The 121001-nt window shown below is 42.6% G+C and overlaps 8 protein-coding genes across 13 annotated transcripts; 6 read left to right on the top strand and 2 right to left on the bottom strand.

Moving 5' to 3' along the window:
* Positions 1–4620: 4620 nt before the first annotated feature.
* LOC129863947 (adenylosuccinate synthetase isozyme 2-like) lies at positions 4621–17742 on the top strand. 2 transcript variants are annotated; one of them, XM_055936411.1, is made up of 13 exons: positions 4621–5031; positions 8636–8738; positions 8833–8901; positions 9027–9077; positions 9174–9240; positions 9494–9601; positions 9738–9819; positions 14926–15052; positions 15155–15309; positions 15474–15598; positions 15776–15873; positions 16000–16149; positions 16256–17742. In XM_055936411.1, the coding sequence occupies exons 1-13, from the start codon at positions 4951–4953 to the stop codon at positions 16306–16308; spliced, it is 1269 nt and encodes a 422-aa protein (XP_055792386.1). In that variant the 5' UTR covers positions 4621–4950; the 3' UTR covers positions 16309–17742. The 2 variants fall into 2 exon arrangements, with proteins under 2 accessions (XP_055792386.1, XP_055792385.1); XM_055936410.1 differs by lacking the exon at positions 4621–5031 and adding an exon at positions 7425–7699.
* A 596-nt stretch (positions 17743–18338) lies between these two features.
* Positions 18339–31861, top strand: LOC129863948 (syntaxin-5-like). Of its 2 annotated transcripts, none has more exons than XM_055936412.1 (11): positions 18339–18445; positions 21685–21922; positions 23926–23996; positions 24137–24192; positions 24272–24342; positions 28321–28437; positions 28551–28607; positions 28748–28829; positions 29726–29826; positions 30034–30155; positions 30354–31861. In XM_055936412.1, the coding sequence occupies exons 2-11, from the start codon at positions 21707–21709 to the stop codon at positions 30511–30513; spliced, it is 1053 nt and encodes a 350-aa protein (XP_055792387.1). In that variant the 5' UTR covers positions 18339–18445; positions 21685–21706; the 3' UTR covers positions 30514–31861. The 2 variants fall into 2 exon arrangements, with proteins under 2 accessions (XP_055792387.1, XP_055792388.1); XM_055936413.1 differs by having other exon boundaries at positions 18348–18445; positions 21688–21922.
* Positions 31862–39217: 7356 nt separating this feature from the next.
* Positions 39218–52878, top strand: LOC129863949 (potassium channel subfamily K member 4-like). Its single transcript, XM_055936414.1, has 9 exons — positions 39218–39425; positions 41208–41337; positions 41857–42121; positions 48220–48337; positions 48434–48594; positions 48711–48897; positions 51104–51246; positions 51447–52079; positions 52187–52878. The coding sequence occupies exons 3-8, from the start codon at positions 41933–41935 to the stop codon at positions 52062–52064; spliced, it is 1416 nt and encodes a 471-aa protein (XP_055792389.1). The 5' UTR covers positions 39218–39425; positions 41208–41337; positions 41857–41932; the 3' UTR covers positions 52065–52079; positions 52187–52878.
* A 2947-nt stretch (positions 52879–55825) lies between these two features.
* LOC129863272 (high choriolytic enzyme 2-like) lies at positions 55826–57039 on the bottom strand. Its single transcript, XM_055935167.1, has 5 exons — positions 57026–57039; positions 56542–56675; positions 56291–56403; positions 55972–56041; positions 55826–55902 (listed from the first exon to the last, which is right to left on the bottom strand). The coding sequence occupies exons 1-5, from the start codon at positions 57037–57039 to the stop codon at positions 55826–55828; spliced, it is 408 nt and encodes a 135-aa protein (XP_055791142.1).
* A 5862-nt stretch (positions 57040–62901) lies between these two features.
* On the top strand, positions 62902–75314 carry LOC129863950 (steroid hormone receptor ERR1-like). Of its 3 annotated transcripts, XM_055936417.1 has the most exons (9): positions 62902–63414; positions 63523–63581; positions 65762–65885; positions 69399–69782; positions 69957–70073; positions 70287–70400; positions 70619–70786; positions 71017–71286; positions 71868–75314. In XM_055936417.1, the coding sequence occupies exons 4-9, from the start codon at positions 69404–69406 to the stop codon at positions 72119–72121; spliced, it is 1302 nt and encodes a 433-aa protein (XP_055792392.1). In that variant the 5' UTR covers positions 62902–63414; positions 63523–63581; positions 65762–65885; positions 69399–69403; the 3' UTR covers positions 72122–75314. The 3 variants fall into 3 exon arrangements, with proteins under 3 accessions (XP_055792392.1, XP_055792390.1, XP_055792393.1); XM_055936415.1 differs by lacking the exon at positions 63523–63581; XM_055936418.1 differs by lacking the exons at positions 62902–63414; positions 63523–63581; positions 65762–65885 and adding an exon at positions 66194–66473.
* Positions 75315–76026: 712 nt separating this feature from the next.
* On the top strand, positions 76027–81272 carry LOC129863951 (mannose-P-dolichol utilization defect 1 protein-like). 2 transcript variants are annotated; one of them, XM_055936419.1, is made up of 7 exons: positions 76029–76247; positions 76565–76630; positions 76813–76945; positions 77078–77163; positions 77427–77545; positions 79907–80017; positions 80217–81272. In XM_055936419.1, exons 1-7 carry the CDS (start codon positions 76133–76135, stop codon positions 80337–80339), a joined length of 753 nt encoding a protein of 250 aa, XP_055792394.1. In that variant the 5' UTR covers positions 76029–76132; the 3' UTR covers positions 80340–81272. The 2 variants fall into 2 exon arrangements, with proteins under 2 accessions (XP_055792395.1, XP_055792394.1); XM_055936420.1 differs by lacking the exon at positions 76565–76630 and having other exon boundaries at positions 76027–76247.
* A 3857-nt stretch (positions 81273–85129) lies between these two features.
* Positions 85130–98053, top strand: LOC129863953 (peroxiredoxin-5, mitochondrial-like). The gene is made up of 6 exons (XM_055936422.1): positions 85130–85393; positions 90304–90438; positions 91006–91137; positions 96846–96884; positions 97341–97405; positions 97527–98053. Exons 1-6 carry the CDS (start codon positions 85301–85303, stop codon positions 97633–97635), a joined length of 573 nt encoding a protein of 190 aa, XP_055792397.1. The 5' UTR covers positions 85130–85300; the 3' UTR covers positions 97636–98053.
* A 455-nt stretch (positions 98054–98508) lies between these two features.
* LOC129863952 (nuclear RNA export factor 1-like) lies at positions 98509–119442 on the bottom strand. Its single transcript, XM_055936421.1, has 21 exons — positions 119230–119442; positions 110976–111207; positions 110728–110872; positions 110545–110628; positions 110186–110290; positions 109758–109838; positions 109454–109523; positions 109250–109338; positions 109054–109161; positions 108735–108844; positions 105068–105104; positions 104850–104921; positions 104698–104753; positions 103311–103418; positions 99980–100038; positions 99693–99808; positions 99566–99608; positions 99371–99443; positions 99072–99254; positions 98859–98919; positions 98509–98687 (listed from the first exon to the last, which is right to left on the bottom strand). Exons 1-21 carry the CDS (start codon positions 119261–119263, stop codon positions 98649–98651), a joined length of 1905 nt encoding a protein of 634 aa, XP_055792396.1. The 5' UTR covers positions 119264–119442; the 3' UTR covers positions 98509–98648.
* Positions 119443–121001: the final 1559 nt, after the last annotated feature.

Raw genomic sequence — 121001 nt, forward strand, 5'->3', positions numbered from 1 at the left:
GACGAATATGTAACGAGGGCCAGCCGACTAGAGCATACAGGTCGCAGTGGTGGGTGATATAAGGGTCTTTGGTGACAAAACGGATGGCACTGTGATAGACTGCATCCAGTTTGATTAGTAGAGTATTGGAAGCTATTTTGTAAATGACATCGCCGAAGTCGAGGATCGGTAGGATAGTCAGTTTTACGAGGGTATGTTTGGCGGCGTGAGTGAAGGATGCTTTGTTGCGAAATAGGAAGCCGATTCTAGATTTAATTTTAAATTGGATATGTTTAATATGAGTCTGGAAGGAGAGTTTACAGTCTAGCCAGACACCTAGGTATTTGTAGTTGTCCACATATTCTAAGTCAGAACCGTCCAGAGTAGTGATGCTAGTCGGGCGGGCAGGTGCGGGCAGTGAACGGTTGAAAAGCATGCATTTAGTTTTACTAGCGTTTAAGAGCAGTTGGAGGCCACGGAAGAAGTGTTGTATGGCATTGAAGCTCGTTTGGAGTTTAGTTAACACAGTGTCCAAAGAAGGGCCAGATGTATAGAGAATGGTGTCGTCTGCGTAGAGGTGGGTCAGGGAATCACCCGCAGCAAGAGCGATCTTGTTGATATATACAGAGAAAAGAGTCGGCCCAAGAATTGAACCCTGTGGTACCCCCATAGAGACCTCCAGAGGTCCGGACAACAGGCCCTCCGATTTGACACACTGAACTCTGTCTGAGAAGTAGTTGGTGAACCAGGCGGGGCAGTCATTTGAGAAACCAAGGCTGTTGAGTCTGCCAATAAGAATACGGTGATTGACAGAGTCGAAAGCCTTGGCCAGGTCGATGAAGACGGCTGCACAGACCTGTCTTTTGTCGATGGCGGTTATGGATATAGGTCTACAACAGTTTGGGTCTAGAGTGTCACCCCCTTTGAAGAGGGGGATGACCGCGGCAGCTTTACAATCTTTAGGGATCTCGGACGATACGAAAGAAAGGTTGAACAGACTGTTAATTGCAGGGGTTGCAACAATGGCGGCGGAATTTTTTAGAAAGAGAGGGTCCAGATTGTCTAGCCCAGCTGATTTGTACGGGTCCAGGTTTTGCAGTTCTTTCAGAACATCTGCTATCTGGATTTGGGTGAAGGAGAAGCTGGGGAGGCTTGGGCAAGTAGCTGCGGGGGGTGCGGAGCTGTTGGCCGGGGTTGGGGTAGCCAGGAGGAAAGCATGGCCAGCCGTAGAGAAATGCTTATTGAAATTCTCGATTATTGTGGATTTATCGGTGGTGACAGTGTTACCTAGCCTCAGTGCAGTGGGCAGCTGGGAGGAGGTGCTCTTATTCTCCATGGACTTTACAGTGTGCCAAAACTTTTTGGAGTTAGTGCTACAGGATGCAAATTTCTGTTTGAAAAAGCTAGCCTTTGCTTTTCTGACTGACTGCGTGTATTGGTTCCTGACTTCCCTGAAAAGTTGCATATGGCGGGGACTATTCGATGCTAGCGCAGTCCGCCGCAGGATGCTTTTGTGCTGGTCGAGGGCAGTCGGGTCTGGAGTGAACCAAGGGCTATATCTGTTATTAGTTCTACATTTTTTGAAAGGGGCATGCTTATTTAAGATGGTGAGGAAATTACTTTTAAAGAATGACCAGGCATCCTCGACTGACGGGATGAGGTCAATATCCTTCCAGGATACCCGGGCCAGGTCGATTAGAAAGGCCTGCTCGCAGAAGTGTTTTAGGGAGCGTTTGACAGTGATGTGGGATGGTCGTTTGACCGCGGACCCATAGCGGATGCAGGCAGTGAGGCAGTGATCGCTGAGATCCTGATTGAAAACAGCAGAGGTGTATTTGGAGGGCAAGTTGGTCAGGATAATATCTATGAGGGTGCCCATGTTTATGGATTTAGGGTTGTACCTGGTGGGTTCCTTGATAATTTGTGTGAGATTGAGGGCATTTAGCTTAGATTGTAGGACTGCCAGGGTGTTAAGCATATCCCAGTTTAGGTCACCTAACAGAACAAACTCTGAAGATAGATGGGGGGGCAATCAATTCACATATGGTGTCCAGGGCACAGCTGGGAGCTGAGGGGGTCTATAACAGGCGGCAACAGCGAGAGACTTATTTCTGGAGAGATTCATTTTTAAAATTTAAAGCTCAAACTGTTTGGGCATAGACCTGGAAAGTATGACAGAACTTTGCAAGCTATCTCTGGAGTAGATGGCAACTCCTCCCCATTTGGCAGTTCTATCTTGATGGAAAATGTCGTAGTTGGGTATGGAAATCTCAGAATTTTTGGTGGCCTTCCTAAGCCAGGATTCAGACACGGCAAGGACATCAGGGTTGGCGGAGTGTGCTAAAGCAGTGAATAAAACAAACTTTGGGAGGAGGCTTCTGATGTTAACATGCATGAAACCAAGGCTTTTTCGGTTACAGAAGTCAACAAATGAGAGTGCCTGGGGACACGCAGGGCCTGGGTTAGCCTCCACATCACCCAGGAACAGAGGAGGAGTAGGATGAGGGTACAGCTAAGGCTATCAAAACTGGTCATCCAGTGCGTTGGGGACAGATAATGAAAGGAGCAGATTTCTGGCCGTGGTAGAATAGATTCAGGGCATAATGTACAAACGGGTATGGTGGGGTGCGGGTACAGTGGAGGTAAACCCAGGCACCGAGTTATAAGAGAGGTTGCATCTCTGGACGGGCTAGTTATGCTGGGTGAGGTCACCGCATGTGTGGGAGGTGGGAAAAAGGAGGTATCTGAGGCAGGTTGAGTGGGACTAGGGGCTCCGCGGTAAACTAAAACAATGATAACTATCCTAAACAACAGTGTACAAGGCATATTGACATTTGAGAGAGACATAAAGCAATCACAGGTGTTGATTGGGAGAGCTAGCTAAGGCAATAACGGGTAAGACAACAACAGCTAATCAGCTAAGACAACAACAACAGGTAAAATGGTGATGAATGGGCAGAGAGGGTCGATTAACTACACACATGGCCTGAGTTCGAGGCTGGGGTCGACAGATAAACAAAAAATAAACAAAATGGAGTACCGTTATTTATGAACAGTCCGGCAGGCATCAGCTATGTAGCCAAGTGATCATAGGGTCCAGTGAACAGCAATAGATGGAACAGGGAAGCCGCGGGGTAGTCGTTACTATGCTACCACGCGGAGACACTGCGTTTAGCAGGGATTACAGCCTCGTGTCTTCTTGGGTATGACGCTACAAGCTTGGCACACCTGTATTTGGGTTTGAGTTTCTCCCATTCTTCTCTGCAGATCCTCTCAAGCTCTGTCAGGTTGGGTGGGGAGCGTCGCTGCACTGCTGTTTTCATCTCTCCAGACATGTTTGATCAGATTCAAGTCCAGGCTCTGTCTGGGCCACTCAAGGACATTCAGAGACTTGTCCCGAAGCCACTCCTGTGTTGTCTTGGCTGTGTGCTTAGGGTCGAGGTCCAGCGTGCTCTGGAGCAGGTTTTCATCAAGGACGTTCATCTTTGCGTCGATCCAGTCTTCCAGTCCCTGCCACTGAAAAACACCCCCTCAGCATGATGCTGCCACCACCATGCTTCACCATAGGAATTGTGCCAGGTTTCTTCCAGACGTGACGCTTGGCATTCAGGCCAAAGAGTAGAATCTTGGTTTCATCAGACCAGAAAATCTTGTTTCTCATGGTCTGAGAGTCTTTAGATGCCTTTTGACAAACTCTAATGTGCATTTTACTGAGGAGTGCCTTCCATCTGGCCACTCTACCATAAAGCCTGATTGGTGGAGGGCTACAGAGATGGTTGTTGTTCTGGAAGGTTATCACATCTCCACAGAGGAACTCTAGAGCTCTGTCAGAGTGACCATCAGGTTCCTGGTCACCTCCCTGACCAAAGCCCTTTCCCCTGATTGCTCAGTTTGGCCGGGTTATCAGCTCTAGGAAGAGTCTTGGTGGTTCCAAACTTACATTTAGGAATGCTGGAGGCCACTGTGTTCTTGGGGACCTTCAATGCTTCAGATTTTTTTTGGTACACTTCCCCTGATCTGTGCATCGACAAAATCCTGTCTCGGAGCTCTACGGACAATTCCTTAAACCTCATCGACCTTATACAGACAGGTTTGTACCTTTCCAAATCATGTCCAATCAATTGAAATTTTCACAGGTTGACTCCAATCAAGTTGTAGAAACATCTCAAAGATGATCAATAGAAACAGGATGCACCTGAATCTTATGGCAATTGGTCTGAATACTTATGTAAATAAGGTGTTTTTTTGCAAACATAAAAAAAAAACTGGTTGTAAATATTTCTAAAAACTCTTTATTCGCTTTGTCATTGTGAGGTATTGTGTATATTGGTGAGGAATTAAAAAAAATATATCATTTTGGAATAAAGCGGTTGGGGCTGGGTTATTATAAGCAATTGCAGGTGGGTGCGTATGAACAAACAGCTGACCCGTGCACCACTCGACAATTGCCTGTTTCAACTGATCACTTCCTTTCCCGCCAGAGTTGCCATATAGGCGGGTTCCATAAAATTGTTCGCGGGTTTTTGGACCCCTTCTAGGTTACACCGCGGCCGCCATGGCATTTAAAAAAATGTATTTCAATTTGATCTGCTGCTGCTGACTGTCCGGCAGTTTCTTATTGAGTGAGTGAGGAGGGCCGAAGCCTTTAAGCCATGGCCGCAGAGGTCCGGAGGGGTGTGGTGTTATTAAGAGAGCGCTACAGCAGGCAGCTGAAGACAGAAGCACGCTTGCACGTCATGAAAACGTTTTACCAGTTGTAGGTTTTATTTTATGTATTTATCTATGCAAGTCAGTTAAGAACTATTTCTTATTTACAATGGCGGCCTACAAAAAGACCTCCTGCGGGGATGGGGGCTGGGATTCAAAATAAAAACAAAATATTGGACAAAACACACATTACGACAAGAGAGACACCACAACACCACATAAAAAGAGACCTAAGACAACAACATAACATGGTAGCAACACAACATGACAGCAGCACAAACATTATTGGGCGCAGACAACAGCACAAAGGGCAACAAGGTTGAGACATCAATACATCACGCGAAGGTAAGTTATTTATATTGACATTATGGAGACACCTATTTCCATAAACATAATCAAGAAAAAATGCTGACAATACTGGAATACAAATGTAAGCGCATTAGATGAATTCGGTCGGAGGTGATTTGCATTCTAATGTCGAATTTACTTATGGAAAATCGTATCAATCGATGGGTTTTACGCATGCTCTGTTCTAGAGTTGCGCAAGTGGACATTTGAAATGGAAGTTATGGAACTCCCTCGCATGCTTCTGTTGTGGAGAAAAGTCCACAATGAAACTGACATTAAATGTGGAGTATGATATATGTGCGTTAGAGCACTCACGTCTGTCATCTTGAAGTGCTTTAAAAGGCTGGTCATGGCTCACATCGACACCATTATCCAAGAAACCCTCGACCCACTCCAATTTGCATACTGCCCTAACAGATCCACAGATGATGCAATCTCTATTGCACTCCACACTGCCCTTTCCCACCTGGACAAAAGGAACACCTATGTGAGAATGCTATTCATTGACTACAGCTCAGCGTTCAACACCATAGTGCCCTCAAAGCTCATCACTAAGCTAAGGACCCTGGGACTAAACACATCCCTCTGCAACAGGATCCTGGACTTCCTGACAGGCCGCCCCCAGATGGTAAGGGTCAGTAACAACACATCCACAACGCTGATCCTCAACCCCCTCAGGGGTGCATGCTCAGTCCATGCCTGTACTCCCTGTTCACACATGACTGCACGGCCAGGCACGACTCCAACACCATTAAATTTGCTGATGAGACAGCCTACAGGGAGGGAGGTCTCCCTCGATGTGATCAAGACAATGGAGATGATTGTGGACTACAGGAAAAGGAGGACCGAGCACCCCCCCCCCATTCTCATCAACAGGGCTGTAGTGGAGCAGGTTGAGTGCTTCAAGTTCCTTGGTGCCTAGATCACCAACAAACTAACATGGTCCAAGCACACCAAGACAGTCGTGAAGAGGGCACGACAAAACCTATTCCCCCTCAGGAGACTGAAAAGATTTGGCAGGGGTCTTCAGATCCTCAAAAGGTTCTACAGCTGCACCATCGAGAGCATCTTGACTGGTTGTATCAGTGCCTGATATGGCAATTGCTCGGCCTCCGACGTACCGCCCAGTACATCACTGGGGCCAAGCTTCCTGCCATCCAGGACCTCTATACTAGGCGTGTCAGAAGAAGGCCCTAAAAATTGTCAGACTCCAGCCACCCTAGTCATAGACTGTTCTCTCTGCTACCGCATGACAAGCGGTACCGGAGAGCCAAGTCTAGGTCCAAGAGGCTTCTAAACAGCTTCTACCCCCAAGTCATAGGACTCCTGAACATCTAATCAAATGGCTACCCAGACTATTTGCATTGCCCCAGCCCACCTCTTTTATGCTGTCACTCTAATAACTCTACCTACATGTACATATTACCCTCGATACCTCGAATAACCGGTGCCCCTGCACATTAACTCTGTACCTGTACCCCCTGTACATAGCCTCTCTATTGTTATTTTACTGCCACTCTTTAGTCATTTGTTTCTTTTATTTCTTATTCTTACTTTTTGTAGGTATTTTTTATTTATTGCATTGTTGGTTAAGGGCTTGTAAGTAAGCATTTCACAGTAAGGTCTACACCTGTTGTGTTCTGCGCATGTGACAAATACAATTTGATTTGATTTGGATATGTTGGCCTACAAGTAGCCTAGCCTATTAATTTATATGCTAATGTAGCCTCATCCTACCATTTGCCACAATACATATGTTGACATGATGTCTATGCAAATCAATTTGTGCCAATTATTAATGGCTATGTTTGTTTAGTTAATACAATTGTAAGTTTTCACTTGTGATCATGTTCACAGCTCTATCGCAATTAACAGCTTGTTGTTAGAATGCATTAGATTGACGGTAAAACAAAACAAAAATTTTCAAGAATATTCAGTTCATATCCATATTATTAATATTTGTTCAGTGATTGAAATTCCAGCAACAAAAGCAATGTTACCTGTAAAATTTGTGTAGTTATGTACATGCCAAAAGGGATTTATTTATAATAACAGCATTCAAACGAGTTCATTTTCCATCAATGCATGTCGATTTATCTGGCGAGTTTAATAAAGGCGAGTTATATTTTGTCTTGCAACATATTCAAATTAATGTATTATGTCACGCTAGCTCGCAATAATATTATTTTGATGGAAAACTGAATTTTGATCATTTCGTCGTTACAAGTTAAGTAGATATTAATTCTTAATTCGCTGTATTGTGTTATGGAAAGGGTGTTAATTAGGTTTAATGTGTCAAACTCCTCTATTACTGTGAGAAAAGGGCTAGTTTTCAGGGCTTGTTGGTGGGTTTTGTATGGACAATACACCATTTTTTTCAGACCTGGCAACCTCGTTTCCCGCTAATTTTATCTTCCGGGTTTAAGCAAAGCACAGCAGCATGGCAGCAGATAGCACATTGTGTAATGGCCAAGAAACGGCCTCCATGAACGGAGAGCCAGCTTTCAAGCGACATCGGGAGAGTGGACAGGTCGAGTCCCTGCGGATTCCGAAGGAACCTCGGAATAAAGTAACCGTGGTTCTCGGTGCGCAATGGGGAGACGAGGGAAAGGGGAAAGTGGTTGACCTGCTAGCGCTGGACGCGGATTTAGTATGCAGGTGTCAGGTACGTAGCTACTCAAACTAGCTAGCAAACAAGGCATTTTGAACTTGACAAAAGTACGCCATTCGTTCTGCTGCGTTGGCTAGGCAAAACCAATAGTAGTTAGTGTATATAATATTTAGGAAATGTGCTTACTAGGTAACTTTAGCTATTTAGCAACTTATCATGCGAACGTTAGCATTGCTAGCTAGTTAAGCATGTTATCTGGTGGTAGTGGGTAAGAACCCACGACAACAAATGGGTTATCTAGCTACAGTAACGGGTGGGTATAGTTTGTGGAACGTTCCAATCGGAATCTGTTCCAAACACTTCGTAAATAATAAGGTTGCCAACAAACAACGCATATAAAGTTGTATAGCGGGCAGAATAAGATACCGGGTAGGGAGTGGCCAATTTTGTTACGTTTTTCACTCACCACGTTTTATTCCGAAAAATGACTCCTCACTCTGGTAGCCTATGGACAAACTTTAAGTGTAAGCTACGTGGTGAGTTGATGCCTATTCGGCAGCTATTTAACTAGGTGAATTTATCATCTTACTTTGTATGTGCTGTTTGTTGGCATCCTTGTTATTTAAGTTTTGGACAGATTCCTGTTGGAAAGTTCCAAAAATTATACCCACCCTCATTCGACTAGTTTTGACTGGTGAGTAATAAACCGTTATCTCCTGTTAACTACACAAACACGTGTCCGTATTTTGTACTAAACTGAAGTTTTATAGCTGTTGAAACAAAGCTTTACCAGTTAACGGGTAGTTACTTATTCACATTTGGCTGTGCTCAGTGATGTAGTTGTGAAAAAGTGAATAAACTTATCAAATGTTGCCAGTTAACTGGTACTTACACGTTCGTTCACTGTGTTAGTTCACTGTTCGTTCACTGCGGTCTGTACTCACTTTCTGTTCCTTCTCTTGTTGTTCATGTAAATGTTGTCTCTTTCAGGGAGGCAACAACGCAGGCCACACAGTGGTTGTGGACTCTGTGGAGTATGACTTCCACTTGCTGCCCAGTGGAGTGCTCAACAAGAAGGCTGTCTCATTTATTGGTGGGTTGACCCTCTCTTACATTTCAGCCTCGACAATGTTTCATTGGTTTGGTTTCCTATTCAAACCATCCATAACTGAACTGCTCATCCACAGGGAACGGGGTTGTGATACACCTGCCTGGCCTCTTCGAGGAGGCTGAAAAGAACCTGCAGAAAGGCAACGGTGAGTATTGGCAATTGAAGAGGCCTACAGGAAAGATGATGGAGATAAAAGGGTGAAGGAAGTGGATTCCACTGATAACACTTATTTGTTTTTGATAACAGCTATTTGTTTTTGTCATTGTCCAGGACTGCAAGGATGGGAGAAGCGGTTAAAGATATCTGACCGTGCACACATTGGTAAGACATGGCTGTTTGTTTTAAAAAATCTTTGATTTAGTGTCTTGCAATTCTATGAATTTATGATATATATTTTTTTGCGTTATCTGCTCTTAGTGTTCAACTTCCACCAAGCTGTTGATGGGATCCAGGAACAACAGAGACAGCTACAGGCAGGAAAGAAGTGCGTGGGTTTTATTGTATGAGGAAGTGATGGTGACTCTGTGTTCATAAAGCGTCTCCGATTAGGAGTGCTTATCTGAGACTCTTTGAAGACGACACCCTGTTCCTCATTTTACTGTGTGGTGAAAGTGGTTGTAGCAACAAAACAAAAAAATGGAAGTCATGGTAGCCTTTTAGGGCTACTGCAAAGGCAGTGTTCATTATTGCTGTGGCATTCCTGAATGTCCATTCTTCTGTTTTTGATTGTTTTCCAGTTTGGGAACCACCAAAAAGGGCATTGGACCGGCCTATTCTTCCAAAGCTGCTCGCAATGGACTGCGAGTCTGTGACCTTGTGTCTGATTTCACTGTCTTTGCAGAGAAGTTAGTACCAAAATTATTGTTTGTAAGAATGCATGTAAGTTACCTGAAATACACGTTTGAACCTTAATGATTTTAATGATCAATAAAAAAAGTTGATGTTGATTGATATAGCTGATGGCCTTTTCTTTGTCCACAGGTTCCGTGTGTTAGCAGGGCAATTCCTGACTATGTACCCTGACCTAAATGTTGACATTGACAATGAGCTGCAACAACTGAAGGTGAAAAGAACACTGCTTTAATGTCCTAATATACACTACCATTCAAAAGTTTGTGGTCACTTAGAAATGCCCATGTTTTTTAAAGAAAAGCAAAAAAAGTTGTCAATTTTTTAAATAACATCAAATTGATCAGAAATACCGGATAGACATTGTTAACCTTTCTAGCACAGGCGTTCCGCTAGCGGAACCCCTCGACAACATTCCGCTGAAAAGGCAGCGTGGGAAATTCGAACATATTTTTTTGATATATGTAACTTTCACACATTAACAAGTCCAATACAGCAAATGAAAGATAAACATCTTGTTAATCTACCCATCGTGTCCGATTTCAAAAAGGCTTTACAGCGAACACACAACGTGATTATGTTAGTTTAGAGCCAAGTCAAAAAAAACAGCAATTTTTCCAGCCAAAGTCACAAAAAGCAGAAATATAGATCAAATTTATCACTAACCTTTGATCTTCATCAGATGACATTCATAGGACATCATGTTACACAATACATGTATATTTTGTTCGATAATGTGCATATTTATATCCAAAAATCTCAGTTTACATTGGCGTGTTACTTGCAGTGATGTTTTGATTCCGAAACATCTGGTGTTTTTGCAGATAGCCACAGAAATCCCAGAAATACTCATAAAACATTGATAAAAGATACAGGTGTTATTCACAGAATTAAAGGGACTTCTCCTTAATGCAACCGCTGTGTCAGATTTCAAAAAAACTTTACTGAAAAAGCATAATCGGAGTACAGCGCTCAGAGCCCAATCCAGCCAAAGAAATATCCGCCATGTTGGAGTCTACAGAAGTTAGAAATAACGTGATAAATATTCACTTACCTTTGATCTTCATCAGAATGCACTCCCAGGAATCCAAGTTCGACAATAAATGACTGATTTGTTCCATAAAGTCCATAATTTATGTCCAAATAGCCACTAGTTGTTAGCGTGTTCAGCCCAGTAATCCATCTTCATGAGCACTACCTCCAGACAAAAACTTCAAAAGTTCCGTTACAGGTCGTAGAAACATATCAAAAGATGTATGGAATCAATCTTTAGGATGTTTTTTTTTTATTTAAGTTTTTTTTTTTTTCTCCCCTTTTCACCCCAATTTTCGTGGTATCTAATCGCTAGTAATTACTATCTTGTCTCCTCGCTACAACTCCCGTACGGGCTCGGGAGAGACGAAGGTCGAAAGCCATGCGTCCTCCGAGGCACAACCCAACCAAGCCACACTGCTTCTTTAACACAGCGCGCCTCCAACCCGGAAGCCAGCCACACCAATGTGTCGGAGGAAACAACGTGCACCTGGCCCCCTTGGTTAGCGCGCACTGCGCCCAGCCCGCCACAGGAGTCGCTGAAGCGCGATGAGACAAGGAAATCCCTACCGGCCAAACCCTCCCTATCCCGGACGACGCTAGCCCAATTGTGCGTCGCCCCACGGACCTCCCCGTCGCGGCCGGCTGCGACAGAGCCTGGGGGCGAACCCAGAGACTCTGGTGGCGCGGTTAGCACTGTGATGCAGTGCCCTAGACCACTGCGCCACCCGGGAGGCCCCTTTAGGATGTTTTTAACATAAATCATCAATAATGTTCCAACCGGGAATTCCATTGTCTGCAGCAAAGCACTGGAACGAGAGCTAACTCTGTCGGGAGCGCGCGTCACGAGCCTGAGACACTCTGCCAGACCCATGACTCATTCAACTCCCATTCCCCCCTCCTTTATAGCAGAAGCCTGAAACAAGTTTCGAAAGACGGTTGACATCTAGTGGAAGCCTTAGGAAGTGCAACTTAACCCCATAGACACTGTGTATTCGGTAGGCCAAGCTTTGAAAAACTACAAACCTCAGATTTCCCACTTCCTGGTTGGATTTTTCTCAGGTTTTCGTCTGCCATATGAGTTCTGTTATACTCACAGACATCATTCAAACAGTTTCAGAAGAGTTTTTTATCCAATACTACTAATAATATGCATATATTAGCATCTGGGACAGAGTAGCAGGCAGTTGACTCTAGGCACACATTTCATGCAAAAGTGAAAATGCTGCCCCCTATCCCAAACATGTTAATGTTGTAAATGACTATTGTAACTGGAAATGTCAGATTTTTATGGAATATCTACGTAGGCATGCAGAGGCCCATTATCAGCAACCATCACTCCTGTGCTCCAATGGCACGTTGTTAGCTAATCCAAGTTTATCAAAGGCTATTTGATCATTAGAAAACCCTTTTGCAATTATGTTAGCACAGATGCAAACTATTCTGATTTAAAAAAGCAATAAAACTGGCCTTTACACTAGTTGAGTATCTGGATCATCAGCATTTGTGTGTTTGAATACAGCCGCAAAATAGCCATAAACAAAGACCTTTCTTCTGAAAATCGTCAGTCTATTCTTGTTCTGAGAAATGAAGACTTCCATGTGAGAAATTGCCAAGAAACTGAAGATCTCGTACTACTCCCTTCACAGAAGAGCGCAAACTGGCTCTAACCAGAATAGAAAGAGGAGTGGGAGGCCCTGGAGCACAACTGAGCAAGAGGACAGGTACACTAGAGTGTCTAGTTTGAGAAACGGACGCCTCACAAGTCCTCAACTGGCAGCTTCATTAAATAGTACCAGTGTCAACGTCAACAGTGAAGATGCGACTCCAGGATGCTGGCCTTTCAGCTGTGCTAACATAATTGCAAAGGGTTTTCTAATGATCAATTAGCCTTTTAAAATGATAAACTTGGATTAGCTAACACAACGTGCCATTGCAACACAGGCCCATTATCAGCAACCATCACTCCTATGTAGATATTCCATTAAAAAAATATTGTCTGTTTCCAGCTACAATAGTCACTTATACATTAACAATGTCTACACTGTATTTCTGATCAATTTGATGTTATTTTAATGGACAAAAAAATGCTTTTCTTTCAAAAACAAGGACATTTCTAAGTGACCCCAAACTTTTGAAAGGTAGTGTGTGTGTATTATAGCTAGCTTCATTTAAAAACATCTTTGTTCTGAGCCATAATCACCTGCCCAGGCTGCAGTCAAATCAAATGTTGACGTGAAATGCTTACTTACAAGCCCTTAACCAACAATGCAGTTCAGAAAATATTGCTAAATAAACCAGAGTAAAAAGTAACATTAAGATTACACAACAATAACGAGGCTATATACAGGGGGTACCGAGTCAATGTGCGGGTTAGTCAAGGTAATATGTAGGTAGGGGTAAAGTGACTATGCATAGATTAACAGCGAGAAGCAGCAGTGTAAAAACAATGGAGCGGGGGGGGGGGGTCAATGTAAATAGTCCGGTACCGCTTGCTGTGTGGTAGCAAAGAGAACAGTCTATGACTACGGTGGCTGGAGTCTTTGACAAAAACAATGTGTGCCTTCCTCTGACACCGCCTAGTGTATAGGTCCTGGATGGCAGGAAGCTTGGCCCCAGTGATGTATTGGTCTGTATGCACTACCCTCTGTAGCGCCTTACCATCGGATGCCGAGCAGTTGCCATACGAGGGGATGATGCAACTGGCCAGGATGCTCTCGATGGTGCAGCTGTAGAACTTTTTGATGATCTGAGGATCCATGCCAAATATTTTCAGTCTCCTGAGGGGGGAGAAGGTGTTGTTGTGCCATCTTCACGACTGTCGTGGTGTGTTTGGACTATGGTAGTATGTTGGTGATGTGGACATGACCCCTCCTTTTCCTGTAGTCCACAATCATCTCCTTTGTCTTGATCACATTGAGGGAGAGGTTGTTGTCCGGGCACCACACTGCCAGCTCTCTGACCTCCTGTTTAGTCCCAGGGCCCTTAGCTTAGTGATGGCTTTGTGGGCACTATGGTCTTGAATGCTGAGCTGTAGTCAATGAACAGCATTCTCACACAGGTGTTCCTTTTATCCAGGTGGGAAAGGGCAGTGTGGAGTGCGATTGAGATTGCGTCTGTGGATCGGTTTAGGTGGTATGCAAATTGGAGTGGGTCTAGGGTTTCTGGAATGATGGTGTTGATGTGAGCCATGACCAGCCTTTCAGAGCACTTCATGGCGACCAACGTGAGTTCTACGGGGCAGTAGTCATTTCGGAAGGTTACCTTTGCATTCTTGGTGACATGGACTATGGTGGTCTGCTTGAAACATGTAGGTATTAGCTTTGGTCAGGGTGATAGTTGCTGTGAGTACACACCCTGGTAATGCATAAAAGGAATTTAGCTCGTGTGGTAGGCTCCCGTCACTGGGAAGCTTGCGGCTGGGTTTCCCTTTGTAGTCCACAATAGTTTGCAAGCCCTGCCACATCTGGCGAGTGTCAGAGCCGGTGCAGTAGGATTCAATCTTAGTCCTCTATTGATGGTTTGCCTGTTTGATGGTTTGTATGAGGGCATAGCAGGATTTCTTTTAAGCGTCCGCATTAGTGTCCCGCTCCTTGAAAGTGGCAACTCTAGCCTTTAGCTTGGTACGGATGTTGCCTGTAATTCATGGCTTCTGGTTGGGATGTGTACTTACTGTCACTGTGGGGACGACGTCATCAATGCACTTATTAATGAAGCCAGTGACTGTGGTATACTCCTCAATGTCATTGGATGAATCCCGGAACATATTCCAGTCTGCTAGCAAAACAGTCCTGTAACGTCCGTGCCACCTGACCACTTTTGTATTGAGTGAGTCGCTGATACTTCCTAGCTTTGCTTGTTAGCAGGAATCAAGAGGATATAATTATGGTCAGATTTGCCAAATGGAGGGAGAGCTTTGTATGCATCTGTGTGTGGAGTAAAGGTGGTCTAAAGTTTTTTTAAAGTAAAAAAAACAACATTTCGTGACACGTGACATGCTGGTAGAAATGAGGTAAACGGATTTAAGTTTGCCTGCGGATAATGTCCCTGGCCATTTGGAGCGCCGCTTCTGGATTAGTATTTTCTTGTCTGGTTAGGGATGCTAGTCCACTTATCTCTTGTTTGTGCCCAATGAATGTGATCCTGTTCTCTCGGCAGGCAATTACTGTCTCAATTGAGCTGATTCCATGCAGAACAGCCCTTGATAGTCTTTCAGGGGGAGCTAGAAAACCTAAGATACTGAGATGTTTCTCTATGTAGGTGGTCACTGATTTTCCCTCTTTTCCAGGTGTATGCTGAGAAGTTGCGGCCCCTTGTCACCGATGGGGTGTACTTCATGCACAAGGCCCTCACTGGTCCCAGTAAGAAGATTCTGGTGGAGGGAGCCAATGCAGCCCTCTTGGATATTGACTTTGGTGAGAACAGAAGGGTTTGAGGGGAGTAAATTACTACTCTACTATTTAGTGATGGCCATTGGAATATAATTTGAAGGAAATCAAATAATTTGTCTTTTTCAGGCACCTACCCGTTTGTGACATCCTCTAACTGCACTGCTGGGGGTGTGTGCACTGGCCTGGGTGTGCCCCCGTCCTATGTGGGGAGAGTGTATGGTGTGGTTAAGGCCTACACCACCCGTGTGGGTGTTGGAGCTTTCCCCACTGAGCAGGACAATGTGAGTGGATAGTGTTTGTGTTTTGCAGAATTGTCTTAAGTCATACAGTATGAATTTGTAGGGGTGTAAACTTACTGTCTAGGAACCGTCTCTTCTAGTACTTCATATTTACATTCAGTTTATAGTGAATCCCAGATCTGACTGCTGTGTTGATTGTGGTCCAGGAGGTTGGCAACTTGTTGCAGTCCAGAGGGAGGGAGTTTGGTGTGACGACGGGCCGGCGGCGCCGCTGTGGCTGGCTGGACTTGATCCTTGTCAGATACGCCCACATGGTCAACGGCTTCACTGCGTAAGGCTCGGTCTCTCCTCCTGCTTGTCCTTCTTTCTGGATGTGTTCCATACTGTATGCATTGTAATTATTGGATCACCGTGTTCAGTCTGTTGTACTTGTGTATGCCTCCACTATGTTCAGTTGCTGTCTATCTATTGCATAACCGTGTTTGACACCACTGTTTCTCTCCGACAGGATCGCTCTGACCAAGCTTGATGTCCTCGACACGCTGCCAGAGATCAAAGTGGGTGTGTCCTACACTGTTGATGACGAGCCCCTTCCCAGTTTTCCTGGTAAGTTTCTCCCTGTCTAGGGGGACTTATTTTATACAGTTGCTCCGTTCACTTTACCCATACACATTTGATTTAGCTTGCCCTGCATGCTGACTCCCATCTTATTACCTGTCTTTCCCTCTGTAGCCAATATGGACGTGCTGATGCGGGTGTCAGTGAAGTATGAGACGCTACCTGGATGGTGCTGCAGCACTGAGGATGTGCGGTGCTTTGAGGAGCTGCCCCCTCAGGCACAGAGCTACATCCGCTTCATCGAGGACTTCTTGCAAGTGCCAGGTTAGTCAAGAAACAAGTATTTATGGTGATTAAGCAGCCTTACTGAAAACCAACCTTGTTTTGATAATTGATGATATATTCACTGTGAATTTGATTTTATTTGCAGTGAAATGGGTTGGAGTTGGGAAATCCAGAGAAAGCATGATCAAGCTGTTCTGATCAGTTGGGGAACTGATATCTTTTGGGTTTCTTGCCATTACAACAGCTGCTTGGGGGAAGAATGATGATGAATACTTAGATGACTATAAACCTTGGGTTAAAGTCCCAAAGTCTGAAAAGAAAAAACTTCACCAGCAATGTTATTAGTGAAATGTATAACCTGCATTTTATAGCTTTCTTTCCTTCTGATATGACAACACAATATATTGACCATTATGTTCATCTTCCATATGTAATGGACAGACAGGTATTAAATCTTAAACAACTGTGGTAACCATACCAGGCTTTCATCAACCATTTCATTGAACTAGTAATATATTTTTACTAGTTATGTTTTTACAACTGTTTGGGTTTTTGTTTGGTTTCTTTTAAAACGAGATTTTAAAATGACTTCACCTTGCAGTTATTTTTTACACAATCTTTGCTTAAGGGTTGCGATACTAGGCTAATGTTTTTAAGGAGGCCTCATAATTAGGTCTTTGGATGAGCTGGCCTGTTGTACGAAGGAATTATTGGCAGGATTTTAGATTCTAAAGGGATGCTGTCTGAATGCCTTGATTTCCTATTGATCATTAAAACTTCTTCAGGATTGGTGTGTCCCCTGCGGGACGGTTGAGCTAACGTAGGCTAATGCTATTAGCATGCGGTTGTAAGTAACGAACATTTCCCAGGACATAGACATATCTGATATTGGCAGAAAGCTTAAAGTCTTGTTAATCTAACTGCACTGTTCAATTTACAGTGGCTATTACAGTGAAAGAATACCATGCTATTGTCTGAGGCGAGTGCACAGTTTTGAATAAACATTAGGCACATTTGGGCAGTCTTGATAAAAAAAAAATGAACAGAAATGCAATGGTTCATTGGATCAGACTAAAACTTTGCGCATACACTGCTTCCATCTAGTGGCCAATGTCTAAATTACACCTGGCCTGGCTAAATTATGGCCTTTTGCATTTTCAAAGATGATCGTACAAAAAAATACAAAATAACTTTTGGGAGGGTATTTTACCAGATCTAATGTGTTTTTCTCCTACATTCCTTTCACATTTCCACAAACTTCAAAGTGTTTCCTTTCAAATGGTACCAAGAATATGCATATCCCTGCTACAGGCAGTTAGATTTGGGTATGTCATTTTAGGCGAAAATACAAAAAAGGGTCCGATCCTTAAGATCAAGAACTTGTGATTGCACACGAACAGACTGGCTGATGTTTAGAACCTGGGTGAACTCCATTTTTTATGTATATACAAACTACAAATGTTTTCCAATTTCTTTCGGTGTAATGAAGTTAACAAAATGCTTCTACTCACCTACAATTATCAATAAAATACTAAGTGTCATTGCTGTTCTGTTTTGTTGATAGTATCATGTGTATGTTCTTCTCTGTGGACTATTTGGTCTGCTGTCCAATAAAAGCGGTAATTTCCCCTCCCTCTTTCTTTGTCAATGGCCCTGTTCAAGAGGATCATAACCGTAATGTATAGTTGTTCATAAATTTACTGACTTATTGATCAAATTATGAGCAGTTATTTATGATTCAAGGTTCTTTGTAGGTCAGTCGGCAGTTGTCTGCAATGTGGAACAAGGCCATTTTCAAGACTAGCCGTGTTCGAGACCATCAAATCCATGATGCATTGTGGGTAAATGGTGACTGACTGAGCGACAAATCTGTTGGAGCTAGAAACACAAGCATTTCGCTACACCTGCAATAACATCTGTTAAATGTGTATGATCAATAAAATGTGATTACAATAAGTTGTTATTTATGATGCAAAGTCTATACACAGACATCACACTGACATTTCACACAAATGAGCCGAGCCATTCAAACTGCAAAGGTCCTGGTTACATCCATTTGATAATGTGAAAAAATATCTAAACTAGTACAGAATTATTTGATCACATGTATGATTTTAGGTTGAATTCTCAGAAGGGCCATTCTCTGTTCTCTATTTGGGATCTACAGCAAAGACATGCATGATGAATGGACTGGTCGGGAATTTGTCCAACTGGGCACCCTTACAACGTAATGTGCTAAACAAGACGTATACGTGGCGCTGACGTCAGCGTTAAGCGGAAGGACCAGTTCCCTCGTAGGCAGTGGAGTGATCAAATAAAGATTATTTATTTACCGGTAAGAGATTGTTGCTATTTGAAACTTGGTTATGGCTCGAAAAGATATTCTGATAACACTTGCTTAGTCATGTATCTACTCTGTTTTTGTCGTGCCAATATTTTATAGCTAACGTTGGGCTTATTCAGCTTTGGAAGCCAGAACGCTAGCTACTAAGGCTTGTTATGACTATTGGGCGTATTAGTTTTGCATGGCCCGATTGCCTCGGGTGTGCGGGTTGGAACACTTTAAACCATTCCATTGGTCCTTAAGTGAAATCTCCACCCACCCTGGGCACCGGGTCATGTGAAATGAACTAGCCCATTTGCCGTTCACTCACCATCCACACAACCTTTCCATTTTCTGTTAGTGCTAGCGTTTTACCTATATTCTCCTACATATGTATAACATTATTGAGCAATATTGATGCCGCTTGTCCTATATAATATACTGTAACGACCCTGGGTTTATACGCGCGGATATCGACTCTACCTGTTGAGCGTGCTTTTGGGGCACATTCGATAGCGCGCTGGACTTCGGGCTAGAAGGTCGAGGGTTCGCGCTCCCTGCTTGTTTCATTACAATACTTTACTGGATTCTGAGAGTAGCCTGAGCTATTTTGGACTGTTTGGCCAATCACTGAAGCTGGAGACTCATATCTCCCTCACTAGATTTAAGCACCATCTGTCAGATGGTGACCATCTGTCACAGATCACTGCACCTGTACATAGCCAATCTGTACATAGCCCATCCAACTACCTCATCACCATATTGTTATTTATTTTATTTATTTTGCTCCTTTGCACCCCAGTACCGGTACTTGCACACTCATCTTCTGCACAGCTATCACCCCAGTGTTTAATTTGCCATACTGTAATAATTTTGCCACTATGGCCTATTTATTGCCTCACCCCACTTATCCTACCTTATTTGCACACACTGTATGTAGACTTTCTCTATTGTATTATTGACTGTATGTTTGTTTATTCCATGTGTAACTCTGTGTTGTTGTTTGTGTCGCACTGCTTTGCTTTATCTTGGCCAGTTCGCAGTTGTAAATGAGAACTTGCTCTCAACTAGCCTACCTGGTTAAATAAAGGTGAAATTAAAATTAAAAAAAGATCAGTTCAGTGTGTCAAATCGGAGGGCCTGTCGTCCGGACCTCTGGCAGTCTCTATGGGGGTGCCTCAGGGTTCAATTCTCGGGCAACTCTTTTCTCTGTATACATCAATGATGTCGCTCATGCTGCTGGTGATTCTCTGATCCACCTCTACGCAGATGACACCATTCTGTATACTTCTGGCCCTTCTTTGGACACTGTGTTAACTAACTTCCAGACGAGCTTCACTGTCATACAACTCTCCTTCCGTGGCCTCCAACTGCTCTTAAATGCAAGTAAAACTAAATGCATGCTCTTCAACCGATCGCTGTCCGCACCTGCCCACATCACTACTCTGGACGGTTCTGACTTAGAATGTGTGGACAACTACAAATACCTAGGTGTCTGGTTAGACTGTAAACTCTGCTTCCAGACTCACATGAAGCATCTCCAATCCAAAATTAAATCTAGAATCGGCTTCCTATTTTGCAACAAAGCATACTTCACTCATGCAGCCAAACATACCCTCGTAAAACTGACTATCCTACTGATCATTGACTTCGGTGATGTCATTTACAAAATAGCCTCCAACACTCTACTCAGCAAATTGGATGCAGAAGAAGATGTGCAGAAGATGTGCATCTGTTTTGTCACCAAAGCCCCATATACTACCCACCACTGCGACCTGTATGCTCTAGTCGGCTGGCCCTCGCTACATATTCGTCGCCAGACCCACTGGCTCCAGGTCATCTAGAAGTCTTTGCTAGGTAAAGCCCCGCCTTTTCTCAGCTCACTGGTCACCATAGCAGCACCCACCCATAGCACGCGCTCCAGCAGGTATATCTCACTGGTCACCCCCAAAGCCAAATCCTCCTTTGGCCGGCCTTTCCTTCCAGTTCTCAGCTGCCAATGACTGGAACGAATTGAAAAAAATCACTGAAGCTGGAGACTCATATCTCCCTCACCAACTTTAAGCACCAGCTGTCAGAGCAGCTCACAGGTCACTGCACCTGTGCATAGCCCATCTGTAAATAGCCCATCCAACTACCTCATCCCCATACTGTTATTTTTTATTATTTTTTTTAGCTCCTTTGCACCCCAGTATCTCTACTTGCACATTCTTCTTCTTCTGCACATCTATCCCCCATCTATCACTCCAGTGTTTAATTGCTAAATTGTAATTATTTTGCCACTATGGCCTATTTATTGCCTTACCTCCCTTATTTTACCTCATTTGCACACACTGTATATATAATTTTTCTATTGTGTATGTTTGTTTATTCAATGTGTAACTGTGTTGTTATTTGTGTCGCACTGCTTTGCTTTATCTTGGCCAGGTTGCAGTTGTAAAATGAGAACTTGTTCTCAACTAGCCTACCTGGTTAAATAAAGGTGAAATATATATATTTTTTAAATGAACTAACAATCAAACATGTGCAAGGCATTCAGTGGATAAACAGCTAGTACCTCAACCAATATAGGTCGATGAATACATTGTAATCTGGATTTGTTGAATTGTTCATTTTGCAATCCTGGGTTTTGTAGATTTTTTAAGCAAGCACACTTTTTTTGACCAGAAGATTCTTGGTTGAGTTGTGAGTAAACCCCTTGATTGTAATGATTGAATTTAGCTATGGGTCATTCAAGCGATTAGCATGTTTACAATCGGGCACATTATGTATTACTACATGATGCTTTTTCTGGGAATCAGGATTTGGTGGTAGCTAAGAAAAAACAGTTTTACCTAAAAGTTATTTACCTGACACATTGGTTATCACATTTTTCATTGACTACTCTGTTCTTTTATCTTTTAGTAAACAAGAGAACACGAATACTCTTTGAGAAAAGTCTAGTAGACTAGTCTATCAGTGTATTGATTGCTACTCTCAAACCCTGAAAATTCTTAAAGAGGATGTGTCTCTTTTGCTTTGTTTGCAGAGTGTCTGTATACATTCACACCAGTTGGTCTGTGGGCTTTATTCTATCCTCAAGAACTCAAGTGAAACAATCTCCTTGTTGTCTGCCTAGTAGCTACTGTCTCATTTTAGACCCAGGGCTTTCCAGGACAGTTTTTGAGGAGCTTGTCATGTTGAGTACACAAGTGTTTTTGATGGATCTTTAACATTATTCGTACTGAAATCTGACTCCGTTTTTCCTCCAGCAGGTGATGTGCCTGAGCATCCATGAACACGCGTCGTCGCCACGGTCCTAGGAACAGCCAGGAAGGGGTGTACCTAGGGCCTGCCCAGACTCAGTCACCGCTGATCCAGTTGCAGGACCCACAACTCACAGCCCCCAGTCCACCGACACCTGCCCCACTGGTGGACATAAGCAACATGTCGGGCAGGGACCGCACCAATGAGTTCCAGTCAGTCTGCAGGTCACTACAGGGGAGACAGGTGAGCAACATGGAGAGACCGTATGTCTTTTAATAATAATATGTATGTATGTTCTGAATTAGTATTAACTAGCTTTACCAAAATAGATGTGACAGATTAGCACCATAGAGAGATGTTTATTTATTATTGTTATGTACAGTACCACTCAAAGTTTGGACATAACTACTCATTCCAGGGTTTTTCTTTATTTTTACAATTTTCTACATTGTAGAATAATAGTGAAGACATCAAAACTATGAAATAACACATATGGAATCTTGTAGTAACCAAAAAAGTGTTAAACAAATCAAAATATATTTTATATTTGAGATTTGTCAAAGTAGCCAGCCTTTGCCTTGATGACAGCATTGTACACTCTCGGCATTCTCTCGACCAGCTTCATGAGGTATAGTCACCTGGAATGCATTTCAAAGTACATTTGTGGAATTTCCTTCTTAATGTGTTTGAGCCAATCAGTTGTGTCAGACAAGGTAGGGGTGGTATACAGAAGATATAAGAACAAAAAGCATTGTTCTGAAATTATATATAGATATTTACATCAACAATAGTTTAGTCCAAAAAAAAGGCCTTGGTTTGAAGATAGGTGAGTTAGATATCAAGGGATGTGTGACGTTGTGCAACGGGTCCGTTCGTCGAGCTCTTTAGAAGGCATATTAACGGATGACCATCTCTGGAGGTCATCCATATTATGTCAAGAACAGCTCAAATAAGCAAAGAGAAACGACAGTCCATCATTACTTTTAAGACATGAAGGTCAGTTAATCTGGAAAATGTAAAGTATTTTGAAAGTTTCTTAAAGTGCAGTCGCAAAAACTATCAAGCGCTATGATGAAGCTGGCTCTCATGAGGACCGCCACAGGAAAGGAAGACCCAGAGTTACCTCTGCTGTAGAGAATAGTTCATTAGAGTTACCAGCCTCAGAAATTGCAGCCCAAATAAATGCTTCACAGAGTTCAAGTAACAGACACATCTCAACATCAACTGTTTAGAGGAGACTGTGAATCAGGCCTTCATGGTCGAATTTCTGCATAGAAACCACTAGTAAAGGACACCAATAATAAGAAGAGACTTGCTTGGGCCAAGAAACTTGAGCAAAGGACGTTAGACCAGTGGAAATCTGTCCTTTGGTCCGATGAGTCCAAATTTTTGATTTTTGGTTCCAACCGCCGCGTCTTTGTGAGACGCAGAGTAGGTGAACGGATGCTCTCCGCGTGTGTGGTTCCTACCGTGAAGCATGGAGGAGGAGGTGTGATGGTGTGGGTGTGCTTTGCTGGTGACACTGTCTGTGATCTATTTAGAATTCAAGGCACACTTAACCAGCATGGCTACCACAGCATTCTGCAGCGATACGCCATCACATCTGGTTTGTGCTTAGTGGGACTATAATTTGTTTTTCAATAGGACAATGATCAACCACACCTCCAGGCTGTGTAAGGGCTATTTTACCAAGAAGGAGAGGGATGGAGTGCTGCATCAGATAAACTGGCCTCCACATTCATCCATCCTCAAACAAATTGAGATGGTTTGTGATGAGTTTTCCTTCACAGCAGAGTGAAGGAAAAGCAGCCAACAAGTGTTCAGCATATGTGGGAACTCTTTCAAGACTGTTGGAAAAGCATTCCAGGTGAAGCTGGTTGAGAGAATGCCAAGAGTGTGCAAAGCTATCATCAAGGCTAAAGGTGGCTACTTTGAAGAATTTAAAATATTTGTTTAACACGTTTTTGTTAACAACATGATTCCATATGTGTTATTTCAAGGTTTTGATGTCTTCACTATTATTCTACAATGCATAAAATAGGAAAAATTAAGAAATACCCTTGATAGGTAGGTGTGTCCAAACTTTTGACTGGTACTATATGTTTTGAACGAGCACCAACTGTCGAATCATAACATTGCTAAATGACTTAAATGTAATGTAAATGTAATTCAGGCACACCAAAATAGTTGTGCTTGACATTTGCACACTGATCAATGTTCATTGATGTTCTTTCTGTTTTCTTCAGAATGGGGTCCAGTCCAGCAAGCCAGCCCTCAGTGCAGTCAGACAGCGCAGTGACTTTACACTCATGGCAAAGTTAGGAGCATTACACTGTGTTATTAACATGTTATTTAATGAGAATGGTAGATGATAATGAGAACAGATACATTTTATGTATAGCCTTCTATTGGTATCCATATACTCAACTGTTTGTTATGTTTCTTTCTATTTAACAGGAGGATTGGGAAGGACTTGAGTAACACTTTCGCCAAACTGGAAAAACTCACAATACGTAAGGAAGCAACTTTTTTTGTTTTTGCGTCCACAATGTGGTTGTGCATATGGAACTCACTGACTATTATCTTGTCTAGTTGCCAAAAGGAAATCTCTTTTTGATGACAAAGCTGTGGAGATTGAGGAGTTAACCTACATTGTTAAACAGGTGAGGAGATATTTACATTTACATTTAAGTCATTTAGCAGACGCTCTTATCCAGAGCGACTTACAAATTGGTGCATTCACCTTATGACATCCAGTGGAACAGCCACTTTACAATAGTGCATCAAGATCTTTTAAGGGGGGGGGGGGGGTCAGAAGGATTGCTTTATCCTATCCTAGGTATTCCTTAAAGAGGTGGGGTTTCAGGTGTCTCCGGAAGGTGGTGATTGACTCCGCTGTCCTGGCGTCATGAGGGAGTTTGTTCCACCATTGGGGGGCCAGAGCAGCGAACAGTTTTGACTGGGCTGAGCGGGAACTGTACTTCCTCAGTGGTAGGGAGGCGAGCAGGCCAGAGGTGGATGAACGCAGTGCCCTTGTTTGGGTGTAGGGCCTGATCAGAGCCTGGAGGTACTGAGGTGCCGTTCCCCTCACAGCTCCGTAGGCAAGCACCATGGTCTTGTAGCGGATGCGAGCTTCAATTGGAAGCCAGTGGAGAGAGCGGAGGAGCGGGGTGACGTGAGAGAACTTGGGAAGGTTGAACACCAGACGGGCTGCGGCGTTCTGGATGAGTTGTAGGGGTTTAATGGCACAGGCAGGGAGCCCAGCCAACAGCGAGTTGCAGTAATCCAGACGGGAGATGACAAGTGCCTGGATTAGGACCTGCGCCGCTTCCTGTGTGAGGCAGGGTCGTACTCTGCGGATGTTGTAGAGCATGAACCTACAGGAACGGGCCACCGCCTTGATGTTAGTTGAGAACGACAGGGTGTTGTCCAGGATCACGCCAAGGTTCTTAGCGCTCTGGGAGGAGGACACAATGGAGTTGTCAACCGTGATGGCGAGATCATGGAACGGGCAGTCTTTCCCCGGGAGGAAGAGCAGCTCCGTCTTGCCGAGGTTCAGCTTGAGGTGGTGATCCGTCATCCACACTGATATGTCTGCCAGACATGCAGAGATGCGATTCGCCACCTGGTCATCAGAAGGGGGAAAGGAGAAGATTAATTGTGTGTCGTCTGCATAGCAATGATAGGAGAGACCATGTGAGGTTATGACAGAGCCAAGTGACTTGGTGTATAGCGAGAATAGGAGAGGGCCTAGAACAGAGCCCTGGGGGACACCAGTGGTGAGAGCACGTGGTGAGGAGACAGATTCTCGCCACGCCACCTGGTAGGAGCGACCTGTCAGGTAGGACGCAATCCAAGCGTGGGCCGCGCCGGAGATGCCCAACTCGGAGAGGGTGGAGAGGAGGATCTGATGGTTCACAGTGTCGAAGGCAGCCGATAGGTCTAGAAGGATGAGAGCAGAGGAGAGAGAGTTAGCTTTAGCAGTGCGGAGCGCCTCCGTGATACAGAGAAGAGCAGTCTCAGTTGAATGACTAGTCTTGAAACCTGACTGATTTGGATCAAGAAGGTCATTCTGAGAGAGATAGCAGGAGAGCTGGCCAAGGACGGCCAAGGACGGTCAAGAGTTTTGGAGAGAAAAGAAAGAAGGGATACTGGTCTGTAGTTGTTGACATCGGAGGGATCGAGTGTAGGTTTTTTCAGAAGGGGTGCAACTCTCGCTCTCTTGAAGACGGAAGGGACGTAGCCAGCGGTCAGGGATGAGTTGATGAGCGAGGTGAGGTAAGGGAGAAGGTCTCCGGAAATGGTCTGGAGAAGAGAGGAGGGGATAGGGTCAAGCGGGCAGGTTGTTGGGCGGCCGGCCGTCACAAGACGCGAGATTTCATCTGGAGAGAGAGGGGAGAAAGAGGTCAGAGCACAGGGTAGGGCAGTGTGAGCAGAACCAGCGATGTCGTTTGACTTAGCAAACGAGGATCGGATGTCGTCGACCTTCTTTTCAAAATGGTTGACAAAGTCATCTGCAGAGAGGGAGGAGGGGGGGGGGGGGGGGAGGAGGATTCAGGAGGGAGGAGAAGGTGGCAAAGAGCTTCCTAGGGTTAGAGGCAGATGCTTGGAATTTAGAGTGGTAGAAAGTGGCTTTAGCAGCAGAGACAGAAGAGGAAAATGTAGAGAGGAGGGAGTGAAAGGATGCCAGGTCCGCAGGGAGGCGAGTTTTCCTCCATTTCCGCTCGGCTGCCCGGAGCCCTGTTCTGTGAGCTCGCAATGAGTCGTCGAGCCACGGAGCGGGAGGGGAGGACCGAGCCGGCCTGGAGGATAGGGGACATAGAGAGTCAAAGGATGCAGAAAGGGAGGAGAGGAGGGTTGAGGAGGCAGAATCAGGAGATAGGTTGGAGAAGGTTTGAGCAGAGGGGAGAGATGATAGGATGGAAGAGGAGAGAGTAGCGGGGGAGAGAGAGCGAAGGTTGGGACGGCGCGATACCATCCGAGTAGGGGCAGTGTGGGAAGTGTTGGATGAGAGCGAGAGGGAAAAGGATACAAGGTAGTGGTCAGAGACTTGGAGGGGAGTTGCAATGTGGTTAGTGGAAGAACAGCATCTAGTAAAGATGAGATCAAGCGTATTGCCTGCCTTGTGAGTAGGGGGGGAAGGTGAGAGGGTGAGGTCAAAAGAGGAGAGGAGTGGAAAGAAGGAGGCAGAGAGGAATGAGTCAAAGGTAGACGTGGGGAGGTTAAAGTCGCCCAGTACTGTGAGAGGTGAGCCGTCCTCAGGAAAGGAGCTTATCAAGGCATCAAGCTCATTGATGAACTCTCCGAGGGAACCTGGAGGGCGATAAATGATAAGGATGTTAAGCTTGAAAGGGCTGGTAACTGTGACAGCATGGAATTCAAAGGAGGCGATAGACAGATGGGTAAGGGGAGAAAGAGAGAATGACCACTTGGGAGAGATGAGGATCCCGGTGCCACCACCCCGCTGACCAGCTGCTCTCGGGGTGTGCGAGAACACTTGGGCGGACGAAGAGAGAGCAGTAGGAGTAGCAGTGTTATCTGTGGTGATCCATGTTTCCGTCAGTGCCAAGAAGTCGAGGGACTGGAGGGAGGCATAGGCTGAGATGAACTCTGCCTTGTTGGCCGCAGATCGGCAGTTCCAGAGGCTACCGGAGACCTGGAACTCCACGTGGGTCGTGCGCGCTGGGACCACCAGATTAGGGTGGCCGCGGCCACGCGGTGTGAAGCGTTTGTATGGTCTGTGCAGAGAGGAGAGAACAGGGATAGACAGACACATAGTTGACAGGCTACAGGAGAGGCTACGCTAATGCAAAGGAGATTGGAATGACAAGTGGACTACACGTCTCGAATGTTCAGAGAGTTAAGCTTACGTAGCAAGAATCTTATTGACTAAAATGATTAAACTGATACAGTACTGCTGAAGTAGGCTAGTTGGCAGTGGCTGCGTTGTTGACACTACACTAATCAAGTCGTTCCGTTGAGTGTAATAGTTTCTACAGTGCTGCTACAGTGCTGCTATTCGGTGGCTAGCTGGCTAGCTAGCAGTGTTGATTACGTTACGTTGCGTTAAAAGAACGACAATAGCTGGCTAGCTAACCTAGAAAATCGCTCTAGACTACACAATTATCTTTGATACAAAGACGGCTATGTAGCTAGCTATGTAGCTAGCTACGATCAAACAAATCAAACCGTTGTACTGTAATGAAATGAAAATGTGACACTACCTGTGGAGCAAGCGGAATGCGACCGGGTTGTTGAGTGCGGAAGTTCTATTCGGTAGACGTTGGCTAGCTGTTGGCTAGCTAGCAGTGTTTCCTACGTTAAGGACGACAAATAGCTGGCTAGCTAACCTCGGTAAATTAAGATAATTACTCTAAAACTACACACTCTGAACTACCCAATTATCTTGGATACGAAGACAGCAAAGACAACTATGTAGCTAGCTAACACTACACTAATCAAGTCGTTCCGTTGAGTGTAATAGTTTCTACAGTGCTGCTATTATGTATAGTAGATTCAGCTGCTATACTTTGTTGTTACTCTACAGAGTTTATATGTACAGGATGCTGTTCAGGAACACTTTACTAGATCCCTGTTGGGATGTGAAAGTAAAAGCAAGCTGTTTTTTTTTCTTTGTCCAGGACATAAACAGTCTGAATAAACAGATAGCACAGCTGCAGGGGCTTGTGCGCTCCAGACAGAGTCAGAATGGCAAACACCTACAGACACATTCCAACACCATCGTTGTCTCCCTCCAGGTAACTTCCATGCTCTGACATTCTGATATGTCCATTGGTTTTATCCAATGAAGAATAGTACATGTAACCTTTCCATGTAGCGTTCATTTTATAACAGCCCTTTTCTGTTCTAGTCCAAACTGGCATCAATGTCAAACGACTTCAAGTCAGTGCTGGAGGTCAGGACAGAGGTAAGGCAGACATACGTCTTTCACAGTAAATATTTTGACCAGACTAGTTTTGATTGGATGTTCCATGTATATTTGTTGATTTATAAACCGTTTTAAACAGATTTTCTTCTCAACTCCCCCACACTATTTTCCCTCTGCAGAACCTCAAAGAGCAGAAGAGTAGAAGAGATCAATTTTCTCAAGCCCCAGCATCCTCCTCCCAGCTACATGCCAGCAACTTCGGTGAGATAAACTACTATCAGCTCCACAGTACAAAACAAACACTAAACAGTACAACCTGACCCCCCTCTCTTTCTGTCTCTCTCACTCTCACTCTCACTCTCACTCTCACTCTCACTCTCACTCTCACTCTCACTCTCTCTCTCTCTCTCTCACTCTCACTCTCACTCTCTCTCACTCTCACTCTCTTTCTCTCTCTTTCTCTCTCTCTCTTTCTTTCTCTTTCTCTTTCTCTCTCTTTTTCTCTCTCTCTTTTTCTCTCTCTCTTTTTCTCTCTCTCTTTTTCTCTCTCTCTTTTTCTCTCTCTCTCTCTCTCTCTCTTTTTCTCTCTCTCTCTCTCTCTCTCTCTCTCTCTCTCTCTCTCTCTCTCTGTCTCTCTCTCTCCTCTCTCTCTCTTCCTCTCTCTCTCTCTCTCTCTCTCTCTCTCTCTCTCTCTCTCTCTCTCTCTCTCTCTCTCTCTCTCTCTCTCTCTCTCTCTCTGCCTCTGTCTCTCTGCCTCTGTCTCTCTCTCTCTCTCTGCCTCTGTCTCTCTGCCTCTGTCTCTCTCTCTCTCTCTCTCTCTCTCTCTCTCTCTCTCTCTCTCTCTCTCTCTCTCCTCTCTCTCTCTCTCTCTCCTCTCTCTCTCTCTCTCTCTCTCTCTCTCTCTCTCTCTCTCTCTCTCTCTCTCTCTCTCTCTCTCTCTCTCTCTCTCTCTCTCTCTCTCTCTCTCTCTCTCTCTCTCTCTCTCTCTCCTCTCTCTCTCTCTCTCTCTCTCTCTCTCTCTCTCTCCTCTCTCTCTCTCTCTCTCTCTCTCTCTCTCTCTCTCTCTCTCTCTCTCTCTCTCTCTCTCTCTCTCTCTCTCTCTCTCTCTCTCTCTCTCTCTCTCTCTCTCTCTCTCTCTCTCTCTCTCTCTCTCTCAGGTAACTCATTGTTAATGCAGGACGACTCTAAACGGACAGCTGAAGTCTCTATAGACATGGACTTCCGCGCCAGCCAACAGCTGCAGCTTGTCAATGAACAGGTATTACCTCCAATCCTCTTGATGATGAGAAGCATTATAATGATTGTGACATTTAAAACACACTTGACTCAGTGTCCTCTTTCGATACAAATGCTTTTATTGACTGAGACTTGTTTCTGGAGTCATGTGTCAATCAATAATACTGTTTGTTGCTTAATCATTTGCATTCATTCTAAGTGGTGTCACTCTTATGGTGTGTTTGTATAGGACTCGTACATCCAGAGCCGTTCAGACACCATGCAGAACATAGAGAGCACCATCGTAGAGCTGGGCTCCATCTTCCAGCAGCTGGCCCACATGGTGAAGGAGCAGGAGGAGACAGTGCAGAGGTGAGGGAGACATGAAGAGAGAGCCAGAGATTATCAAGCCACTAGTTAAGATGCTTTTCCCCTGATATAACATTGTTGTTCTGATGTTTTGTTGAGCTCGCATATCCAGCAATGATCAGACAGGGCATGCAGTGGTAAGCAGGTTAATGAAACCTCTGACACTCATTGACCTCCCATTTCCCATCCTCTTTCCTGCAGAATTGATGCCAATGTGGAGGACACCCAGCTCAACGTGGACATGGCACACTCAGAGATCCTCAAGTACTTTCAGTCTGTCTCATCCAACCGCTGGCTCATGGTCAAAATCTTCCTCGTCCTCATAGTCTTCTTCATCGTCTTTGTGGTCTTCTTTGCTTGAGGAGCAGGGGGCACTTGGCTAAGGATGAGAGAGGGAGGAATTGTGCTGGAGGAGAGCAGTTTCTTCTTTTAAGTTTCATACTTTCTCTCCTTGTGGTTTAAAGAAAATACCACTACTAACACACAATTCTGCATATGCTAAGATTTGGTTATGTTGATAATGAATAGCTGTATGGTAGAAAGAAGTTGAAAAACATGATGATTATTATTATTACCATCCATTAAATGGAGTAAATGGATGAGGATGAAATCTTTCATGCAGGATAGAAGACTATTGCAGTTGGATTGAAACTCTTCTGTTGTCTTCATGCGTTCTTTCTGTAATTTGTTTAAAACATTCCTACTTCTTGAAGGACAGGGTCAATCCAAAGAGAAATTGAGTCGGAATAGGAAACTGGTAGATTCATTTGGCCTTAAAAGACCTGTATGCTGAATCTCTGAGGGACATTACTCCTCACAATGCACCTCAGTGCCAGCAGTAATACCTCCTTTAGGAGGTTAGGGCTGAATGACAAGGCCATGTGAATGCCCTCTGACCTTCAATCTCTTCTTTGATGGTTAGAAAAGCTGATCGGAAATGTTTGGCCACTCTTAACCTAAACTGTACATGCATTGTGTTCCACAATGATATCATGCACATGAAAGGACATCCATCATGACAGTCAACTTGCCGTGTTTGACCTGAGATAGATTAATGTACTGTGTAAGTGGAGCATTGCCAGTACTTCTGATGCTTTTATTTTCTCTAGTCAGATACTGAACTGTATGTGCACAACTGCTTTGCCTTTTACAGCTACCATAGAATATCTTTGAATTAAGATACATTATTTTCCATAAACTGGTTATTTAAATGATGTTCAATCAGAGTCTGCACATAACACCAAATGAGTGGTGTTTTACAGACAGATGTTCTACATTTTTCACCCCCTACCTCCCCCTGATACCCACACACACACACACACTTCATAAATGTTCAGTGTTCACACATGTTTTGGGGACTAAATCTCTGTTTTATCTATGTCTCTGAGATATCTGTAAAGGTAAATTAATTGTAATTCAAATTTGTTTTGTCTCCTTTTTGTTCAAGAGAATGACTTGGAGACACTAAAAAAATATTCAAATATACAAACTCATCTGCTTAGCTAATATTCTGGAACACAGAAATGTTGGAATGGATTTTTTTTTTTAAACTGTTTCACACATTTGCTCTCCTCTCTCTGGATATCTTAGAGGAAGTATTGTAGGTCACTGCTAATTTTATTGATACCTCTAATTTCTGAATTTTATTATAAGCTTTTGTTGTAGAAACTGCAAATGTGTAAGCAAAAATTAAAAATAATTGTAAAAGGTTTTTGTTTTTCATTGTCAACGGGAATGTGTTTGTTTTAGTCTAGTCACCACCATAACGTTGACATATAGGTTTATTGTTATCAAGTTTAGGGTTCATTCTAAATTAGTCAAACACTTTGTTAGCATTCTTTGGAAGCTGAACAGTTTATTTACATAGCCTTGTTTTTCAGAATAATTACATCTTCCATTAAGAAACAGAACATATACAGTGCCTTCAGGAAGTATTCATACCCCTTAACTTATTCCACATTTGGATATGTTACAACCTGAATTCAACAGTTTTTTCCCCCTCAGCCATCCACACACACAATACCTCATAATGACAAAGTGAAAACATGTTTTCAGACATTTTACCAAATGTTCTTGAGAATGAAATACAGAAATATCTCATTTATATAAGTATTCACACCCCTGCGTCAATACTTTGTAGAAGCACCTTTGGCAGCGATTACAGCTTTGAGTCGTTTTGGGCATGTCTGTATCGGCTTTGCACATCTGGATTTGGGGATTTTCTCCCATTCTTCCTTACAGATTTTCTCAAGCTCTCTTAAGTTAGTTGGGGAGCGGCGTTGAACAGCAATCTTCAAGTCTTTCCACAGATTTTCAATGGAATTTAAGTCTGGGCTCTGGCTGGGCCACTCAAGGACTTCACATTCTTGTTCTGACACCATTCCAGCATTGCATTGGCTGTATGCTTGGGATCATTGTCCTGTTGGAATGTAAATCTTCGCCCCAGTCTAAGGTTGTTTGCACTCTGAAGCAGGTTCTCATCAGGGATTCTTATTTGGCTCCATTCCTTGTTCCGTCTATCCTTACCAGTCTTCCAGTCCCTGCTGCTGAAAAGCATCCCCATAGCATGATGCTGCCACAAAGCTTCACGGTAGGGAAGGTGATGAGGTGATGAGCTGTGCATGGTTTTCTGCAGACATAGCGCTTTGCATTCTGCATTAATTACTGTTTATAACTGCATTACAGACAAAGGTCCTGGAGCTCCATTAGTTTCCCAGGGGTAACAGTGTATGTCTGCCTCGGGGGTGGTCCTAGTCAGCTGTAGTAAACGTCTGCATATTTCTGTCAACCTCTCTTGCTGGAGACGGTCAGTGTGTTTCAGCAGGGCTCCAAACTCCAGCACCAGGGTGTGGGCGACCAGCTCCTCTGGGGAGTGCTGGGCTGGGACTGTGGTGGGCTCTGTGGAGGAGAAGACAGATGTCCAGCAGAACATCTGAGGAGAAAGGGAAAGGTTGCAAACTAGAGGAGAGTGTTAAGTGAACACAGTGTGCTGATAGTTCAGAGTAGATAGGGTATGTTTGCCAGGAGAACAAAGCAGGTAAAAGTTCCGACCAGTTTTACACAAATTACATGTATTTTACAAACAAGGCCACAGATCAAAATATGGTTCTATCTTGAAATACATTCATAAACAAATAAGTAGAATCATAATTATGTTGATGGAACAAGTCATTATATTTGTTGATCCAATTAAAGTGAGTGTTCTTACCATAAAAATGTCCAATTAATATAAATAATCAGGAGTAACTAAGAATAAGTGACTGATCCAATAGGAGACAATGTGTGACAGTATACTTTATCCTGTGATAGCCTCTGTTAAGTGAGTACAGAAGCGTGTGTCTAAATTCTAATCCACTGTTAATAGAAGTCTGTGTGACATTTCCTCTGTCACTGGCAGCTTAACGTGCCTTGATTTAGTTTGGAAATAACTGCCACGTCTGAGCAAAAGCACAGTCGCCATCTCCAGTTTATTTATTAGGGGGATTTTAGAATAGAAATAAATAACATTTTAGTAGCCAAACCACCACATGTACAGGGTTAAGGCCAAATCATGACTACATCAAAAACAACAGAACACACAGTCTCGAAAGCAAACCAGAGGTCTCGTTTGTCTCTGCAGGCGTGATGGGGGCAGAGTGTCCACTCGTGGTCACAGGGGGCTCAGTCTGTGGTAGGGGGCTATCCCTCTGATGCACGAGATGAAGGCAGGGAAATGGAGGGAAACGATGTGGGCACAGTCTGTGGCTCTGGGGAACCATGCAGTGGCACAGGAGAGACTGGGTGAGTGGGCCATCTCGAGCCCTGTCTGCGGGGCCTGGACGTGTGTGTGGAGGGAGGGGTTGTGGGGGTTCCTGGGGTTAGAGGCCCATCTGTATGGGGTTAACCTATCCAGGTGCAGTGCCAATTTTCTCCCCCTGGGAGACAGCTGGACCCAGTACACCACCTCTCCCATCCTCACCAGGAACCTGCAGGGCCCCCCCAGTGACAGTCCAGCTTGGGGCATTGTCCTTTCTTTCTCAGGGGGCTGTAGACCCAGATCAGCTCCCCAGCCTCAAAGTGCCTTCCCCGGGTGTGCACATCATGGGTCATTTTCTGCCTCACATGCGCATTCAACAGCTGTTCTCTCTGCTGATGATGTGGGCTCTCTCCTGGCGTACCCCGGCCCTGGGGGGACGGCAGGGCTGTCACAGGGCTAACCAAGCAGCATGAGTAGGGCATGAGTAGGACAGGCTTGCGAAGGTGGAATCCTGGACAGCGGAGCAGCACGTCATGAGAACCATGGGCAGATGTTTGTCCTAGTCACGCTGTGTTTGGCAGAGATTATTAAAACCCTCCACGAAACCATCGCTTTTTGAGGGTGAAGTGGCGTCATGCCGATCTTGTGCATACCCAGCTTCTCACACATGGTGGCAAACAGATGGTTTCTGCCTTGGCCGCTGTAAATTGATTCAACAGTGGCTTGTTTGCTCTCTCTCTCTCTCTCTCTCTCTCTCTCTCTCTCTCTCTCTCTCTCTCTCTCTCTCTCTCTCTCTCTCTCTCTCTCACCCTTGTTTAAAAGCCTTTCTGGACAAGATGCGATTAGATTAAAGTGTAAAGTTCCTAGGCATATCGATTACAGTGTAAGAGTGTGCTGGTGTTTTGCAGGTGGTGTGTTGGACCTATGGGGAAACGTCTTTCAGCCTCAGTCAGCTACCATACATGGCCACAATTATGTAATGTCATGCACTGAACACTGTATAGACTGGAGGAATATGAGAAAACCCTAGTTAAATGTATTTATTGGATACTGACTGTAATGTTTTTAAATCAATTGTCACTGGCAAGCTTCAATTTGATAGAAATGGTGAAATGAAGTCTCTGAGTGTATATGTGTGAGAACATTATCACAAGCTACGAGACCACACGGCAGTTACTACGTTGTACTTTTTTGCTAAGCCGCCTTGTAACAATATTTTACTTCTTGTTATCAGTGCACTGTGGCAAGCCCATCTTGCACTAAATGGGACAAAATTGCAGACGCTTGCAAACAAATCCATTTCCAGACCTAGAAGTCCATGCATCATCAAAAATGGCAGAAAGGGGGCTTAGATGTAAAAAGGCCCTAATTGAAAAAAGTGCTCATGATGGAAGTCAAGTCATCATCCACCTCTTCTTTACTTCTCATATCCCTCCCTTTCCTCGTTTCTCCCCTCACCACCACCCACTCTCTCCTTTTCACATGTAATTGCCGGTCAATTTGCCATCAGTTAAATCAATGTAGACATTTCATCCCAATGAAGCTTGTTTTTCACTCCATTGCCCATCCCTTGTAAATCTGCCCCTTATCTCTCTGATCAACTCTCTCTTCATCTCTCACTCTTCATCTCTCTCTCTCTGTATTCTTTCTGCTTTGTCTCACTTGTCTTTGTTTAGATAAACATCTTGCCAAGACAGAAAATACTAAGAAACCAAGGACGAGAAGAACAAATGAGAATCTGAGTCCTGCAGTCATCTCTGAGGGAACATAAGTAAGGACTTTTACATTTTCTTATCTTTTCCTCGTAGAAATTACAAGGTAAGTTGCAATGGTGTTGATGACAACAACAATGGTGTTTGACAGTATTGACATTTTGAGAATAATTTTTTATTAATTGAAAATGTTTTTCTCTTCCAATTCAGTTATTATTTCCATGCTGATGTCTTGAAATTAATCAGGGGCTGTGACAAATCCAACAGATTGAACAAAAATCTTTGATCCTCAATCTTCTGTCAGCAATACATCACTATTTCTACACCATTGAATCTCTATAGTTTATTGAAGGGTGTCTATATTGGTTGATGGTCTCTGGCCACCGGTTGGCTCAAGGCAATTCTAACAATTCTAACACTTTAGTTTCACCCCTTCCCTCTTCTGTACTTTCATCGTCAACTGTTCAGTTTCCACTCAGACCAGATATTCTGATTCTTGTCAGCACTATATTCATTATTGTATATTCCTGTCTGTTTCCTTCTCTGAGTAATCAGTTCCTCGTTTATGTTTACTTCAAGATTCTCAGTATATGCAGTATATCTCCTGTATGCCTCTGTCTGTGCTTGGCCTTGATTTACCGACTCCCAGCCCTCTGAGTAATAAGACTCCTGTTTCATAGCAGTTGGACTCAGTTCAGTTTTTTTTGTGAGCAAAGGGGATCTGTAGGCTCTCTCACAGATTGAATTGACGAAGCTAAATGTGTCTCAAAGTTCCTTTGGTGGGTGTATATAGCTAATCAAATTACCATAGTCTGCCAGTGCACCAGTAGTACAGTATAGAAGACAGATTGGTATAACTTCCAAGAATTTTCTTGATAGACTGTCTTATCATTTGCATGCATGCAAGTATTATATTTATGCTTATTTTGCCTTAAAACTGTTTCATTTAACATAGTGTACATTGATTAAATTACTACAGTATATGCAGTGACAAAGGAAGAGACTGCCCCGGGAAGCTGATCTGGCCAGTGAGAGAGGTTTATGTTTAAGTTTATGTTTTCCTGTCAAAGCCTTGTTTAACTGAGTAGGGGACTAATATATTTCATACTCACTGACAATGATGGCAATAGGCCCAGAATTAACAGCATATGGGTACATCAGTTAATTGCAAACTGGGCTTTTTAATCTTAGAGACTTCTTCTCTGACAAACAGAGCCACTCTGAGGAACACAGTCTCTGAAGGTGTCTTATGCTTCATCCAGATTTCCTCAGAGGGGTCTTTTTGGTTAGTGAGACCAAGCTAAGAGTCCATTAGGGAATTTAGGATTTAAATCCTACATTCTTAGAAAAGGGTTCCAAAAGAGTTATCCAGCTGTCCCCATAGGAGAACCCTTTTCGGTTCCAGGTAGAACCATTTTTGGTTCCATGTAGAACCCTCTGGGAAATGGGTTCTACATGGAACCCAAAGGGGTTCTACCTGGAACAAAAAAGGGTTATTCAAAGGGTTCTCCTACGGGGACAGCCTGTCACGCCCTGGCCTTAGTATTCTTTGTTTTCTTTATGTTTTTTAGTTAGGTCAGGGTGTGACATGGGGAATGTATGTGTTTTGTAGTGTCTAGGGGTGTTGTATGTGTATGGGGCATAGTAGAGTGTAGTTGTCTAGTTATGTCTATGGCTGCCTAGATTGGTTCTCAATCAGAGACAGCTGTCATTCATTGTCTCTGATTGGGAGCCATATTTAAGGCAGCCATAGGCAGTAGGCTTTTGTTGGTAGTTGTCTATGTTGTACGTTTGTAGCTGGTGTTTGCACTTACGTCTTTAGCTTCACGATTGTTTTTTTTCTTTTCGTTTTTTAATAGTGTTCGTGGCGTGTTTTTCCCTTCTCTAAAATAAAAGAGATGTATTTTGCACACGCTGCGCCTTGGTCCTCTCTCTCACCCATAGACGGTCGTGACACAGCCGACTAACCTATTTAGGTTCTAGATAACACTTTTTTTTCGAAGAGTGTACAAGAACAGTACAGAATTTTAATTCCCTCAAAATATAGTAACATTTATTCCAATTCAATGCTTAAACATCATTAGTCAAATACATTTTGTTTATTCAATCATCAGTTAATTGACATTGATTTGACCCATCAGTGAGAGAGACAGAAAGAGAGAGAGTGCTAATGGTGATTAAAGTGCATGTCAATGGTGATCTTGTTGTTGCTGTCACACCAAAACAGTCTGGTATTGTCATGAATAATAAAACAGCATTGATCATGCGTAGAAGTCCATATTTGGTGTTTAAAGTTGATGAGGCCACTGTAGGTTTGGTAAATTGTGTCAGTCCCATTCCTGATGCCCTCTCCTTGTGGTTGTGAAATTCCAACCAATTTCACCCATTCTGTTTGGTACTGCGATAGCAATAACATCTATTTGATACAGCACAGTTCTGAAAAATAGTTAAAGGTATTCTACATACCTAATATGCTACCTGGCAGCTGTATGTGTAGATAATCCAATTGTAGTACAAAATACATACCTCATACATTTCAAATGTTTCATTAGCTGTGTGGATGCAGAAATAAACTGTCACTTCTCAAGTTTGTTAGGAGAGGAAGAGAGAGAGGAAGGAAAGCAGTAGTATGGAAGAAGATACATACACAGGAAAAATAGGAGGGTGGTAAGAACTAAGATCACTTTATTGGTCAATTGCACACAAGGTCCAACAAAAATTTTACTTCCACTTTTAACCCAAACACATCAAGGTTTTGGGAGAGGTGCAGGGGGCTGCCACATTGGGAGCTGTTGTGTGGGGTTAAGTGCCTTGCAACCCTCCAATTGCCAGCTCACTTCTCAACAGATTTTTCCCGTCAGACCTGGGATTTGAACTGGCAATCCTCCTGTTACTGGCTCGCCTCTCTAACCACTAGGCTACCTGCCACCCCATCACATCTTTGATTGGGGTATTCTCAACTGCATAGCCCTGGGAAGCATAACCACAACCTTACTGCTGCACACACACACACACGCACGCGCACGCACGCACGCGCACGCACGCACGCACGCACGCACGCACGCACGCAGCAGCAGTTCCAGGGTGCGGCTGGGTTCTTTGACGGGCTCTGCTGAGGGTAGCAGAGGGAGGGGGAGCCTGTTGCCCATTGCGGAGTCGGCAGTGTAACGCCAGCAGACCTCGTAAACTCCACTAGAGGAATTGATCCTGGCACTGTCAGACTGAGACACTGATACTCTGCTACTCATACCCATAGAGAGAGCTACACAACTACAGTATATTGTAGTAGTGTGAAAAAGTGTTACGCTGTATGTCTGAATAGTGGAATTGCTTGGAACCATGTGGGATATGTTGTTGATAGCTTTCCACCTATTCCAGGTGCCCGTCCTCCCCAAATAAGGTGCCACCAACAGCCTGTCCAATTTCCACAAGAGACACTGTTAGTCCCTACCCTCCTCTCCACTTATTGCCTTGGAGAAACTGAGTGATCCAAATCAGGGTAGAGGAAACAAACAAAAAAGCAATAAGCTCATTCTAGCTCAGTGTATCTGCATTGACCCCTCCCTCCATATCTCCGACTCCCTTTCTCTCACTCATTCCACCTCTCCCTCTGATTCCACCTCTCTCCCTAGCTCTCTCTCTTCTTGGAGTCAATTTGATGGAGTAGCTTTTCATTTCTTGGACACTCAGCAACAGCCTCTCCCACGCGCTCATGCACATGCACGCTCGTGCACGTTTACTCTCCTAGCGTCTAGTGTGAGTGTGTGAAAGAGACCCTTCCTATAGCTGCTGATATCCTGGATTTTTAAGATCGTTCATTTTGAGGTAAGAGATGACCACAGGCTTCACCCCCTGTGTGTTAGAGAGACCACAAATCCTGCTTCCATTGGATGAGATAATGAACATTGCAATTGTTTCATTGTTACAGATAAAGTACCCCATGTTAACTTAATTCTGTGTAATCGAAGGATGTATTCTCAGGCATTTTGACTGTGTTGTGTGAAGTATCTGTACCTTAGAAGTGCCATGACTTGAGTGTGATAGGTATCTCAAGGATGACGTCTTTATACAACGTTAGGCATTAAATCTGTTCATGGTTTTCTATAACTGTGCAGTTATGTTAAAATGGAGAGATTGTAATTAAGAACAATTAAAATAAAACCTTGTTAAAGTTTCAAATTATTGTTTGGTGGCACTGAAAAGGCCTTTTCGACAGCTTTTGTAATTTTATAAAACATAACTTGACTGTCACTAGTGATTGATGTCAGCTAATGCACATGACTAAAAGGGAGGTTGAAGGGCAGTTATTTTGATCTGAGAGCATGTGCAAAATAGCTGCACGTTAGGATGAAAGGCTTGTCTGTCTATGTATTTTTTTGTGTATCCCGAGCAGCTGCTGAAGTTGTTTGGCTGGGTAGTGTAAATTTCACTGTGTGGGTGACAGGTTATTGGTCTCAGGTTAAATCAGGCCCAGGGGAGTTGCTGACTGCAAAAGCAAGGTTATATCTTAGATGAGAGAGAGAAAGCACAGATGTGACCTGTCACACACTTACAGTACATACAGTGTAGGCCTACTGCACAACGTCAATACAGAAAATCAGACAGAAGACAATATTACATCTACATGTAAATATACAACATTAGTGTGTCCCTGGGGTCTTGACCCTGGGCTGACTAAAAATCTATAGCTGTATCAAGGACTAAATTACCCAATCACTCAGCAGCTTGGAAAGGACATTACACTGAATGTGTAATTCAGCTCAGTCACATCACATCCGGGACCTGAGAATCATGGGGTAATAATTCTTCACACAGCCGAGCCTGCTAGTGTGGCATGTCTGGTATAGAATAATGTTTCTCCCCTGTGTTAAAGGACAGACATGGCCGGAGGCACGTGCACACACATACACACACATACACACACACACCTTTTTTGGGCTCTAACCCACTCTGCTGGCTGAAGCACACCTCTATTTGTCTATTGCCGCGTTCAAGACGACTCGGAACTTGGAAGTTCATTGTAGAAAGATAAGAACATAATTTTCCACTTGGAAAGTATTTGAGTCAACCAATAGGAAGCTCTACGTCAAAAAAAACATATCTAACTTTAACCTGAGATTCAGAGTTTGCGAGTTATCTTGAACATAGTATTTTTTATGTTTATTGACTCTGCATTTTGTATGTTTGTGTATCTTGCTCCATCCACCATTATATCAGCTTGCTAATTTTTTTCTCTCCCCAATGTGATCCATTAGAGATATGCATCTGTTGTACGTTCTCTCTCTCACACAGGGTTTTGGTTGACAACTCATTTTCTGTCGTTTTGGTGACATTACGCTTACAATCAAAAGCATCATGTAGCAGTGCTGAACCCCATGCTTCATTGTCAAACAGGGAACCTCTCATCAATGGAAAACAAACAACAAACAATTCTGAACAACAGGGAATTGTCGTGTTCAAAGTTTATTGATCTCATACATAATAACTAACCTTTAATATGATCTTTGTAATGTTGTCAAACATTAATGAGTAATCTCTTCAGTAACTAGTGGTCCAATAACAATGGTTATTTTGTTCAACACCAACTTCTTGGTAAAACCCACCCAGTGTCCCCACCTTCGGGCTGTGAGGAGGACGGCCACCCCCGCAGCTACGGGTCCAGAATCTCTATCCTCAGCCGCAGAGAGAAGAGCAGCTGGAAGAGGAGGAAGAGGGAGGAAGAGAAGGAGAGAGAGAGGTAAACAAGTGATGAAGAGTAGTGTGGTAGATAGTAATGATCCTTTACTTAGACACATCTCTGGTAGAATTCAAGTCCATTCCTGGTTTCAACTCATACCGCATCCATGATGCCACCGAAAAACAACACTAGGCTTGTCTGCTCCAGTGAGACATGATTGCTTCATGCTTATTAGACTGTATACAGTACACTCTTAGAAAAAAAGATGCTGTCTAGAACCTTACGCGGTTCTTCGGCTGTCCCCATAGGAGAACCCTTTGAAAACCCCTTTTTGGTTCCAGGTTCTCCTATGGGGACAGCTGAAGAACCCCTTTGAAACCCTTTTTTTAAAGAGTGCAGCCTACACATATAGTGTAACCATCAGCAACATGTTTATAGGTTTCCGGTCAGTAATATGATGGGCGCTACAGTCTGTATTACGTTTAGTTTCAGGTTAATGATTACCTTGCAGTTTAGCTAATGTGGGTGACATCTGTTTCCATGGGCTTGCTGTCTGTGTCTGGTCTGTTTGTTCTGCAGCTGGGCCCCAGAGCGCTCCAGCACTGGCAGCGGGGGGAAGAAGCGTGCTTCTTTGGGGCTTAACGAAGGTGCAAGCATGCGCTGCTCCACCCTCCTGTGTATCCTGACGGGGGTGCTGCTCTACCTAGTGCTGGGGGCCGTGGTGTTCCAGGCCCTGGAGGCTCCCCATGAGGAGGGCCAGCACATACAGCTGCAGGACACACGCAGAGCCTTCCTGGAGAACTACACCTGCGTCAGCCCAGACATCCTGCAGGCCCTCATAGAGGTACCCTACATAGGCTACACACACCTAGAGAACAAACAGGTTAAAATGACTGAATGACTGGGATATTAGACTTTCGGGGTGTCCAAGGCATCGGTCATGTAATCCAATGAGACCTCTATAGTTGGGTTGCAGTATAATCAATCAATCAAATGTATTTATAAATTCAGCTGATGTCACAAAGTCCTGTACAGAAACCCGGCCTAAAACCCCAAACAGCAAGCAATGCAGGTGTAGAAGCACGGTGGCTAGGAAAAACTCCCTAGAAAGGCCAGAACCTAGGAAGATACCTAGAGAGGAACCAGGCTATGAGGGGTGGCCAGTCCTCTTCTGGATGTGCCGGGTGGAGATTATAACAGAACATGGCCAAGATGTTCAAATGTTCATAGATGACCAGCAGGGTCAAATAATAATAATCACAGTGGTTGTCGAAGGTGCAACAGGTCAGCACCTCAGGAGTAAATGTCAGTTGGCTTTTCATAGCCGATCATTCAGAGCATCGCTACCGCTCCTGCTGTCTCTAGAGAGTTGAAAGCAGGAGGACTGGGACAGGTAGCACGTCCAGTGAACAGGCCGCAGGCAGAACAGTTGAAACTGGAGCAGCAGCACGGCCAGGTGGACTGGGGACAGCAAGGAGTCATCAGGCCAGGTAGTCCTGAGGCATGGTCCTAGGGCTCAGGTCCTCCGAGAGAGAGAGAGAAAGAAAGGCGAGAAAGAGAGAAAGAAAGAGAGAGAATTAGAGAGAGCATACTTAAATTCACACAGGACACCGGGTAAGACAGGAGAAATACTCCAGATATAACAGACTGACCCTAGCCCCCCGACACATAAACTACTGCAGCATAAACACTGGAGGCTGAGACAGGAGGAGTCGGGAGACACTGTGGCCCCGTCCAGACAGGGCCAAACAGGCAGGATATAACCCCACCCACTTTGCCAAAGCACAGCCCCCACACCACTAGAGGGATATCTTCAACCACCAACTTACCATCCTGAGACAAGGCCGAGTATAGCCCACGAAGATCTCCACCACGGCACAACCCAAGGGGGGGGGGGGGGCGCCAACCCAGACAGGAAGATCACGTCAGTGACTCAACCCACTCAAGTGACGCACCCCTCCTAGGGACGGCATGGAAGAGCACCAGTAAGCCAGTGACTCAGCTCCTGTAATAGGGTTTGAGGCAGAGAATCCCAGTGGAGAGAGGGGAACCAGCCAGTCAGAGACAGCAAGGGCGGTTCGTTACTCCAGGATCTTTCCGTTCACCTTCACACTCCTGGGCCAGACTACACTCAATGGGCCAGACTACACTCAGTAGGACCTACTGAAGAGATGAGTCTTCAATAAAAGACTATAAGGTTGAGACCGAGTCAGCGTCTCTCACATGGATAGGCAGACCATTCCATAAAAATGGAGCTCTATAGGAGAAAGCCCTGCCTCCAGCTCCCTTAAGGAGGCCTGCGTCTTGGGGCAGGATATAACAGGCAGGATATAACCCCACCCACTTTGCCAAAGCACAGCCCCCACACCACTAGAGGGATATCTTCAACCACCAACTTACCATCCTGAGACAAGGCCGAGTATAGCCCACGAAGATCTCCACCACGGCACAACCCAAGGGGGGGGGGGGGGGCGCCAACCCAGACAGGAAGATCACGTCAGTGACTCAACCCACTCAAGTGACGCACCCCTCCTAGGGACGGCATGGAAGAGCACCAGTAAGCCAGTGACTCAGCTCCTGTAATAGGGTTTGAGGCAGAGAATCCCAGTGGAGAGAGGGGAACCAGCCAGTCAGAGACAGCAAGGGCGGTTCGTTACTCCAGGATCTTTCCGTTCACCTTCACACTCCTGGGCCAGACTACACTCAATGGGCCAGACTACACTCAGTAGGACCTACTGAAGAGATGAGTCTTCAATAAAAGACTATAAGGTTGAGACCGAGTCAGCGTCTCTCACATGGATAGGCAGACCATTCCATAAAAATGGAGCTCTATAGGAGAAAGCCCTGCCTCCAGCTCCCTTAAGGAGGCCTGCGTCTTGGGACCGTAGCGTACGTGTAGGTATGTACGGCAGGACCAAATCGGAAAGATAGGTAGGAGCAAGAATCATCAAGAGGTAAAAGGTATTACCAAGAGTATCTTACATTTTTTGGGTTCTAGTCAAGATTCTAGCAGCCGTGTTTAGCACTAACTGAAGATTATTTAGTGCTTTGTCTGTGTAGCCGGAAAGTAGAGCATTGCAGTAGTCTAACCTAGAAGTGACAAAAGCATGGATACATTTTTCTGCATCATTTTTGGACAGAAAGTTTCTGATTTTTGCAATGTTACGTAGATGGAAAAAAGCTGTCCTTGAAACAGTCTTGATATATTAGTCAAAAGAGAGATCAGGGTCCGTAGTAACGCCAAGGTCCTTCACAGTTTTATTTGAGACAACTGTACAACAATCAAGAATAATTGTCAGATTCAACATAAGATCTCTTTGTTTCTTGGGACCTAGAACAAGCATCTCTGTTTTGCCCGAGTTTAAAAGTAGAACATTTGCCGACATCCACTTCCTGATGTTTGAAACACAGGCTTCCAGGGAGGGCAATTTTGGGGCTTCACCATGTTTCATCGAAATGTACAGCTTGTGTGTCATCCGCATAGCAGTGAAAGTTAACATTATATTTCCGAATGACATCACCAAGAGGTAAAATATATAGTGAAAACAATAGTGGTCCTAAAACGGAGCCTTGAGGAACACCAAAATGTACAGTTGATTTGTCAGAGGACAAACCATCCACAGAGAGAAACTGATATCTTTCCGACAGATAAGATCTAAACCAGGCCAGAACTTGTCCCAATAGACCATTTTGGGTTTCCAATCTCTCCAAAAGAATGTGGTGATCGATGGTATCAAAAGCCACACGAAGGTCTAGGAGCATGAGGACAGATGCACAGCCTCAGTCTGACGCCATTAAAAGGTAATTTATTATCAGTGCTATTATCGGGTCTAAAACCAGACTTAAGCGTTTCGTGTATATTGTTTGTCTTCAGGAAGGCAGTGAGTTGCTGCGCAACAGCTTTTTCTAAAATGTTTTGAGAGGAATGGGAGATTCGATATAGGCCAATAGTTTTTTATATTTTCTGGGTCAAGGTTTGGCTTTTTCAAGAGAGGCTTTATTACTGCCACTTTTAGTGAGTTTGGTACACATCAGGTAGATAGAGAGCCATTTATTATGTTCAACATAGGAGGGCCAAGCACAGGAAGCAGCTCTTTCAGTAGTTTAGTTGGAATATGGTCCAGTATGCAGCTTGAAGGTTTAGAGGTCATGATTATTTTCATCAATGTGTCAAGAGATATAATACTAAAAAACTTGAGTGTCTCCCTTGATCCTATATCCTGGCAGAGTTGTGCAGACTCAGGACAACTGAGCTGTGGAGGAATGCACAGATTTAAAGAGGAGTCCATAATTTGCTTTCTAATTATCTTTTTTTTTCCTCAAAAAAGTTAATGAGTTTATCACTGCTGAAGTGAAAGCCATCCTCTCTTGGGGAATGCTGCTTTTTAGTTAGCTTTGCGACAGTATCAAAATAAATTTAGGATTGTTCTTATTTTCCTCAATTAAGTTGGAAAAATAGGATGATCGAGCAGCAGTGAGGGATCTTCGATACTGCACGGTACTGTCTTTCCAAGCTAGTCGGAAGACTTCCAGTTTGGTGTAGCGCCATTTCCGTTCCAATTTTCTGGAAGCTTGCTTCAGAGCTCGGATATTTTCTGTATACCAGGGAGCTAGTTACTTATGACAAATGTTTTTTGTGGTGCAACTGCATCTAGGGTATTGCGCAAGGTTAAATTGAGTTCCTCAGTTAGGTGGTTAACTGATTTTTGTACTCTGACGTCCTTGGGTAGGTGGAGGGAGTCTGGAAGGGCATCAAGGAATCTTTGGGTTGTCCGAGAATTTATAGCACGACTTTGATGATCCTTGGTTGGGGTCTGAGCAGATTATTTGTTGCGATTGCAAACGTAATAAAATGGTGGTTCGATAGTCCAGGATTATGAGGAAAAACATTAAGATCCACAACATTTATTCCACGGGGCAAAACTAGGTACAGTGTTTGACTGTGGCAGTGAGTAGGTCCGGAGACATGTCCAAAACCCACTGAGTCGATGATGGCTCAGAAAACCTTTTGGAGTGGGTCTGTGGACTTTTCCATGTGAATATTAAAGTCACCAAAAATTTGAATATTATCTGCAATGACTACAAGGTCTGATAGGAATTCAGGGAACTCAGTGAGGAACGCTGTATATGGCCCAAGAGGCCTGTAAACAGTAGCTATAAAAAAAATGATTGAGTAGGCTGCATAGATTTTATGACTAGAACCTCAAAAGACGAAAACATACATATATTTTTTGAAAATTGAAATTTGCTATCGTAAATGTTAGCAACACCTCCGCCTTTGCGGGATGCGCAGGGATATGGTCACTAGTGTAACCAAGAGGTGAGGCCTCATTTAACACAGTAAATTCATCAGGCTTAAGCCATGATTCAGTCAGGCCAATCTTATCAAGATTATGATCAGTGATTAGTTGATTGACTATAATTGCCTTGGAAGTGAGGGATCTAACATTAAGTAGCCCTATGTTGAGATGTGAGGTGTCACGATCTCTTTCAATAATGGCAGGAATGGAGGAGGTCTTCATTCCAGTGAGATTGCTAAAGCGAACACCGCCATTTTTAGTTTTGCCCAACCTAGGTCGAGGCACAGACACGGTCTCAATGGTGATAGCTGAGCTGACTATATTGACTGTGATAGTGGCAGATTCCACCAAGCTTGGGGTGCTGCCTGGCCTGCACCCTATCTCATTGTGGAGCTAGGGGAGTTAGAGCCCTGTCTATGTTCGTAGATAAGATGAGAGCACCCCTCCAGCTAGGATGGAGTCCGTCACTCCTTAACAGGCCAGGCTTGGTCCTGTTTGTGGGTGAGTCCCAGAAAGAGGGCCAATTATCTACAAATTCTATATTTTGGGAGGGGCAGAAAACAGTTTTCAACCAGCGATTGAGTTGTGAGACTCTGCTGTAGAGCTCATGACTCTCCCTAACTGGGAGGGGGCCAGAGACAATTACTCGATGCCGACACGTCTTTCTAGCTGATTTACATGCTGAAGCTATGTTGCGCTTGGTGACCTCTGACTGTTTCATATTAACATCGTTGGTGCCGACGTGGATAACAATATCCCTATACTCTCTACACTCGCCAGTTTTAGCTATAGCCTGCACCATCTTCAGATTAGCCTTAACATTAGTAGCCCTGCCCCCTGGTAAGCAGTGTAGGATCGCTGGATGATTCGTTTTAAGTCTAATACTGCGGGTAATGGAGTCACCAATGACTAGGGTTTTCAATTTGTCAGAGCTAATGGTGGGAGGCTTCGGCATCTCAGACCCCGTAACGGGAGGAGTAGAGACCAGAGAAGGCTCGGCCTCTGCCTCCGACTCGCTGCTTAATGGGGAGAACCGGTTGAAAGTTTAAAGTTTCTGTCGGCTGAATGAGCGACACCGGTTGAGCATTCCTACAGCATTTCCTTCCAGAAGCCATGAGAAAATTGTCCGGCTGCGGGGACTGTGCGAGGGGATTTATACTACTATCTGTACTTACTGGTGGCACAGATGCTATTTCATCCTTTCCTACACTTAAATTACCCTTGCCTAACGATTGCGTCTGAAGCTGGGCTTGCAGCACAGCTATCCTCGTGGTAAGGCGATCGTTCTCCTGTATATTATGAGTACAGCTACTGCAATTAGAAGGCATCATGTTAATGTTAATACTTAGCTTCGGCTGGTGGAGGTCCTGACGAACCACGTCCATATAAACCGTCCGGGGTGAAAAAAATGGAATGGAAAAAGTCGAGTGAGTGAAAAAATAAATATATAAACAGTAATAAAAAATAAAAAAAAAACGTAAAGTTGGCAGGTAGCAAGTAAGGTTAGCAACAAACTGCACAGCAGCACGTAAACAAGTCTACAAGTTGTACAATGCAAATACAGAAATATTCAGGTACAAACACTACCATCACTGTTTCTCTTCTCTCTCATCACTTTAACTTCCTGACTGTCCCATCCCAGGAGGTGGCAGATGCTGTGGGTGCGGGTGTGGATCCTAGCAGCAATTCCTCCACCTTCACCAGCCAATGGGACCTGGCCAGCGCCTTTTTCTTCTCTGGGACCATCGTCACCACCATCGGTAAATCAGCAGGCTGATCTCCCCTATGTTTAATCCATTGTTACACACTGACACTACCTATCCCAATCCTAAAGCTCTACAAACCATCATCCTCAGGTTTTGGGAACATCTCCCCGAAGACAGAAGGGGGGCAGCTGTTCTGTATCTTTTATGCCCTGGTGGGGATCCCTCTGTTTGGTATCCTGCTGGCTGGAGTTGGAGACCATCTGGGGACCGGGCTGAGGAAGGCCATCCTCAAAATAGAGTTTCTCTTAGCGGTGAGACACTAAATATTTGGTTTAATGTGTTTCCTCTGTCTTTCTCGGCCTGTCAGTATTTCAGTCCCTCCATTTCCTTCTTTCCTCTTTTTCATGTTTTGCTGTCTCCCTCTCAGAAATGGAAGGTGAGTCCTACTATTGTTCGAGTCATCTCAGCCATACTCTCCATCCTGTTGGGGGTAGCACTCTTCGTTGCAGTGCCAACGCTGGTGTTTCAGGAGGTGGAGAAGTGGACTCTCCTGGAGGCGTCCTACTTTGTTGTCATCACCCTGACTACAGTGGGTTTTGGAGACTATGTTGCAGGTACTACCGCCACTGCATTTAGGATTGGGTCAAGGAATCTGTCTCAAAAGATCTAAACACACATCTCATTGTTGAAACTCTCTTTACATTATTGAAACTCTTTTTACATTGTTGAAACTCTCTTTACATTGTTGAAACTCTCTTTACATTGTTGAAACTCTTTTTACATTGTTGAAACTCTCTTTACATTGTTGAAACTCTCTTTACATTATTGAAACTCTCTTTACATTGTTGAAACTCTCTTTACATTATTGAAACTCTGTTTACATTGTTGAAACTCTCTTTACATTATTGAAACTCTCTTTACATTGTTGAAACTCTCTTTACATTATTGAAACTCTTTTTATATTGTTGAAACTCTCTTTACATTGTTGAAACTCTCTTTACATAGTTGAAACTCTCTTTACATAGTTGAAACTCTCTTTACATTATTGAAACTCTTTTTACATTGTTGAAACTCTCTTTACATTGTTGAAACTCTCTTTACATTGTTGAAACTCTCTTTACATTGTTGAAACTCTCTTTACATAGTTGAAACTCTTTTCATATTTGAAACTCTCTTTTCTTAGTTGAAACTCTCTTTCCAAGTTGAAACTCTCTTTTCCTAGTTGAAACTCTTTTCATATTTGAAACTCTCTTTTCTTAGTTGAAACTCTCTTTCCAAGTTGAAACTCTCTTTTCCTAGTTGAAACTCTCTTTTCCTAGTTGAAACTCTCTTTACATTGTTGAAACATTCTTTACATTGTTGAAACTCGCTCCCTGTTGAAACTCTCTCTTTCAGTGTTGAAACTCTCTTTTCCTAGTTGAAACTCTCTTTCCTAGTTGAAACTATTTTCATTGTTGAAACTCTCTCCCTGTTGAAACTCTCTGTTCCTAGTTGAAACTCTCTGTTCCTAGTTGAAACTCTCTTTTCATTGTTGAAATTCTCTCCCTGTTTGAAACTCTCTCTTTCATTGTTGAAACTCTCTCCCTGTTGAAACTTTCCATTTCAGTGTTGAAACTCTCTTTCACTGTTGAAACTCTCTCTTTCAGTGTTGTGACACATTAACAGACACAAACACCTGTACTCCAGATTAATGTAGTTTAGGCGGCCTGAGGGATAAAATACTCATTATTACTCATTAAACTGGACATTTAATTTACTCTTTGTGAATAATTTAATCTTTGAATGAAAGTTTAATTATTAACCCCATAGAGTTTTCTGGCAGCTCAGTGTAATGTTCACAAATGTGTGATTCATTTAATAAACCCCTAGAGTCAATGTCTGCGCACCCGCTGAAATCTAATTAGCATAATAAAAAAACTCCCCATAAAAATCTGTGTTTTTAAAATGATATTTAACCAGGTAAGAACACATTCTTATTTACAATGACGGATAACCCCCCGGACAACGCTGGGCCAATTGTGCGCCGCCCTATGGGACTCCTGATCACGGCTGGTTGTGACACAGCCTGGGAACAAACCAGGGTCTACAGTGACACTGCAATGCAGTGCCTTAGACCGCTGCGCCACTCGGGAGGACTGTTTAATCTAGAGATATCTCTTTGCATGGGCTGCGTCTTAATTCACCTTATCCGCCGATGTCGGCCTTCCGCATCTGTGGTGAAAGGTGGCAGAGCTACAGCGCTGCTTGTCAGACCATGAGACATCCCGAAAATCGGTCTTCTCGTGAAAACGTCTTTAGCGGTTTTGGCCTACAAACTATTACGACCCCGCTATGGAAACATGATACTTTTTTTCCATGTATAAATCTGTTATTCAATGTGTTTCTATGGGCTAATAACAGTAAGGCCAAATTCAATGTTTCATCAAATATGTTTTTTATACCTAAAGGGGTCCTAAAATTCAAAATCAAATAGCTAAATGATCCTTGGTATGATCATTTTAAAACATGATGCCACCGAAAAACAACACTAGGCTTGTCTGCTCCAGTGAGACATGATTGCTTCATGCTTATTAGACCGTATACAGTACACTCTTAGAAAAAAATATGCTATCTAGAACCTTAAATGGTTATTTGGCTGTCCCCATAGGAGAACCCTTTGAAAACCCCTATTTGGTTCCCCCCCAGGCTTAGATTCTAGGGGTGTTTAACAGCAGATCTGTCATGTGTAAACTAACCTTTAGACCTGTAAAGTTGCTGATTCTCCATTGTCTACACCTGTAAACACCTATCTATTCCTATCCTCTTGCTTATCTCTGTCAGGTGATAGCGGAGATGGTGGTAAAGACCACTGGTACAAGCCCCTGGTGTGGTTCTGGATCCTGCTGGGCCTGGCCTACTTTGCTTCCATCCTGTCCATGGTTGCAAACTGGCTTCGGGTCCTGTCCAAGAAGACCAGGGCTGAGGTGTGTAAAAACTGATCGGGCCCAAAATGGGAGAGTACAACCTACAAGCAAATGGTCTGCACTGTACACTTTGTCACCTATAGACACCTGTTCTATTTCTCAATGATCCTCCCTTCCTCTCTTATCAACTCTCAAGTGTGTTGTGACTTCATTAAATTCTCTTTAAATAGTGATTTGATCTCTTTCCTCTCACTTCCCAGATGGAGGAGCTCAGAGCCCGTACCACTGACTGGGGTCAGAACATTCAGAACATGTCCGTGGACTTCCGCATGCCAGACGACCCCTTCAAGCGGCGACGACGAAAGCGTCGACATGGCCCTCGCAGCCGAGGCAATGGGGCAGGCCATGTGTCTGGGGCCCCTGGGGAGAGGGGCAGAGTGATGGAGAATGGCCAGCTGAACAGCCAATCAGAGACTGGATCATCCTCATACTCTTACTCATCCAACGAGTCAGAGTCTGGATCTGCGACAGGGTCAGAGGTCACGCAGCATGAGCGGGTAGTAGAGGAAAAAGAGAAGGATGTCGATAAGGAGAACGCCTTCCCAGAATCCCTGTATTCCCAGCCTCTGGACTACTTTGGAGAGAACCTGGCATACATTGATGAGTCCTCAGATGCAGTTAGTGGAAAATTACATTTGGATCCCCTGTTGGATCCATCACAGCCCGTCTCTACACGCTCACGAAAGCCCAAGAGGAGACGGCCCAGAAGGCCACCCCCAGAGAAGAGCCCTAAAATTAGCCCTACCAAACCTGAGAAGAAAGAGCCCAATGGAGACATAAAACCCCATGAAAATCCACCGCCACCAAAGGATAGATGAACCAAATGCTCAAAGGTGAGTTTGTATGTTTTTTCAGAGCATGTTGAAAATGGATAAACATGAAAAAAAAGACAAATGATGAAACTGTCAAGCTAGAAAACCCCTGACTCTGCTCTTTTTAGGGGTGAAGGGAAGAAGAAGTTATGTGGGAAGAACTGAACCTGATTGATTATGTTTTATTCACTACACTGTTCATGTTTCATAAACATAGTTTGAGTGTGTGTATGTTGTGTATGCCTGATTCAAATAGGGAGTAAGCCTTGATGTAATAGCAGAGTGACTTATTCAAATAATCCTAACAAAACTTAACCATGTCACTTCTTTAACCTGATGTTGCCTTGGTAGCGTTTTAATAAGGAACACAATCTTATGTGCCCCACTTATCTATGTTTGCTTATGGAGTGAGCGCTCCCTACCGGGCAATCATGAAACTGCAAAGCCCTGTTTTCTCTGGATAAAATAAGCAGTGAAGCACACCAACATGCAATGTTTTTTTTATTACTCTGAATCAATTTATATTTTTTGCCATTAGGGGAAAAAAGCCTTATGACAATAACTCTCCCATAATGAATTTGTCCCTGAATGTCTGGAGCCCAAACTTTAGAGAACAAAGCTTTGGTATATAATAGGAAAGTTGTAATTCAAGTCATGAGTAAATCCTGTCTCTGCCAATAACCATATCTGGTCTTGCATGACCTTAGCCTAAGTATTACACTAGTGACGTTATTACTGTGTGCACTGTGTACAGCATATGCCATTGTATATATTTTTGAGTATTATTCTTTGAATGTATTACACACAACTGTCCTGTAAAATAAACAACACATTTCTAAAATAATCAGAATACTATTTTGTGTGTGCATGCGTGTGAGAGATTTTCCAGCATTTGCATTGTTTTCCTGAGGAACGGAAAGATGACTGTCAGTAAATGAAGGACAATGAAGATACAGTGGCACACTGAGAATGAATAACAAAGTCATTTAGAATTATATTGCATACAACCATCTTTTCTCAGTTCTTCAATTAACAAACTACATACCTGAAATTAGAAAAACAACATATAATATGTCTTATCAACACATTATGCAACCATTTGCACTTAAGAACACTTAACAAATTAAAATTGGGAAATAAATTGCAAAAAAAAGTTTATACTCACTGCACTGACACAGCTTGTTGATCATTTGGAAAATCTGACCATAACTCTATACTCATGATTCTTGCTTACAACAAAGGCTCAAACAGGAAGTACCAGTGACACGCTCAATATGGAAGTGGTCAGACTGTTTCGCTAGCGCAGACTGGAATATGTTCCGGGATTCATCCGATTGCATAGAGTTTACCACATCAGTCACGGTTTCATTAATAAGTGCATCGATGACATCATCCCCACAGTGAACGTACTTACATATCACAACCAGAAGCCATGGATTACAGGCAACATCCTCACTGAGCTAAAGGCTGCCACTTTCAAGGAGCGGGACACAAATGCAGACGTTTATAAGAAATCCCACTATGCTCTCCGAACAGATAAAGAGTCAATACAGGACTAAGATCGAATCCTACTACTCTGGCTCTGACGCTTGCAGGATGTTTTTATTTTTTATTCGAACCTTTATTTAACTAGGCAAGTCAGTTAAGAACAAATTCTTATTTACAATGACGACACCGGCCAAAACCAGACGACGCTGGGCCAATTGTGCACAGCCCTATGGGACTTCCAATCACGACTGGTTGTGATACAGCCTGGATTCAAACCAGGGTGTCTGTAGTAACACCACTAGCACTGAGACGCCGTGCCTTAGACTGCTGCGCCACTCGGGAGCCCCTTGAAACATGTAGGTTGTGGCAGGACTTCCAAACTATCACAGATTACAAAGGAAACCCATCCGCAAGCTGCCCAGTGACACAAGATGATCAAACAAGCTAAATACCTTCTACACTCGCTTCAAAGCAACAAACACTGAACCATGAGAGCACCAGCTTTTCCAGACGGCTGTGAGATCCCGCTATCTGTAGCCAAAGTGCGTAAGACCTTTAAGCAGTTTAACATTCACAAGGCTGCAGGGCCAGACAGATTACCAGGACGCGTACTCAGAGCATGCGCTGACCAGCTGGCAAATGTCTTCACTGACATTTTCAACCTCTCCCTGACTCAGTCTGTAAAACCTACATGTTTCAAGCAGACCACCATAGTCCCTGGCCCAAGAACGCCAAAGTAACCTGTCTAAATGACTATTGCCCCGTATCACTCATATATGTAGCCATGAAATGCTTTTGAAAGGCTGGTCATGGCTCACATCAACACCATCATCTCAAACACCCTGGACCCACTCCAATTTGCATACCACCCCAACAGATCCACAGATGACGCAATCTCTATTGCACTCCACACTGCCCTTACCCACCTGGACAAGAGGAACACCAATGTGAAAATGCTGTTCATTGACTACAGCGCAGCATTCAACATCGTAGTGCCCTCAAAACTCATCACTAAGCTATGGACCCTGGGACTGAACACCTCCCTCTGCAACTGAATCCTGGACTTCCTGACGGGCCTCCCCCAGGTGTTGAGGGTAGGCAACAACACATCCGTCACGCTGACCCTCAACACGGGGGGCCCTTAGGGATGCATGCTTAGTCCCCTCCTGTACTCCCTGTTCACCTACGACTGCCTGGCCATGCACGACTCCAACACCATCATTAAGTTTGCTGACAACATGACAGTGGTAGGCCTGATCACCGACGACGATGAGACAGCCTATAGGGAGGAGGTAAGAGACCTGGCAGTGTGATTTCAGAACAACAACTTCTCCTTCAACATCAGCAAGACAAAGGAACTGATTGTGGACTACAGGAAATTAAGGGCTGAGCACGCCCCCATTCACATCGACAGGGCTATAGTGGAGCGGTTCGAGAGCTTCAAGTTCCTCGGTATCCACATCACTAAGGATCTATCTTGGTCCACACACACCAACACAGTCATGAAGAGGGCACTACAATGCCTCTTCCCCCTCAGGATGCTGAAAGGTTTTGTCATGGGCCCTCAGATCTTCAAAACGTTCTACAGCATCTTGACTGGCTGCATCACCGCTTTGTATGGCAACTGCTCGGCATAAGACCGCTTGGCGCTACAGAGTAGTGCGTACAGCCCAGTACATCACAGCTCCCTGCCATCCAGGACCTTTATTCCAGTCGGTGTCAGAGAAAATTCTTAAACATTTTCAAAGACTCCAGCCACTCAAGTCATAGACTATTCTCTCTGCTAGCGCACGGCAAGTGGCACCGATGCACCAAGTCTGTAACCAACAGGACCCTGAACAGCTTCTACCCCCAAGCCATAAGACTGCTAAATAGTTAGTGAAATAGTTAACCAAATAGCTACCCGGACTATCTGCATTGACCCTTTTTGCACAAACTTTTTTGACTCATTACACATACGCTGCCGCTAATGTTTATTATCTGTCACTTTATCCCTACCTATATGTACATATCTACCTCAATTACTTATCTACCTCAATTACTTAGTATCCCTGCACATCGACTCGTTACTGATACCCCATGTATATAGCTAAGTTATCGTTACTCATTGTGTATTTATGAATACTTTTATTATTATGTGTTTTACTTTTCTATTATTTCTCTATTTTCTTTCTCTCTGCATTGTTGGGAAGGGCCTGCAAGTAAGCATTTTACTGTTAGTCTACACCTGTTGAAAACGAAGCATGTGATTAATTAAATGTGATTTGATCCTCTGAACATCAACATCCTATTTTCACAGACGGGCTAGGAATAGGAGTGATGGTGTCCTTCCCATTCTCAATTGAGAAGGCAGGTCCTAAAATGGAAGAGGGACACATTTTATGAGAAAAGAACAGTATCAAAACAGTAGGCCGTGGCAATTGACTCTTAAAAAGTGTGCCATGCACAACAGATGAATTGTCATATGGCGTATTTGGATTGTTGGTGTCCTGTTTCTGGAAGTATAGATGGATATGAGTATATGTGAAAGTGCTTCTGATACTTGTTGATGTTGTTGAGGTAAGATAGCGCAATTCTTAAAAGGTGTCGATGAATTTGATTTGATATATGGGCACTTGACCATGAGAGTGAGAGGATAGTTTTCCCCAATTGATCAATAGATCTTGACATACTGGTCCCTGTCACTCCTGTTGTGCTCATGGTAGATGTACAGTGTGTGGACATGTGAGTAAAAGTCATCCAGTTTTACTCTGAATGTCAATGTAGTCTGACTGGCCACTCCAGAGACCAAATCGAATACAGGTTCTTGTGTGAAATGATTTCATGGACGTCTCAATCATAGCCTTTTCGGGGTCATCTGTGATGAAGACCAATAAGACTTCTGTCTCACTTGCGTTATCACATCATAACATCAGATTATGTGTGTTCATGGTTTAAGAATAAATCATGAACGTGCTATGTCAATTTATTAATAAAATGAAATAATTATTTTCACTTACAGAAGTAATCGTCTTATGATATAACACCTCCACCAGTCCAGAGGAGGATTTGGTCCATCTGCAGTAGTTGCTGTTGCACCAACACTTCATGGCGTTTCTGGTCCTGAGTATAGCTACATCTGGCTCATCCCTTAGTGCAAAGAGTCAAGTGGATGGCTCATCCCTTAGTGCAAAGAGTCAAGTGGATGGCTCATCCCTTAGTAAAAAGAGTCAAATGGATGGCTCATCCCTTAGTGCAAAGAGTCAAATGGATGGCTCATCCCTTAGTGCAGAGTCAAGTGGATGGCTCATCCCTTAGTGCAAAGAGTCGAGTGGATCACATAACAAAGATATGGATTGTAGATGTTATGTTAATCAGATACTGACTTGTGAGCTTATGAGTAAATCATATGTACCTTTGTTTTTCTCAAGGATCCTTGTAGTGATGTCTAAAATATTAGATTATTTGGTAATGACATCTGAACAGGAGTGTACAGTTACATGGCAGCTGCCATACTGCAGAATTTAAATATTTCTTGCTAGTTCAGCATTGTGTTTCTAGCTAGTGTTGTAAATTGCACAAATAATATGTACCTTTTCAATATACAGTAGACTGGATTATTATATAGCACTGCACAGTATTGTGCATTTAAAGTTTAGACTTACCATCCTCAATGGGCCATTCTTGCAGAGAAGACAATCACTGTGTGAGTGATTCTGAACACTACAGTGAGTTGAGAGTTTAGATAGGAGCTCAGCCGTGCCGAGGACTCCAGCTTTTACAAGGGGATAGTGGGCCAGGCAAGAGCAAGGCCAAGATGGTGAAGTTGAGGCTCTGGTCCATGCTCCATTAATCGAGTGGAGATGCTCAAGGTGGAAGCAGGTGTGTGAGTGAGACAGAGCAAAGTTTTTATACAGCCACACAGGTTGGGACCACCAGTGGGCTTAGGCCATATGTCAACACGAGGAGCCTAAAACAAGTATTTTAGAAGAGGGATTAGTACAGTCACCTCGCCATCCATTCAGTCACTGACTCAGGATACATCTACAAGGGCAGGTAGAGTTGTGATAGCTATGTTTTTCATGAATAATCTTAGCTCTAATTAATCTTCATCTGATTACAGATAGTAGGCCTAGGCATCTACAATGTATGAGTCAAGCTGGACATATGGGAGTACGGAGTTGGCAAAGCTCCCATACTAAGACATTAAAATATCACTCAAAGAAGAGTGAATTTATAGAATCCATTAGAAAATTAATTAAGTGCTGTATATATTACAAGGATTCTTTGAATTTAACATAAATCTGTATTGTATAGCAGACTGATTAAGAGCTATATTCATTCCGTACTGCTAAAATTCAGCATTACAGCATGATTGAAATTTAAAGGCAATGTTCCTGTGTTAGCAGAGACTGCATTCATGGTAAACGCTGCAGATGTCGGCTCAATAGGACATGACCTTTACATTTCTAGCGTGCTCTCTGTAACACTTCAGCGATACAGATTGAATAGAGCCCTAATGGTCCAAATGCTTCAGTTTTCAGCGAGGGAGTCCATTGTGGATGTTCTGTCACTAAATAAACCCCTGCTTTTAACAGTAGGCTAACACTTTACATTAAGGTACCATTTAGGGCCTCCTGAGTGGCGCAGCGGTCTAAGGCATCACTACAGACCCAGGTTCGATCCCAAGCTGTGTCACAGCCAGCCATGACTGGGAGACTCTTGAGGCAGCGCACAGCGTTGTTCGGGTTAGGGGAGGGTTTGACCGGTCGGGATGTCCTTGTCCCATCATGCTCTAGCCACTCCTTGTGGTGGGCGGGGTGCCTGCAAGCTGACTTCGATTGCCAATTGTATTGTATTGGTGCAGCTGGCTTCCGGGTTAAGCGAGCAGTGTGGCAAGAAGCAGTGCGGCTTGGCAGGGTTGTGTTTCGGTGGAGGCATGGCTCTCGACCTTTGCCTCTCCCGAGTCCATATATGGGAGTTGCAGCAAAGGGACAAGGCTGTAACACCAAATTGGGGAGAAAAAAAGGGGTAAAAGTACAAAAAATATATACAGTACACGTCAAAAGTTTGGACACACCTACTCATTCAAGGGTTTTCTTTATTTTCTACATTGTAGAATAATAGTGAAGACATCAAAAAACACATATGGAATCATGTCGTGACCAACAAAGTGTTAAACAAATCAAAATATATTTTAGATTCTTCAAAGTAGATTCCTCAAAGGTACCATTTATAAAGAGTATACAGTTGTTTATAAATAGTAAATAATAAACTACAGATAATAGTTAGTTTACTATAGTTAAATTATAGTTTATTGTATTACATTGTTTAACATATATAGAAAAGAGTTTTGATCCCATAACCATGTAATCTGACATACTGGGTGAGGTTGCTGCAGTAATCCCTCTGCTAAAAGGCATGTTGACCCAAAGTGATGATAAAAAGCATAAGCCTGACTGGTAGCCCCTCCCTATGTGGGTCTCTGACAGTCTCACACACCTGTTCCTATGCACCGGATGACGGTATCATAGGTCAGCCATTTAGATAAGGTAGAGGTTAATCAAACTCGACCAAAACAACGGAATTGTCATGGAATCGCGTGGGAGAAAGGGCCGTAGGGGAAAGTTCCTGAGTCTCCTCATTGCCCTCCAGAAAAATGTGCCTACATTTAGGCTATTGTTCATATGTGTATTTCACATGTTGTGGTAAAAAGCTGAGTATAATGCTTGTATAGATGTCAACCCCAACACATGTTCATCGTCCTCTGGGGTGGCAGGTAGCCTAGTGGTTAAGAGCGTTGGGCCAGTAACCGAAAGGTTGCTAGAATCCCTGAGCCGGCTAGGTGGAAAAATTGTCCGTTGTGCCCTTGAGCAAGGCAGTTAACAACAACTGTGCCAATGATGTTGATTAAGGCAGCCCCCACACCTCTCTGATTCAGAGCTTACATGCGGAAGAAGGATTTAGGTTGAATGCATTCAGTTGTCCAACTGACTATCACCTTTCCCAATCAACTGCATTACAGAAAAAAGCAACTGATTTACCACCACCGAGTTCTGTATACTAACCATCTTACATGAACAGGACTTTGCATTTAGCAGTCACTTCTAAACCTGAAAAGGGACAACTTGTACAGCCAAATCTATCCAAATCAGACTTTAGTAACCACATTGTGGGCCTGTTACAATACATCAATCATGATGGATTTGATGAATATCCAATATTTTTAGATCAGATGTGTGGACTGTGCTCCAATCTGGTCAATGGAACGGTCTACGCTCCTTTACCGCATCTATGGTTGCTATTTTCATACCATTCTGGAACTTTGAGGGGTCATGACATAGCCTCTCTAGTAATTCAATAGGATCTCAATGAGCTTATTCTACATTGTAGTGCAGGCGAGTTTGAGAGTATCAAACTGTGATATATCCAGTGCTTGACTTGGACAGGAGCTCACTAGAGCTGAGTACCAGCACCTCAAATGTTCTTCTGCTCGAGCTCCTGTTCCTCTTATAGAATATTAGCTCAAAAGAATTATGGTGCTCCTGCACCTAAATATAAACAGTAGGCCTACCGGCACCCAAAATGAGTACTGGCAGCTATTTCAGTCCAAGTCAAGCACTGTATAGGTAAATTGTGACTGACTGACTCATCTACAAATAATAATGAGTCGTTATTTATGACGCAAGGTGATTTGTATATCAGTCAATCGGCTGTCGCCTGCACCTATGGCTCTGATAAACCATCAAGCATGCATGCGCAGTTGACTCTGTGACCTTGTGCTCGAGGACACGAACGCAGACGTCACCACAGACAGGCAGGCAGATACTGTAATTGGCAATGTAATAAAGACACCACTAGAGAGCGCTACAATACAACAACTAATGAAATGCGACAATTCAGATTCCCCTGACATTGAAAAGCTAAAAAATAAATGTATATTGATCAAATATGTCTGTCCTCTTTCTAAATCTATACCATTTATGTATGCTAAAATATTGCCACTCAAAACCAATGCTGACAGGTGACAGGTGTCCTATTCCACAATGACCCAGTAATAACTAACACGTCATGTGACATACCATGCGGCCTAACAGTTATGTGTGTTTGGCTATTGGATGAGTAAAATTAAGATACCAGTATGCTTTCTCCATTCAGACAGGATAGGGTTGTCTACTATAAAGTGGGTGTCGGTCTTCAGAGATGCAATGCCACCGAAGAATGGGAGTCCTAGAATGTAATGTTCGGCTGTCTGGTGGAACATTTCCTGACATGACAAGGCTTACTTTTTATATCACTGAGGGTCTCTCTTTCACCCCTTCTCCCATTTCGACAATGCCCCGTTTCCCCATTTGTTCAGTTCACTCTTGGTTACTTTAACCTTAGATGGACAAGAACAGGCTGAGGACACCCTAAATAATTAACTCCCTTTATATCTGTCTCTGCAACCATTTGGCAGCAGACCCCCAACGCCAGGATGAAAAAGCATAATTCAATAAAATGCTTGACATAGCCAAGCCATCTCATTAAAAGTATGCAAAACAATTAGATGAGTGGGCTACAGTAGTAAGATACACCTATGCACAACAACTGGATCACAAAGAGAGTAGCTTAGCTTTGTGGAAGCTATAGTCGGCATACACTTTTCACTATACAAAGCATTATCTGTGTGGTTGCTTGTTTTAGTGCCTGTGTGTCTGTTGTTTACACCTGTCTCTGGTCATATGACCTGTCAGCATGCCACCATCCCAGGCCATGGCCTCCTTTGACATACTGCACATTCGTCCATACCTATTCTAAAGTCGTACAATGCTTCACGTGACTCCTCAAAAGAAGAGTGTTTAAAGGACTGGGCAAGGCATCTTACGCTCTAACAACTTAATTAACAATAATAAATAAAAACATTCATTTCAAGCTCCTAAACCTACCAAAAGCCCAGAATATAGTGTATGTGAAATGCCGTTTTTGCAATAGGGGATAATGCGTGTGGAGCTGGTGTGGAAGCTGACTGCAGCAACATGCAAACCGTTTGAAATGCAGCGCATGCGGAATCCGTGTATGACCTTCAATTCAAGGTCGATGTTTTTCTCAATGACACCGGGAACACTGCCATCAGTCTCCAATCTCTGAAAATATTCTCAGACATCATAGGTCTAACACATGAACATACAATACATTATTATAAGCTAATTATTTTATGATTGATGGGTTTGATTAAAGAATATTTACTGGAACATATTTCTATTATAGGAGACTACTGCATGTGGTCTTCCTCATGCTAAGCTATTTTAACAAATATACTACTTAGATAATTCCAGTTGCCAACTGTTCTGTGTTTTAAAATGAATTTTCCGCGGACAGGGGAAATGGGTTGTCGGCTCTTTTCCATGACTGCTATAGCATTGCACGAGCTCCTCTCCATAGCACTGCATGCGCACCCCTCTCCCTTCCTCTATCGATGCCAGCTGTTATAGTCAAGTTAACAAGCGGATTCTAGACTTCGGTTTTTCCTCTTCTCATCTCGTTGCAGTCGTCCACTGACCCCCACTTCCTTGGCATCGATCCAAAACTCCGCGTACCAGCTGACGAGTGTTGCCTACGTAGCGCAGTGAGCCGGGTCAGAGTCACAAGACCGAGTCGACTGAGCTCGGTTGCAAACATTTTCCATGCCATCTAAAGCTATGTTTACTATGGTGTCGTTTGATCCATTGGGGGACATGAATTCCATCGCATTACAGACATGTACGAATAGAATGTATTTTGCAAATTGGCCCATAATTAACTGGTTATTGTTAATTAGGAACTCAGGTATGACAGGACTAGGAAATAGTGCAGAATTTATATTGTGAAGCTATTTGGATTGCATAATCAAATTTGGATTGCATAATCATATAGCTGTTTCTGAAATGAAGTAGACTAGGCCTAGACCAACAAATTATCAAACTGCATAAGCAATCCAAAAAGCAGCCTTTATGGAAGTTAGTAGGCCTAACTTAATTGGCCTTCCTGCTCAAATAAAAAATGTAATAAAGATCACCTATTATTGGTCCAACTATTTATAATAGGCAGGGTCTACTGTAAATGATTGAAATCCATGAACCTGTAAAACGAATTATGGCATATTACTGATTGGCATTGGAGTTTAGAGGCAGCACATAGCCTATTCGATGCAATAATAAACCAGGCACTCTTACTGCGCTTTCTGTATGTTGGTAGTGAGCATGATCTACATACCATAGGTAATGATCACGACAGGTTTTTTTCTCTATATGCGATGTATAAAATCTAAAACAGTGAGGCTACAGGCAGACGCTAGACTACAGTAGGTCATTTTTTCATTGTTGCAACGCAGATGACGCTGATGGAACGAGGCTGGATTGGAGGGCGCGCACGGACGTAACGGAGACACCGCAGACGCAAATTGAGAGAGGGAGGAGAATGGACAAGGGATAGGCTATACGTAACTAAAACCTCAGTTGTAGCAGCGAGGATAATCTACAACCTCCAGTAACATCAATATGCAGGACCAGGCCTGATAAGAGAATAGCCTATGGATTAAATACCACATTTGGTTGACCATTTTTTATCAGCTGCAATCAGTTTTTCGACGCTGTGTCCCTTGATACATTGTCGCAGCAGTTTCTATTTTCAAGCAATCATTTTAGAAAGAATTTGCGCTACGACGACTGATCGCAACTCAGATCCTACAATTTAAACATAAATAAACGTTATAGGCTATTATTTTGGCCACGAGCTGCATACACTCTTGTGGCAATGTCGAAAACCCGGTGAGTATAACCGTGGCTTGTAGTGGAGTTCTCTGTGGCTTCCGTAGCTACAGTACTGCCTGGTTTGAGACCTCTTTCCTGCGATGTTCACACAAATACAAGTAAGTGCTTGATAATGGTCAACATTGTAAATCTGTCAAAATATAGGCCTATTGTAGTCTGTATTCCGTCTGAATCATTTGCACGCGCGGTTCCTCTCTATTCTGCAGCTGATTAACTTTGCATGACCACGTTATTGAAGGGGGACGCACGAACGATAATTGTAATGGTGAGTTGCTGTAATAATAAGATACCGAATGCTTTGGCATGTGTGTTGTGTCACTGGGACATCATGACTGACCCAAAGAGTTAGGTCAATCCCCTCTAACCTACATCAAGCTATAGCTTTACCCTCACTCATCAGCGCAATGTAGTTACCTACACATTTTCATATAGGCTTTTATTAATCCAAACAGATTGCAGGCATTTATTAATCCAAACAGATTGGTATGAAATAGATCCAAATAAATTATCCTTACTGTAGCATTTGGTCTGCAGTGGACTAGTTCTTGTTTCTGGACTTTGGCTACCACAGTTAAGTCATACATTGTACATATATATATATTTACCATTTAGCAGACAGACACTCATTCAGAGTGATTTACAGGAGCAATTAGGGTTAGGTGTATTACTCAAGGCCACATCAACAGATTTTTGATGTAGTCGGCTCAGAGATTCAAACCAGCAACCTTCCGGTTACTGGCCAAAAGTGTTTAACCGCTAGGCTACCTGCCACTCTTATCTCTCCAGGTAAAGGCCTGACCAATAGTCTTTGATGGCATGCTGAGTGACAACCATAATTTAAAGAGACTTTTATGCTTTATGAACTCAGTTTAAACACTCACACAGTCCAGTTTCTCAACTGCTGTTCAGTTAGTACATTTCATCATCAGAATGCAGGTGAATAGTCTCCCAATGGAATAACCTGTGCAAACTATGACCCTCCAGGACCAGGATTGAGATTCCTGATCTTAAGAAGCCATAATCCAGTTTTGCAATTAACCTTTCACCGGTCTGAGATCAGTTGGCAAGGTCACCTCTGCTGCTCTCACTGTCTCTCCACAGTGCTGCATGCAAAGCTTTCAAATTAAACTTTAGATATCCTCAGTTCTTTACACAGAAACACCAATTGTGCTCTAACAGTTCTTAACCTGAGATAAGGAACATTTACAGAGATAGTTAACTAAAAACAAATACTGGTATCAGACAAAGGAAGTAGACAGAATTGGGTCTTTTGTTGATGCTTTTACTGTTGAGTTTGAAGTGTCAATTGTCAAGATAGATTTTCTTGGCACCGAGCTCATCATGATGGTCATTCAAAGCCTTTTTTTATAATGTGCTAGATGTTGTAGAAGATGGTGCCTATCATCGTGCAGAAATTGTGTTAGTAAAAAGATGACACTATCTAGAAACAGTTTTAGACTCTCATTTGTCTGTCAGTTTTTGAGCTTCACTTCAGGTTAAACTATTTGTGATGCATGTGAACAATAGTTATGGTGCTGTATTTTCAACCTAAAATAGGAAAATGTATATGAATAATTATGCATTATTTTATACATAGGCATGTAAATCAGAGATTCTTTTCACTTTCCCCCTATAACATACCAATTAGTCATCTTATCCCCTAACATTTCTTCCAATATTTTTTTGTCCCCCATTCTTAAAACATTCATCCAACTTAAACATTTTCTGTGTGCTTGTGTCTGAGTGAGGCCGAATTGCAGTTACTCTATCTGTCCTTCAAGCTTTCCTGTGACTTTGACCTTTGGAATGTGTCACAGAGGGAGAGTTGGGGGAGGGGTGGTTGGGTGTAGTGTGCAGAAACGTGTGTATGTGTGCTTGTGTGGGAATGAGAAAAGTGACTGCAATGATCTAAATTGTGCCTGTGAGAAAGACAAAGAAATGGTTTCCCCCTCTGTCAGCAATTTCTACCAAATGGTGTTGATGAAAATAACAGGACACAGTGTATGATAGACAGTCACTCAGTCATTTGATGCAATTTGGTTTAGAGATAGGGAGTAGTTTAGTAGTTTTACAAAGCCTTGACAAATCTCTGTAAATCTCTCTCTCACACACACACACGTTTTGTTGGCTATACATTTCCATACCCCAATAAGCTTGAAAACCTTAGACAGAGTGCTTAAAATATGATTGAGCCTTATAACAAGAAAATATATCAACATCTTCGGGCTTATGTTGGTTAAAGCAACCATTATGTTTGGTGTACTGTACATACTGTATGTACACATGTATGTGTGTGTGTGGGGAGAGGTTAAGATTTAGATAAAGTAACAATTGGGAGACCAATATGAAATGTGTTTTGTCCCTGTCCTATGACATAATCTTGAACATGCACATAAAAATACATGACCTGAGAAGAAATCAGAAATGTTTTGTCTTCCCTCTTAGGTTTCCTGATAATCAGACTGTTCTACCCAGACCATAGCCACAATTCTAAACCAATAAAATAAAAAGTGAGTGGGTTTACCAGGAGAGGAGACGAATACGGCTTTACTGCAGCACAGCAACACAGGTAATTGCTTTGTCTTCTATATCTTTCAATCAAATCTGAACCACCAGTAATTATGGATGTTCAATAGTGATCTGATCTATTCATGTGGTTGTGAAGTTTGCTGAAACTATTTTAAGATATGGTCAAACTGATTGACTTTAAGCACTGACAAAGTGTAGGACTACTTACACTCAGCCTGTGGAGGATATGCTTGATAAAAGTTTGAAGAGTTTAATGATTTCGCAGATCAAAAAGTTGCCATTATTTGTCAAATTAAAGTTGTTATTTATGATGTGTTTGCTTTTTATAAAGACTTTTAGCTATGACACTAAGGCTGGGGTAGACAGTCACCCTTGTCTCAGTCTTTCATTGAATGACTATTACGTTGACTACTTCCTATTATGCATCAGACTTCCCATCTCCTCCTGTCTGAAAACCAACATTCGATTTCGACACGTTTGAGGATCATGACACGTTTTAGACGCGTTATAACATGTTAGCTAAGTTGTGTAGCCTCAACAACACAAATCTGCGTGATAATATCGCCGAGGGAAAGCAAATACTTGGGGAACTAAAGCTACATTGAGGGAGATAGCTAGCTGTCTAGAGGTAAGTTAATGTCACCTGATGAGGAAAGCCAACAATACACATTGATTGCTAACGTTAGCTAGCTATAGTAACGTTACTAGTATATTTTCTTTAGGACTTCAATTTGGGATTACCTAGCTAGTTATCTAAATATACGTTTTAAATTCAGCTAGATAACTGAACATCCAACACAGATCTAGATAGGGAATATTAGCTGGAAGGCTAGCTCATTATATCTAAGAATGTGCAAACGCCACACATGGAACTTCACTTGCTATAACGGCTAACTGTGATACTGTCTAACGTTAGCTAGCTAGCTAAATTCCTTATAAAGTCAAGAAAAATAATAGGGACGTGGCATTCCTTTTCTTATTATCTACACCTTTTCCTTTACCTGACCAACCTGCCTCTCACCGTCCCACGAATGGCTTTGCCCGAATTAAAGTACACAAAAAAATATTTAGTAAATGCATAGCTGCTAACACAGCTAGCTAGCTAACTCACATGCACTGCACATTTTATTGAATATTGCGGGGGCTTCTTCCGGTTGTCTCTCGAGTTTGAGTTCAGCGAGGGTGACAGATTATATTGTGAAGGCTCATTCTGACAAATAGGCGTGAAGACCTCAGCATTTGTCAGATCATTGTCAGATAATTGAAATCTCTGTTTTACCACTTCATTTTATCACTCTTGAATATGTTAATTTCTTAAAAGTCATGAGAGTATTATTTACCTGTTGGGATCATCATTATCAGAACATTGTAATTATTGAATAGCTTCACAAATAATAAATGGTCACCTATGCCAAAGATGGGAGCTAGAACAGGGTGTGAAATTCTTGGCATGGATATATTTTACTAGAAAGCATCTGTGCCTGTGTCTCTCCCTCCTTTGCAGTTGGACTGTAACTCCTGTTACAAATAGTAGAGAGGTGGGGTTGGGGCCAGGGTAGTAATGTCATAATTGACGTGTTACGTAAAGGCGTAAAGATTACAGGCCATAGTGAATGGTGTGTGAGAAGCATTTGGCCACTGGACCAACCAAAGTACATTGGCCCACATTGCAACACCTCCTGCTGATCTGTGGAAAGGAGGAGAAGGGTAGGACCAGTGGCCTACAGTGTAGAGTTCAGAGACAGGATCCCCGTTTTACACAATCCCTGTCTGTGTGCTGTCACAATCCCAGAATCTCTTTAAGTAACATTTTTGCATTGCATTTTGAAAGTGTTCTCTTTCTTCAGTTGTTCAGATGATTGAGTGATAATCGGCCATGCACAACTGTCTCTAATGCTGTTTGTAGGTTCAGTGCGTCATAATGGAGAGTGTTGGGAGTGTCGTCCATCTCCTTACTGGGATTCCTTATGGGGTTAAGGGATTGCTGCTACTCTGCTCTGGATTAATGACCCTAATCTGGAGAGGTCAGAGTAGGTTGGAGCTGGGATTATGGTCTCTCTCACATCCCTTAGCATTTTAGCACTCAAATACGGTACATAAGGTACTCTCACACGCATGCATGCTTGAACACGCTCTCCCTTCCCCTTCTCTGTCTCCATCTCGCTCGCCTATTTCTCTCTCTCTCTCGTAATTCAAAATATCCCATTATTGTTATGTCAAATTATTCTCTGCTGGTGTGCAGCCATTTGTCTTATAGGCTACTAGTTGTTGCATATTTATGAGGCAATAGGTACCCACACTGCAGTAGGGCTGGGAATCGCCAGGGACCCCACGATACGATATCACAATACTTAGGTGCCGATACGATATGTATTGCGATTTCCACGATTCTATATTTATTGCGATTCAATATTGCGATTTCATGTTCCAAATATGTCTACTGCTGAGAGCATGAGAGCATGAGAACATTAGTTTTGATCAGTCATTGAAATAAAAGTGTTGAAAACATGTTGGCTCACTATTTAAAAAGAAGATGGAGAACAATCTAAATTAGGAAAAATACCAGAGTTTTGTCGCAGATGCAGCCAACCAGCTCTAGCTAACATACTTTGACTCCAATGTAATATTGTCCAAATTAATATTACGATATGTAACTGTCGTTGTTTTTCCTCCCATCGCCTAGCAAGAATGATGCAATGTTTAGCGATAAGGAGGTGACTCCACCCAAAGTGGGGTATGAATACCACCACGGGAGAAGCCATGTCTTTGTCTGAATTACAGCTGAATCGACCCTTTGGGAAGAATTCAACTTGGTTAAGCTTTTCTAGTGTCCGTGAGTTATTTACTCTGAAAATTAGAACCTAACAGTTGGCGTTGTCGGCAGGATTCATCATGATTTTTTATCAAACCAAAGAGTCCAGATCAGTTGTAATTCAGACAAAGGCATGGCTTCCCCCGTGGTGGTATTCATACCCCACTTTGGGTGGAGTCTCCTCATTATCGCTAAACATTGCATCATTCTTGCTAAGCAGGGAACTAAGTGATATGAGCCTTCAACGGTTTCTCCCCTTATCAGTACTGTCACATGCGATTGTTTTCCCTGCGCTCAGCCCCTCCCAAGCTTCGTTATGGCACCCCTCATGTCTCTTTTGTAACTAATGTTCCTATACTTCTGAGTATAACAGTGTTCCAAGTTTAACCTCGAATCCAACACTGTGAAAGCCTACAGTTTGTTTTTGCTTTTAATAAGGGAAAAGGAGGCATATTGCAGTGTGTATTATGTTCAGTCTTTGCAGCTCTCTGTTGATGCTTGTCAGTCAACCCAAAGGTGTCTTCGCCGTGACTTGTCAGATGTCAAGCGAGTAATATAATTCAGCATTGAGGGAACAGCTTTGATTATTTTTATGTTGTCTCCTTAGGATTGATGATGGTCCTGGTTGTCTGGAGGGGTGTATTGATACTAACATGTAATGAAAAGGTGACTCAGAAATTGATGTGTGACAGTCTGATACCTCTGTCTCACACCCCCTATCTTTCTCCCCTCTGTCTGCAGTGATCATGTCTTCAAGGGAGCGTCGGTCAGACCTGTACATCAAGGCAGAGCCCAGCAGTCCAGAGGGAGGTGGTGGGGGCCGGGCCAGCCCAGGGGGAGCCTCCTCAGACTCCTCCCAGAGTGGTGGAGGTGGGACAAGAGGAGACGGGGTTGGGCGCTACTCACCCCCTCTGTACACACCGGCCCTGCGGTGCCACTTCAAGGAGGAGGGTGGTGATGGGGCGGAGGAGGGATCCACAGGTAGCGGAGGAGGGCGGTGCAAGTATGCCCTGAGCACACTTCCCAAGAGACTGTGTTTAGTGTGTGGAGATGTAGGATCTGGCTACCACTACGGTGTAGCCTCGTGTGAAGCCTGCAAGGCCTTCTTCAAGAGAACCATCCAGGGTAAGGATGTGTGTGTGTGGGTGAAGTTAAGTGTGTGTCTTGTGCGTTTTTGCAATCCAGTATAATGAATGAAATGGGATAGACCTTGATTGCTTTGACAGAAGTCTCATATCGCTATTGTTTGTTTATTCTCCTTCTCTCTGTCCTTCTTTTCACCTCCTTGCCTTACCTAAGGTAACATTGAATATAGCTGTCCGGCGTCAAACGAATGTGAGATCACCAAGAGGCGCAGAAAGGCTTGCCAGGCGTGCCGCTTCACCAAGTGCCTTAAAGTAGGCATGCTGAAAGAGGGTGAGTGTATGACCCAGAGCCCTTAACTGGTGGTCTGGACTGGTCTGGTCTGGAGACACTGTTTGATGCAGTGTGGAAAGTAGTTATTTGATTAAGATCTGCCTTTTTTTAATCTCCATACTTCCCCAAACAAAGGGAGTTTGTTTGTCTCTTTTTCTCTCTCTCACTCTCGTAATCACTTTCTATTCATTGTCGTGGTGTTGTGTGTTGCAGGAGTCCGTCTGGACCGGGTCAGAGGAGGGAGACAGAAGTATAAAAGGCGTCCAGAGGTGGAGAATGCGACCTACCAGAGTACCCCTCTACCGCTTAGGAAGGAAGGGGAAAAAGGTAGGAGATTGTTCAGGAGACATTTTCAGAGTTTGTTAAGAAACATTCTTAACTGTGCAGTCTGTTTTTCCAGAGACCCTTCATTTCTGTAACATCATGGAACTATTTCCACATAAGGATGAGTTTAGATTAACATAGTGCCTTTGTTCTTTGTTTTATGTTAAATGTAACATCAGTTGTGCCATGACCTTTGCTTTCTGTTCGTGTGCGTGACCCAGGCTCCTCCAACATCATCGTGTCCCACCTCCTGGTGGCAGAGCCAGAGAAACTGTTTGCCATGCCTGACCCCCTGCAGCCTGATACGGCTCAGCGCACACTCACCACCCTCTGTGACCTCGCCGACCGCGAACTGGTCGTCATCATCGGCTGGGCCAAACACATCCCCGGTAAGGGGGGCAGGGAAGAGGGATTGGTGGGGAGGGAGATCGGCATGGGAAGAGAATGTCGGAAAGTATGGAAAGTAAGGTGAAATAAGTTAGTGGGAACTAGCCCTCAACTCTTATCAGTAGCCCTGCAGTGGTTCACTATGCCATGATCAGGGACTAGAATGCTGTCTCGTTGTATCAGCTTTTTGCCTAGTGATTGATCAGTCAGTCTACCCTGTCCCCCCCTGTAGGCTTCCTGTCGCTGTCGCTGGCAGACCAGATGTCGGTGCTGCAGTCCGTATGGTTGGAGGTGCTGGTGCTGGGTGTGGCCTTCCGCTCCCTGGGCTGTGAGGATGAGGTAGTGTTCGCTGAGGACTTTGTCCTTGACGAGGAGATGTCCCGCGTGGCTGGACTGACAGAGCTCAACGCAGCCATCAGCCAGCTGGCCCGACGCTTCCGCTCCCTGCAGCTGGACCGGGAGGAGTTTGTCATGCTCAAAGCCATCGCACTCACCAACTCCGGTAAACTAGCTATACAAAAGTATAATCCTAGAATACCTTTACAATCAGCATTATGTGGAGTGTCACAACATGAAAATGTGATGAAAGCAGTAGGTGAGACTGAAATACCGAACCCTCCATATGTACAATTAGTTGCTAATATGACGACATGCTTTATTTGAAGCACTTTTCCACTTTCAGTTTCGTTAAGCAACAGTTTATGTCCAACTGTTTATTTAAAAGAAAATACAACTCAAGAAATCAGAGAAGACAGATTAGTAAAGATCTGTGTCATAGTCTCCATTTTTGAGGAGATTGTTGATGAAAATAACTTCAGCCCTGAGGGACTGACAGACAATTACTGTAAACAGAAGATTCACCCCCACGGTCTGCTTAACCCACAAAGGCACTATTTGTTATGCAAATACAAAGATGGTCATTAGTCTGGACTGGTGTGTTCTGTTCCTTAATCATCCGTAATTTCTGACAAACACAATCTTACAAAACCATCTCTCCAAAAGATAAAATAAATCATTTAGAAAAAAACACCCTCTTCCCCCACTGATATACAGTCTGATCATGCTCCCCCTCTCCCGTGCCAGACTCTGTGTACATAGAGGACATGGAGGCGGTGCAGAAGCTGAGGGACCTCCTCCACCAGACCCTGTTGGAGATGGAGTGCCAGCGACATCCCGAGGACCCCCAGCGGGTGGGGCGCCTCCTCCTCACCCTCCCCCTCCTCCGCCAGACAGCTGGTCGCGCCCTCACCACCTTCTACAGCATCAAGACCCGAGGCGGCGTGCCCATGCACAAACTCTTCCTAGAGATGCTGGAAGCCATGATGGACTCGCCCTAGAGAGAAGGGAGGATGAGGAGAAGCCAAGGAGAGCGGATGCAAGGGCACGATGAGAGACGGGCAATCTGCAGAGTGAATGGCTGGCTGCTGTGAACAGAGAGGTTTGTCTTAGATTTTGACCATGAAGAATGTGGAGATAATCTCTGGCCTCTTCAGAGATTCAAAATGGTGTTAAAAAAAATGGAGAAACATGTTGTAGATGCCCTCAGTGGAGGTTGATGGTGGAGTTTAACTCCTTAATACCTGACTGCCAAACTTCATTGAAAGAGTCCAAGACATAGTCAGTTTGATTGTCAGAATCATATTAGATTTCCAGTATCACTAAGGTTTTTCATTTGTAGCACTGGGCACAGACGTCAATTCAATGTCTATTCCATGTTGGTTCAATGTAATTTCAACCAGTGTGTGTGCCCAGTGGGTAAGCTTCACATCAGAAACTACTGAAGGACTGCAGTTAGATATCTAAGACCAGACTGTAACCTTGTGGCTGAGTCTTGATTGTGAAAAATGCAATATCTCCCTCCACACAAAGCCATACTAAAATACCAGGCAAAGAAACAACCATTTACAAAGACTGCAGTATAGGGTCAGACCAACATGCACCCATAAGAGTAGTAGGTTAGTCTACATGCACAGATGCACAGTCTTACAATTTACTCATAGGAATTACTTGCAATATTTTTAAAGCAATACAATACTTTACATACAAAAAAGTTGCAGACAAAATAAAATAATAGTGGTAACTGGTTAGGCAATGACTGGCTATACGTATAGGCCTAGGTGGCAGGGTGGGTGTGGAAAAACAGCTTATAAAAGGCTGTGCAAATGGTTATTAGTCCAAGAAAAGGGAATATGATGATTGTCAACAAAGTGTTGAAGTGTCGCTGTACTTGGAAGTTGTTTGATTTTATTTATACTGTAAGTAGTCCCAATAGGCATACAAAAAAATGAATTATGCTCAAGCCTTTGTGTGAGTGTATGTGAGAGAGAGAAGGTGCGCTGTCATTTTGCAGTGTTGGCACCACACTGAAGCGGCAAGATCAGGGGAAAAAGCAACTGTTCTACTTTCTTGGTCAGCCTGGCCATAACAGAGTGAATAAAGAAGATTGGGTCAGAGGGGAACTACAATGGCTCCTGAGCATGTTTTCATTGGATGCTTGATTCTCCAGATCTCTTCACTGGTCCTCTCCAACCCCTCTGATTCAGATGGAATGTGCTGTTTAAAACCATTAGTTTGATTAACTGACTGCCATTATTAGTGATCAAATTGGTTTGGGGCTAAAATTAGGAATTTAAACAGTTTTTTATATATATATATATATATGAGGTGTCGTTTCAGCGGAACAGTTTGCTTCTCCTCTTGCAGCCGCTGAAAGACTGAAAAAAGGGACTTATGTTGTTTTGACCTGGAGGTCTTCGTACTGTGTATGACCTTTGAACTGCAAGCCTAATAGTGCCCAAATGGGGTTTAGAGCAACATGAAATGCAACACATTCAGCCTCATATGGGAATCTACAGCCACTCTGACTGAGACCCTCCTTTTAATCATTCTCATAGTTTCTATTTGTCTGTTTACTCTGTTTTATGGGCTTGATTGGTAATATACATGTATCTATTCAGAGCTCTTACAGTTTCTGTAAGCTACAGTGTCTGTAAGCTACCAGAAATTGCAAAATGTAAAGGGCCTGGACTGTTGGTCTTTTGGCCACTTGTTGAGGAAGAATTTGATTGTAAATCAATCAGAGCAGCAAAATGCTAATTCAGTCTACAATGTCATAACATTTCTAGTAATACAGCACCCAACATGTATGATGTAGACTCTAAACCATACATGTTGGGTGCTGTATTACTATAAATAAGTTATGACTGTGTATTTTCACTGTTGAGAACTTTAGCGCATGGCAAAAAAGCCCATGAGAGCTGAATCCAGTAAATGTGGTAGTCCCTGACATGAATGATGGGATAGATTCAACTAATTGCCACTGTTAATTGAAATTCATACTTGAGTATCTGTTTTTTTCTAAAGGATTTTAATCTTGAGTTTAGATTGTTAAGCTTGGAAAGTTTGGTACTAAAATAAGACTGTTAAACTCTGAAAGTTTGGTACTGAAATACCTGAATAAGGCAATCCATTGTGAATGTTGTGAATGTTATGTGTTTCAAATTCATTACTGAAATAGATTTTTTCTTCTGATAATGCATTGAAGAAAACCCATGTTCTTTAGTATGTTAATTCAACCATGTTGAATTAACATACTCTCCTCTCAATTACCCCACCTAGTTGTGAGAGGAGATTTTGCAGTCTGGAAACTCCCAAACAAATGTTCGAGATTTAGTTATTTTCTTCGTGGCTGTGGATGTTTCTTCGTGGCTGTGGATGTTTGCGTTTGATGACCATTTGTGGCTCCATTATTGTAATTCAGGTTTTTAAATTAAAAAGTAACACCAGGCGACAATTGTTTCAACTCTGTACTATATCTTGCTGTCTGATTTGTTATGTGTTCTATCATAATTTTTGTATTTTGTTTCTCAAAGACTGAATTAAAAAAATGTGTACAGTTTAATAAAGTTAATGTTTGTGTCAATATTAACTCTAATATAATAATACAAAGGTAGTGTTTTCATAGAGATACGAAATATGTAATGCCACTTTGTCTGTCATATATAGGTACGGTTGGTGGGGGGGGGATTTAGACTATCACAATGTAGAGGATGTAAAGTCATTGCTAGTTGTTAGTATGTTTGTGTACATTGACGTAAATGAGCAATACAAGAAATTACCAAAACTCAGTTTCACATTTCCTTGTATAGTCACATAATGTAAATTAAACATCAACAGTAATAAAAATAATTAATAGTAGTACTAAAGCTTATAATATGGAAAAATTCTAATCAATATTTGTATTTAAAAAAATACTGTATTTAAAATATTAAATTCTATTTTTCACTCAATTTGCTGATGTTTGTTGATACTCGTTTAATTTTTTGTGTGGGTTTAAGTCTAATGGCTGTGAATGTCTGTGTTTGTATTGTTTTTCAGTAAGCTACAATGGTTAATTTGATGTGACTGTCTAAACAAAATGTTCATAATTAAATCACTGTGAAGACAAATGCTACACTGCAGGAAACAAGAGGTCGATATAAATATTGTAGGTGCTTTGTGTTTTGTAATAAATTAGCAGACACCATCACATATCATTGGTCTCGTACGTCTTCTGTCATGAACTGTTTGTTAGAATGTTTGTCTGTCTGCTGCTGTCTTGTTTCCCAATCATGTTAAACAATATTTCCTGTCCTGCTCACCAAAGGTTCATCGGTCAGATATAACCAAAGATATCCTATTACATTAGTTATAATATGTAAGTCTATGGACATAACTGCATAATGCAGATTCTCAGCAAACATGTACCCCTCTGCAGAGTTACAATATCATATCAGATTTCATTAAGAACCCCAATTTGAAAGACATTAGTCAGTTTGTGAACTTTTTGTATTTAGAACTATCTCCCATACTAACAGTTTACCATCAACACTTTAGACATGTATCCTGCATAGCCTCATGCACAGTGATCTCTGTGACCTAGGGCTATAGCTCAGTCCACCATTTACAGAAGGAGGCACATTATCTATATGGTCAATGGGCTTGAACCTGGGTCATCTGTGGAAGATGACATTAACCCTCTTCAGCTAAAAACCTAGGCATTTTTAAAATTAAATAAAAACAGCACATTATCTGCCAAACTCTTGCCTCCGTCATTGACACCAATGGAACCTAAAGATGTGCTCTGGTCTCTCGGTTTTGATTGGTTGGATCAGAGAGGATCTTGCTAAAACTGTCTTCTCATTGGACACTGGAAAAAGTGCAACAGCTTTTGCTTCCCGTTTGCAGCGCTTTAATGACATTAGTTCCGCATTATACTTGGCAAGGATGTTTGGGAAGGCTCTTTGGGGAACGGTATGTTTCCCTAAAATCAGTGGGAAAACTTTCCAAGGGCACACAATTGTAGAACGATGGACACGTCGGAGTTGGAGGAATTGCTGTCTCCAACTAAAGAGTTTCTACTCACATACTTTTTGCCAGAGAAATGTTACAACTACTTTTTTGTCGACTTAAACTTTCTCCACGGTGAGGTTCGCTGTCCTGTTGGTCCGGAAAAGATGTGCTGCTGACGTGATACTCATTTCAGATTTGTTATTTAGAAATGCTTACGTAGAGTAAAGCTGAGGAAGTTGTTGCATGCGTGATTGTTAAAGTTTTACAATGTTTCAGCACCTTTTGTATACAGTGTTTTTATAAGCCTTGCCGAAGGTCTTGTAAAGCCTACAGTAGATAGTTTCTAGTATTTTAACAAGTCCTCCACCCCAGATGTTCATATGGAAATTTGGGTCACAGCTTCATACTGGTTTAGGTGGTCTGACAATACTTTTTTTGGGTAATAATAGTGCCATGCTGGAAGATAGTTCTGAGCAAAACTGTGGGAGTGTGGATCATTCTTGGGACTGTGATGGGTGAGAAACCTCTCTCTGTCTTCGACTGCTCTCACACATTATGCAAGGATTAATAATCGGGAAACCTCTGTTACGCAGAGGTTCTATATCTAAATATCTCTTTGTCTGTTGCTATGCCTTTTTGCTTTTCCCCCTCTCTCATATGCCCTTCCCTCTCCTCCACCTGTCGGTCTGCCAAACAGCGCAGCTCCCTCAGCTGTGGAAGGTACTGAGGGCCAGGAGTGCATCAGGGATCAGCTGGTGGTCTGTCCTACTGCAGGTCTATGCCATCACAGGTCCTGTGGTCTACTGCATCACCAACAACGTTCCCCTTGAGTATGATCAATTCCTATTTTTATTACATACTCCTTTTTAACAAAAGTGATTTACACTAATCCAGTGATGAGCGCAAACCAGTGAATTGGACAAAGCCTGTTATTGACAACATTTGTGTGTCTCTCTGCACAGAGCTTGGTCAGAGAGACTGTTCATGTTTATGCAGGGTTTGGCCATGGGCTTCCTCATCCAACACTACAGTGGTAACACCCTCAAAGGTTTGACCACTCCTCTCTGTGTATACTTGTGCTTCCAATGTGCCTGAGTCCCTGCCTATAGATTCCTTTTACATCAATACTCACAATAGTGGCGAGATTAAATGTTTTTAACACGTTGATTAGCTACTGTTTGGTAAGTCACCATCCCATTGGTAAAAGGAGCAAATTAGGCAATGTTATGACAAAGTAGTTCAACAGTTCACAGGAATATGAGTGTATGTTCTGTACCAGGGCTGTGCCATAACTGTCCTTGTTTCCTGCAGGTATAGTATTCCTCTTGGCCTACGGTGGTGTTATGTTGCTCCTGACCTCTCCTCTGGTCCCTGAACAAGTCATCCCTGCGATGCAGGCCTCCAGCATGCTGGCTGTTGTTGCTAGCCGGGTATGATACCATACAATACTTTTATTTTCAATTTGCATGGAAATGTAATCAACTGCAAGGCTTATAGCAGTTAAGGTACAGTCAGCAGATGGTGTAGACGTGTTGGTTGTTTAGCAACAAACCTGATGCTTGTGAAACTATGGAGCAAAACAGACTGGGTTGGTTAAACTGTTGACAGCATGTAAACTATAATTTGTCTCAATGTTTATTGAAAACGAATACATTTGCACAATGAGCACAGGTCTCAAATACATAGTTACAGTTGTTGGTTAGCTAGCCATATTAGCATAGACATGACATCAGTCAAAACACCTCAAAACAAGACATGGTCTCAATAACAAGATACAAAGAGCTGAAAAAAGCCACCTACGATTATTTTTTACATTTCATCTTAATGGGTGTTGGGGGCACTGTGATAGTTATTTAAGATACTTTTCAAAGAGTTAGGGTTTCAGACGTTTTCGAAAGATGGGCAGGGACTCCATTGTCCTGACTTTAGGGGGAAGCTTGTTCCACCATTGGGGTGCCAGGACAGAGAAGAGCTTTGAGTGGGATCTGCCCTCCCGAAGGGGTGGGAGGGCCAAGAGACCAGAGGTTGCGAAACGGAGTGCTCGGATGGGATGTAGGTTTTGGCATTGCTTGAAGGTAATGCTGTCCCTCTTGCTGCTCCGTAGGCAAGCACCAGGGTCTTGAAGATAATGTTTGCTTCATCTGGAAGCCGGTGGAATGTGCAGAGGAGCGGGGAGCACTTAGGAAGGTTGAACACCAGGCACGCTGCGGCATTCAGGATAAGTTACAGGGGTTTGATGGCACAAGTGGGAAGCCCAGCCAACAGATTGCAGGAGTCTAGACGGGAGATGACAAGTGCCTGGATTAGGACCTGCACCGCTTCCTGTGTGAGGAAAGGTCGTACTCTACAGATGTTGTAGAGCATGAACCTGCAGGATCAAGTCACTGCTTTGATGTGTGCAGAGAATGATAGGGTGTTGTCCAGCGTCACGCCAAGGTTCTTTGCACTCTGGGAGGGGGACACCGTGGAGTTGTCAACCGTGATGGAGAGGTCTTGGAGCTGGCAGGCCATCCCCGGGAGGAAGAGCATCTCAGTTTTTTCGAGCTTGAGGTGATGAGCCGACATCCAAGCTGAGATGTATGCCAGGTACACAGAGATATGTGTCGCCACCTGGGTGTCAGAGGGGGGGAAGGAGAAGAGTAGTTGAGTGTCATCCGCATAGCAGTTATTTATAGGAGAGACCATGTGAGGATATGACCGAGCTGAGTGACTTGGTGTAAAAGGAAACGTAAGGGCCTAGAACTGAGCCCTGGGGGGCACCAGTAGTGAGAGCAGACACAGATCCTCTCCAAGACAGCTGGTAGGAGCGACCTGTCAGGTAGGGATGCAATCCAGGAGTGTGCAGAGCCTGAGATGCCTAACCCTGAGAGGGTGGAGAGGAGGATCTGATGGTTCAGTGTCGAATGCAGCGGATAGATCTAGGAGGATGAGAACAGAGGAGAGAGAGTCAGCTTTGGCAGAGCCTCTGTGACACAGAGAAGAGCAGTCTCGGTTAAGTGACTCATCTTGAAGCCTGACTGGTTAGTCAAGAAGATTGTTCTGAGAGAGATAACGAGAGAATTGGTCAGAGATGGCACGCTCAAGTGTTTTAGAAAGAAAATAAAGAAGGGATACAGGTCTGTAGTTTGACGTCAGAGGTGTTGAGTATTGGATTCTTAAGGAGAGGAGCGACTCTGGCCATCTTGAAGTCAGTTGGAACGCGGTCAGTGATGAGGGAAGTGAGGAATGGGAGAAGGTCTCCAGAGATGGAGGAGGGGATGGGGTCAAGTGGGTAGCTTGTTGGGAGGCCAGAGCTCACTAGGCAGCTTCTTGTCATTGTTGCTAGCTACCTGGCCGTTAATTTCCGTGCCGCTGTCAGTCAACCCGTCTATAGGAGCAGAGGGGTATACTACAAAGCAGGATTAATGAGTTAGCCAGCTAACTTTGATAAACAAAGGTTGATTTTCTGGTCCATTTAAGAAAGCAATGCTTAGATATGCGTTTTTGGTTGTTGAGTCAATTAGACCGTGTCCATTTTATGCTCATCTTTCAGAAAAAACATTATTTCAGAATAGTTCGCTGGCTAAGTCATAGATCTTGCTTTTTGTGTACCCCTCTGGCCGATGAGATAAGCATGCTTATCTCAAACTTCAGCAGGAGAAGTACAACATTGGATTAGTCTGCTGCTATCATTTAGGTCTTTTGTCAATCGAGAGAAAGGAGAACTGCTTATGTTAGGTCATAATAAACATTTGCCTATATTGACTTGTACAGACTGACTGTTGATTGTTTTATGTTGGATTTTTGTCCAGGTGATCCAGGCAGGGACTAACTACTACCATGGCAACACGGGCCAGCTGTCAGCTCTGTCTGTGTTCCTGGTCTTCACTGGCTCCCTGGCTCTTATTTTCACCTCTATACAGGTATAAAAAATTCTGTACCTTTACATTCCCTTTCAATGCCTCTTTGCATTCTACCCTGCCTTCTCATTTGACTTCTACCATTACTTTTCCCTTGTCACTCCTCTGTTCCTCATCCTTCTCCTACATTATTCCCCTCTCATACCTTTCCTCCCTTATCCCCCTCTCATCCCTCCTCCCCTGGCCTTATCCCTCTCTGTAGGAAACTGGAGACTGGAGCTCTGTCTCTACTGTGACCCATGTAGTGGCTGCCTGTCTCAGCTGCCTGCTCCTGACCCAGGTGGTTTGTTACAGGAATAACCGTACTAAAGACAAGACAGAGTAGTGGTCAACCACAACTCAATCCAAGGACCCGCTGTTATAGTAAATGGGATACATTTTCTAGGTTATTTCAATCATTCTATTGTGTGTGTAGTATGGCAAAGTTTGTTCAATTTCAGGTCACATAATAAAATGTAATGCTCTATAAACTATATTACTATATAAATGGTATATATATTTGTACTTTCAGTAATTGCGTTGTTGCTCGGAGACCAAAGTGTACTGTGATTCTCATGCCTATCTTGAGGAAAGCTGCTGCAGAAGTGTAACATCTTCCCTTCTTATTGTGTCTTTTACAGATACATTTTTGCTTCTCCATTGGCTCATATATGGGGATTGGGTTATTGAATTTGTTCAATTTTGTTATTAATAAAACTTTTGAATATATTGTCATACAGCAGGCTCGTTCCACAAATAGAATGCCTTTTGAGTCCCTTTTGATATTTTAAGTATAAATTGTGCACCAATATTACATTTGAATGTCTGTTTTTATTATACAAGAAATCAGTTTAAAGAATAAAGACTTGCTAAAGTGCATGTTTTTCTGACTTTAAGGAGGATTTTATCCTACTCAACCCCTAAATTTCTCTTAAGATCATTCCAAAGCAGTAGTTATTTTGTTGCTTTGACAGTAATGTCTGAAGAGTATTATTCATTTACGTCTGTTCCTCATTTTAAGGTCAACCCTGTTAACATGAACTGAAATGTTGTTTTAATCATAAACTATTGAAACTATTCCTTTTAAAATTGTTTCTAAAGTAACATTGGACATATAATAGTGAAATCTGTGTAAATATAGGTGAACTGGTTCTACTCTTTGGCCATTTTTTGTGTGTTTTATGGTATAAAGAAACTAATTAGAGCACAACACGTCAACCCTGTTACTGATAGATGGGCATGACATGTTTGAACAATTAAAACATTTTTGTGAAACTTGCATTCTATTGCCCCTCCCCTGTTGCACACAACAAGCTTTCATTCCTCCTGTCACAAGGGGGATTTATCGCTTAAGATGAAAACATCAACCCTGTTACAGTCAACTCTGTTACTTTATCTGGTACTTCATTGGCACTTTACAATAGTATTTTTTTTTAAATTAACCTCTTGAGATGGGAAAAACATGTTTTTTTATGCAGTTAAACAATGTTAAAATTAGGTAAACAATATTTTACCAAATTACACTGCCTTAAAGGCACAATTGGTGCATCCTTAATGAGAAAGGTAGTCTCACTGTGTGGGTGCAGCATGTAATGATCTTATTTGTTTGTGTGGAAGGCTGTGGATTATTTTTTTCACCTTTACTTGAAGTTAAGCTTCATATCTGGACTGGCTCATATCTGCTTGAGGCCCAATGTGTTCTGTTCTTATCTACCTGTACAAGCTTATGCATCTCCAAATTCCCTGACGCATCGATACGTGTGGCAGGGTTTCTATGCCTTTGTCCTGCTTTTTGATGTTCCGTTGTACGGCCCAACCCTTCACAGCTCTGATCTAAGGATCTGCGTGTCCAATACTTGTCCGCGTTTTGTTCAGTTAGGGTGGGGGGGAATCTGAACTCATGAGGGGCTACAGTGGATGTGCGTCTGCTACCCACATCCATACACGCAGGAAGAGCCAGCCCTAGCCTGATGTGGGACCTAAGTGAAATTTTGTTGAGAAAGTGTTGGTTACAAACTCCTTCCATTTAAGAATGATGGAGGCCACCGTGTTCTTGGAGACCTTCAATGCTGCAGACATTTTTTGGTACCCTTCCCCAGATCTGTACCTCGGCACAATCCGTTCTCGCAGCTCTACAGACAATTCCTTCTACCTCATGGCTTGGTTTTTGCTCTGACATTCACTGTCAACTGTGGGACCTTATATAGACAGGTGTTTGCCTTTCCAAATCATGTCCAATCAATAGAATTTACCACAGGTGGACTCCAATCAAGATTTAGAAACATCTCAAGGATGATCAATGGCAACAGGATGCACCTAAGCCTCATAGCAAAGGGTCTGAATACTAAATAAGGTATTTCTGTTTTTTATTTTTAAAACATTTTCAAAAATATCTGAACCTGTTTTCGCTTTGTCATTATGGGTGGATGTGTGGATTGATGAAGGAAAAAAATTATTGAATCTATTTTAGAATAAGGCTGTAACATAACAAAATGTGGAAAAAGTCATGGGGTCTGACTACTTTCCGAATGCACTGTATAACAACCTATGTTTTGTGATAATTGCGTTGATTGCTCTATAACCTGTAAATTCATATGCCTTGCGACCGTGATATACACTACTGGTCAAAAGTTTTAGAATAACTTCTCATTCAAGGGTTTTCTACATTGTATAATAATAGTGAAGACATCAAATCTATGAAATAACACATATGAAATCATGTAGTAACCAAATGTTTTAAACAAATCAAAATATATTTGAGATTCTTCAAATAGCCACACTTTGCCTTGATGACAGATTTGCACACACTTGGCATTTTCTCAACCAGCTTCATGAGGTAATCACCTGGTATGCATTTCAATTAACAGGTGTGCCTTCTTAAAAGTTCATTTGTGGAATTTCTTTCCCTCATAATGCATTTGAGCCAATCAGTTGTGTTGTGACCAGGTAGGAAGATATACAGAAGATAGCGTTATTTGGTAAAAGACCAAGTCCATATTATGGCAAGGACAGCTCAAATAAGCAAAGAGAAACAATAGTCCATCATTACTTTAAGACATGAAGGTCAGTCCATACGGAAAATGTCAAGAACTTTTAAAGTTTCTTCAAGTGCAGTCGCAAAAAACATCAAGCGCTATGATGAAACTGGCTCTCATGAGGACCGCCACAGGAATGGAAGACCCAGAGTTACCTCTGCTGCAGAGGATACGTTCATTGGAGTTACCAGCCTCAGAAATTGGAGCCCAAATAAATGCTTCACAGAGTTCAAGTAACAGACATCAACATCAACTATTCAGAGGAGACTGTGTGAATCAGGCCTTCATGGTTGAATTGCTGCCAAGAAACCACTACTAAAGGACACCAATAATAAGAGGAGACTTGCTCGGGCCAAGAAACACCAGCAATGGACATTAGACCGGAGGAAATGTATCCTTTGGTCTGGAGTCCAAAGTGGAGATTTTTGGTTCCAACCGCTGTGTCTTTGTGAGATGCGGTGTGGGTGAAGGGATGATCGCTGCATGTGTATTTCCCACCGTGAAGCATGGAGGAGGAGGTGTTATGGTGTGGGGGAGCTTTGCTGTTGACACTGTCTGTGATCTATTTAGAATTCAAGGCACACTTAACCAGCATGGCTACCACAGCATTCTGCAGCGATACGCCATCCCATCTGGTTCGGGCTTAGTGGGACTATCAGTAGTTTTTCAACAGGACAATGACCCAACACACCTCCAGGCTGTGTAAGGGCTATTTTAACAAGAACGAGAGTGATGGGAGTGCTGCATCAGATGACCTGGCCTCTACAATCCCCTGACTTCAAACAAATTGAGATGGTTTGGGATGAGTCGGACTGCAGAGTGAAGGGAAAGCAGCCAACAAGTGCTCAGCATAGGTGGGAACTCCTTCAAGACTGTTGGAAAAGCATTCCAGGTGAAGCTGGTTGAGAGAATGCCAAGAGTGTGCAAAGCTGTCATCAAGGTAAAGGTTGGCTATTTGAAGAATCTCAAATATATTTTGATTTGTTTAACACTTTTTTGGTTACTACATGATTCCATAGGTGTTATTTCATGGTTTTGATGTCTTCACTATTATTCTACAATGTAGAAAATAGTAAAAATTAAGAAAAACTCTTGAATGAGTAGGTGTCCTAAAAGTTTTGAACGGTAGTATATATAGGCCTAAAGGCTGAGACAATAAAAAGACAATAGGAATACCATTTTAGCTTCAACATTTCAACATCATCAAATCACCTCTGCTTAGTCTAATACAGTGACAACTAAAAGATACCAAAAACGATTTAGTCCAATCAACGTAAGCTAAATATGACGTGGCTGTCTATGGTTCTGATTTCTGCGTACGTGTGCGTGCGTGTTCCTTCAAATATAAAATACATTAGTTCACCCTACTTGTAGAGAAACGCCAATGCCATCCTCCTCTCTTTCATGTTGACGAAACGGTCTATCACTCGGTCATACAGTACACACTTTTATTTTTTGTTGTCCTCGGCTACCTGGCTAAAATGGTGGCTCGCTAGCCTAACTTCCATTAATGGGCAAGGTTAGCTAGTTAACATCAGCCTTCTACGTATATACATATTGAACTTCCATCCTCTCAGGCCAGGGGCACAACATCGTATGAATTAATGGTTGGATCAGAATTGCAGTTAAAGTCATAATCATTGGTCAGTATTCCATGGCTAATTTAGGAAAGGGTCAACTTCTGGTTTCTCTCTTGTCGTGATGTGTGTTTTGTCCTATATTGTTATTTTATATTAGTCCCCTCGGGAGGCCTTTTGCCTTCTGGTAGGCCATCATTGTAAGTAAAAATTTGTTCTTAATGGACTTGCCTAGTTAAATAACGGCACAATTAAAATAGCTAGCTAGCTACTAGCCACAGTCGGACAACACAACGAGAGGTAACAATTCATGCTGTTTCTGTCAATGATTTATGCTCTCAATGTGATTTGATAGGCGTGATGTCAAAACCAAAGCTGGCTTCCATTGACACTTGTTTTTGGTGCGCCAGGACCATTCACAGGTCAGCTCGCACATTTTTTGTGAAAATAATTTCTCATGGGAGGCCAAAAATGTTTGCGGCCTACAAAAGGCCTACGCAGTCCGCCCGCAGCCACCAGTTAGAGTTTACACAATAAGTATTACAGTAAACTGGTATTTTCTGGATTGTAAATTCCGTTGCAACGGACGCTTGGGGCGGGGTAAATTGTGTAAACCATTTTTTGTGTGACATCCGCACTGAACGTCGTCTGCTACCAATGAACGGCGTCAAAGGGGCTCGCCTCGACATAGGCCAATGATTTCCAGCTCAGCGATTCTCAAAGGGACCGGTTTTGTCCAGTGCATCAGACCACTACACACCACGATAATTGTCAACATGCCTATCAAGGTAAGAAATGCTGTCAACTATTTTTTTTACATCTAAAAAATAACGATCCTTGTTGACCTTGACTGTAAACAATTTTGAGGTTTGTAAAACGTGATTATTATACTTATTCTCGAGTCCATGACTCATACAGCCGCCATTCTCGAGTCCATGATGCAACTAGGCATTTGTCCTGATTGGGGTAAAAACATGAATATGGTCGGCCGTTGCATTCAAGCGAAGTCTGCTTTTTATAGCCGGCAAGATTAGATAACCGGATTGGGAAGGTTTGTCCACTTCATTTGTAGGGAATCAGATCTGACGCATGAAGGAAGTATACATCAATTATTTACAACATGAAATCCGTTTTCTATCAAATAAATATTACTATACAGTTACCGCCTTAGACCCCTATCCGTAGATTTTCCTACATCCACATATTTATTTATTATTTGTGGCTGTAGGTGGATAGCCTCGGAAGAAACATCCTCATCTCGCAAATTGACATTCTTTTTCGGTATCCATGTAGCAAAATGTAATGTATGCTCGCGAGATCAGGATGGGTTTTTGAAAAACCTGTATTGCACGAAAAACCAGTATGCATACAAGTAGTTTACAAACAAGAAAAACAAACACTGAGTATACAAAACATTAGGAACACCTGCGCTTTCCATTACATAGACCTGTGAATCCAGTAGAAAGCTATGATCCCTTATTGATGTCACCTGTTAAATCCACTTCAATCAGTGGTTCCCAAACTTTTTATAGTCCTGTAACCCTTCAAACATTCAACCTCCAGCTGCGTACCCCCTCTAGCACCAGGGTCAACACACTCTAAAATGTTGTTTTTTGCCATCATTGTAAGCCTGCCACACACACACTATACATTTTATTAAACATAAGAATTAGTTTTTGTAACAACCAGGCTCATGGCAAGTGACAAAGAGCTCTTATAGGACCAGGGCACAAATAATGATCAATAATTTTGCTCTTTATTTAAACATCTTACATATAAAACTGTATTTATTAATTGAAAATTGGGAATAACTCACCACAGGTTAATGAGAAGGGTGCATGTGCTTGAAAGGATGCACATAACTCTGCAATGTTGTATTGGATTGAGTCTGTCTTAAATCATCTTCCATACACAGTCTGTGCCTGTATTTCGTTTTCATGCTAGTGAGGGCCGCAAATCCACTCTCACATAGGTATGTGGTTGCAAAGGGCATCAGGGCATCAGTGTCTTAACAGCGCGATTTGCCAAGGCAAGCAACTCTGAGCGCAGCCCTATCTAGAAATCTGGCAGTGGCTTCTGATTTTAAATTCAATTTTCACAGAACTGCTTGTTGCAATTTCGATGAGGCTCTCTTGTTCAGATATCGGTAATTGCTTTATCTTGGCCAGGTCGCAATTGTAAATGAGAACGTGTTCTCAATTTGCCTACCTGGTTAAATAAAGGTGAAATAAAAAAAAAAAAAAAAAAAGTGGACTGGAGGTAGGGCATGAAAAGGATACCGAATCCAGTTTGTCATCCATTTCGGGAAAGTACCTGCATAATTGCGCACCCAACTCACGCAGGTGCTTCGCTATTTGACATTGTCCGTAAGCTTGTTCATTTGCACACCAAAAAATCATACAATGATGGAAAGACCTGTGTGTTGTCCTTGTTAATGCAGACAGAGAAGAGCTCCAACGTCTTAATCATAGCCTCAATTTTGTCCCGCACATTGAATATAGTTGCGGAGAGTCCCTGTAATCCTAGATTCAGTTCATTCAGGTGAGGAAAAAACATCACCCAGATAGGTCAGTCGTGTGAGAAACTCGTCATCATGCAAGCAGTCAGACAAGTGAAAATTATGATGGGGAAAGAAAGCTTGTCTATCAATTCAAAAAAACGTGTCAATACTTTGCCCCTTTATAACAAGTGCACTTCTGTATGTTGTAAAAGTGTTACATGGTCACTGCCCATATCATTGCATATTGCAGAAGATACACGAGCATTCAGGGGCCTTGCTTTAACAAAGTTAACAATTTTCACTGGAACGTCTTTAAAGCTGTCAGGCATTCCCTTGGCAGCAAGAGTCTCTCGGTGGATGCTGCAGTGTACCCAAGTGGCGTTGGGAGAAACTGCTTGCTTACCACTCCACTATGTCTCCCTGTCATGGCTTTTGCACCATCAGCACAGATACCAACACATCTTTACCACCAAAGTCCATTTGATGTCACAAAGTTGTCCAGTACTTTAAAAATATCCTCTCATGCTGTCCTGGTTTGCAGAAGAGGATGTCTTCCTTAATTGACCCCCCCATAAACATAACGGACATATACCAGGAGCTGTGCCAGGCCTGCCGCATCTGTTGACTCCTCCAGCTGTAACGCATACAATTCACTGGCTTGTATGCGAAGCAGTAATTGTTTCAAAACGTCTCCTGCCATGTCACTGATGCGTCGTGAAACAGTGTTGTTTGATGAAGGCATTGTCTGTATAGTTTTTGGGGCCTTTTCCCCCAGCATTGTCCCAGCCATATCAGCAGGAAGAATGAAGTCCTCCACAATAGTATGGGGCTTGACTGTCTTAGCCACTCGGTAGCTCCCTATATAAGACACTTACAGACCCTTCTTATTAATGATATCTGTTGCTTTTATACATGTGTTACTACTCGAAAGTCATCTTAATTCTTGCTAAAAAAAACTCTAGTGGCTTATTTTTCAAATTGGCATGTTTTGTTTCTAAATGTCTGTGCAAGAGTGAAGGTTTCATCGAGTTGTGAGATAGAACTTTTCCACATAACACGCTGTGGAAGGTACTACTCCCAATATAAGTGAACCCCAAATCAATGTAGTTATCATGTTTGCGCCTCTTCAATGGTCCAACATCCCTGTCTGTTCGGTGCTTTCCCGGGTAAGGGGGTAGTAGCTCTTCGGCTGCATCAGGTTCACAACTGTCAGTGTCCATGCTAGCTGGGCTAACAACAAATGTAGAATTACTGATGCTAGCATTGGATGTGCTCGTGGAAGCAGAACAACTTGTGTCGCCGATAGGTGTAGGTACTGCTGGTAGTAGCAGTACTACCAGTAGAGCTGGTATGTGTCTCTATGGACACGGGCCTTACTTTTTGTTTGCCATTTATCCATTTTCGAGCAAACGGAATGAGCAGCAGCTACGTTTGGCTACATACGGACCGTTAGTGGAATTCCCGCGAGAGTGTAACGGTTAATGTGATTGGATGTTAATTATTTGACTAGGCTACTTGTATTTGACATTGTGTTGTTATTTCGCTGAACACTAGATGGTTTAATTTTATTTTTGCCAATGAAACGAGGCTACTTAGGCGAGAAAAAAACCTCACCCCGTTGGAAAATATAAATGGACTGTTTGAAAATGTGAGAAAAAATAAATAAAATGGGAATCACATTTTTATTTGGCATACCCCCCGCATTGCGGGGTACGCGTAACCCAGTTTGGGAGTACCTGGTGTAGATGAAGGGGAGGAGACTGGTTAAAGAAGGATTTTTGAGCCTTGAGACAGTTGAATGGGCAAGACAAAATATTTAAGTGCCTTTGAACGGTAGTAGGTGCCAGGCTCACCGGTTTGAGTTTGTCAAGAACTGCAATGCTGCAGGGCTTTTCACGCTCAACAGTTTCCCATGTGTATCAACAATGGTCCACCACCCAAAGGACATCCAGGAAACTTGATACAACTGTGGGAAGCATTGGAGTCAACATGGGCCAGCATCCCTGTGGAACGCCCCCTGACGAATTGAGGCTGCTCTGAGGGCAAAAGGGGGTGCAACTCAATATTAGGAAGATGTTCCTAACATTTTGTACTTTCATTGTATACGCTATATGCTAGGGGGTATAACAAATTAGAGATTATACAAAGACCTTAAAAGACACACAAATTGACAGTTTTTTTTTTTACAGCTTTCTTATTTCTAGAATGATCCTAATGTACTGCTCAAACTCCTTATAGAAATAAAGTTCGTGTTTTTAATTTTTTTATTAGTGAATTGACATTTATGAACATGAGATTTTTCCATTGGCACAATTAAGAAAAAGTTTTTCTTTATCCTTATTGTAGTTAAGGAAACTGATCCACACTTTCTCCTATAATAAACAAAAGTCATCAAGAATATTATCATATCATTATCTACAAATATCTTGCCATAATCTCTTTACATGTAGACCATGCCAAAATAAATGCACAACCATTCATTGATGCTCAACACAAAAAGTACAGTTAATGTGAATTTTTTTGTTGTGTGTTTCTTCATGTAATGATTCACAGGGTAATAGTTATGGTTAATTCTGAAAGAGACCTCTACTTTAACACACAGGTATTTGTGTGGTAATAATCAAACATTTTCCCAACTGATATTATTGACAAATGTATTCCAGTAGTTATGAGAATGAATAGATAAAATCCCTTTGAAATAAAGTACACAATCTGTTATTGTTCTGAGGGAGCAAAGAGAAACGCATGTTTCCTACTGGAGCGTGGACTGGACTAAGCGATTGTATCTCAAGAAGGTGAGGTCTGGTTACACCTCTGCGATCAGGATTGTTTGTACGAGGCTCGTTGGTGGATGCACCAGCACTGCACATGGCTAAACCAGCTGCTGTCAGTGAGTGCCTCAGAAAGGACTCTGCTCTAACATTAAGCAAAGTCTTCATGCTCCAATAGTAACTTTTCAAGGCTGTTGTGGTGGCAGACTGTCCCTAACCACTGCCTGGGTCCAATACATTCTTCACCAAATTCTGCTGTACATGAGTACGGAATTAGTCAACTGCATAATTATGTATCTCTAACTAAATAGGAGTTGCAAGTTATGTTCAGCAAAACCATGGTTTGCTTTCATGTTATTCCATAGCATTTGATTCACCTTCAACAGTGTTTGATTGAACTATTGTCTCCCCTCTACACACACACTAGGTTGGGGATAAGCTTCCTGCTGTGGAGGTTCAGGAGAATGAGCCAGGCAATAAGGTGTCTATGGACCAGCTCTTCAAGGGGAAGAAGGGAGTTCTCTTTGCTGTGCCAGGGGCCTTCACTCCTGGGTGTTCCAAGGTAATGTCCCTTTAGAGCAGGGTTTCCCAAACTCAGTCCTTGGGGGGGACCCCCACATTTTGGTTTTTGCTCTAGTACTACACATCGGATTCAAATAATCAAAGCTTGATGATGAGTTGGTTATTTGAATCAGCTGTGTAGTGGGCCTCAGGACAGAGTTTGGGAAACCCTGATTTAGAATGGGATTTTGTCCCAACTAGGCACCACACTGAGCTAATTAATCAGGTCAGTGATTGCCTAAATTCAACACACCTTGCACTCCAGGACCAGGGTTGTCTACCCCTGATTTAGATCATCCTAGTTTCAATGAATGGACCTGGATGTGCGTTTTACTTTAGCACTCTTTTTTCCCCATGGCTGCGTTTAGACAGGCAGACCAATAATTTTTTTCACTAATTGGTCTTTTGACCAATCAAATCAGCACTTGATGTGTAAAGATCTGATGTGATTTGGTCAAAAGATCAGAATTGGACTGCCTGTCTAAACGCAGCCCATATACATCCCTTATGCACCATCTGAAATCACTGTTTCACATCCCGTGTCCTTTCTTGCTCCTGTATCCCTCAGACTCACCTTCCAAGCTTTGTGGAGCAGGCAGCAGAGCTGAAGAGCAAGGGTGTACAGGAGGTCGCCTGCGTCTCCGTTAACGACGCATTCGTTATGGCTGCCTGGGGAAAGGAACATGGAGCAGAAGGCAAGGTGCAGAATGCTGTTTGAAAATGACAAGCTGATACCTTGGCCTTCAGCCTTCTGAATAGTAATTGAAATGTAGTCTACGCAGTGTATTCCTCAGGCTATGGCTGAAAAACTCTGTTCGGTTACGATGATGTCCAGCATTTTACTTGGTACAGGAAAACTTTTTCATCTGGTTGCAGGCATCTGTCCTGAGAAATCAACATGAAGTTGCTACATACATTTTTAGACTTTTAAATGAATGATATCTATTGATTCTTGAAGAATATAATTTACAAATGCCTCATGAACTTAGTTCAACTGTCGTAGCCTATCAGAATCCCAAATGTAAGCATGTTTTACTCAATTTTTTTGTAAACAAACACTGTATAGGTGGGAAACTTTAACTATAATGTTGACCTCATAGATGGTCAGTCCTGGCATCCATAGCTTTGTCTATGAGATTGAGAGGTTCTATTTCCCAAGCCCAATTCCTCCGCTGTTTGCCAAAAAACAGTGGCGACCGGTGTGTCTGCTTTGTTGTTTGAACTGCAGATTGCCCCGTTAAGTCATTGGATATATCTTATCTCCCAAACAGAAACATGTACTACATCAAGACCATAACTCGTTGAATTATATTGTGAGATCCTTCAGACAGTGTGGCTCTTCAGTCTAGACCGGTCTGACCCAATGATTTATATATCTCTATATCATTGGTCTGACCCAGGGCTGTTGCTATGTTCAAATTCCACGTGACCGTTTAGTCACGGTAATTAGGCTTCTCCAAGCTCTGATGCTGCTGATGGTCATTAATTGCCTACCAAACTTGCTAACTCCCTGGTACTCTGCACTCTAATGTCCCTCTAATTACTCTGACATCAATGCAAATGTGATTGAAAATCTAATCAAAGACTACATGAGAGCCCATGAGCTCATGTTGTCAACATTTCTATAGGCTATGCAATTGCGCATGAAAACAGAGTGATGGCCTCTATTAAAAAGAGGATCCCATCAGCTTTCTATAGGCTAGGCCTACTATATTTATTTCTCAACTTTCCTAATATTAAGCACATTGCTTCTCGTTACAACAGGAGTATAGCCTACCTGGCTGGCATGAAAACGAACCATGGGAAAAGTGTCCTCCATTCTCTATTTAAGTGCATAGATGACATGTATTTTTTCCTGCTGCCCCTGTTTCGAGATGGGTGCATGATAATGGCCCATTCTAAATCAAAACAAATTTCACACATTATTTAGTATATGTGAAGATAAGATTAAATCAAGAATAGTTGATGGTTGACACTATTAGCCTATGACTTGTGAATGATGCCCAGCATAAGGCACGAGACGATGCCTTTCTTTGCGTTTTTTTTCTTCTAATTATAGTCGTACACCTCATGTAGCCTAGCCCATGGGCCTATATGTTTTGATAAGGTATATATCACTCTAGTGGCCAAATAACTTCTTAAAATTAAGCACATTAATCTGCTTTATAAGGGGTTTAGAGCCTAACTGGCATACATAAGCAGCGCTTGAGTTTCAAGTTTGTGGAAGATAATTTTCACATAAAAATGCACCGTTTATAATAAAAGCATTACATGTATGCATTTGCGGTCACTTTTGATCATGTTTTTTTCCCGCTAATGGAACAGTCATGCTTATAGCCTACTACCATGTGTGCATTTCTGCGCTTACAATGTGAAGAAATAGCCTAATAGTTTATCAACATTTAAAGCTAAATGTTCTGATCTGTTGCATCAGCCACATTGCTTAAAAAATATTTTTTTGATGCTAGTGGTTGTATTAATTGGGGATCTATTGCATCCCACAACTGTCCCAGACTGTTTGGAATATTTATTTCTCACACAGAATAGGTCAACTTTTGTACTATGGGGGGAAAGTAGATTGACATAGTATAGTGCTTTTGCTGTTGGTTAGGCCTACTCTCGCAGTTGCGTCCCGGACGTGTCTGTCTTCACTTGTATCCTGTGAGAAAGACCCGATCACGTGATGGAGAGCCATGCGAGTGAATGGTGCTTCAGAGTGCGCAGCACTCTGGGAGAAGGGCACAACATCCACTGGCCGCAAAGGAAATTATTTTTTTTTAGGGCACATTATAGCCCTAAAAGAAATGCAGCCATGAAATTCGAGGCATAATCAAGTGCTTGTCAAATTGTGAATGAGAGACTGATGGTGTGTAAAGCCTGCGCAAAAAACAAAGCAGAGCTCATGCTTTTTAAGCGACTTTTATCAAATCATCATTAGTCGCATCATGCAGCCTTACAATGTATTAAAAATCAAAACATATAGCCCAACATTTGTAGAACTGGAGTTACATTAATAACTCTAAATTAAGGATATAGAGTACATATTTATTTGTTAACCGCTCAACACAGAATAGCTGCATGTGCGCACTTCCTCAAATTGTTTGGAGAAAATGTACTTTCTATTTTATTCAGCTTTGTTCAATTGTATTCTTCATACAATAACATGAACTAGTGTAGCCCACAGCCATTTGGCATACCCAGATCAGGACATAACATATGGAAAACTCCGTATGCTATTCGGTTCTTCTTCTTCGTATCATGCTTATTTAGACCTGTTTAAAATAATGCATTTTTGAAGGTGTAGGCTATATTACATTGATTTATTAGACTTTTAAAAATGTAGATGTTCCAAAGGTCTGCATCAGTGGCTAGTAGGCTGTGTGGCAGCCAGGAGATGCTAAATGTGTTAATTATGTTGATTACTGTGAGACCGACAGTTATTTGCCTGACAATCACCGGCTGACGAAATTTTGTGACTTCCACAGCCCTAGTCTGACCTGACATATGGTTGTGGCTTTGAGTGTTATCCCCGTCACTTACAGGACCTGTTCTTGAACATGTTGCATTTAAGAGTGTTAGGCCGGGATTCATCCAGTTGCGCTTCTAGACAATGCGTATTTTAAAGGCAGGTTTACCACATTCACGGCGATCGCATTCAAGGTCAACGCTGCCGATGTCAGCTCAAATGGAAATTACCTTTAAATGTCAAGCTTGCTGTTTCGGATTGAATGTATTCACGGCCCTTAACTGTGCAGGAGTACCGAGGTAAAGACAGTTTCAGGTTGGATATTCGACAGATATTCGCCTGTAGTTTTCCTTACGTTCACCAACAGCAGTTAGGGACCGTCAACATAGTGACAAATCAACATTTTCTCATTTCAATAGCTCTTTAACCATTACTCCTAAAACTTTCAAAACTAGTTGTAGCTAACCCGATGGCATAGACACACATTGCACACTTTTTTGTTGTTGATTTTACATCTCGCACCATTTTAAATTATATATTTACATATTTGAATTTCAATACCTCCTTGGTCATATGACCTACTGACTTCAAACAAGGTTCAGAATGTCCACTGACTACCCTTCTATATTGCACACCCTTTAGTTTGTCCATTTTCATCTCAAAAGATTTTACATTAATTTTTCCCAATTTACAATTTCAAATGCTCCTTGGTCATGTGACCTATTGACTTCAAACAAGGTGCAGAATGTCCATTCAGTGGGCCTACCCATTGCACACCCTTTTAGTTTGTCCATTTTCAGCTCACAAGAAAGTCATATCACAAAGATCACAGATGACTGTGCCCACCATATCTATGACAAAAGAGAATGATTTGTAAGCACCAAAGTGTGTTTGTCAAAATAATATCTGAAAATGTCAGTTGTTGAACATAATACTTCTATTTGCAATAGCAATTTATGATATGCAGTTGAGGAATATTCCATGTACCAACACTACATGTAGGATGGACATAAGATATTCCCACATACAGAACACTCATGCATAGAGGCGTTTTTCAGCTATGATTTTACCACTCAGAATCCAGAATGGATATGACAATGGGGCCAGCACAGGATGTAATACACCCTTACAACAATCTACTTTTTGATCTTCATGACTTCTTATCTGGTAAACTGCTACTGTGTGTCAAGAAAAGATCCCCAATTAGGGGTTAGTGTACTCCAGTAAAAAAGGGCTGGTTTAGATTAAAAACTATTGCCCTGTGTCCCCGTTCATAGGGGCATGAGAGACTAGTCAGTGGTAGAATTCAGTTGGCACTTTATTGGCCCACAGACCCACAAGGTTGAGGTTACTCATGGACAGTAATTAGTATTTTTTGCATTGATGCATTGTCTTCTAACTATCCAAGAATAGGATCCAAAGTGTTAGGAAATATTTGTTCCCATAAATACAAAGGAGGATGTCTCTCCTCATACCTCTGTCACTTTAGCCAGACTGTGCACCACACAGCCAATCAGGAGAGAATACATACAGGTCAAGAGTGCCAATTGAAAGTCAAGGGGTGTGTCTGTGCCTTTTTTGATTACTCTCTCTTTACAGAGAACCCCTGTGGTTCAAGTCAAGAGCTACCCTTCCCCTTTCAGTCTGCTCTTCACATGTCTGAAAGTGACAGAGCCAGCAGCCAAGAGTTTTTCACAGTATGTCATAAATTATTACATGTATGTAAAATGCTAATATGTATTAGATCCAGTACAATGGAATAATTAAGACCTGAATTTGAATGCAGCGTGTTCCGATTCCTCCTTTTTCTGTCCAGCACGGTCAACCAAAAACACTTGTCCTGATGGTTCATGCAGATACTGGGGAAGCAATATAGAAATGTATTGATCCCTTAAATGATTTCACTATTAAATGACCCATATCACAACCCTCATACCTCTTCACAAAATGTACCTAAATCAATTTTGGAAAAAGGATTTTACAAAAGACGTAGGAATTTATTTTTCCAGTTAGAAATAGTAGGCCGTGCATCAAATAACTATTTTCATCAGAAAAAGGAACCCTCAAATGCACTATTGCATTTTGTAAGTTGTCTGCAGGTGGCTTGTTGTGAATGCACTCAAATATCAAGTCATTATCAGGTTATGTAAACTGTGTTCTAATACTCAACGTAGAAGGATTTGTCTTAATGTAAAGTATATGAAAGTCATGCTATGAAAAGGATTTGTCATCAAGCTCACTCTGACTGACATCACTGCCTATTACTGTGATTAAAAAGAGCATATGAAACACTGTTTTTCATGAGGCCTATAAGCACCTCTGTTCGAACACCGCTCCTGTCCTTGATCCATGCCATTTGCGGATCTTTTCAGTGTCCAGGTGAAAGATAGTTATTGCGAGGCTGGAAAATGTAACTTCTAAAAAAATAAGTAATAATTAACACCCATGTAAGATGATGGCCTGCAAGCTTAAACTTCAATTTAGAAAATTCATTTGATGAAAATGGACAAACTAAAGGGTGTGCAATGTGTATGCCCACTGAGTGGACATTCTGAACCTTGTTTGAAGTCAGCAGGTCACATGACCAAGGAGCTATTGAAATTCAAATGTAAAAAGAAATAAAAGTTTCTACTTCATTTACTAATTCAACTAGGAATACAAAATGCTGCTCACATTTCCACATGTTTATTATCTTTGGAAAGTGAATAAGACCTGTGCAATGTTGTGCAATTTTTCCAACATGACACTTATTTGGAGTCTGTGGCTCAAGTGGTTTGAAAGCGCGAATATCCGTCGAACACCCCACTTGAAACTGTCTTTACCTCAGTTGCAGGAGTTTAAATAAGAAATCTTGTGTGTATGAAATACCTTTTTTAGTTTAATCAAATGTGTGCTACAGCGTACAGATTTTATACTTGCATGTTAATTAATGTCTTTTGCAGGTGCGAATGCTAGCTGATCCTACTGGAGAATTCACTAAGGTCAGATATGTCTTCAAAGCTTCGATTTTTATTTAAAGGCCCAGTGCAGTCAAACATGATATGCCTGTGTTTTATATTTCCACACAGAGGTTGGAATAATACTATGAAATTCAGAAAATTAGAATGCTCTTTTAGTTGCATTTCTCCCAGTAATGATTCGCAGGGTAAGACTGCCTGAAACTTCAGCTTGTTTTGGTGGGATGGAATTTTGCCCTGATGGGTGACACCACCAGGCTGTAAATTAGTTAACAGACCAATAATGGTTAGTTTTCCCCTCCCCACTCATACCACTGACAGTCCTAGCAAAATTCTTGCTTGAGAAATTGCTCTTTGAATTTACTATAAAATCACAGTAAGGTACTTAATTGTTACCCAGAAATGATTTGCTGAAAACTGCTGCTTTGGATCTTTAAGTTCTCTTGTGTGAATTTGATGCCACTTTTATTTTCTTTACAGGCAGTGGACCTGTTGCTAGACAACGATCAGATTGTGGCTGCACTTGGAAACAAGCGCTCCCAGAGGTGAGGTCTTCTATATTAGTGTTGCTGCAACACACTGTAGAGTGGGTAACTCACTTCTCTCAACATTTGGATTTTACTTTGCAAAAAGCATCAACCCATTGTCACATTTCTTCTCTCTCAGGTACGCTATGGTGGTGGAGGATGGAGTTGTGAAGAAGATCAACGTGGAGCCTGATGGCACCGGCCTCAGCTGCAGCCTGGCTTCCAACATGCTCTCTGAGCTGGTGTAGGCCTATTGGGACCAGAGCACTCCAACCACAGAAGTCTTAACTTTATTTACTACTCACTATCATTCTAGTTTACCTGACCCTTCTTTTCACATCTGTGCAACCATGATCTAAGGCAGTGGCAGGAAATAGATGTGGTTTTAATGTACAGCCATTGCAAGCTGGAGTACAAAACTGATTTAAAAATAAATAAATAGATGTGCTCAAGACTGCAAAGAGGTGTGCTGTTTTTTTCCACCGGGCTTGGGGACTTTATGTATGATGGCAGGGCAGTCCTACTTGATGTCATTACTGGCTGCTCAGGGAGATTGTCTAAAAATTCAGGCAAGAGGCAAGAGAGAAGCTGAATGGCACTTAAATCCTATCCTTTCTGTATACTTTCAAATCTGTTACCTAATAAAATTTCCTGCTAGAGCAATAACCATGTCTGAATCGTTTACATTATTTGATCCTGATATGCTATTAAGTAAAAGGCATGGCAGTTCTTTTGAATCCTTGTAAGTTCATCAAAAGGGTTGAAATCAACGTAACGCAAAACTACTTGCATACAAAACATTAGGAACACCTGCTCTTTCCGAGATTGGTCACTTGTTTAATCCACTTCAGTGTAGACGAAGCGGAGGAGACAGGTTCAAACAGTTGTAAGCCTCGAGACAGATGAGTAGGACAAAAGATTAAAGTGCCTTTGAACAGGGTATGGTAGTAGGTGCAACAATACTGGGTTTTTAACACTTTCCCATGTATCAAGAATGGTCCACCACCCAAATAATATCCAGCCAACATGGGCTAGCATAGAGTCCATGCTGTTCTGAGAGCAAAATGGGGGCTGCCACTCAATATTAGGAAGATGTTCGGTGTGATGAAATAACAAGCCTATTTGAACACGTTAAATCATGTTTAATTATAAGTACACAAATAATGAAGTATATGTTATCTTGTAATCCAGAAGGGTAACTGCATAAGAATCAACGGAAATAAGACCAATGACAATTAAAAATCTTCACAGTCATTCCTGTTCACTTTATGAAAGCGACATCTGGGATCTTTCCATGAGCCTGAGGAGAAATGGAGCAGAAGTTTTGCTATCTGAAGTCTAAAAGGTTGCATAACATTCAGTCAAAACTAAAGCAACACACATTGCTCCCTTACATACTTTACTAGGATGAAGATTTGAATCTAGGAATGTTTACGGTCTCGTTTACAGAGTAATATATGGAGCTATTTACCTTGAGGTCTGTGAAGACCTGCCCTGCTCGGTTGAAATCCCACTCATTGTCCTGTAGGCACCTGATATACATTGATAAAGTAGGTTAGAACCAATATGAATGCAACATTCCACCCACAAAACCCTGTACATAAAAAAACAAAGCAACGTGACAGCGTTTGTCACTACTTGAGCCCACTTAAAATCAAATGCAAAGTAACTCTTTCCCACTTACTTCTGGGACCATTCAAGATTCATGCCGGACTTAAGTGAGAAGGCAGAGAGCATCTCTTGCTGGGGGGCTGAAAGGGTGGGGACAGGACTGCTGGATGGGGTGGGGGCAGGTGCCACGAAGGCCCGGCGGATCTCCTCAGTCGTAGCATTGCGCACAAACAGCTCGTCATTCACTATGCAAAGACTTTTGAAACAAGAGGAATTACATGAGGAATTTCCCCCCCCATTAGTATCAACATTTTTAGTGAGATCAAGACAAAGTACATATCTGGCTAAGTTTTGGCTAGCTGTAGGGCCTACCTTGTCCCTCCAGCTGGCACTGTGACAAACACCCGGCAGAAAGCTCTCACAGAGTCGCGGGATTTACCTTCAACTGGCGTGATAGAAGGAGAAAGCAACATACATGGTTCATGACTTTTTGTGGAATGAAAATGTGGGGAACAAAATAGGGAAACTACATACGTTAACTAAGTTAGAAAAGTTGAACAAGCATACCTTCTTTGAACACTCCAGTGACTGTGAACGACAGTAACGTGTTCTACAGGAGTAGGAGAGGGACAGGAGATCAAGGATGGTCATGGCTTTGAATGTGAATTGATGGTTATAAAAGTACTCTACTCACGGTGAAGGTGTTGACGTCCACAATTAGAGATGCAGTGTCATGCTGCGTTTTGGGCAGTTCGCTCAGGAAAGCCACCACATTCAGACGAGTGTGCTTCAGTAAGCGAAATCGTGTGGCTGAAAGAACAAAGGTATTCAAATAATTTAATTTGTGTATATGAGTGAACACAATCATGGTGACTCACTACCAACAGGTTTACTTTATTCAGACTACATTTGCAAGAGATGACATCATGACAACCATCACTTCTGAAAACTGAAGTAGCGATTCAGAAGTCCGAGACTCACTGGGATCCTTGAGCTTTTTCAGGTTGCGACTGTCTTTATGGTAATCTCCAAGACTGCACCTAGAGACAAAGGTAGACAGTGACCAACTGACTACCTTAGAAACAGGTGACAAATAGGTGATACTGAGTGACTCAAATCAAATGTTATTTGTCACATGCGCCGAATACAACAGGTGTAGTAGACCTTAGTGAAATGCTTACTTACCTTAACCAACAATGCAGTTAACACTTATTTAATAGTATTTACTAAAATAAACTGAAGTAAAAAAATAGAAGAACAAGAAATAATTAAGGAGCAACAATAAAACAGTAGCGCGGCTATATACAGGGCCTAACGGTACAGTCAATGTGCGGGGGGCACCGGTTTGTGAAGGTAATATGTACATGTAGGTAGAGGTCAAGTGACTGCATGGATAATAAACAGAGCAGCAGCAGCGTAAAAATGGGGGTGGGGTTGGGACAAAGCAAAATGCCTGGGTAGTCATTTGACTTGCTGTTCAGGAGTCTTATGGCTTGGGGGTAGAAGCTGTTAAGAAGCCTTTTGGACCTAGAATTGGTACCGCTTGCCGTGTGGTAGCAAGGAGAACAGTCTGACTAGGGCGGCTGGAGTCTTCGGCAATTTTTTGGGGCCATCCTCTGACACCGCCTGGCATAGAGGTCCTGGATGGCAGCAAGCTTGGCCCCAGTGATGTATTGGGCCGTACACACTACCCTCTGTAGTGCCTTGCGGTCAGAGGCCGAGCAGTTGCCATACCAGGCAGTGATGCAACCAGTCAGGATGCTCTTGATGGTGCAGCTGTAGAACTTTTTGAGAATCTGAGGACCCATGCCAAATCTTTTCAGTCTCCTGAAGGGGAATAGGCGTTGTCGTGCCCTCTTCACGACTGTCTTGGTGTGTTTGGACCATGATATGGTGATGGTTGGTGATGTGGACACCAAGGAACTTGAAGATCTCAACCTGCTCCACTGCAGCCCCGTCGATGAGAATGGGGGCGTGCTCAGTCCTCGTTTTCTGTAGTTCACATTCATCCCCTTTGTCTTGATCACGGTGAGGGAGTTTGTTATCCTGGCACTGACCTCCTCCTTATAGGCTGTTTCATCGTTGTCAGTGATCAGGCCTACCTTGTTTCGTCAGCAAACTTAATGATGGTGTTGGAGTCGTGCTTGGCCATGCAGTCATGGGTGAACAGGGAGTACAGGGAACAGGGAGTACAGGAGGGGACTGAGCACACACCCCTGAGGGGCCCCTGTGTTGAGGATCAGCGTGGCAGATGTGTTGTTACCTACCCTTACCACCTGGGGGCAGCCCATCAGGAAGTCCATGATCCAGTTGCAGAGGGAGGTGTTTAGTCCCATGGTTCTTAGCTTATTGATGATCTTTGAGGGCATTATGGTGTTGAACCCTGAGCTGCAGTCAATGAGCATTCTCACATAGGTGTTCCTTTTGTTCAGGTGAGAAAGGGCAGTGTGAAGTGCAATAGAGATTGCATAATCTGTGGGTCTGTTGGGGAGGTATACAAATTGGGGTGGGTCTAGGGTTTCTTGGATAATGGTGATGATGTGAGCCATGACCAGCCTTTCCAAGCACTTCATGGCTACAGACATGAATGCTACGGGTCGGTAGTCATTTAAGCAGGTTACCTTAGTGTTCTTGGGCACAGGGACTATGGTGGTCTTCTTGAAACATGTTGGTATTACTCGGTCACAGACAGGTTGAAAATGTCAGTGAAGACACTTGCCAGTTGGTCAGCGCCTGCTCGGAGTACACGTCCTGGTAATCAGTCTGGCCCTGCGGCCTTTTGGATGTTTGAAGGTCTTACTTACATCGGCTACGGAGAGCGTGATCACACAGTCGTCCGGAACAGCTAATGCTCTCATGCATGCTTCAGTGTTGCTTGCCTCGAAGCGAGCATAGAAGTTATTTAGCTCGTCTGGTAGGCTGGTGTCATTGGGAAGCTCGTGGCTGTGCTTCCCTTGGTAGTCCGTAATAGTTTGCAAGCCCTGCCACATCCAACAAGCATCGGAGCCAGTGTAGTACGATTCAATCTTAGTCCTGTATTGATGCTTTGCCTGTTTGATGGTTCGTCGGAGGGCATAGTGGGATTTCTTGTTAGACTCCCGCTCCTTGAAAGCGGCAGCTCTACCCTTTAGTTCAGTGCGGATGTTGCCTGTAATCCATGGCTTCTGGTTGGGGTATGTACATACGGTCCCTATGGGGACGACGTCATCAATGCACTTATTGATGAAGTCAGTGACTGATGTGGTGTACCGTCTCTGGATGAGCATTTTCTTGTTTGCGTATGGCCTTATACAGCTCGTTGAGTGCCGTCTTATTGCCAGCATCGGTTTATGGCGGTAGATAGACAGCTACCAAAAATATAGATGAAAACTCTCTTGGTAAATAGTGTGGTTTACAGCTTATCATGAGATACTCTACATCAAGCGAGCAAAATCTTGAGATTTTCTTAAAATTAGATTTTGTGCACCAGCTGTTATTTATAAATAGACACAGACTGCCACCCCTTGTCTTAACGCACAGGTGTCAAACTCATTCCACGGGGGGCCGAGTGTCTGCGGGTTTTCGCTCCTCCCTTGATTGATGAATTAACATCACTAATTAGTTAGGAACTCCCCACACCTGGTTGTCTAGGGCTTTATTGAAAGGAAAAACCAAAAACCTGCAGACACTAGGCCCTCCGTGGAATGAGTTTGACACCCCTGTCTTAACGGATGCAGCTGTTCTATCTTGCCGATGGACTGAAAACCCCGCCAGCTGTATGTTATCCATGTCGTCTTTCATGCATGACTCGGTGAAACATAAGATATTTCAGTTTTTAATGTCCCGTTGGTATAATAGTCTAGATCGGAGCTCATCCATTTTGTTACCCAATGATTGCACGTTGGCTAATAGGACTGATGGTAGAGGGGGATTACTCATTCGCCCTCGGATCCTTACAAGGAACCCCGATCTACATCCCCGATATCTCCGTCTCTTCTTCATGTGAATGACGTGGATTTGGGCCTTGTCGGGTGTCTGAAGCAGAACCCTTCTCGTCTAACTCGTTAAAAGAAAAAAATCATGGTCCAGTACGAGGTGAGTAATCACTGTCCTGATATCCAGATGCTCTTTTCAGTCATAAGAGACAGTGGCAGAAACATTATGTACAAAATAAGTTACAAATAACGCAAAAAACCCGCACACAACAGCACAATTGGTTAGGAGCCCGTAAAACGGTAGCCATCTCCCCCGGCGCCATCTTTAACTTTTTTTTTTGACACTGTTTATGAATGCTGCTGGAGACAGGGAACATTAATAACTAGCCAAGGGGTACCTGGAGGGGTTCTGCATGGTGAAGGGCATGCTCAAGGAGAAGGTTGCTCCATCGTGGTAGGCGTCTAACAAAGGCTGCCTGTCTCCGGAGTCATACACACTGTAGTATCTGGGGGAAAAAGTTATTCTTTAAAAACTTACATCATAAGAAACACACAACAACTTACATTTCCAATCAGTACAAATAGATACTATCAAAGCAGATCAACGTGTCTTGTAAAAAATAAAAAATCATGCTGCCTTTTTGTTTTAAACAAAAACAAAGGTGTGTTGTAGTGCATCAGAGCATTTTGGGTTCTGGCTTAGTTGAGATTTGCAAAGGCTACATGCGGTAAAGAGGTTAATGGAACGCCGGATTGGCTCACATTTAACAAATCGGCTCTAACAAAGTGGACATTTGTCAAATCCGTCATGATTGATGTATTGTAACAGGCCCACAATGTGGTTACTACAGTCTGATTTGGATATATTTGGCTGTTTTCACTGCATAACATTTAGAAGTTGTCCCTTTTCAGGGTTTAGTAGTGACTGCTAAAATGTTAACTTCCGTTTGTATAAGCTGGTAGCATAGCTAGTGTAAGAATATTTTGAAGATAAATACACAACGCAGAGGACGATAGGTCAATAGAGTACTAAAAGTCAATATAGTACTAACGATCAATGGAAATAGTGTTTTTTCTGTAATAGGGGAGTAATGATCAATGGGTCAGAGACATGGGAGGAATTTCAGTCCGGGACTCATAGCTACTTGGCGAGTTCTCATTAGTCCAAATTGTTTATACATTGAGGCTGAAATAGGATACTTGTTATTTGGCCATTGGCCCAGTTTTATTGCAAGGAATTCTAATTGGTCAACCACATGCTAGGGCTGGGTTATAAAACTACATCCTGTCCCTTTGTTCTGAGGAGAGAATCACTGAGGACAGGGGTGAATGAACATCTACCTCTCAACATAGCATTGAATAAACCTATTTTTCTCCCGGATTTGCTTTGGGGTCTGTGCTATTGAATCGTAACATCAACTGCTAACACTAGCATACAGAAATCAGTGGTGATGTTCAAAGTAGTCTTTAACTGTAATGCAGTTGATTGGTGACGATGACATGAACATGTATAGGGGTTGACATCCATACAAGCATTATACGATGATTTCTATATCAACATTGTGTGAAATACACATATAAACAATGGCCTAAATGTAGGATCATTTTGCTGGGGAGCAATGAGGTTATTCATAATCTTTCCACCAAGCGTTTCCTTGGCATTTCCATTGTTTTGGTCGAGTTCCATTGACCTTTTTACCGCATCTATAACAGTGTGTAGTGTACGTGTATATTTGTACAGTAATGTGTATGCATTTGTGTCCGTGGATTCAACATAAAACTCACTGTTGTAGGAAGCCAACGATGGGAGTCTTGATCTCTTCAGAGCAGAAGTAGCTGGGCTGTGACATCAGTCGAAGGGTGAGAATTTAAAAGAAAACTGACACACGGTTACATGCAAAGCCCCTAAATGAGAACCAATGGTGTGCATGTATTACCTTGCAAGGTGGAAGGGCGGCAGGAGTCACCTCCACATCAAAGACTATGGGCGGGGGGAGATCCTGACCGTCCTAGTGAGAGTTAGAGAGGTCAAGGAGAGAATACAAAGATGACTAATTGAAGAGATGTAAATTCTTCACAAAATACAATAATAATATCCAAAACGAGTTGAATAAACAATTGTTGAAATCCTAAAAGCGTTTGATTGAATCCTTACCAGTTTGAGAAGCCTGGGGAACCTCTCTCTCACCTCGCTGTCCGACATTCACAAAAACACAGAAGATAAGAGACAGGAGTTAGTGCTGATTATATATAAAGACAGAGTCATCCCCCTAAACACTATTCAACCACAAACGCATATATATGCTCATGCACTCACAGCCTCACCCATGGATAAGGATCACTAATAGCCACCCAAATGTTGATATAATCCCTGTCCATACAGTTAACTGAAATGAGGGAACGGAACTAGGCAGTAAAGACCAACATGGACTTGATTCGTCATTATAACGGCATATATTGGTTCGAACTGATTGTTCAGAATAGAACACACCCATGCCTGATCATGACATAGTCAACTCTGCATATCAGTGGAGAGGTACTCAATGTTACAACGACACATCCTCTTGTACTAATATGATCGGTACAATACAGATAAACCAATACCAAATCAATCTATGACGACAGCCCCTTTTCTTTATTTATGTATTTTTTTGTACTTTTTACCCCAATTTCGTGATATCCAATTGTTAGTTACAGTCTTGTCCCATCATTGCAACTCCCATGCGGACTCGGGAGAGGCGAAGGTCGAGAGCCATGAGTCCTCCGAAACAACCCTGCCAAGCTGCACTGCTTCTTGACACACTGCTCGCTTAACCCAGAAGCCAGCCGCACCAATGTGTTGGAAGAAACACCGTACACCTGGCGACTGTGTCAGCGTGCATGCGCCCAGAAGCCACAAGGAGTCGCTAGAGCGCGATGGGACAAGGACATCCCAGCCGGCCAAACCCTCCCCTAACCCGGACGATGCTTGGCCAATTGTGTGTCGCCTCATGGGTCTCCCGGTTGCGGCCGGCTGCGATACAGCCCGGGATCGAACCTGGATCTGTAGTGACGCATCTAGCACTGATCACCACTGCGCCACTCGGTAGGCCTCGGCCCCCTTTCCTGTGGCAATGTACTCACCCCTTTGTGATGATACTCACCGTCCCCCCCTAAACGCCGAAACACACGTTGTCTTGGAAGGGGTCGTAGGGGTGTGAACGTTGGTTGTGGGCGCCCCATACCAACAAGAGACAAATCAGTGCTTTTCACACGCATAGGGGAGTGGCCCGTGGTGTAACCAATGTACTTAGTAGAGACCACAAGAGTGAGATTATGGTCAAACTACTCAAATGCTGCATGTTTGAGGTGTCTGACACACACACACACACACACACACACGTCACAGGACCAAGAGACAGTGAAATGGAATCTAAAGACTGTAGAGGAGGTGATGGAGACTGTTGGAGATGAAAGATTGACATGAATCATGGGTATACACGGGGGGGTTAATCCATTACATTAAGGTTGGTTAGTTACACCATGTCGTTTCAGGTAGAAAGGGAAGAGGGAAAACTTATGGTAACATAGAACAAGACAGGCATGATCAAACCAAAACAGCAAAGAGGAGTTCACAAAAAGCTTTGATAGAAGATGCAATTCCACTAGGGTGATTGAGTGGTATGTTAGCGAGCCTTAAGGAATAGAAAATGTGTTATTTGAGGAGACCATGCAAAGCATCCCCTTCAGATGAAGAAAAGACACAAATAGAAAAGAAAAGAAACAGAAAGAGCTGGGCCCTGAGCGCCACTACAGAAGGAACCTCTGTTGCTAGCATTGATTAATGCAAGAATGATACTGCATATCTTACACAACATTTTTGGTACCAAAAATAAATACAATTTTGGACCCCACTTCAACTTTAACATTTTGGGGGTGGTTAAACAAATAGGGCATCCAAGCCCTATTAAACAAACATTTTTCTTTTTAGGGAAACATGTTGAGAGGGATATCTGAGGAAGGACCAAACAAGTCCTAAACTTTATCAGTGACCATTCTGAGGTGACTGCATGTGTTTATGACCACAGAATAAACATTAAATGTTATATCCTTAACTGGAAATCAACTTCATATATTTAGAAATCCCACTAATTGAGGGTCTCTTGATACATCTTTGTGTCCCTCATTCTCAAAGCCTCTCCTTCACTCCAGCTGTTACATTCTGAGATGTGTCAACCAATTTGTGGCACAAACAAGCCTTGAAGGCATGTTAGATTTAAGGAAATTATGAGAAAGCTTGTATTAGGGGACTCTGCTTGGCTTTTTGGAAACCTCTCTCCCGCACCAACCCCAGGCCTGTAGCGCAAATCTTTGTTCTTTACTTCAATGTCTTCTTCGTTCAGCATATACTGTACGTATCAAAGTGCATACGTACGTAGGTATGATGTGGCCAGATGCACGACTGTGCCTGTCTTAGGTTGTCCCGGTATCAAAGGTGGGATCTTACCCGTCATTGGCTAACCAGCCCTCTTCACTGGCCACATTTCATGACCCGTATAGGGGAGGATGAGAGGATGTACCAACACCATGTTCCCATATGAATCTTTAATATATATACACATACACTATATGCCATTTGGTAGATGCTTTTATCCAAAGTGACCTATAGGCTTGCATTCATACATTTTACGTATGGGTGGTCCCGGGAATCAAAACCACTACCCTGGCGTTACAAGCGTCATGCTCTACCACCTGAGGTACAAAAGGATTCCTTTTCCACAATGCCATTTTAGTGATCCAAGCTCTTCCCAAAGTATGGGTCTCATTCACAATGCTGTGGTCAGTATTATCCATGCTAAGTTATGTATGCTAGAGGTAGTGGCTCTTGAAATTTAAATTGTCAGGATTTTATTTAAATTAATACAGGGGTGTCTGTAGGGGGCACAGGGCCATCTTCACTGCAGAAAACAAATGGAGGAAAGATCAGCTGCTGAGTTTCAGAGAGGGAAAGCGTTAGATCAGTTGAGACAGACAACAAAAAGAGAGTACCCAGACAGACAGTTAAACCTGCATCTAGAAGGGGGCATGGGTGTAGAAATTATTGAAATGATAGCCATTTTCCTCAACTAAAACCATCAAATCAAATTTTATTTGTCACATACACATGGTTAGCAGATGTTAATGCGAGTGTAGTGAAATGCTTGTGCATGCGTTTGTTGACTGGTTAATATTGAACTATATAGTATGAAGAGGTTCATGGTTTGATCATGTTAATAACATGGGCACATATGGCATGCACCTAAAATAAAAATAATCATAAACGTGGCTTTACATTTGAACTGAGGTGCTTCCCCACAAGCATCAAGTAGGTTTGTGCGATTTCAACACTTGCCCAAGAACAGATAATGTCAAGTCTTAACAACTTAATCACCACCTATGTTATTGAAGTAATGTGAGAGGGCTCAGTGAGACTCTCTGATAGCATGGTGATCAACAAGTCACTCCGGTTCCTTCGAAGTTGAGCGTTGTGCTGCTATTCAGTAGTACCAGACCAAACATGTCCTTCCTGGCTCATATAATCCATAAATAACATGTGATATCCCACAAGAGTAGGGCTTTCCTGAATACATTCAAATTACCCCCTGAAATACAGGGAATAGAATGAACTATCCCCCCTCCCAACCATCTCACAACACACTGTCAACAGCCTACCATTACCCACCCAGCCATCCTGAGCACATCACACCGTCAACAGCCTACAATTACCCACCCAGCCATCCTGAGCATATCACACCATCAACAGCCTACCATTACCCACCCAGCCATCCTGAGCACAGACTGACCTGATGTATGAAGCCTGGTCCTTGAAATAGTCACAAAGGGGGTTCCTCTCAAGCCATAACTCCACCAGCTTAAGACCCTTGATCCTGTCCAGCTCGCGCTCTGTCTTTAACTGGAATGATGGCAGGAAAAGAACATCCAATAAAACAGCCAGGTGTTACTCACAAGAACGGACACAGAGAGAAAACTCCTAGTCCCAGTCAATTGACTAAATTAATTACGTGAATAACTGAAAAGTAAGAGGAGACTTTGTGCATTCCCAGTAAAGGTCAGTGCTGGGGTTAGGTCCCGTTGAGCCACAACCAGACCCAGTCTCCTCACCTCGTTATGAGAAAGGTTGAGTGTCTTCAGGTTGGGAACCTTGTTGACCAGCTCTGACAGGTCATCCAGCCTAAATAGCTTGTTGTTGCTAAGGTTCAGACAAACAAGCTGTGGAAGGAAAGGAGAAGAGATAAGAGGAGAGGAAGGCATCCATATTCTTTCATTATTCAGCTACAAGGACCGACCACATCCATACCTCTGGAATATTCTCCTCAATTATCTTGATAACAGCACGCATGGAGTTCTTTCTGTTCAAAGTCACATCAATGTTCTGGGACACCAGGTCTGTGAAAATCAGGGAAGTATAGGAGTGTTGGACGGCACTACCAGAATACATGTCGTATAACGCAAATACAACATTGAAAAACGTTTGATGCGACTAATTGCTCTTGCCGTGTACCTGGGTCTATCCGGATGTTGTTCAAGTCCAGGGCTTGTTGAGAGCCATCAAAACGTTTAGCCATGCATTGCTAATGAGAGAAAGACAGTTTTACGCATTCAGCCCATACACCTCTCTATACATGAAACTAAATAATGAATGTTGCACTGTTATCATTAGCGGGTACTTGAAAGAATAGGAGGCATTACTAAGTAGAGTTGAAGGAAAGAAAAAGTAATAACCTTGCTGATGGCTCTAATATCAATACAATAATGTTATTAAAACAATCACTCCTCCTATTCAAGAGCTGGTCTCCTTGTCTTACCTTCAGGTGCTCCAGATCAGCTGGCTTTAGTTCAGACTGAAGAAAGGAGGGTGGAGGACAGGGATTCATCAGTACAGTCACCTGGACACGATGGAGGATGGAGGAGTGAATGGCATGTTTTTTAATGACTATCCCCAGGGGGAAATGGCTATGTCCTAGAATTTCTATTGAAAGCCCTTTCCGAAGCCCTAATCATTAACCACAGCCTTACCGTGACCCCTTCTCAAGGTCCTATTTATTGATGGTCCCATCCTTATTGATTGCCATCAAACTTAACTTTGACGCCAGCCTTGTTGCTTAATCGAAAACTTCTGCTGCCGTTATTAATGTGTTCATGTCTGGTGTCCAGTCTGACAGAAATATCCCGCTTAACACCATTTGATAAAACCAGCAGAGGTCGGTTTTGTGGAGAGAAAACAAAATAGTACCTTGTAGCCCTCTTTGTCTGTGATCTTCCGTGATACTTTAAACAAGGCATTCGCAGTCGTGGAATCATCAATAAAGAACTCTGCTCGGTTTCCCTCTACGTGGTACTTTGGAAAACAGAGGTGAAAAAAGAGAATGTCAATAAAATGAAGCTATTTCAGGGGAATGAAACTAAGTCCAGTGTTTCCCCTAGAATTTATTTCAGCAGTGGTGGCAGAGGTAAATAAAACATTTATTTTATATATATTTTTTTAGTTGCAGTGGAGGCACAGTTGCTAAATGCATAAAGGGGAAACACTGCTCAGTCTATTTCTGGACTAGATTGACTAACAAAAAGAGCCCCTAGGCAGCGGTCACTTACATGTACTGGCGTGAAGGGCATGGAGCAGATATTCTGCAGTGCTGTTATCAGCCAGTCTTTGTCGTATTTCTTTCCATAGGGGACCTGCAAGAGTCACAATTTAGCATTGACTAAGTACAATCCAATCAATGACAGTTTGGTAAATCTATAAAGCTATCCCACTATTTTACAACGTGGACTCACAGACATCTTGAACCAGTTCTTGCGGCCACCTCCACCTCCATCCCCTCCTTTGTTATTCCCACGACCCCTGTGACCTCCTCCACCACCTCTGCGGCCCCGGTCAAATCGTTCGTCACCACGCCGATTTGGCCTTCCATAAGGGTTACTAGCAGGGGAAAAACATGAGGGTGGATAAAGGATAACTTCTAAGATCAAACCTAAAAACATGTTCAGTGAAATACTCTCTGTCTTCAGTCTGACAAACTCACAATCTGTGTTGGGAGGATCCATCTTGGGAGTTGCTGTCCGTCATTGCCACATCTCCATCCTCATCGTCGAATCTCGCTCTGTGTCCCGGGCCGCCGCCGCCTCTTTGGCTACCACGATGTCTTGGTCTTGGCCCTGGTCCTACTGGCCCCTGGTCACTATACATAGGGGCCCTGAAAGGCCCTCTGCCTTTACGGTTGCGAACCTTTTGTCCTCCAACTCGGTCATCGTGATCTGATGGACAAAGAGTCACTATAGTCAGTATTGAGTTAACAGAAAATGGAATTTAACCAAGCTACAGCAGTTATTAGCCTAGTAATGGCCCAGATCCTGTCTGTCATCTTCGTTTGATATCATGCATGTTTGGCAAGAACGCTAGCTGGGCGATTTCACACCAGGAAGGCCCGAAAATATTTTTGGTATCTCAGATTGTTCTGGCATTTCTCACATATAAACTTCATTGGGAGGAAGGATGTTTGATATGCTTTGTTATGAAATACAATGTCACAAATGTATTCAACATTACAAACACTAATATCTCAAAAGTACCTTTTGGATTTTGCTTCATTTTAGACATATTGTTTAAAAGTGCTACACAGAATTTCTCCCCTATGTGGAAGCTAGCTGAATTGCAACAGCACTAGGCAGCATTCAAAACAAATATCACCTCCCCCACATCCCATTTCCCCGTAATATGGTGGAGACTCGTCCTTGAGTCTCTTACTTTCGGTTTTGGTCCACCAGCTTCAAACAGCTCTAAAAACAATATTTTTTGTTATTGAAAATATATTTCACAGCAATTTAGATGTTACAATGATTCCCTACACTATTCAGTGCTTGTTTTTTTCTCTCACATAAACTTAAATTGAGCGAACAGTGTAGAATTTTAGCAACCAGGAAATTACGGAGCGATTTCTATACTGAACAAAATTTGAAAAATGCCACATGCAACAATTAACGATTTTACTGAGTTCCAGTTCATATAAGGAAATCAGTCAATTGAAAAATGAATTAGGCCATAATCTATGGATTTCACATGACTGGCCAGGGGCGCAGCCATGGGTGGTCCTGGAAGGGCATAGGCCGACCCACTGGGGAGCCAGGAATAGCCATTCAGAATGAGTATTCCCCCGCAAAAGGGCTTTATTATAGACAGAAATACTCTTCAGCTTCATCATATGTCCAGGTGGCTGGCCTCATACAATCCCGCAGGTGAAGAAGCCAGATGTGGAGGTCCTGGGCTGGCGGGGTTACAAGTAGTCTACGGTTGTGTCGCCGGTTAGACGTACTGCCAAATTCTCTAAAACAACGTTGTGACGGCTTATGGTAGAGAAATTAACCTTCAATTCTCTGGCAACAGCTCTGTTGGACATTCCTGCAGTCTGCATGACAATTGCACGCTCCCTAAAAACTTGAGACATCTGTGGCATTGTGTTGTGTGACAAAACTGCACATTTTAGAGTGCACAGGTGTAGTGATCATGCTGTTTAATCAGCTCCTTGATATGCCACACCTGTCAGGTGGATATTGGCAAAGGAGAAATGTTCACTAACAGGGATGTAAACAAATTTGTGCATTTTTGAGAAACGTTTGTTTGTGGAAAATGTCTGGAATCTTTTATTTCAGCTCATGTAACATGGGACCAACACTTTACATGTTGCATTAATATTTTGGTTCAGTTAATATTGGCCGTTTGACCCAATTTCCACTAGATAACACAGCCACAAAGTTAAAACAGCTTTCCCATTAACAAATACCGCTCCGGCAGCAGAAATCAATTGGCAAATATCACAGCCAATCACAACAATGACGGGTAAGTAATACTATGAAACACTATCATTCCACCATTACTGCAAACATATTATGGACATTTCCTGAAATTACAATGCAAACTTTTTGGAAACTCCAATGTGTAGCACCAATATACTCTTGCAGCGGGCTCGCTGGTACTTTTGAAGAGAGGGGGGGGGGGGTCTACTAAGCTACAGTATATGGAATTGTTTTAAGAAGGTCATACCAAGGATAATTTTCCTTTTTGATTTTGATTTTTAAGACCCCTTGAAGCATGAAAAAAATATCAGTCTACTCATTAAATATTTGGAAACCAATGGTTTGGAGTAGAAATATACACTATAGACTACAATATTATGCAAAGTTCGTATTGAACAATATTTCTTTATCATTTACATTCTGTATATAAGGGGTGCTTTTTGTGCTACTGTAACCTAAGCCCACCTGAGAAATGTAAAATTACAAAAATGGTATCTATGTTAAACAATGCAAAGTTAATTTAACAGTAAAATAACATCAACTGCATTTAAAAATGTAAGCTGTGAATTCTTGAAATATATTATTATCTTGTTGTAGTTCACCAAGTTATGTTGCTACTTTATGACTGACATGCAGGCACACACGATTGATAGCATGAAAAACCCATATTTTCAATTGGCATTAGATGGTAATTAATGTCCATGAAATAAACCATCATGTGCATATATCAGCAAATTAATTCCTTAATTTTACATAAAGTATTATCACTTATCTGAGAAGGTACAAAAAATATCTGAAAATGTGTTCGAGTGTCGCCTCCACACCAAAGTTTTTTTGTTGCTTTGAAAATTGACCACCAGTGGGAATTTACAAAAAACTATCAATAGCATAAAACAAAAACATAAAACATTGATTAGCTTAGAATAAAAATGTATGGACATAACTAGATGAATTGGTTAAAACATTAAACAGCAGAACATTTCGTTTTTTATTGTAATTCAAAGATGGAAGGGGGCGTAATGGGTATGTGGGCTTAAAGGGTACACTACCCTAATCTGCACAGCCGGTAATACACGTCACCCACGTCATTCCCTTGCGCAACAAGAAGTTGCCCCCATTCCTCCTGCTAATTGGGTAACTATTGCAACATTTTGGTTGTCTGAGCGAGAGAAATGCTGTAAATTAAGAGGACTATGTATTTAGAAAGATGAGACGTTGAGGATTATAATAAATACTGCTTTGATGTGATACAAGCAAGCCAAACACCTGCGAGTCCAAATGTGCACTTCACATTTCCATATCATAAATAGTGACGACATTTATAATTACTATGTTTAATGTACAGTTACAAGATGACATGGCGTCAAACCCTGGGTTGTCCTGAACAGAATGAGCCTGTGTTTGTTTGTCTATTGTGAAGAAAACTTGCCATGGCACACGCAACTGAATTCACTCAAGACCACTTTCTATGTGCACCGAAATCCTGATCCGTTTCCCTGAATTGTATTGTGAAAGCCTAACATATAGTATGTAATATAGTATTTTTTAACTTACAGTTGAAGTCGAAAGTTTACATACACTTAGGTTGGAGTCATTAACTCGTTTTTCAACCACTCCACAAATTTCTTGTTATCAAACTATAGTTTTGGCAAGTCGGTTAGGCCTAGAGGTCGACCGATTATGATTTTTCAACGCCGTTACCGAGTATCGGAGGAAAAAAAAATACCGATTAATCGGACGATTTATTTATTTATAATATTTATAATGACAATTACAACAATACTGAATGAACACTTATTTTAACTGAATATAATACATCAATAAAATCAATTTAGCCACAAATAAATAATGAAACAAGTTCAATTTGGTTTAAATAATGCAAAAACAAAGTGTTGGAGAAGAAAGTAAAAGTGCAATTTGTGCCATTAAAAAAGCTAACTTTTAAGTTCCTTGCCCAGAACATATGAAAGCTGGTGGTTCCTGAACATGAGTCTTCAATATTCCCAGGTAAGAAGTTTTAGGTTGTAGTTATTATAGGACTATTTCTCTCTATACCATTTGTATTTCATATACGTTTGACTATTGGATGTTCTTATAGGCACTATAGTACTGCCAGTGTAACAGTATAGCTTCCGTCCTTTCCTCGCCCCTACCTGTGCTCCAACCAGGGACACATCGACAACAGCCACCCTCGAAGCATCGTTACCCATCGCTCCACGAAAGCCACGGCCCTTGCAGAGCAAGGGGAACAACTACTTCAAGGTCTCAGAGCGAGTGATGTCACCGATTGAAACTTTATTAGCGCGCACCCCGCTAACTAGCTAGCCATATCACATCGGTTACACCAGCCTAATCTCGGGAGTTGATAGGCTTGAAGTCATAAACAGCTCAATGTTTGAAGCACAGCGAAGAGCTGCTGGCAAATGCACGAAAGTGCTGTTTGAATGAATGCTTATGAGCCTGCTGCTGCCTACCACCGCTCAATCAGACTGCTCTATCAAATCATAGACTTAATTATAACATAATAACACAAAGAAATACGAGCCTTAGGTTATTAATATGGTCAAATCCGGAAACTATCATTTTAAAAACAAAACGTTGATTCTTTCAGTGAAATACGGAACCGTTCCGTATTTTATCTAACGGGTGGCATCCCTAAGTCTAAATATTGCTGTTACATTGCACAACCTTCAATGTTATGTCATAATTATGTACAATTCTGGCAAATTAATTACGGTCGTTGTTAGTTAGAAATGGTCTTCACATAGTTCCCAACGAGCCACGCGGCCCAAACTGCTGCATATACCCTGACTCTGCTTGCACGGAATGCAAGAGAAGTGACACAATTTCCCTAGTTAAAAGAAATTCGTGTTAGCAGGCAAAATTAACTAAATATGCAGGTTTAAAAATATATACTTGTGTACTGATTTTAAAGAAAGGCATCGATGTTTATGGTTAGGTACACATTGGTGCAACAACAGTGCTTTTTCGCAAATGCGCTTATTAAATCATCACCCGTTTGGCGAAGTAGGCTGTGATTCGATGAGAAATGAACAGGCACCGCATCAATTATATGCAACGCAGGACAAGCTAGATAAACTAGTAATATCATCAACCATGTGTAGTTAACTAGTGATTATGTTAAGATTGATTGTTTTTTATAAGATACGTTTAATGCTAGCTAGCAACTTATTTTGGCTTCTTGCTGCACTCGCTTAACAGGTAGTCAGCCTGCCACGCAGTCTCCTCGTGGAGTGCAATGTAATCGGCCACAATTGGTGTCCAAAAATGCCGATTACCAAATGTTATGAAAACTTGAAATCGGCCCTAATTAATCAGCCATTCCGATTAATCGGTCGACCTGTAGTTAGGACATCTACTTTGTGCATGACACAAGTAATTTCCCCAACTGTTTACAGACAGATATCACTTATAATTCACTGTATCACAATTCAAGTGGTCAGAAGTTTACATACACTAAGTTGACTGTGCCTTTAAACAGCTTGGAAAATTCCAGAAAATGATGTCATGGCTTTAGAAGCTTCTGATAGGATAATTAACATAATTTGGGTCAATTGGAGGTGTACCTGTGGATGTATTTCAAGGCCTACCTTTAAATTCAGTGCCTCTTTGCTTGACATGGGAAAATCAAAAGAAATCAGCCAAGACCTCAGAAAAACAATTGTAGACCTCCACAAGTCTGGTTCATCCTTGGGATCAATTTCCAAACGCCTGAAGGTACCACGTTCATCTGTACAAACAATAGTACGCAAGTATAAACACCATGGGATCACGCAGCCGTCATACCGCTCAGGAAGGAGACGCGTTCTGTCTCCTAGAGATGAACGTACTTTTGTGCGAAAAGTGCAAATCAATCTCAGAACAACAGCAAAGGACCTTGTGAAGATACTGGAGGAAACAGGTATGAAAGTATCTATATCCACAGTAAAACGAGTCCTATATCGACATAACCTGAAAGGCCGCTCAGCAAGGAAGAAGCCACTGCTCCAAAACCACCATAAAAAAGCCAGACTACGGTTTGCAACTGCACATGGGAACAAAGATCGTACATTTTTGGAGAATTGTCCTCTGGTCTGATGAAACAAAAATAGAACTGTTTAGCCATAATGACCATCGTTATGTTTGGACGAAAAAGGCGGAGGCTTGCAAGCCGAAGAACACCATTCCAACCGTGAAGCACAGGGGTGACAGCATCATGTTGTGGAGGTGCTTTGCTGCAGGAGGGACTGGTGCACTTCACAAAATAAATGGCTCATGAGGAAGCAAAATTATGTGGATTTATTGAAGCAACGTCTCAAGACATCAGTCAGGAAGTTAAAGCTAGGTCGCAAATGGGTCTTCCAAATTGACAATGACCCCAAGCATACTTCCAAAGTTGTGGCAAAATGGTTTAAGGACAACAAAGTCAAGGTATTGGAGTGGCCATCACAAAGCCCTGACCTCAATCCTATAGAAAAATTGTGGGCCGAACTGAAAAAGTGTGTGCCAGCAAGGAGGCCTAGAAACCTGACTCAGTTACACCAGCTCTGTCAGGAGGAATGGGCTAAAATTCACCCAACTTATTGTTGGAAGCGTGTGGAAAGCTACTGAAATGTTTGACCCAAGTTCAACAATTTAAAGGCAATGCTTCCAAATACTAATTTAGTGTATGTAAACTTCTGACCCACTGGGAATGTGATGAAAGAAATAAGCTGAAATAAATCACTTTACTATTATTCTGACATTTCACATTATTAAAATAATGTGGTGATCCTAACTGACCTAAGACAGGGAATTTTTACTAGGATTAAATGTCAGGAATTCCGACTTCAACTGTAGCTATTAATGGTGCCAATAGAACAAGCTTTCAAATGAAGCTTTCATAACACCGAGATTGCGATTTATAACAGACCGTTTTTGATTGCGCAAACAGTAACAGTTACTTAGGACCTATGCACACTGGAGGCACCAGTTAGTACTCTCACTAAAACTCTTGTCACTTTGTCTTTTGTTGCAACTACCCCACATTTTCCAGGAACATTCTTATGTTACTGAATGTATCCAGAATATTTTCAGATTTATCCATCAACAAATGTGACAAAATGTACAGTAACTGTGAAACACAAACTCAACAGTGTAATGTCTGGATTCAGTCGTGTCAGGTGAACGGTTGTCCTCACCTTTGGTCTAATAATTTTCTAATAATCTCCAAACTGTTCCCTTTCAATTGCTACCATGGTTATTAATTTCATATTTCTTCTGTAAGAAACATTTCAATTTAGCACTATCCATATAGGCCAATTCCCATGTGTGTAAAGGGTTAATAAAACACAATTTTCCACCACCACTTTTAGACAATTTCTGGATGTTGCGCACTGCGTTAACCCAATCAGGTTGCAGCAGTCTGTTATTTTCCCCTGACTGAACATACTATGCAATATCAGGAAGTACTGTATCATTAGTCCCTCTTTCATGGTGGTTGGAAAATTGTGTTTTATTAAAGGGGCAATCTGCAGTTGCTTCATCCACTTAGAGACTTCTGAATTAATTAAATGTACCCAATGAATCTTGAAAAATATGACAAATAGGGCAGGTAGCCTGGTGGTTAGAATGTTGGACAAGTAACCAAAATGTTGCAAGATCGAATCCCCAAGCTGACAAGGTAAAAATCTGTCGTTCTGCCCCTGAACAAGGTAGTTAACCCACTGTTCCTAGGCCGTCATTGAAAATAAGATTTTGTCCTTAACCGACTTGCCTAGTTAAATAAAAGGTCAAATCAATTAAAAAAATAGCTTAGTTCAACTGTCGTACCCCATCACAATAAAACATGCTTTTTCACTCCAATGTAAACAAAGTCAACGTAAACAAACACTATATCGCCTCAAAACATGGTTAAAACCGTCAATTTGATTTCACGCTTGATCATTCTTGTCTATGAATTTAAGAGTCGTTACATTTCTCCAGCCCTATCCCTCAGGTATTTATTAATTTATTTCTGGGCCTTCGTGGCGTGGAATCGCCCAATTCTCGCTTTACTACGCAGACACGTTTTCAGCCAAATTTCAATGTTGTGATGTAGCTAGAGCGCTAGTTGTGAAATTACTAAACGTTGATGTTGGCTACAGTAACTAGTTACCTACGTCTATAACACAAGAGGTGATGTTAGCCAACTAGATGTGTTGTCATATAAAAATGTACCCGCACACGCACCATGGTCCTGAGTAAAACAATGCGCCAACGTTACATATAAACGTTCTAGCTAACTAGCGTCTAAAGTTTAACCACAGCTAGCTAATTACTTTATATTGCTAGCTACCTACCAAGCTGACAAGTTAAATCATTTATATGTAGTGTCAACTCCTAGTTATCCAATTCAGAACACATGTCGTATTACGAAAGAAAAATAACTGGCAAGGAAGAACATTGTTGTTTACAGGTAGCTAGTTAGCTACGTTCGTTAACGATAGCTAGCTAACATCAACGTACCATTGTAGTAACGTGAATCGTCGGCTGTTGACATAGTCAGGAACCGAACACCCACTTAACTCCAATAATAGTGGGTATTGTTAGTTATATATGTACAGCAAATGTGCGTTTATCGTCCGTGAAAAGTTAGCAAAGACATTCGCTTTGTTCGTAACATGCAATGTAGCTTTACGGCCCCGCCGTCTGAGCATGTGCAATGGTCTCGAACTCGCTTTGCTCACGACCCTCTGGTAATGATGACCTCATGACACTTATTTCTCAAATGTGAAAAAACAGTTCTCACACATTTTCATGATACATTTCTTAAATGTACGTATTATTTGTTTGTGTGTGGTCCTCTGATGCTGGATCTCACAGTGTGAAGTTTAAAAAAATGTGTTTTGTTCCATAGTAGGCCAACAAATCAACCTGTAGTAAAGCATCCCAGATTATGAATGCTGACCTAGGATCAGTTTGGCATTTTAGATGATAGTGAATTGACAAGGGGTACCTGGTCCTAGATCAGCACCTCTACTCTGAGACGCTTTGTAAGTACGGACCCTGGTCCCAGATCTGTTTGTGCTCTTGACAACTCCATCGTTTATCGTAAAGCCACTTTTTTTTTTGAAGAGTAGTCAACAGTTTTACATTATCACCAATCGATACACATGGTTAGCAGATGTTAATGTGAGTGTAGCGAAATGCTTGTGCTTCTAGTTCCGACAGTGCAGTAATATTTAACAAGTAATCTAACAATTCCACAACAACTACCTAATACACACAAATCTAAATAAGAATATGCACATATGAATACATGGATGAGCAATGACTGAGCGGCATAGGGAAGATGCAATAGATGGTATAAAATACAGTATATACATACGAGATGAGTAATGTAAGATATGTAAACATTATTAAAGTGGCATTATTTAAAGTGACTAGTGATCCATTTATTAAAGTGGCCAATGATTTGAGTCTGTATGTAGGCAGCAGCCTCTCTGCGTTAGTGATGACTGTATAACAGTCTGATGGCCTTGAGATAGAAGCTGTTTTTCAGTCTTTCGGGTCCCAGCTTTGATGCACCTGTACTGACCTCGCCTTCTGGATGGTAGCGGGGTGAACAGGCAGTGGCTCGGGTGGCTGTTGTCCTTGATGATCTTTTTGGCCTTCCTATGACATTGGGTGCTGTAGGTGTCCTGGAGGGCAGGTAGTTTGACCCGGTGATGCGTTGTGCAGACCGCACCACCCTCTGGAGAGCCTTGCGGTTGAGGGTGGTGATACAGCCCAACAGTATGCTCTCAATTGTGTATCTGTAAAAATTTGTGAGGGTTTTAGGTGACAAGCCAAATTTATTCAGCCTCCTGAGGTTGAGGAGGCGCTCTTGCGCTGTCTGTGTGAGTGGACCATTTCAGTTTGTCCATGATGTGTACGCCGAGAAACAAAACTTTCCACATGAAATATACTTAACAAAAATATAAACGCAACATGCAACAATTTCAAAGATTTTACTGAGTTACAGTTCATATGAGGAAATCAGTCAATTGAAATAAATTAATTAGGCCCACATGACTGGGAATACAGATATGCATCTGTTGATCAAAGATACCTTACCAAAAATGGGCCTCACAATGGGCCTCAGGATCTGGTCACGTTATTTCTATGCATTCAAATTGCCATTAATAAAATGCAATTGTTTTTGTTGTCCGTAGCATATGCCTGCCTATACCATAACCCCATCACTACCATGGAGCACTCTGTTCACAACGTTGACATCAGCAAAACGCTCCCCCACA

Source organism: Salvelinus fontinalis, chromosome 10, assembly GCF_029448725.1.
Source record: "Salvelinus fontinalis isolate EN_2023a chromosome 10, ASM2944872v1, whole genome shotgun sequence".
Taxonomy (NCBI): Eukaryota; Metazoa; Chordata; class Actinopteri; order Salmoniformes; family Salmonidae; genus Salvelinus; species Salvelinus fontinalis.

Coding starts and splice junctions, on each gene's coding strand:
- LOC129863947 (XM_055936410.1), top strand. CDS start 7,475: ATGGCAGCAGATAGCACATTGTGTAATGGCCAAGAAACGGCCTCCATG. Junction 8,739..8,832: donor GAAGGCTGTCTCATTTATTG/GTGGGTTGACCC, acceptor GCTCATCCACAG/GGAACGGGGTTGTGATACAC. Junction 16,150..16,255: donor GGACTTCTTGCAAGTGCCAG/GTTAGTCAAGAA, acceptor TTTTATTTGCAG/TGAAATGGGTTGGAGTTGGG.
- LOC129863948 (XM_055936412.1), top strand. CDS start 21,707: ATGAACACGCGTCGTCGCCACGGTCCTAGGAACAGCCAGGAAGGGGTG. Junction 21,923..23,925: donor GGTCACTACAGGGGAGACAG/GTGAGCAACATG, acceptor TGTTTTCTTCAG/AATGGGGTCCAGTCCAGCAA. Junction 28,438..28,550: donor CCATCGTTGTCTCCCTCCAG/GTAACTTCCATG, acceptor TTTCTGTTCTAG/TCCAAACTGGCATCAATGTC.
- LOC129863949 (XM_055936414.1), top strand. CDS start 41,933: ATGCGCTGCTCCACCCTCCTGTGTATCCTGACGGGGGTGCTGCTCTAC. Junction 48,595..48,710: donor AAATAGAGTTTCTCTTAGCG/GTGAGACACTAA, acceptor TCTCCCTCTCAG/AAATGGAAGGTGAGTCCTAC. Junction 48,898..51,103: donor TTTTGGAGACTATGTTGCAG/GTACTACCGCCA, acceptor TATCTCTGTCAG/GTGATAGCGGAGATGGTGGT.
- LOC129863272 (XM_055935167.1), bottom strand. Junction 56,404..56,541: donor TAAGACGATTACTTCTGTAA/GTGAAAATAATT, acceptor TCTTCATCACAG/ATGACCCCGAAAAGGCTATG. Junction 55,903..55,971: donor GCATGGCACACTTTTTAAGA/GTCAATTGCCAC, acceptor CTTCCATTTTAG/GACCTGCCTTCTCAATTGAG.
- LOC129863950 (XM_055936417.1), top strand. CDS start 69,404: ATGTCTTCAAGGGAGCGTCGGTCAGACCTGTACATCAAGGCAGAGCCC. Junction 69,783..69,956: donor CTTCAAGAGAACCATCCAGG/GTAAGGATGTGT, acceptor GCCTTACCTAAG/GTAACATTGAATATAGCTGT. Junction 70,074..70,286: donor AGTAGGCATGCTGAAAGAGG/GTGAGTGTATGA, acceptor TGTGTGTTGCAG/GAGTCCGTCTGGACCGGGTC.
- LOC129863951 (XM_055936419.1), top strand. CDS start 76,133: ATGGACACGTCGGAGTTGGAGGAATTGCTGTCTCCAACTAAAGAGTTT. Junction 76,946..77,077: donor ACCAACAACGTTCCCCTTGA/GTATGATCAATT, acceptor CTCTCTGCACAG/AGCTTGGTCAGAGAGACTGT. Junction 80,018..80,216: donor TTATTTTCACCTCTATACAG/GTATAAAAAATT, acceptor CCCTCTCTGTAG/GAAACTGGAGACTGGAGCTC.
- LOC129863953 (XM_055936422.1), top strand. CDS start 85,301: ATGATTTCCAGCTCAGCGATTCTCAAAGGGACCGGTTTTGTCCAGTGC. Junction 85,394..90,303: donor TTGTCAACATGCCTATCAAG/GTAAGAAATGCT, acceptor CACACACACTAG/GTTGGGGATAAGCTTCCTGC. Junction 91,138..96,845: donor AACATGGAGCAGAAGGCAAG/GTGCAGAATGCT, acceptor TGTCTTTTGCAG/GTGCGAATGCTAGCTGATCC.
- LOC129863952 (XM_055936421.1), bottom strand. CDS start 119,263: ATGTCAACAGCCGACGATTCACGTTACTACAATG. Junction 99,809..99,979: donor GAAAAAGCTCAAGGATCCCA/GTGAGTCTCGGA, acceptor TTGTTCTTTCAG/CCACACGATTTCGCTTACTG. Junction 99,609..99,692: donor TGGACGTCAACACCTTCACC/GTGAGTAGAGTA, acceptor CTACTCCTGTAG/AACACGTTACTGTCGTTCAC.